Source organism: Cheilinus undulatus, linkage group 21 (assembly GCF_018320785.1).
Source record: "Cheilinus undulatus linkage group 21, ASM1832078v1, whole genome shotgun sequence".
Lineage (NCBI taxonomy): Eukaryota > Metazoa > Chordata > Actinopteri > Labriformes > Labridae > Cheilinus > Cheilinus undulatus.
The window spans coordinates 13,127,177-13,234,012 of record NC_054885.1 but is presented as its reverse complement, the minus strand read 5'-3'; the positions used below and the strand labels follow the sequence as shown (position 1 = coordinate 13,234,012).

The 106,836-nt window shown below is 40.2% G+C and overlaps 2 protein-coding genes across 5 annotated transcripts; one reads left to right on the top strand and one right to left on the bottom strand.

Annotated features, from left to right (window-relative positions):
* The first annotated feature begins 62,462 nt into the window (after window positions 1-62,462).
* On the top strand, window positions 62,463-68,315 carry b9d1 (B9 protein domain 1). Its single transcript, XM_041817042.1, has 7 exons — window positions 62,463-62,610; window positions 62,779-62,847; window positions 64,885-64,996; window positions 65,084-65,180; window positions 65,343-65,405; window positions 66,809-66,876; window positions 67,299-68,315. Exons 1-7 carry the CDS (start codon window positions 62,548-62,550, stop codon window positions 67,442-67,444), a joined length of 618 nt encoding a protein of 205 aa, XP_041672976.1. The 5' UTR covers window positions 62,463-62,547; the 3' UTR covers window positions 67,445-68,315.
* Window positions 68,316-73,431: 5,116 nt separating this feature from the next.
* Window positions 73,432-105,470, bottom strand: epn2 (epsin 2). 4 transcript variants are annotated; one of them, XM_041817039.1, is made up of 10 exons: window positions 105,291-105,470; window positions 91,884-92,632; window positions 89,600-89,754; window positions 83,495-83,607; window positions 83,130-83,234; window positions 82,587-82,707; window positions 81,400-81,552; window positions 78,966-79,058; window positions 75,071-75,304; window positions 73,432-73,860 (listed from the first exon to the last, which is right to left on the bottom strand). In XM_041817039.1, exons 2-10 carry the CDS (start codon window positions 92,309-92,311, stop codon window positions 73,514-73,516), a joined length of 1,749 nt encoding a protein of 582 aa, XP_041672973.1. In that variant the 5' UTR covers window positions 92,312-92,632; window positions 105,291-105,470; the 3' UTR covers window positions 73,432-73,513. The 4 variants fall into 4 exon arrangements, with proteins under 4 accessions (XP_041672973.1, XP_041672972.1, XP_041672974.1 ...); XM_041817038.1 differs by having other exon boundaries at window positions 73,432-73,863; window positions 105,291-105,469; XM_041817040.1 differs by having other exon boundaries at window positions 73,432-73,863; window positions 79,029-79,058; window positions 105,291-105,469.
* Window positions 105,471-106,836: the final 1,366 nt, after the last annotated feature.

The window sequence follows — 106,836 nt, the reverse complement described above, 5'->3', positions numbered from 1 at the left end:
GTTTCTCAAGCCTCGTTGCAATGTCCCACCCAGTGAGCACATAAACCAGTCTGTTACCTTTTTATTGGCGTAAGGGGTGATTGGGAGCGAATAGCCACATAAAGATGGATCTCCTGTGACACTTAAAACCATCTCACGGTGACTGCACATTTCATCCAGTAGGTGTGATCGTTATGCACCTTTAATACGTGCATAATAGGCTACCAGACTCACACATGAATCATAAATATGATCATTGCTCCTAAAGGCATATATTATATTTTGACTCATATTTTACATTCAAATGAGGAGAAATTAATTCACTGCTATGTTGCTTTTATGTTGCATCATTTTGTTTATTGCCCCCCTCTGTTTTGTTTTAGTGTTTTAAACAGCACAATAAAATCAAAATAGATTGGAGAAGCCTCAATGTATGTATTTAGAACTTTTCATTGCTTTTTTCTCTGTTGAAATGAAGTCTTAATTAAGAGTGACCCCAAAATTGAGGTAGGAATGGAACCATGAATTCTGTGTATCATTTCATCCCCATTTAGGCCTTATTTTCATTCAACAGTATGAGGTGCAAATTCATTAAGGGTATGTCAAACCTGCTTGTTCTGCAACACACCATCTGGGCTCTAAATAAAGTGAAAGCATTGTGATTTTCCCCAAGTTTCTCAGTCTAAGGCTTTGGGACTCTAGTGAATCACTTTGAGAGCCATTGTCCACAAATGGGGAAAACTTGAAAAAGCAGTGGACCTTCCCAGAATTGGCCAGCCTACCTAAATTACTCCAAGAGGGCACTGATGACTCATTCAGGAGGTCACAAAAGAACCCAGAGCAACATCTACAGTAAAGGCCTGCAGGTCTCACATTAGTCAGTTAAAGGGATATCTCAGGATTTTTGAAGTTGGGTCGTATGAGGTGCTTTGCTATGATAGTGGCATTAGCCTCCAGTGACTTCTGTGAAAATTGCTCCAGTGGTCATTACGAGCTCAGAGAGATCCGCGGCATAGTGGCTGTAGATGGAAACATTTTATCTGCCTAGTTTAACAGGTTCTATGTAAAAAATAGGTCAAGAAAATATGTTGGCTCGCCTGTACGCTGTGTCGAAAAAGTACAAAGTAATTAATTTCTCCCAAAAACCCTCTGTGTCAGGCACTAATTTACGATGCAGCTTTCGCCATTTTGTCTCCTTCTGCCGCCCACTGTTATCCTCTGATCAGCTGTGTGGGTCTGCAGGATCCACAGGGAAAATAACGCACCACACCAAGCTAAAACAAAGATGATATGAGCGATTCAACCCGAGTGATGATGAATTGCCATTTACTGTGGATGCGAGAGGATATTTGTATGAACCAGAGTACCCCAAAGAAAAAACTTACACAGATGGAGAGTCAGCGGGCTGAAAGAGAGAGCAAAAAAATTTCATCGGAAAGTTTTGACACAGCTGATCAGAGGATCAGTGCGCGATGGAAGGAGACAAAATGGCGAAAGCTGCATCGTAAATTAGTGCCTGACACAGAGCGTTCTCTGGGAGAAATGAATCGCTTTTCAAGTTTTCAACACAGTGTACAGGGGAGCCAACATATCTTCTTGACCTATTTCTACATAGAACTTGTAAAACTACGCAGATAAAACGTTCCCATCTACAGCCACCACGTGCCGGATCACTCTGAGCTCGTAATAACCACTGGAGCAACTTTCACGGAAATCACTGGAGGCTAATGCCACTGCTATAGCCATGTACCTCATACGACCCAACTTCAAAAATCCCGAAATATCCCTTTAAGGTCGGTATTTATGATTCATTAAGAAACAGACTGGAAAAATGGCATCTCTGGTAGAGTTCCACAGCCAAAACCACTGCTGACAAGAAAGATCACATAGGCTCATCTCACGTTTGCCAAAAACATCTTGATGACCACCAAGGCTTTAGGGAAAATATTCTTTGGATTGATGAGGCAAAAGTTGAACTTTTTGGAAGGTGGTTCCCTTTAGATCTGGTGTAAAACTAACAGCATTTAATAAAAAGAACATCATGCCAACAATCAATGGTGGTGGTAGAGTGATGGTCTGGAGCTACTTTGCTGCATAATTGCTGGAGCCATAAATTCTGCTCTCTGCCAGAAAATCCTGGAGGAGAATGTCCAGCCATCAGTTCATGACATCAAACCCCTTAGGTTATGCAGCAGGATAGCGAAAACCACCAGTAGTCTGCCTCTTAATGGCTTAATAAAACAATATTAAGGTTATGGAATGGGATTGATGTTCCACGGCCCTCCACTTTGAGGCTGAGTTTTTGCCCCTAATGCTTCTACTTTCTATTAATATCACTCACAGCTGACTATGGAACATCCAACAGGGCTGAAATTTCACATGCTGTCTTATTGCAAAGGCGGCATCCATCACAGTACTGAGCTTGACACTAAATTCAATAGTTAAAAATGTGGACATATACTTTTGTCCGTATAATGTATGGACATAAAAATTCTCACTTCTGCTTGCAGTTTACCCAAACTTTGGAAGTTTTTTGTTTTGTTTCTGCTGCTAATGAATTATATCTGTGATTAATATTTGTGTTAATTCCATTGCTGTATCTTTTTACTGTTTATTCTGTTGTTTTCAACAATCAGTTGTATTGTGTGCTGCAGCAGTCAGTTATTATCATGCAATCTAATCCACACAGTGATTCTGCTGCTGGTTATGTAGCCCTTGTAATCCAATTGTTGCGTCAGTTGCTAATTCGGTGAAACAGCAGACGTAAATCCAGATGGCTTTAAAAAATTACTCCAGAGAACCATCATTTCAGCCGAGTCATTTACATCAGTAGTAATGACTTTTCGGCAGATATTTCATTGATAAGGAGATTAAATAAACATTAAACCATCCCTGGTTATTCCAAGAATTATGGGACAACTGGCTAATAACCATATTCAAGTCATTTGTGCGACAGTTAAATAAGCTCTGGATTGCTTTTGATTCAATCAGATTAATAAATCTTTTCTGAGAACATCTTTGTTTCTGTAAATATATGTTACAGACAGTGGAATAGGACTAAGCATTTATTTGCATAAACAGTGCCATGAGTTCAGATCACCCTTGGAAGTAATGAAACTGACAAAAATTGATGCTGATGTCTCTTTATAACCTTCAGAAGAATTTGAGATCATTTGTGACAAGACTGATTATTCTGACAGAGTAATTTTAATGTTAGAAACCACTGCTGTGGGGTGGGTGGCAGACATTGTCATTAACACCATGCAGCCCAACAAGGCCTATTTATTCTAAGATTCTCCAAGAGTGAAACATCTAACTGAACGATTTTTTTTTTCAAAGAAATGTTTTGTCAGTTTAACTCCAACAGTGCACCACCTTCCAAAAAGTTCATATTTTGTCTCGTCAGTCCACAGAAAGTTTTCCAAAAGTCTTGGGTATCACCAAGATGATTTTTGCAAATGTGAGATGAGCCTTTGTGTTGTATTGGTCAGCATTTGTTTTGGCCTGGGCTGCACGGTGGTGCAGGGGTTAGCACTGCTGTCGCTGGTTCGCTTCCTGGTCAGGGTCTTTCTGCGGGAGTTTGCATGTTCTCCCTGTGCATGCATGGGTTCTCTCAGGGTTCTCCAGCGTCCTTCCACCACCACAAACATGCACGTTATGTTAATTGATCGCTCTAAAATTGGCGGTAGGTGGGAACATGAGCGTGCCTGGATGTCTGTCTCTATGTGTCAGCACTGTGGTTGACTGGCGACCAGTCCAGGGTGTACACCCCCTGTCGCCCAGTGACAGCTGGGATAGGCTCCGGTCCCCCCATGACCCCAATGGGATAAGCGGTATAGAAAATGGATGGATGGTGTTGGCCTTAGAACTCACCCATGGACACAATTTTTGCCTGTCTTTTTCTTTTTGTTGAATCATGAACACTGGCCTTAACTGATTCAAGTGAGGTCTTTAGATGTCGCTCTAGTTTCTTTTGTGATCTCCTGGATGGGTCGTCAGTGCACATTGGGAGTGATTTTTCTCAGCCAGCCACTCCTGGGAAGGTTCACTACTGTTCCAAGTTTTCTCCATTTGTGGATAATAGCTCTCACAGAGGTTAGTTAGAGTTCTAAAGCATTAGAAATGGGCTTTGTAGCCCTTTCCAGACTAAAAAATCTCAATGATTTTGTTTCATATCAGTTGAATTAGATAGATCATGGCATGATGTGTTGCTGTCTAAAATCTTGCCTTCTTCTCTTTGTCAGACAGGCTTCTATTTAGGGGGTTTCTTGATTCAACAAGTCCGGCCAGGTCAGCTAGGGTTGGATGTTTTTTTTTTCCCTTAATAAATGAAATTTTTATTTAGAAACAGCATTTAGTATTTACTTGGGTTATCAGTGGCTTATAATAAAAATTATTTTGATGATCTGAAACATTTGACAAATATGCAACAAAATGGCAGACACTACTGATAAAACTACCAAAGGTAAAACATTTTAGAGGAAGTGATCATGTAGGGAAATCAAAAAAAGATGGAAACAGCAAAGCTAAACACCTTTAAGCAGATAGAAATATTAAGTCTTAAAACTGATGATCCCGTAAGAGGCAGAGGAGGAGACCAAGCAGCGACAGGCAGGCGGCAAGTGTGAGGTAGACAGGCGAGACAGAAGCAGAACTGTGGGTTCACTCACGGTCAGCAGAAAGCAGATGAGTCAGAGGAGGAGGGAGTTAGGAGAAGAAGAGCTAGGTTAGGGAAGGGTTTATAGACAATCCTGTATGAGAAACTGAGACAAAATAGTCCCTGGCATTCATTTAAGTCAGGCGGGTTGGGCTCAAGATATCAGGTTTTATTTATGCATCACAGATTAACTATTCTTAAGATTCAATAGGGGGTTATGAGTGCTTAAAATGAGCTATAACTAGAACAACCACCTGGCTGCTAAAAGGCTCAAGTGAGGTCACTCTGACCTGGAAACATGCAACTTGGCAGTGATCTTTAGTCTCCAAAATCGAATTTATTTGCATGATAGTCCTTAGGTAGGTGCCAAATTTGACAAAAAAATCTTCAATACATTCTTGAAAAAATGTGCTCTAATTTAAAATCACATCAATCTTGACCTTGACCTCAAAATGCATTCAGCTAATTCTTGAGTCAGAGTGGACAGTTGTGTAAAGTATGAGAAGGATTCATCAATGCATTCTTGAAGTTTTGCGTACAACAGCGACACCATGAGGCAAAATGACCTTGACCTTTAGGCCCTGAAATCAAATCCGATCCTTTCTGGGTCAATATGGATGTTTGTGCAAAGAAGAGCATCCATTAATGTATTCCTGAGATATCAAGTTCACATGCAAGAGATCAACATGAGGGCCAGTGACCTGGACCTTGAGCTTTGAAATTCCATCAGTACATCCTTGAGTCAGGGTGGATATTTGGACAAAGTTTGAATAAAGTCCCTTAGAGCATTCTAGAGAAATGAACTTTTAATCAAGGGACAAGAGTACCTATGGCCTTTACATTTGACCACCAAGATGAAGCTGTAAATCCTTCTATCAGAGTCTTTGAATGCCTTCTGGACAACTGATGATTGGGTATTCAGATCATTCTCAAGTCAGAATGGACATTGGTGTAAAGTTAAAAGGAAAAATCCTCAAATCATTCTTGAGACAATGTGTTTGCAAGTCAGGGATGAGGCCCAATGACATTCAACTTCAACCTCCAAAACTGAACTCAGTCATACCTGAGTCAGAGTGGACTCAGAGTGGACATTTATGCAAAACTTGAAGACAATCCCTCAAAGTCTTCTTGAGATATTATGGCTACAAGCAAGGGATGAACATGAGGGATGATGACTTTAAGCTTTAGCCAATGACAAATCTAACCGATCCATCTGTGAGTCAGAGTGGACATTCCTTTTAAGTTAGAAGAAAATCCCTCTTAGAACTCTTGAGATATTGTGCCCGTAAGCAAGGGATAGACATGAGGCCCAGTGACTGTGATCTCTGACCTAATAATTGAACCAAATCATACAAGTAATGGGTGAGCATGAGGGGCACTGACCTTGACCTTTTGCCTATCAGGGCTTTTTTCATTTTGAGTTTTGGCAGCACCTATCCAACTGAAGCCATGCTGATTTACTTTCCTTTTCCATCACCAGTTTGGCCATACTGGGCTACGCCGAGCCAGAGCAGAGCCCAAGTACGCCTGCCCCGCCTCCAAGGGTGCAGCGGTAAAGTCACAGCTGTTCATCATCATTCTAGGGCGCCTCACAGATTTATCTAAGTAGCAACCACTGCACCAAACTTTGAAATATCTGCCAGATTACCAATAGAAGAAGAAGAAACTTTGAAAAAGAAACAATGGCCAACTCTTGATCAAGAAGCGCAGTGATTTAACTTCAATGACTCAAAACAAAGTGTCATCGGCTGTTGACATGCCCTCAAATGGGTTGCTCAGTTTTGTTTGAAACGAAAAATCCCCTGCAGTGATGGGCTGTCGTGCTGAGTCAAACCAAGGAGAGCCAAGCCATTCAATGTAATGGAAAAGCCCCACATGACCCCAAAGTCTAGTCAATCCATCCTTAACCTCCTGAAACCTGAGCTTTTGTTTTGAAAGCATTTTTAGTTTCTCCCACTTATTTGGGATCAGTAGGACCTGAACATATTTCTAAAGTATTCCATAAAAAGTACCTTAAAATGTCTTTGAAGTCCTCAAATGTTTCAGTATAACTTAATCATAAAGTCTAAACATCCCAGTAAAAAGTCCTCAGAAAAGCCATTCAAGTTCCTGAAAATTTACAAAATTTCATAGCAAATTCCCCTAAAATTTCATAGTAAATTCCCTAAAAAATATTTTCAAAAAATTATCCAAAATTTCATGAAAGATTCAAACTAATTCTTTTAAATTTTCAAGGAAATTTGTAAGCATTTTAAGGAAATATCCCCACCTCCAAATTTCCCAAAAAATGCAAATACATTTCCCAATGTCCATGACAAGGCTTGAAAATTTCCAAACAAATTTTCCCAAAAAAAACCAAAATCTGATCATATTCCCATGAAAATGCTAAAAGAAAAATCCGAAGCTAATTCCCCCAAAACTTCTAATCAGATTTTCCAAAATATAAAACATTTTCCCTAAATTTCCATGAAAATGCTTGAAAATTTCCAAGCAAATTCCCTGAAATATCCAAACAGCATATTCTCCCATTATATTCAGCAAATTACTTAAACTTTGATGGCAATCTGGACAAATATCTCCAAAATTCTAACAGCAGAAAGTATTGCTATGTTGTAGGAAAGACAAGATGTAATGTCCTCATATGTGCATGCAGGGTCTTAGGAGGATAAGTCAGAGTGGACATTTCTGCCAAGTTTGAAGAAGATACCTCTAAGGTTTTGAGATATTGTGTTAACTAAAGAGGATGTGAGGGATAGGTGAATAACCTGGAAATATAATGCCTCTGATTCTGGCTATCACCAAGAAGGAAACATAAAAACGCTGAATAGACACAGAGGGAACCAGACATTTATGCAAAATACTTGGCTAAATAAGACATTTACTCCTAACCAGTGCAACTTCAGAAGCTTAAGTCACATGACGTGTAAGAGAGCAACCATATGGGGGAACCCGAAACTGTCACTGGCAGCAACAGAGACGGAAGCAGCTAGAACTGTGGGACACTGATGGTCAGGTCCAATTACCAGGGAAAAATGCTCCTTCAGGCAGATGACGCTGTGGGTAAACAATGCTCTCTGACAGGTGTGTGTGTGTCACAGAGAGAGATAGTTAAAGAAGGGTATAGGTGGGTGGTGTCACCAGGAGAGCAGAGACTGGGCTTTTCTATACTGCCTGTGTCTTCACTTTATCGCTCGTGTTCCCTCGTCTTGCACCACAATTTCCTCTGACATTAAATAAAGTGATTGTTATTCAGAGCACATTGAGGAATTGTATTTCTCCAACAGAGAGAAGTCTAACAGCGCTTTAGACGCTCGCTTCATTTCGGTGTGTGGTGAGTCACAGCCGTTTGCTTTTGGACCAATCTGAATTCACATCTGGTTGCCTAGTGGTGCAAAAATGTTTAATATGAACATAATTTGCCTCATTGCTGCTTTTGTTTGGTTAATTACAAGCCTGGGGGGAGCATTTACTAAATGAGTAATTGTTCTATTACTGCATCTTGCAATTAGTACTCTACCATTACAGCTGCATAAAGATGCCGTATACTTACTCTACTCTGATTTTACCAATATTAAGCTCCTTAGTGGAGATATGAGGTACAAAAGCTGTTCACAACAATCAATTTTCTACTGATGCTTCAAAGAAAATTTCTAATGGTGGATCAGATGTTTGCAGACTGGTAGAGAAAATATTGGAGCAGTGAGCTGCTGACTTAAAGGGAAAGTCCTTTTAAAGTCGTTTAAAATTCGTTTAGCTCAGATCCTGCCCATTTCTCTTGATCATTACTGAGATGTTTCTACACCTTGACTGGAGTCCACCTGTGGTAAATTAAATAGATTGGCATGATTTGGAAGGTCACACACCTCCCCATAGAACGACTTACATCTAACAATGCATATCAGAGCAAAAACCAAGCCATTCCTGCAGAGTCAAGAGACAAGTTGTTGCAAGGCACAGATCCAGGGAAGGCTGCACCAGGCTGGACCAGGGCCTCAGACTGGTCTGAAGGTTAGGGTTAGGGAAAACTCTGTAATGTCCTAGAGTGGCCCAGGCAGAGCCCTGACTTAAACCCTACCAAACGTCTCTGGGGAGACTTGAAAACCGCTGTCAACCAACAGTCCCCATCCAACCTGACTGAGCTTGAGAGAATTTGCAAAGACAAATGGCAGAAAATCCCCCAATCCAGGTGTCCAAAGCTTGCTGCATCAATTTCAAAAATACACAAAAAATATTTCCAAAAAGTTTTTCCATCACTTCCTGGTCTAGGTTTTGTTTAGGCAGTGCCAAATAGGAGGCTCTTCGGCTCCAGACTGTGGCTTTCTTTTACATCCATTGGAAATTTTCTAGTGTGATTGGCAACTGAATTACCAGAATTAAGCTGGCGTTAAAGAATACCACTCTGGCCACATTGTTAGCTTCAATAATAAGCTGTTCATATAGATTAAAAAAGGCTAAATCCTCTTAAGAAGATGGCCAATGGGCTCCCTGGGATTGCAATTCAATTTCTAAGAGAACACTGTTGGATTACAAAAGAAATCCAATATAACATATGATCCTGAAAGTCTCCATACTGATTTGGACTTCATGTGAGGATTCTTTAGATTAACCAAAGAGTTGGTGGAGAAATCAATGAAATAAAATGTACATTTCTAATCATTTAATAACAAAAAAGCATGTTACCTCCTATAAGCACCCTGTGGGAAGCTGTTGGATTTTTCACCCTTTTTCACTATGGCCTTCAAAATCAAGTCAGTTCATCCTTAAGTCTGAGCGGACATTTCTGTCCAGTTTGAAGAAAATCCCCCAAAGCATGCTTGAGAAGTTGTATTTGGACGTTGCCTGGATGGACAGCCTTACTTTACAGGGAAATCCAAGTGCTAGGTAACAGCAGTGCTCACACACTGGGTGTGATTCCAGTGTGGAGCCAATTTAGTGAACCTGTGTCTTCTATGTGTCTTCTGCAAGAGCAATTTCCAAGACATTACAAGTACACTGATTCTCTAAACCCCAATACTGGACAGACATGCTGACCAACAGCAGAAATCACTGGTGCAGCAACAGGGGAATGGTCGCGTGCATGTCTTTGACCATACACCGCCTGCTGACATCAATGGAGCCTCCATCCAGGCCAAACAGGCCTGAGGCACCATGCAGAATCTCATCTCAAGCTTTGGTCCGAGAGCTTTAAATCGTCTTATTCAACCATAATACCCAATGACTGCGGAGAAGCCATAGAAATGAATACAAAGAAGAGTTTCATTCTCATCCTGCAAGGGTTTGTGTCCATTTTCTAGTGCCAGTATCAACTTGATATGAAACACCATTAGGCTTTTCAAACAGATTTATATTCTTGGCATTTCTCCCCCCATTATTTGAAAGATTTGCTGTATGGGTCAATCACTGACTGTGCATAAATATGAATGCTAGGGCTACACCTCTGCCCATTATAAAAAATAGAGACTGGATGCTGACAGATTGAACTAGTATTGTATTATGGTACCAAGATTTGTACAGGATATCAAGCCTGTAGATCCGGGGCACTGATGTCCTGATATTTCCATAAATCAAAACAAACACTGAACTTCACAATAAGCGGTAAAAATTCCTCAAGTTGGTCTGCAAAAGAGCAGATCCTTGAGTAAGTTCAAATTTGACATTCACTTTGAGGAAAACTTCGATGACTTGTGTTAGTGATTGCTCTGTTACATTACATTCTGTTTTGTTAAATTATGTTACTGTATGTATGTTACTTTAAGTTATGTCCTGTTGAATGTGTTACATAAATCATGTCATTTCATCCCATACAAAACTGTACTATAATACATTACATTAACAAACACTTCACCACACTACGTTACAGTATATCCCATTATGTTTCATTACGTAATGTTACGTAACATCACTCAACATCACATGCTAATGCAGACCCTTACAGACTATGGAGTTTTGTTGTTACATTACATTCTGTTGTGTTACATCATGTTGTTACACCACAATACATTAAAATACATCACATTCCATGATGTCACGTTACGTGGTGTGACATGATGAGGTGTTATGTTACACATGAGTACAGACCCTTACAGATTTGCTATGTTACGTTACATTACATCCTGTTGTGTGATATTACATTTCCACACTACATTTGGTTATGTTAGAAGTTTTACAATGTCACATTGCATAACATTCTGTTATAAGACACTGCATTGTTACACCAGTCTATGTTACGTTTCATTTAGTTATGTTACATTTCATACTTCTTACAGACTTATTACCTTTTTTGTTAAGTTACAGAACTTTGAATTATTTTGTTATGTTACATTGTGTTATGTTACAATAACACACTGCTCTATGTTACATTCCACTAAGCTGTGTTTTTTATGTTGTGTCACGTTAGGTTTGTTTCATTACATTTCTTTACCTCACACCACACCACATTATATCATGGTGCATTACGGTGCATAACATTACATTATAGAAATGCAGACTCTTACAAACTTAGATTTTGCATTGCATTACATTTTGTTATGTAACATATGTGGTTACACCACACTACGTTACATGATGTTACATAATATATAACATTTCACAAGTTACATCACATAACGTTGCAGACTTTTACCGACTCTTGCATACTTTACCAAAATAACTTTTATTGTAATGAAGCTTTACATAATTTCACGATGTTACATGATGTTGTTACACATAACTTACTACACTGCTATGTTACACTAAGCTGTGTTTTCTACATTATGTCACATTACATTACTTTACCTCACATAACACCACACTACTTTATGTCATGGTACCTTACAATGCACTATATTTCAGTCTTTTACATACTTTTAATTACTGTTACCTTATCTTACATACTAATGCAGACCCTTACAGACTCTTTCGTTTTCCTATTACATTACATCACATGCTGTTGTGTGACATTGCATTTTCACATTACACAGTGTTACATAACATTATGTTACATTATATACTAATGCAGACTCTTAAAAACGCTTACATTTTGCTATTACATTTTCTTACATTTTGTAATGTGACAGTTATTGTCACAAAACGCTATGTAACATTACATAATGTAACATTTTGTAACGCTACACTATGTAATGTTACATTGCATCATGTAACGTTACAGACTTTTACTGACTATTGCATTCTTTTACATAGTAATACCTTTTTTGTTAGGTTAAGGAACTTTATCTTGTGTAAAGTTACATGGTATTATGTCACAGCTGACAAACTACACTATGCTATATCATACTGAGCTGTGTCTACTGCATTATGGCACGTTAGGTTTGTTACGTTCATTACTTAATGTCACACCACACCACACTGTTGCGTCATTATGCAGTAAGGGTATGTTATACTGCATTATATTTCAGTCTTTTATACATTTTTACGTTATGTTCATGTGCTACAAGGAGCCACATTTCTTAGCCAAGCTGTCCATAATGTGTTCCCATCAATTTTTCCCATTTTTTTAAACAAATAACTTATTCAGCCTCAACTTCCCAAAGTAATCCCTAAAAGGGAAAAAAACTGAAAGGGCTGCTCTTTGGCTTCACTTCCAGACAGTGTTGTACTGTCCATCTTTCTTACAGTCCATAGAGTCTGTATGTTGAAAAGACCCTGCTCCCCCTTAATGATCATATTACTTGACACCTTAAAATTTTTAGGCAAGGCAGTTTTACCCGACTTGAATCGATATCATCCCATTGTTCAAATAAAGATAGCCAATATCAAACTCTGACAATGTAAGAAAGCAAAAGCAAGGGAAAACAGATTTTAGCCATCACTCAGCCCTGACCCAACCCTCCTTGAATGACAGGTGCATATTCCCAAGCAAAATTTCACACACTTAATCCATTCACACATAAAATACAGAACCTTTCTGAAAGCAACTCATGTCCACATAAATCCTCACAGGTAACCGCTACCCCGGAGTGTTTCCCCTTTCATTGACCGTGTGTTTATTGCATTTTCAAGATGCATTCGGTGGGTGTGTGTTGTCTGTCACAGTGGAGGAGAAAAGATTGGAGGCAACACATCGCTGCACGCGCACTGCACAGGGCCACAGTGGGAAACAAATCTCTGCCATTCAAAAGGCCCACTGCTGTGACACTGTGCTGCGATAAGGTCTGCTGAGCGGAATTCAGATAAGTGATGCGTGCTGACGGCTCGTCCCATCGCTGTCTCTACTGATGTGGAAAAAAATAATTGATCATCAGTGCTGATCTCGGGATGTTGGCAGCTTTGTATGAATAATTTGAGACAATGAAAGATACAATTTGTGATTCCATATTTGAAAACACAAGAAGTTTTCTTATGGGGCAATGAAGCAATCAGGTCAAATTGAGGTGAAATTTGAGTAGCTTGGTCTGGACGTATGAGGACATATGACAAAAGCACTTTTTAATTTTTTAAACAGGTCAGTTTTCACATGTCAACATGTCAAGTTTTGACAGCATAACAAGTAAGATGTTAAGATCTTAACAAATACAATTTTGACAGGGAAACACATCAGACATTGATGTTTAAACATACCAGTCTACAGGACTACACACAGGCCAGTTCAACACCCAGACTCTTTTACTGCAAAGCCATGCTGTTGTGATTGGTTTGGTATGTGATTTAGCGTTGTCTTGCTGAAATATACAAGGCCTTCCCTGCAAAAGACGTTGTCTGGATGGGAGCATATGTTGCTCTAAAATCTCTATATATTTTTCAGCATTGATAGTGTCTTTCTAGATCTGTAACCCTACACCATAGGCGCTGATGCAACCAGGCTCTTGAACTGTGCGTCTATAACAAGCTGGATAGCCCCTCTGCTCTTTGGTCTGCAGGATACGGTGTCGGTGGTTTTGAAAGAGAATTACAAATTTTGATTCATGTGACCACAGAACAGTTTTCCATTTTGCCTCAGCTTTGGCCCAGAGAATGTGGTGGCGTTTCTGGATTTTGTTCACATATGGCTTCTCCTTTGCATGATACAACTCTAACTTTCATTTGTGGAAGATGCGGCGAACTATGATGACAAACAATGTCTGTGGAAGGGATTCTGAGCCAATGCAATGATTTTCAGTGCACAATCATGCCTGTTTTTAATGCAGTGGCAGCTGAGGGCCCGAAGATCACCAGCATCCAATATTAACCCTTCAGCTTGACCCTTGCACATAGAGATTTCCCCAGGTTCTCTGAATCTTTTGATATAATGCACCGTAGATAGTGGGACATTTACTTCTTCACTAAGCCACCCCTTACACTCATCCTACCCCTCACATAGTTTGTCCATGTCTATGTGTTCCTGTAAAGCGTTCTTGGGTTTCTTGAAAGGCGCTATATAAATTCAAGATATTATTATTATTATTATTATTATTATTATTATTAATTAAAGTCTTCACAATTTTACGTTTTGGAACATTTTTGTTTTGTTATATGTTTAGACAGTCTTTTGGAAATTGTTTAACCTCTGCCCATCTTAACTTCTGAGCAACTCTGCCTCTCTAAGATGCTCCTTTTATACCCAGCCATGTTACTGACCTGTTGCCACATAACCTAATTCATTGCAAAAAGCTCCTCCAGCTGTTTTTCAATAGTACCATTTACTGTTGTGGCCTTTTGTTGCCCTGTCCCAACTTTTTTGAGAAATGTTGTTGCCATTTAACTCAGAATAAGCTAATATCTTTTTATGAAATGGAAAAATGTCTCTTTTTATGTTCTATTGTAAATAAAATATGGGTTGCACTCTGTTTTTATTCACATTTTACACAGCGCCCCAACTATTTTGAGATTGGGGTCAAATGTGAACAGTTAGGTTTATGATGCAGCCAGTTGTTTAGGCAAAGGCAAGATCAAAAAGCATGTCTCTGTCCTTATGATAAAAACTTCCATTCATGCTGACTCTCAAAGTTTGGATATCAAAAACAAGCCGTTACAGTTTGTAGCAGCCATCACATCCATCACTGACTTTTCATTGAATTAGCACCATGACGCACTGAGAGCCTCAGCAGTAAATCAAAGCTTAAAAGTTGTACATTGTGAGTCCAGATTTAAGGGATTTAAGGAGTGACGACAGACTTGCCAGCGCTTTGACAGCTATCCCTGCTCTCGCTGACAGGCCTCCTCGCCCGCGGTCTTTTTATTTATGTTTCTAACACTGCGTCAGATAAAATCAATCACTCGCTTATCGCCCGGTCCCCCTCCTCCTCCTCTCACACGTACACGAGAACACCTAAATTCATGAAAGTAATGCACTGACACTCTCACACCACACACGCATACAAGAGGCGGAGGTGTGTGATGTCATCATGGTTTCTAAGCGACCTGTCATTGAACCCTTGGGCCTCTGGTTACAGCAGAGCTGGAAAGATGTGGTCACTCAACTGTCAATAATAAATGAAGTGTAAGTAATGGTGTGTGTTGGTGTGTAAACATAAAGTTAAGTGCACAACAGGAAGGGGATTACACCATGTGAGCTGTGTGTGAGAGAGTGTGTGAGTTTTAAAGGGTAATTAAAGGGAGAGGTTTACAGTGTGTGTGTAAAACCCTCCTCAGCACAGCGGGGAAGTAAAACCAGTCAGACAATGTTTACCCTACACCGACACGTTGCTCCATACATCATTTACAACTTTTTAATGCAGGTGTGTTTCATAACACACTCAGAAAACTAAAGAAGCAGTCTGTAGAACTTTTTTAAATCAGATGAGAAAATGGGTCACAAAGCCATTTATAAGGCTTTGGAACTCTAGCCAACCACTATGAGAGCCATTGTCCACAAATGGAGAAAACTTGAAACAGTGATGAACCCTCCCAGGCCTGCCAAAATTACTCCAAGAGCACATCACACAATTGAGATGCTGTGGCTTGACCTCAAATGCTCAAAACCCCTTAAATGCACCTAAATTAAAACAATTATGCAAAGACAAATGGGCCAAAATTCATCCACAGCGATGTAAAAGACTCATCACCATTTATCACAAATTCTTGCTTGCAGTTGTTGCTCCCAAGGGTGGCACAGCTATTAGGTTTAGGGGGCTGTTACTTTTTCAGATCATGCAAGGTAGGTTTAGATTTTTTTTCCCCTTAATAAATGACATAATCATTTAGAAAATACATTTTGTATTTACTTAGGTTATTTTTGTCTAGTATTGAAATTTGTTTGATGATCTGAAACATCTGAGTGCAAGAAATAGGCACAAAAAAATCAGGGAGGACGCAAATATTTTCTCTTAGCACTCTTACTGTACTTTTAATCAATCCCCTTTGTTTGTTGATATATAAAAATGTATGGTAAAAGAAATTCAACGTTGAAAATCTTTTTCTTTGAAGCCACTGGAGCTGCAGGATCTCAGCTGTCTTTTATATCAGGTCCAGAAAAAAACTTCAAAAGAGTATGGCAATGTAGCTACATTAGCTTAGCTTTAGCAGTATGAGCCTTGGCAAACAAAGCAAACTCTAACAAAGCTAAATTAGTTACTTAGGTAATGTAGCTACAAAGTTAACATAACTAAGTTAGCTTTAGCAAACATAGCATAAGGAAACGTAGCTAATGTCACATTATTTGCTTTAGCTATGTAGCTATTTTACATGAATAAATTAAGATTTTAATAGATTTGAAAAACTGTAAAAGGGGTATAATCTTCAGCTACATTACCATTAGCTTATGTAGCAAAAGTAGCTTTTGCCTTAGCTACATTGAATATGTTAATGTTTTGTAGTTTGGTCTTGCAGGGCAAGTTTTCAAATTTAACGTCAGGTATTTTAACTCTTTCCGTAATCATTACCATAATGCTAACTGGAAATTTCATCCAGTTTTATTTTGAAAGTTCTAGCTCGTATTTCCATCCTTGCAGATTTGGCGTCCTCCATAGTGGTAGAAAGGGTGTCTGAGAGCTGCAGCCAGACTGTTTTTGCCCTCTGTGAGAAACTTGGGGAAGGTGTACAACCCTGACTAATGATAGTTTTAGCTATTTTTTAGTTTAACGCTGATGTTAACATGACGTAAAGCTACTTGAAAAACTTTTTATAAAATCTCAAATTTGACAGACTGTCTGATTCCCTCTTCTTTAAGTTTTGACAAGCCTGAGCACAATTTTTTCAACATTAAAACAACTCTTCAGTTTACTTTCATGACTGTGGCATGTTAGAGGGTATAGGACAGTAAATATGTGAGCTATACTTTTGAATCATATGACTTTTATTCAGATGAAGGTCAGGATTAGACTGATAAGCCTGTTATTGGAACGCCTTGGTTGATTCTGCACGATTTCTATATTTTTAATCCGAGCAGTTATGCATGCTTGCTGTTGATCTCTTATTGGTCCTATTCATAGCAGCATTATGACACCACTCCTCTATATTTAACTGTCAGAGGGCAGATTATGAGCAAACACAGGAGACCAGGAAATCTGTTCTTTGTTCTTCCTGCTGTCTGTGACAGTGCTTACATAAACCAGCCCCCTCCCTTACATAAGTGTCATTAGTCAGCGGTAAATTTCAAACTGTTAAAATGCTTTTGGAAAGCATTTAGTCTGCAGTGCTGGTGGCCTTGATTCATGGTTTAAACACAAATAGTTTTGTTTTACAGTGTCACACTGTTGCATTGTAATACTAGAGACAATATTTACACAGCAGGACAGCTCAGCTCACATTCAAAACAGCATTTGTTGTCTTATTTGTTGCCAGGATGTCCTTTATAATGTAAGATATTCTTCCACAGGTATTGCACAGTGCGAGGCTTGTGAAAGCACCATGTTTGTAGCTGTCCTCCCCCCTGATAGTGCACCTTATTTGCTACATCAGTTCTTTAAATAATATAGTGCAGACTGGATGTTGTGATCTCTTAATATATGCATCTCCAAATTCTTACCTCACGTTTAGTTTCCATTTCTACGTGTATGGAGGTAAGTCAACTGGAAGTCAACTCATCCTATAGGAATCTGTGATATGTGCAAAATGGCCTGCAAAACATAATATTTAAGAAATTGCCTCAAATGTGTCCAAAAATTGAATTTTTTAAGTGGATTTTGGAGAGACTGTCACGTGCTAGCTGAGCATTTTTGCCTTTCCTGCTGCAGTGGTCTGACCAGGGTCTAGGTGCACACAACAGACCTAAGAGGTTACCTCATTTGGCTCTACCACTATGGGGGACGCCAAATCTGCAAAGACAGAAATACAAACTAAAACTTTCAAAACAAAACGGAAGTATTACCAATCATATTACCAATCATACCAATCATTACCAATTAGCATTATGGTAATGATTATGGAAAGGGTTGTAACACCCAATGTTAAATTTGAAAACTTTACCTGCAAGACCAATCTACAAAATGTTAACATAGCTCTGCAGCCAAAGCAAAAGCTAACAAAGCTACTTTTGCTACATAAGCAATGTAGGTAATGTAGCTGAATACTGTGCATCTTTTACAGTTTGTCAAATCTCTTTAAACCATAATTCATTCACATAAAATAGCTACATAGCTAAAGTTAAATCAAATGATGCCATGATAGCTATGTACCTTATGCTATGTTTGCTAAGGCTAGCCTAGCTATGTTAGCTATGAAGCTATGTAACCTAACTAGCCATGTCCTCTTGCTTTCTGCTGAGGTAGTCAGCAGAAAGCAAGAGGACACAGCTGTGAAATAAGCCAATGAAATATTGACCAACTCAAAACAAATATGACTACTCACCCCACCTCTTTTTATGCAATTGTATGTATAACTCTAGGCCTTTATGTTATTAAAATTTAAAAAAATCCCCTACTGAATTGAGGACAGACATGAGCTATTGATGCCAAATTTGTTTTTGCATCAAGCTGTAATCCTGTTTATTTCTGCTGCAAAAAGTGGTCATTCTAATATTGTATCCAATGGGGATTCCTTGCTTTTAAGAGCCAGCCTCAAGTGGACACTTGAGGAACTGCAATAGTTTTTTAAAATTCTTTATTAGCTCCATTGTTCATTTGTACCACTATGAACAGGATTTAAGATAATACTCTGATTGTTATCTATCAATTTAACAGAAAGTAAAAGTTGAATTTACAACTAAGAAAAATGAAAGAATATACTTAATCTTAATCTACTTGATGTATGTATTGATTATGTAAACTGCTGCTCATAAATGACACCATCTCCCTCAGAAACATGGAGTTTCTGACGTAGCAGTAGCGTGTTCCAGTTCTCAGGGGTGAAAAAAGGCAGAAGCATCTGTCACTGTAGCCCCAATAATCTGCTTTCTGCTCTCATTTAGTTCAGGTTCGGGACTTCTTAGACTCAATTCTCTGGCAAAAATCCCCTCTGAGGGACTGTCGCAGTGGGGATTTGTGAATTTGTGGCTCTTTCTCATGCTGCCAATCTCTCTTATACATCTCAATGATTAAAAAAACACATTTTATTGATTATCTTTTAATTATAAAAAAGAAACAACTATGTCATCAGGCAATAGAGTCAATCTGGGTAATAAAGCACTGTGGGTAATCAAAACCAACAAGACAACAGAGGGTTTGTTTAATGTAAAATACACGTGTTTACTGGAGCATGAACGCCTCATGACATGAGACAAGGATTCAGCTGGGGATGTAGCCCTCACATGGTTGCTAACTCCAGAGGGAAAACAACAGGAAAAGAAGAGAGAAAATATCCATGCTTACCATTCTAGTGGCTTAAAACTCTCTTTCTTTATCCTTTAGTAGAGCTTTACAGGGAGTTCATGCATCAAGCAGAAAAAGAACATCTGTTTCTCCAATCCTCGGCTGAGTTTACGTCATTTTTCTTTGCTTCTTTCTCATCGATTTCTGCTGATCTTTTACTCTGCTTGGCTAAATTACCTGAAAAAAGTAAGTGAATCAAGTAAAAAAATTGTTTGGGTTTTGTTAAAAGAAAGATTTGGAGTCTTTACTTGGTTAAATGGTAACAATGTAAAAGATTAAAGACAAAGATCAGAGTAATTGTACAAGGAGAATTAAGAATGATGCTTGAAACGTAAGGCCAAACTATTATAAGGCAAATATACAAACCTGGTCTTCAAATATGTGTACTGAGCTCAGATTAAATAGATAATTACCTCCACCAAGGAGGTTATGTGATCGAGTAGGTTTGTTAGTTTGTTTGTTTGTTAGTTTGTTAGCAACATAACTCAAAAAGTTGTGGACAGATTTTGATGAAATTTTCAGGAAATGTCAGAAATGGCAGAAATGGCAAAAGGAAGAACTGATTAGATTTGGGGAGTAATCTGGATCACTGTCTGGATCCAGGAATTTCTTAAAGGATTCTTTACTTTTGGGAGATAGCGCTAACGGTGGAGGTCTGCACTGTTACCACTTTACACCAGGAGATGGCGAACATGAGGAACTTCAACCCCAGTAGCATTTTGGGTGTGTTGCTACTCAAAGTTTTGGAGTATATAGAGTTTGAAAGACGCACACCTGGTCGAGGAGACAAGTCAGAGCATAACATAGAGAAAGACAGCGAATTGTAGCTAGAATACTCACAATGCTGGGAGGAATAGAGGAATATTCACCCTCTGCCATGACTTCCAGTCGTCCAGTGAGACCATGGGTGAGACTGTTGGTGCATCTGTTGGCACCGGCAGGCAATGCTTTCACCATAACAGTCCACCCATAGCCAATGCTTTGCCTCACCATGTTTTTCACCCCACCAGGGAATAATCAGCTGCCATGGTGGGGGGCACATGGGGATGGATCCAGAAATTTTTTGAGGGATTCTTCATTATTGGGAGATAGGGCTAATGGCGGAGGTCTGTGCTCTCCGAGTGCTTTTCTAGTTACTATATGATATGAGATATGAGATGATACATGACCATATAATGGGATTTGTAACTACATAAAAAAGAGAAAAAATGTTACCAATACAAGAAAACAATGATACAACCGTGAAAAGACCCTGTGTGAAATTATATGTGCAAAACGATACCAGAGATAATACTATACAATATGTTCCAGTTACATATAAAATAAGATATGAAACAGTAAAATATGCTACTGCTTAATATGATGATACATGTGATGTGATATTTTAGGATATGAACAAACAGGATACACTTAAATGAAGAAAAGACAGATAAGAGAGGGTATAAAATGATACAGTATGATAAAATCATATTATATCATTATCTCATATTTTGTAATATAATACGATACCATACTATAGCATATGAGATCTGACAAGACACAAAATGACACAACATTATACCTTATAATAAGGTATGAGATACGATATGAAACAATACCAGTACAATGAGGTGTGTTGCAACAATACAAGATGCAATTCAATATGAGATACCGGATGATTTGATTTAACACAATTCTATATGATACCTGAAAATAAAGAGATGCAATGGGATATCAGATGTGAAATTTTCATGATCCATTCAATTAAAATTGCCCATAATATTGTATGATGAAATATAATAATTCAGAAGAATCAACATTTTTGGTCAAGTATGCTTACGCGACAAGAAATTTGACTCCGGGGAGCTTTGCTCTCAATGAACAGGAATTAAATATTAAATACACAAATAAACAAACGTACAAAAGTATCAGACTAAGATTTAGATATGTACACGCTTTGTTGGTATTATTTTTACTGCACGTCTGTGAGCATTGATAGGATGGTTGCAAGATGGGAGAAGGGTGCAAGAATGTTGACTAGACATGATCAGAGTATAAGAAAATGAAAGGATGTGGGCAGATATATGAGGAAGATAGGATCATTTAGGATAGTTCATTAGTGCAATAAGAGTGCACAAGAGGCGAGGCATTCTTACAGCATTTGAGTAAGATGAATATCTAATAATAATATGATACAAAACAATACCATATAAGGCACGATACGTAAGGATATGATAGGATAGTTATGATTTGTGACAAAACAAAATGGTGTTATATTATAAAATGTTAATAAGAAAATGAGACAAGATGAAATTGAATTGAAGAGGAAAGAGTCTGTATGACATGATATGATACAGTATAATAGTTTTGTAATCAAAATCTGAATCCTTTTTACAGTTCAAGGGGTAAAATGTGATACAGACAAAAATAAGTAACACACAGAGATCTGATGCAGAGTGGAGCTGTAGTCATGTGAATGAGAGAGGAAGTAGCATGTGAATATGACTTTTTATTTTAGTTTATCATCAATAAAGTCTGCAACATTCTGCATTGTTCATAGTACTAATACAGTAGTGAGAAAGGGGAGTGAGTCAGTTCAGGAGGGAAACTCAGGAATGACAAAGGGGTTCAGTGGGAGAGGTAATGATAGATAATACATTTGGATGGACACACTGAAGAAAAGTGTGATGACAACTGAAGGGGTAAAGATGGAGCGATGGAGGAAATGAATGCGAGGGAAGACAAAAAACATGGTGTAAAAGTGGAAGCAAAGAACAGAACGTTCTCTTTCAACTGAGATGACAGCGTTTACAGTGGAGTGAAAAACAACGAGTGCTTCTTTTTGCACGTGTTTGCATGCACCATTCCCTATGCAACAGGGGCCGGCACCTCCCCTCCATATGAACCCAGCAGCATGTGACGGCGTATTCAATTTCACGCTATTGTGTTTGGCTTTGGTAAAGAGTAATCCCATGATTGAAAGCCACTTTGTAGAAATGACCACAGTAGAAGTAAGCTTTGATCGTGACTTGTGTGCACACGTGACAGTGGACACCTGGATGATAATGTCATTTAAGTATGTCTGTTTAGTGTCACCCTCATGTCACCCTCTGTGTAAGTTACATTAAACATCACCTGCTGATGCAAGAAAAGAGGCGCTGCTTGTCTACAGGCAAGGTAAGGCTTGTGGCTCCAGGCCATCCAGGGCTGATGAAATTTAAATGAAGAAGTGTCTGAAAATGTGCAAAGTTTGCAATGACAGTAGGAAACCTCCCTAAGGGGGCCCCATCTGACAGCACTCACTCATTGAATAGAAAATACTGAATATTGCTAGTCAAGCCTTACTGTAACTAAAGGGCAGAGACACTTCTAGGGATGTCCCAGTCGGGTTTGTGCATCCAATCACTGGTTACTGATCATTATAGGTACATCAATCCCTAATACGGATGACAATTTGTGTTTTAATTAGGGCTGTCAAGATACATTGTATTAATCGTGATTAACTCCGGTCCACAATTAGTGTGCTATTATTTTTTTAATTGCAATGAATGATGATGTAAAATAAGTCTACCAGTGTTCCTAATGTCTTATTTCCCCCTAAAAACTCAGAGACAGCTAAGTGGACTGTCAAAGGTTACCTGAAACATGTCTTACCAGTGTTTATCTTTTTACTGTGTATTTTTTTTCCTTTTCAGAACATTACAAGTTCTTTTTTTTATTGGGGTTAAGTTCATGTAAGATTTTCAATCCACCAAAAAAAGCTGGTCTGCATTGAAACTGAAATTTACCCTTAGTTTAAGACAATGGAAAAATTCAAAATAGCACAAAAACAGATTTAAATGCAAAATAGTGGGTTTTTAGAATGCTATAAAGAGGGTTTGATTGATTGAGAGTACAGAAATCATGAGATTGATCGCAATTAAAAGTTTTATTCTCTTGACAGCCCCAGTTTAAATCGATCACCTGGTTTAGCAGCTCAGTATTTCTAGCTTTGTAGTGTATTGGAACCTCCTACAGGTGGCAGTGTAGACTGATAAAAGAAGCACAAAAGTCTTCCTTAGTCAACAACATGCTTTTACATACTTAACAGAGTAGTAAAAAATGGGAAGGAGTAATACAAGTATCCTAATGTAAAAACAGCTTGGAAAATCATATCTATAAATGCTTACGCTTAACAGTAAAAATAGTCTAATAAATACAGGCATTAGTGGGATTTTAACATTATTTATAACGCAATGATAATAATGGGGCAACTGTGGAGCAAGTCCTTGGGCAAGACACTTAACCCCCAATTTGCTCCCATAGCTTTGTTTGTGGCATGTTAATGCATATTAGCAATTGGATTAGCTAATACTGATGGCCAATTCTCCATTGCAACCACTGCCATCAGTGTATGAATGTGGAGTGAATGGTAGGTGGGACCTGCGGTGTAAAAGCCTTTTGAGTAGTCAGATGATTAGTAAAGGACCATACAAGCTCAAGTTAATTTACAGTTTACCATGAGGGTTGGAGGGGCCAGAAGTATGTGCACTCAGATATAAAAAATGAATATTCACCCTGTCTGATTTCACTTTAAATACACTATATTGCCAAAAGTATTCGGTCACCTGCCTTAACTTGTATATGAACTTAAATGACATCCCATTCTTAATCCATAAGGTTTAATATGACAGTCCACCCATTGCAGCTATAACAGCTTCAACTCTTCTGGAAAGGCTTTCCACAAGGTTTAGGAGTGTGTTTATGGGAATTTTTGACCATTCTTCCAGAAGCGCATTGATTAGGTCACACACTGATGTTGGATGAGAAGGCCTGGCTCTTAGTCTCAACTCTTATTGATCTCAAAGGTGTTCTATCGGGTTGAGGTCAGGACTCTATGCAGGCCACTCAAGTTCATCCATACCAAACTCTCTCATCCATGTCTTTATGGGTCTTGCTTTGTGCACTGGTGCACAGTCATGTTGGAACAGGAAGGGGCCATCCCCAAACTGGTCCCACAGAGTTGGGAGTATGGAATTGTCCAAAACCCTTTGGTATGCTGAAGCATTCAGAGCTCCTTTGACTGGAACTAAGGGGCCAAGCTCAGCTCCTGAAAAACAACCCCACACTATAATCCCCACTCCACCAAACTTTTCACTTGGCACAATGCAGTCAGACAAGTACCGTTCTCCTGGTAACCGCCAAACCCAGACTCATCCATTAGATTGCCAGATGGAGAAGCACGATTCATCACTCCAGAGAAAGCGTGTCCACTGCTCCAGAGTCCAGTGGCGGCTTGCTTTACGCCACTGCATCTGACGCTTTGGTGATGTATGGCTTGGATGCAGCTGCTTGGCCATGGAAACCTATTCCATGAAGCTCTCTATGCACTGTACTTGAGCTAATCTGAAGGCCACATGAAGTTTGGAGGTCTGAAGCAATTCACTCTGCAGAAAGTTGGCAACCTCTGCGCACTATGCGCCTCAGCAACTGATAAAAATTGTCTTGCATTTAACAAAGGACATAGTCAATCATAATTTAGAATTTTGAGGTGGCCAATCAGATATTTAAGGGGGCCATGGCCACCCCTGGCCACCCCCTGGAAACAGCCTTGAACAGAGTGTCCCAAGGGACTGTATCGTTGATATTAATGGCTTTTTAACAGCACATTTGCTCCATTAGCAGCACGTTTGCTCCATTTGTATGGCATTTCAAGTGTTGCATTTATTTTGGAGGTTCGTAATATGTTGCACATTTCTGTTAATTGCATTTTGGCCATTGCTGATGGTTTGACCTTTGTCAGCCACCATAGTAAATTACCAGGTGCTTTCTAACAATAGAACCACTGGGGTCTCGATATCTAAAACTGCTAGTTGGTAAAACTCACAGAATATTAGAGTGTATTGATTTTCATAGAGGGCACTGATCAGAAGAAATTACATTATCACAGACAATCAACAGCTTATTAACCACAGAAAGAAAATCAAATCACAAAACGATGATGATTCATCACATTTAAAATCCTCCCGTTCAGTCCTGGAACCTTCCACTACCAGATTCTTCCTCACTCGGTGCATGGAGCATATCAAGTGCCACTTAACAATCATGACTCTCTTTTAGCCTGTGGTTTCCACATTAAAGGTCAGTCTATGACTTCTGGTTCTGCAAAAGACAGAAAGCAAACAAAGTTACAGCCTCAGATAAATTTTACCTGATGGCAGTTCTAGTTTAAATTCATACAGCATGCAGTGATCGTTTTAAGGAGATATGAGAGAGGGGTGGAAAGAGAAAGGAAATTAAGACTCATGGTGTTGCTGCAGGAGCGTCACATGTAGCATCCATCTCTGCATGTCTTTATTCGCCAGTCTGACATCTAAAATTTACAACAGTTCCTTTCCCATGCTTGCACATGAAGTCTCATTCTACCCTCATGAGGGTTAATATTGTCATTTCTGCCAATTTCAGTGCAGGTTTACTCTTAATCTAAAAAACAGTTTCAGATCTTTTGAATGCTTATATTTCCTGAAAGGAATCGATTGCAGTAACTGCTAAATCAATAAAGAGTGAAACACAGTGGCCCCTCAAATCGGGCACTGAATAATTTTGGGACTTGTACATTCAAACACATTAGAGCGAGGCTGAATGATTGCAGGTGTCAACACCGACAAGTAGCTGCAGGGCAGCGAGGATCAATACAACAGGCCTGTTAATTCACCCTTTACCTGCTGAATGGCCGCTCCTCAGTCTCCCATAATGCTGTCATGCAACAAAGAAAATACAACTGTGTTCATTATTCATCTTATACTGGGCTTTACCATGCTGCTAAGGTTCATATCAAGCAGGATAGTCACCCCCTCCAGGTGTCTCCATCATTACCCACTCAGTAGAACAATAGAGTCCCAGGGTAAATCTTCCAGACTCCAAAAAGGCCATGTTTTCTGAACCAAAGAGTAAAGATCTGAACAGTCAGACCCTTCCTCTTTGTGACTTTAAGCTGCAAAAGGATGATTTTTGTTCCCAAGGAAAAATTACAACACTGTGATGCTCAGCTTCTGAGTATCCTCACATCTGCCTGGGGACTCTCATCCTGAGCAACTCCAGAACAGAAGAGAGTCTTGGTCCCTTAGGTGTCTGGCTCCAGAGCTAGAACAGAGTGTGAAGAACAGCCCAACTAAAACTCCACTTCCAAAAAAAGTTGAGGCACTGAAATGCAAATAAAAACAGAATGCAATGATTTGCAAATCTCCTAAACCCATTTTTTATACACAATAGAAAAAACAAATCAGATGTTGAAACGGAGAAATTTTTCCTTTTTTATGAAAAAAGTTTGATCATTTTGAATTTGATTGCGGCAGCACATCTAAAAATAGTAGGGACAGGGCAAACAGTCTATAAAAGTCTTTTAAGTGAGGAGGCTGGTTGCTGGTAACCTGAAACGCCAGATGGATTTGCTTCCCACATTCATCTGGAAAACCTTCAATACTAAGCTTTTGGGAAAGGGCAGAGGCTTCGAAAAAACTTGGAGTGTGACTGGACGAACATTCTGTCTGTCACATCTTTACAGCCAATTACAGCAACAAAACCCGTGATGTAGCTGAGGTGCATGTGTGCAGCTACAGAGGAATAACGCGAAACATGTCAACAATAGACATGTCAGTATATGACTTTTGTCGTTTTTCAAAAGAGAACAACTCACTGCTGTTCTTTGTTCTTCTTTTAACAAAGAAATGTCGTCAAGATCTGATAAAACTGGCGCTTTAGCAGCATCCATGCCAAGCTCTTTCACCATAATTGCACCAGCCTCTTGTTGCTGCTTGCTGACGGCATGACTCTGCCACGCCTGAAAGTACTGCCCCTCATCGCTGATTGGTCCTGTGACTTTCTAACTGGGCCTAAACGGTTCAGACGGAAGCTTTTCAAGATGGATTCGCCAGTAAAAAATAATGAAACGGGTGTATCCATCTGCTTTGCAAGGCTAGGTTGCTGGGGTTTTGGAACAGGAATGTTGTCCCGTTCTTGCAACCCATACCATCAGATATTTTTGCTCTGATAACAAGCTGGGCGGTCCCTTTCCTCTTTAGTCCACTGGGCATGATGTCTGTGGTTTCCGGAACAAATTTCAAATTTTCATCAGACCGCAGAACAGTTTTCCATTTCTGTAACAGTCCATTTTCATTGAGTTTTGACTCAGAGGAGATGGCTGCATTTCTGCACTGTGCTCACTTATGGCTCCCTCTTTGCAAGTATTGACAGACAACGAATTCTGGAAGTGTTCCTGAGCCCATGCAATGATTTCCAGTGCACAGCCAGGCCTGTTTGTAATGGTGTGCTGCCTCAGGGGCCGAAGGTCACGAGCATTTATTATGGACACTCAGCCTTGTCCCTTGTGCACAGATTTCTCCAGATTATCTGATTTTTTAAAATGATATTATGTGCTCTAAATGATGTGATATTCAAAGTCTGCTTCTCTAAATTCTCCTTTTATCCCTTTAGTCATTTTACTGACCTGTTGCCAGTTAACCTAATAAATAACAAAATGCTCCTCCAGCTGTTTTTTGGAACCACAGCCTTTTGTTGTTCTGTCCCAACTTTTCTGAAATGTTCTAAAATGTGAGCTAATACTTTTCAATACTTTTCAAATGTCTCAGTATTAACATCTGGTATGATGTTTTGTGTCCTGTTGTGAATAAAATATGGGTCTATGAAATTTGGAGATGATTGCATTTAGATTTTACACAGCGCCCCAACATTTTTGGAATTGGGATTGCAAATCTATCTGATTTTGCTCTAACCTTTGCACAAACTCCATCTCCTTTTTTTCTGCCAGAGAGGTGACATTCCACATCCCAAAACCATCCTGTGCTGTAGGGGGTTCCACCTTCCCCCTGCTGCCCATCTTGCTATGCATCTTATCAGCATGGCAGTCCCTGCAGTGGGAGGGGGCCCACAAGTCAGCGGCTCTGTGTTATTTATCAGGTTAAGCCCAGCCAGAGGGAGGCCTGGCCGGACACTGGCTTTTGATCTGCAGATAAGTGTCCCACTCCCAGGGGAGATATCTGGAGTCCCTTCTAGCCACTTCCTGGGAGTTTGTTGAATCGCTCCACGTCTAGCCCTTTCAGAGGACCAATTTGCCTTGAGAGGCCCTATCAGAGGCTAGGGCCCCAAACAACACAGTGAGACCCATCCATTCTACGTCCAGGTCCTGCTCACCCTCACGGGTTTCCATTCTGCCATAACAACCTTCTGTCTGGATTTTATAATGACTATAAAATCAGGATCACAGACAGCACTGAAAGCAGGCACTACTCACTCACTACAATGTTTCTTTAAGGTTTATAAGGCATCTCAACATTTCCAGAAACTATCTGCCCCACTGACAGACTTTTCTAGACAGCAGCTCCTTCTCTATCTGGGGAGAGTGTGAGTCTTTGACAGGCTGTTATCAAGGGTAATGGGACTGTCTGCATTTAAGGAAGCACCAACAGCCAGGGCAGTGTCAGACTTTCTTCATACCGGAGTCAAGACAGTCAGTAGACCTATTACATGCCATCAGAACCTGTAATCAACATCAACCCTTCTTCTCCTTTGTCTATCTCCACATTACCTACTCATTTACTTTCTTCTTGGACCCAAACATGCATTATTTCTTATTTTTCTCAGTTGTCTTGTTTTTGTCTTCTCCAGTTTTCTGTTATTTCCTTTTATTCTGCTCTGATTACAAAAATCTACGTGGACTCTTTGGGGGAAAAATTAGATTATTTTCTGCTTGGTTTAAAAATCATACATCAAAACTTGCTATTATTTTCTTTTATCCCTCATTTTTGGTCTTCTCTCTATTTTCTGATTTCTACTTTGATTACATTTACATGAATCTGATTCTTTTCTTCTTACTTTTTCTCTCCTTGTTTATTTTTTGTTTTTCTTGTGCTCCTTTTCATTATAGAACTATGCAAGTAAATTTGCCATTTTCTTCTTTTATTGTCCCTGAAAAATCTAATTTCTCCCCTTTTTTGTAGTTAAAATTTTTAAAATATTTTCTTCAAAAAGCAACCTGAAAATCTGCTATCTTTTTACACCAGTTTGACAGCAGGAGTTGAGGCTGGAGTCATTATGGTTTGGGATGTCTATCCCTTTGTTCATTCAACTGTCCTTCACAGATGCAATATCTAAAGAACGCTCTAAAGGGATTTATTCAAACCTCGCACAAATGTCCACTCTGACTCAAGAATGAACTGGCTTGATTTTGAAGATTATATGTCATAGGTGAAGGTCGATGGGCGTAGAACGGGATCATATTTTTTTCTTATTAACTAGTGTCATTATTGAATCAAAATTGACTAAATGAATCAGTCATCAGACTGAAATTTGCATCAAATAGAGTGAAATAAAAAACTGGGGGTCCCCTGCTCCTCCCTTTAAAAATGTCCAAATGGTGTAGTCCAGCGCTGCAAAATAGTAAAGACAAATTTAATTTAGCCATAGTAAAAATATTACTCATAATTGTGGCTCAAAAATATGTTAAAAATGATCAAGCATTTGTAAAAATGATGCAACATTTGCTGCTTGGCTAGCCGGTTAAGGGGGGCCCTGTGTAATAATCTTTCGCCCCTGGTCATTAGGCCTCATGTTCATCCATTGATTATGAATGCAATATCTCAAAAACAGGTAAAAGGAGTGTCGTCAAACCTTTCACAGATGTCCACTCTGATGAAAGGGCGAAATGGTTTTGATTTTAAAGGTCATGGGTCAAAGTTCAAGGTTAATTAGATGCCATGTTCATCCTTTTTTTCTCAAATGCAATACTTTAAAAACAAACAGGAGGGTTGTCTTCAAACTTTGCACTGATGTCCGCTCAAGATTGAACTGATTTGATTTGGAAGGTCAAATGTCAAAGGTGAAGGCCATTAATCCTCATGGCATCCACTGATTTTGAATGCAATATCTCAGAACAAAAAAAGTTTTTCTTTTCACTTTGCAAAAATGTTCACCGTGAATCAATGATGGCCTGACTAGATTTTGGTGATCAAGGTTACGTTCATCCCTTGTCTTCACAATCTTACTACAATAATTGGCAGCAAGTCTGTCTGTCTCAGTTTGCACTCCACAGCATTGCGCCAAATATTCTCAGGTTAGTGTAATGAAAAAATGTAAGAAGGCCTCATGTTCATGCTTATGGGTAGAAAATCTCAAAAACAATAGAAAGAGATTTCATTCAAACTCTGCACAACTGGTCTACTTGGATAAAAGGATGAAATGAATTGAGTTTGAAGGTCATTTGACAAAGGTCAAGGTTCATTAGATGCCAAGTTCATACCTTTTTTAAATGCAACTTTTTTATCAGGTTAGATGATTGTCTTTAAACTTTGCAAAAATGTTCACTCTGACTACGTTTAAGAGTTCAAATGTCAAGAGCATTCAGCCGCATATTCATCCACTGATTTTGAAAGCATTATCTCAAAAACAAACAAAAAAAAATGATTGTCCTCAAACTTTGCACAAACGTCCACTCTGATGAAAGGATGGACTGATTTGATTTAGAATGTCAATGTGAAAGGTCATTAGGCTTCATGTTCATCCATTGATTCTGAATGCAAAATCTCAAAGATTCTTTGCACACAAGTCCCCTCTAACTCAAGGAGTCTTTGGAATTTGGACATTATACAGTTTACCATAGGTCAAGTAGGTCAAGGTCATTAGACTTCATGTTCATCTCTTCTTTTAGAATATAATATCTTAAGAAAGCTTTAAGGGATTTCTTAACACTGTACAAATGTCCACTCTGACTCATGGAGGAACTTATGAGCAAAGATTCATCCTTTGCTTGTGAACACAACCTCTCAAGAACACTTTAAGGTTTTCTTTTTAAACTTTGCACAAATATGCCCTCTGAATCAAGGATGACCTGACTAAATTTCGGTGATCATGGTCACTGGGCCTCACATTCATCCCTTGCCAATACAATCTTTCTACTATAATTGGTGGTATGTCTGTCTGTGGCATGTCAGCCCTTTGTCTTCACCCACAGCTGTACTCTCACTGGTTGTACACTTTTGCCTTCTTACTTTTTTGTTCTTGTCTGAATGGTTTAGCGTTGACCACATCAGATTATGTTAGCACATGTAATATCATCATCATTGTAATGCAGTGTTAAGACTTATCTTCCAAAGCTTCTGTTATCAGTGTTTGTCAGTTCAAAGTGTTAGCTAAACAACTCACTTCAAAAACAGGGTTGGCTAAAGTGCTGGTAAAACCAGGACATAAAGTGGGAGGCCGGTATTAGGAGCCATGAGCTGAGATACTGGAGAGGTAAAGAAAAGATTTCTGCCTTAAGGGATTCTCATCACAATTCTGAGCATTGTTTGACAAATGATCTCTGCAAAGTGTGGCCCAACAGGAAAAAAAAAAAAACTCTATCCCTGAAACTGTTTTGTACTTCAGTGCAGGTCGCTTGTGAAGCAGCCCCTTGTGACAGCTCAGCAGCCGTGGACAAAGAGAGGACACAGAGAGACCGCCTCCCCTGTCAGACCGTCCAGAATCGTTTAAGAGACGCTGGAGTGACCCTTCCTTCCCTTCTTGTTGCATCATCCCTGCATCCTTTTCTGTTTTTACTTCTGTCCCTGTTTTTGAAGTCTCTTTTACCGTGAAGGGGATAAAAGTCTGATGTATAACATAATTCCTTAACCCAGCACAGATTTACAGCTATGAAAAACATGAAGTGACTGAGGTCAAATGATGCGTTTTGGTGCTAATGGTGGTTATCTCCTGGCTGTATAAGCAATAAAACATCGGATTTACTGTGAAAAGCACCATTAACCTGGCTTTATGATACCTGCCTACCTTTCCCCTCTAATCAAAGCTTGATGCTGCAGTGGATTTGATATCTGATCCACCCTCAGCAAACAGCATCTTCAAACATGGCCTGGCCAAACAAAGCACCATGTTAACCTCTGCTAGCAGTTAATAATGCTTAAAAAGCCTGGCGTAACAAGCTTGTTTGGTTAAAATGCCTCCTGCATCAGCTCTAATTTCCTCTTCTGGAATAAGAGGCAGGAGATGTCATGCTCTTGTTAACAGTGGTGTTGCAAAAAGTGCAGTAGGTGTACATTAGGTTTAAAAATATATACTTTAGGCCTCATTCACCTGACAAATCTAGACAAACATCTCATTTTTAGATATTTAAAATAATTCCAGACTGGTCAGTGGCTTTTAAATACATACAAGGATTTATTTTTTACAAGAAGTTAGTTGAACAAATTTGTTAAGATTTGAGATTTTAGCATTTTGTGCTTTGAAAGAGCTGCAGACACCTTGTTTTTATCTTTCAAATTTATTAAAAAGAAAACTAAAATTAAAGAGACAATGCTCTTTAACTTTTCAACCTAGTCATGGTTATTAAAAATTGATTTTTATGGTCTTGGTCTTGTCTCGATCTCTGCTTGTCTCGGTCTCGACCCATAAAAGTCTTGGTCTTGTCTTAGACTCGACCTTGACTCGGCCTCTACCCCTAAAAGTCTTGGTCTTGACTCAGACTTGACCTTGACTCGGCCTCGACCCCTAAAAGTCTTTGTCTTGTCTCAGTCTCGATCTTGACTCAGTCTTGACCCCTAAAAGTCTTGGTCTTGTCTCAGTTTCGGCCTTGACTCAGCCTCGACCCCTAAAAGTCTTGGTCTTGTCTCGGTCTCAGTCTTGTGCAAGTCTTGGTTTCAGATAGTGTGGTCTTCAGCACAACACCAACTGGAGCCGCAGTCTCAAAATCCTTGTCACTTGTTTCTCCCTCGCTACTCCATGCATCTGCCATTTTCGCAGTGTAGAATCAAGCAAGTGAGTGGAGCACAAAGCATGGTGGGTATGCAAGGGCTGATGGGAATTTTAGTTCCCATGTCCATTAGCTCTGCTCCTCTAAAAAAACTACACATTCTGCCCTGAAGAAATACCATTTGAAACTGTCACATGGTATCATTAATACCGCAGTACTGCGGTATTCACTATACCATGTGAAGGTTTAAACATTTAAACATTTTGCCATTATTTCCAGATGTTATAATGGCTATAGATAAAACAATCTGCTTAACTATGCTAAAATGTCCTTCAGGACTGCGTGAAACAAGGAAATTAGAATAGCTTGTAAAATAAGTGACTGCATAAATACTAGTCAGTAGTAGAGCCACCTTTGGCTACAATCACAGCGCTGAGTCTGTGTGGGTAAGTCTAAACCAGGCTTGCACATTTGGACAATGCAATTTTTCTCCATTCTTCTTTGCAAAACTGCTCAAGCTCTGTCAGGTTGCATAGGGATCAGGCATGAACTGCCCTTTTCCAGTTTGGATTGGATTGAGGACTGGATTTTGACTCGGCCACTCCAGAACATTCACCTTCCTGTCTATAAACCATTTACGTGTAGCTTTCACTGTATGCTTTGGATCATTGTCTTGCTGGAAAATAAATCCTCCAAGTTGTAGTTCTCTTGTGGACTGAATTAGATTGTTCTCCAGGATCTTCCTGTATTTTGCTGCATTCATTTTATCCTCTACCTTTAGAAGCCTTCAAGGGCCGTCTGCTGAGAAGCATCCCCACATTATGATGCTGCTACACTGTGCTTTACAGTGGGGTCAGTGGTGATGAACAGCGTGGTATCCACCAATCATTAATGTCTTATCTGATGGCCAAAAGCACCATTTTCTGCCACTTGGCCATGGAGTCTCCCACATGCATTTGGCAAACTTGTTGAGATTGAATGAGTTTTCATCAACAGTGGCTTTCTCTTTGCCACTCTCTCATAAAGCTTGGTATGCACTGTGCAATTTTGGGCTGTCCTAGACAAAATATGACCAACTGTGGTGGTATCTTAGGTTGTGGCTCTAAAACGGTGGTCTTACATTGCACTATGAGACAGGTTAACAGGTGGCCGTTGTCATGGTCTTGCGACCAAAGATAGCCTTTGATAAAATTCTGACAGTGTCAGAAATTTATGATTATTTCACAATGATACTGCTGCTACCACCTATGTCGACTAGCCAAAAAATAGGAATGCAGCAAAAAAAAGCAACCAATATACACAACACTAACACTACCAAACACACAAGTTCGCATAACAATGGAGACAACGCCAAAAAAGAAGGAAAAGAAGATGTTGTGGTTTTAAGATTATCTTTTGGCTTTAAATGTCTGCAGCTGTTAAATCCATCCCACAAACAACTAACATTGAAAAAGTTTAAGAATGACTTAACATTTGATCTGTTTTTACTGAAATGTACTGTCATGATTAGTAGATATTTATAAAAGGGTTGGCACAAGTGCTGCAAAAATAACCAGATAAAGTGGAGTAAAGTGGTTAAAGAGTAGAAAAATGGGTGATAAGTGTCAATTTGGGTTGTGGAGTGGCACAAAGGGACAGAAATTGGCAGAAAAACTTGTGAAAAGAGGATAAAATGTGGCAAAAAATGGTTAAAGAGGGAAAAAGGGGCAGAGGGTATTAAAAATTGGTTACAAATGACAAAAAAGTGCAAAAATATGTCATGGAAAGGGGTTAAAAGTGGCAAAAATTGAAGAGAAGTGTCAAAAAATGAATAAGAGTGGCACAAGGTGGATAAAAATGCAGGAAAAGTGGTTTAAGAGGGGTTAAAATCTTGCAAAAATCAGGCCTGTCTCCCTGTGGCCTGCGGCATTATAGATAATAGGGATAGATCTCACTGGTAGAGCCTAAAAATGTCCAGCGTTTTGACAGAAAATACAAATACTTCTACAATGATATTTCAATCAGACCAAAATATTTATTTAATTTTTGTTTAAGTGAAAGTCCGGCCCCCAGAGTTTCTGTCGAGGCTAAATCTGACCCTTGTGCAAATGTACTTGAAGACCCCTGTTGTACAGCCTGAACACATCAAACTTGGTGTTGTGAGATTCATGTCTCACCGTGCATGCTAGCAACTTAAAAGATTGCAACAAAAAAAAGCACAGTATTGAAGGCTTATAGCTTTGACTGGTGAAGAACCAGACAACTGGTGTTGTATGCAGAGTCTCTCCGATCACAGCTGCTGAAGATCGTAACTCCGTCAGAGTGGTCAAAGGTGTCTTGGTGGCCTCTCACGCTAGTCTCCTTCTTGCACAGTCACTCAGCTTGTGAGGACCTTGGGATTTTTTTTTTTTTCCATCCTCTCACTTTCCCTTTCAATAACATTTTCTCTGGGTTGTTTGGAGTGTTCTTTAGACTTTATGGTATAATGGTAGCCAGGAATTCTAATTAAAAAGATGGATGTATGCATGGTTGGATCATCAAAGTATCTTTTCAAACACATGGTTTTAAAAACACTGGATTATTGTGCAACTTTGACAACCCTGCCGAACACATAATCAAATAGAACCAAACCTCTGTGAACAACAGGCAGTATGGTGAGTCATTAAAATAACATTCATTTTATTATGGATGTTATGAAGTGCCTTTTATCTGTCAGCATTAGCATTTCATCAGCCCTTTTTTGTTTTCCTTTCCTCTGGCGGGGTTTAACTTCTTTTATTAATGTTTGAATTACTGGGTCACAACAAGCTGCACTCTGAGATACCACATCACAATATCCAAATCAAATCTGTATGCTGCAGCCAACGCTTGGCATTCCCTCACCAAGCTGGAGCGTTCATTATCACATCTTTAAATGCACAATTACATTACAGATGAGCCTAAACTGGATAGAGCTGCAGTGGGTTTTTTTGGGTGCGTGACTATATCCAGTGTCATGATTACTGTTCAATATGGAGATGATGCCTCGAGGCTACACGCGTCAATACATCAGAGTTGCATCTTATCCGGGGACAGCGGTAATAGCGCAACATAAGGAGGGTGTTACAGCAACCCTGAGTGGATGGTAAAAACTCATTCCAGCTGCTTGTGTTGGCACTGTGAGTTATCTAGTGTACTACTTTAGCTACAGGGGTAAATGAAGGAGTTTTGCATATTTTTCTATCTAGGCCACAGGGAAAGTGGAGGAGGGGGTAATGTGATTGTCAAAAAGGGCAGAATCCGACTTTGTTGTGGCTGTAAGAGGGAGAGAAGGGGCAGAAAAGATGGAAAGAAAAGGATAGAGGAAGAGAAGGAGAGCAAGAGATAAGAGACAAAGTATGCTACTGTATAAAAAGAGGGCAGACTTAAAAGCGCTCGCTGGTATTCTGAATAAAAACATCAATATTCAACTAGAGTATAAAGCCGATCTGCAGGCCTGATTTGAGTTCCCGCTCTCTCTCTTTCTCTCTGTCGGTGATACTGCAGAGCTGGGAGGAGGACTTCTTCCTCTCTCTTCCTCTTTCATGTCTTCAGCTCAGTGGAATCCACAGATAACAGGCGTACACACAACACACAGATATGCACACATGCACGTGCTGAATCGTCACTGCGGCACATTCGGAGGTGAGCGTGTGCCGCCGTTAAGTATATTTTCAGGTTAAGTTCAAATGCTCGCACAGAGGAAGAGAAAGAAAAAGAAAAGGGGGATGGAGGGGGGGAGTTTGTTGCTATGCAACCAGACTGGTGTGCTGTTTTTGAGTGCATAACCATCCACTCTGCATTGAGTTAATGCATGCCTGCACACACACCGATACACACATGCAAGCACCCACGCACATGCAGAAACTGTGGGAATCTGCAGAGACAGACACAAACGCGGCTGCGGCCAGTTCCTACCCAGTGTCACACATACTCAAGCAGGAATTTATTTTATCTTGCATCAATGACGGGTTTAGTGATTGGTTAGTCTTTAGTGTGCCCTCAAAGGAATAAAAGTGATTAAAAAATGACCTAAAGCGCTGACAAAAGCGTCATTCCCCTCTCATGTGACCAACCAGGACAAATCATTCAAATGTATGAACAGTGCTCATTATTCATTTCTATATTAAACCCCACGGTGTGATCTTAAAGGAATAGCAATACCTCACATTTGCATGTTTAAAGCGTCTCATTGTTGGTGGGATCATTACACATCCACAAGGACCCCTGGGTGCTGTTCTCAGCATAGCTAATTGCTGTCATTGCTGCTAGCCACAGTTTAAGGCTTGTTTTGCCATCAAGTTATTCACTTATAGGCTGTTACGAAATGTGTTATTAGAGAGCACTTAATATGGAACAGTGTTACACAAAGTTAATGCCAAAAGGAATAAAAGGTCATCTCATGAGCACGAGTATGACAGCTGAACTATGGCCCTGTTTACGCCAAGTGTTAACATGCATCCAGATCAATCTGATCAAAGTTGGTCAAAATATTCAGTATTTTTGACTTGACATCGAGCAGGGGAAGCAAAACACGTGAACACAACCATGCTCAAGTATGGGGTACTTTTAAATAATCCAGCTGAGAGGGAAATGAATGGTGAGAAATTCTTCATCATTAGAGCATTATGTAACAGAGCATGTTATGTAGTTCGAGACTGTCATACTTTAATCAAGTTAACACCATACTTTATAACAGCCCCAATTCCAAAAAAGTTGGGGCGCTGTGTTAAATGTAAATAAAACAGATTGCAATGATTAGCAAAGTATTGACATAAACAACTTATCTGGTGTTGAAACTGAGATGCTTTACCATTCAAAGAACAATATTAGCTCATTATGAATTTGATGGCAGCAACACATCTCAAAAAGTAGGAACGGGGCAACAAAAGGCCAGAAAAGTAAGAGGTGGTACTGAAAAACAGTTTGAGGAGTATTTTGCAACTAACTAGCATGATTGCAATGCAACAATGTCATTCAGCTGACACTTTTATCCAAAGCAACTTACATCTGACAGGTAGACAGACTTTCAGCGGTTAAGGACCTCGCCCAAGGGACCAAACTGGACATGCACTGACTGGGATCCAAACAATTCTATTCGAGAGTCAGCAATATAACCCACTCAGCTATCCAGCATTGGTAACAGGTCAGCAACATCAAAAAGGAGCATTTTGCTGAGGCAGAGTGTATCAGAATCAAAAATGGCCAGCAGTTCACCAATCTGTGACACCGCATCTAAAAATTGTTGAACAATTTCACAAAATGAGCCTCAACAGAAACTTGGGAAGTCCTTGAATATCCCACCGTCTACAGTACATAATATCATCAAAAGATTCAGAGAATCTGGAGGAATCTATGTGCACAAGGGACAAGGTAATAAGTCACTATTAGATGTTCCTGCTCTCCAGACCCTCAGGCAGCACTGCATTAAAACATGCAGAATTCTGTACTGGAAATCACTGCATGAGTTCAGGATTACTTCCAAAAATCAACGTCTGCCAACATAGTTTGTCATCAACAAATGCAAGTTAAAGTGGTATCATGCAAAGAGGAAGCTATGTGCCAATAGCCAAAGCTCATTTAAAAAGGACTGAGGCAAAATGGAAAACTGTTCTGTGGTCACATTAATCAAAATTTGAAATTCTTTTTGGAAACCACAGGGTTACAAGTGGCAAAAAAGGGCCAGAAATGGGCAAAAAGTGGCGAAAAAAGGAGGAAAAAGTGACATAAAAGTGGCAAAAATGGGGTATATCAACTGGGGGGAAAAGTGGCAAAAAACAAAATTGGAAAAAAATGGTGAAAAGTGCCAAAATGGGTTCAAAGTTGGCAAAAACTTAGGCAAAAAAGGCATAAATGGTCAAAAAGGGGCATAAAGTGGCAAAAAAAATGGTTTAACAGTGGCAAAAATAGGTTAAAATAGTTCAAAAATTGCACAAATTAGGTAAAGAGTTGCAAAAAACTCTTGGCCCAGCCAATCCTGTGGGCGGACGTGGACGCGCCTTCCTGACAACCTATGAACTTGTACACAGTCCCCAACACAGTCATGGCAACAGCATGGGATCAAGTGTTTTCTCCTCATTGGTATCCAGCTAAAGAACAAGTTTCTTTCCTTGATATAAAATAAATAAATTGAGTAAATCTGTGTTTAACACAGAGGTGTTGACTATGACCATCTTTTCTCCGTGGTGTAAAGAAGCAGGAAGCCTTTTTGACCACCAGGGGGTGATTTTGTGAATGTTTGAGGTCATGTGCAAGCTATGAATACAGTAAATTACAGGAGTATTGTAGGATTATAAATGCGCAAACTCTACCTGCTTGAAAAACACTGAGAAACTGAGGAAAACAATCACACAAACCATGTTAAAAGACAAACATTTAATACGACCTCAGTTGTTTCAGAGGGGCTTTAAATCTTTGTGTTAAAATAAAAGATGCTTTGATAGTAAATGACTGATGCTAGAACTTTATCATTGGTGCTCAGGTTCTCAAATGGCTATGTCAACATCTGATTGTGTCAGAGAAGACAAATTGCATACCATTTCCATTTTCAGAGATGTTTTAAACTCCCTGCAGTGGATACTCTGTGGTTTGGGGAGAATATTTAATGACTAAGGCAGAAGGCATTAGGCGAGCCATAAAAAGGAATGAATTAGCTGTCACAACACCACATCAAAGCACATTAGCAGGATATTTAGTGGATTCTCATGACCCAGTCAGCTCCCATTTGATTATTTGTGCGGTTTGGAATGAGTCACATGGTAAATACATACATCTGAAAAGTATTCTGGAAGTTTCGTAACACTTAATTAAACAGATTGAGAAGAAAGTGCCGTGGATGGACAGAATTAGGGAAGTAGTCTTGTGTAAACACTGTCACTAATGCTAAAAGTGGGACAAAAGGCTGTCTGCGGCTAGTGGCAATGAAGGGAAAGACAAAAAAAACGAGGTGTCATCTTCACCCTTCTCGTCACTCCTTGGCCTCTACATCCAACATCCAACCCTCCTCCCCTTCGTCCACCAGCATCCTCCACCCCCTCCCCTCAAGCATGGGTCTTCAAAGCAGCAGGCAGAAGTCTCCAGCAGCTCTGCAGCTCTTGAAATATAGATTTTATTGCCTGTGGGACCCTGCCTGCTGCTCTGTACATTTCTAACACACTCGCATAGATACAGCTGTATGTGCTGCACTACACATGGTAACACACACACAGTTTCTCACGATGCTACATTCACGCAGACATAACATCTTTCATCCCGCCGTACGCCTTTTTGTAATAAAGTTTGAACTCTTGCTGTGGTTCGATGTTATGAGACCATCAGTGAGGAATGAACTTCAGCCAGTGTTAATATCTTTCACACCACCTCCACGCTGCTCTACACGGTCTCTTTCAGCACCGCTACTGTAGATAACTAACTCTTTGCTCTTGGTTAACAGTTAGTGGCCACAGTGGCAGCTTTGTGAGCAGACTTTGGCAAGAGCTAAAACCTGACTGTTATTTGGGGCACCAAATCTAAGCTCAACCCTACATAGGGTAAAAAAAATCACACTGCTTAGGAGCATTTCCACAGAGTGTTTGCAGAGTGATGATACAAAATGGTTTAAAGGTTTGCTTCGTCACTTAGGAACAGTCGAAGATGAAGACAGAAAACAAAGCACGGGTGCTTCATTCTTTTACACAAAAGAAAAAGAGAATGGGGTTTGCCAAGATTTTTAATTCTTGAAGAATTGTTTTCAGCAGAGATGACTGTGGTGTAATCTGCAGCGAATATTACGCCTAGGGTGCCCAAATAAGCAGGGGCACTTTATGGCTCCCTCTTCTGTATTTCTGCATCCCCCTCTCCTCTCTTTCTGCATCTCCCTCCAGCTTTCTCCTGTATCATCCTCTTCTCTCTTTTCTGCATATATTCGCTGTCAATCTCCTCTCTCGCTCTCTTTTTGCATCTCCCTCTTCTCGTTGCATCTCATTCTTCTCTCACTTTCTGCACCACCATCTTCTATTACCTTCTGCCTGCATCTCCCTTCTTCCCTCTGTATCCCCCTCTTCTCTCACTTAATGCAGCACTCTTTATACTCTTTCTACATCTCTCTTTTGTCAGTGCTTTTCTTTCCTCCTTTTTCTAAAATCTTCCTATTTTCTTACTTTCTGCATCTCCCTCTTCTCTCTTTCTGTATCACTCTTTTCTTTTTATTATGGCATCTTCCTCTTCTATTACCCCTCCCTCTTTTCTGCACTGTCCTGTTTTCTTTCTGCATCTCCCTCTTCTCTCCCTACATAGCAGTCTATTCTACCTGCTTCTCCCTCTTCACTTTCTGCATCTCCCTACTCTTTCTTTCTTTCTGCATCTCCCTCTTCTCTCCATGCATCTGTCTTCTGTTTTCCGAATCTTCCTCGTCTCTTACTTTCTGCATCTTCATCTTCTATTTCTGCATCTGCCTGTTCTCTCTTTCTGCATCTCCCTCTTTTTCTTTTGTATCACTGTCTTTCCTTTTTATGGTACCTTTCGCTTCTATCTCTCTTCCCTCTTCTCTGCACTGCCGTGTTTTCTGTCTGCATCTCCCTCTCCTCTCTCTTCAAAGCCCTTTTCTCCATCTGCTTCTCCCTCTTTACTCTTCACTTTCTGCATATTCCTCTTCTCACTTTCTGCATTACCTTTCTTCATTCAGTCTGCATCTCCCTCTTTTCTTTCTGTATCTCTTGCTTCTTTTTCCTCTTAATGTTCCTCTTCTTGTACTTTCTGCATCTTCATTTTGGCCCTCTTCTATTTCTGCACCTGCCTCTTCTGTCTTTGTGCATCACCCTATTCCTTTTTTGGCATCTCCCTCTTCTGTCTTTCTGTATCACTACCTTTCCTTCTTATGGCATTTTCCTCTACCATCCTTCTTCCCTCTTCTCTATACCATGCTGTTTTCTTTCTGCTTCTCCCTCTTAACTTTCTGCATCTTCCTCTTCTCTCCCTTTCAGGATCACCCTTCAACTCTCGGCCTGCATCTCTCTTTTTTCTGCATCTCCCTCTTCTCTCACTTTCTGCATCCCTTTCTTCATTCTTTCTGCATCTCTGTCTTCTCTCTGCATAGCCCATTTATCCATCTGCTTCCCTTTCTTCACTCTTCACTTTCTGCATCGCCCTCTTCCCCTACTCTCTGCATCCCTTTCTTCATTATGTCTGCACCTCCCTCTTTCTTCCTGCATCTCTATCTTCCTTTTTCTCTACATCTTCCTCTCCTCTTGGTCTGCACCTCCCTCTTTCTTCCTGCATCTCTATCTTCCTTTTCCTCTACATCTTCCTCTTCTCTTGGTCTGCACCTCCCTTTTTTCTTCCTGCCTCTCTCACTTCTCTCAATTTCTGCACCAGGCACTTCTTGTGACCCTGCCACATCTCAAATGAGTCTGACACCTCTGTATTACATCAAGACCTAGTTTTTGTTTTCACAGTGAGGAGAATGTGATTTTTTGTCTAACAACGTGTTTTTCCATCTGGAAAATCCTCATACAACACATTTATTCTTCTCTTCAATTACTTTACTTTTCTCTCCTGCAACATCCCTTTTCCCCACCCTCTTTGTGTTACTTTGGAACCCATTTGACCCGAGTTACAGTAAAGATAAGCTGGATTACACAAATGTCTTAAAGAACTTCTCAGTCCACTGGTTCATAATGGAACAGAAAATCCAACCACTGAGCAGCGCCTCGGTGAAATGGGCCCATATAACTCCATTGTATGTGGACTCAAATCTCAGGGGACGCCTCTCCATCTCTCTCATTTTCAGCTACTCACCCTTTTCCCTACAATCTTGCTCATACGCTCACTCATTCCAGCTCTTTCTCTCATTTCCCATCATCCCATCTTTCATTATTGATTAGTTCAAAAAACCTCTCAAATCCAGAAGAGTTGCCCTGCCCAGGATAAGTGTATAAGTGTGCTCCAGCCATGTGGGACTTTGGGACCCACTTTACTACATTGACATCAGCAGTCGCCGGTTGTGTTCATAACTACAGTGACCCTGTTGTCTGGGCGATGGCCATTATGTTGTCAAGGAAGCACTCAGGCTAATGGAGGAGCCATATAAATGATGATGCTCCATCCCTCCGCCCTTCTCTTCCTCCCTCTCTCTTCCTCAACATGCGTACAGATATGCACACATCACTAATGGGCCTCCATAATAAATGCAATCCCCCGTTTTCAGACGCCAGCCATAAATCGATGACACTTTTACCTGACCTCCTTTTCGTTTACTCGTTTGCTGACGCGTACTTCGACACAATCGCACAGACAGACACGCAGCACTTCTCTTTACCTGAGTCATTTCTTCCTTTGATTAAATTTTTTCGTCTGAGCCATTTATTCACTGTGAGCAAAAAGATGCAGGCGTTTTATTAGACATTATCCGTGACACACACAGACGAGCACTCAGCCGGCAAAAATATACTGCACACAGAGCAAATCATTATCAGTCGTATCATGATTTTCACTCTGTCAGGCAAATGCTACCAGGGATGCATGCTGAAAAGCTTACACCTGACAATAAAGAGAGCAACTGTGTTAGCCTATCTAAGGTCAGACTGCAACTCATGGAGAGCACTGACAGGTCAGAAGAAGGACATGTGAGTTAAAAGAACCATTAGAGTTTGACAGATATATATTTAATGCATTATGGATTAAGGTAGTACACATTCAAGAGGGTCTAAAATGACCCAAAGACTCTAACCTGCCTTTATCTGCAAATGTTAGAACATTTAAAGTGGTAGTTGACTGATTATCAGGATTGAGTTTTGGCATTTTGTTGATAATGTCTATTCTACAAGCTTGTCTCCATTTCCTTTTTCTGTTCTATGATGACGAAGGAACTATTATGCACTCTGATCCTTGTTTAAATTCTTGGTGTCATGTAAACACAGGCATAACTCAAAAACGGTACTGATTACCCAGGCCCACAGTAGGGAGGGGCCCTTGAGAAGCCTGCAATGAAAAGTCCATCCATCCATCCATTTTCTATACCGCTTATTCCATTCCGGGTCACAGGGGGCTGGAGCCTATCCCAGCTGTCATCGGGCGAGAGGTGGGGCACACCCTGGACTAGTCGCCAGTCAATCGCAGGGCTGACATATAGAGACAGACAACCAGGCACACTCACATTCACACCTATGGGCAATTTAGAGTCACCAATTAACCATGTTTTTGGTGGTGGGAGGAAGCCGGAGTACCTGGAGAGAACCCAAGCGTGCACGGGGAGAATATGCAAACTCCGCACAGAAAGGCCCTGGCCCTAACCGGGAAGCGAACCAGCGATCATGCTGTGAGGCAACAGCGCTAACCCCTGCGCTGCCATGCCGCCTGCAGAAAAGTGTGTTTTTTATTTATTTTTTCAGAGTAATTAGTGTCATTATTGAATCAAAAGCAACTGAATGAATCGGTCAACAGACTGAAATTTGTATCAAATAGAGTAAAATAAAATATGGGGGGGCCACATGTTTTTGACACTTCTAGACCAATTCTTGCAACTCTCCTTCCATTGTTTCCTCTGCTTACTCAATATTGCCCCTATCAACCCCTTTCCACCACTTTGTATGCCCATTTTTGAAAAATTTATCAACATTTCACTACCATGCCCATTTTGACACTTAAACCAATTTCAGCCACTGTAATCCCACCTTATCCAGCCATCTCTGGCCCTTTTAAGCCAACATTGTCACTGTAAACCCCATCTATGATGTTTTATACCCATTTTTGCCACTTTAACCCAATTTCTGCCCCTTTAATCGAATTTTTTACCACTTTTACCCAATTTCTACTATTTTACAATCTAGTTTTACCAACATTTTCCACCAATTCCTGCCATTCTAAACAATTTTTAGCCATATTAACCCATTTTAATTCTGTTCCTAAGAAAAGGGATTTACATTTTAAGACCGCCATATACTAAGCGTAAATGACTAAAATAAGATATTTGTGTCTTTGATAAGAGTGGTTATTATTCAGGTAAAATAAAATATGGTTATCTCAGCTTAACTTTACAATGGACCATGATTTTACTGACTCCATGGGCCCTCAAACAGCTGTCCACTTTATCCCCCTTATGGACGGCCTTGACTGCACATTACTTAATTAAATGTGCATGGCTGTGTTCAACCACCCTCAGGAACAGTGGGGGTCCCCAGTCTGTGGCACCCTTTTTTGGGGTGGGTCCCAGGCTTAAAAGTTTGAGAACCCCTGGTCTAGACATCACACGAGAAGTCTTAGCGCCATGGGCACAGAGATCGATCATTTCCTGTTTTCAGAATCGGAATTGGATTTTATTGCCAAAAAATATTTAGTAGCAAAATAAAAATATAAACTACAACAAAAATCACAGAAATAAGTACAAAGGTACAAAAGGAGAAATTGTGCAGATGTGCAGGTTTTCCTGTGATTAGGTAATAGTGCATTTTTTCTGTGCAGTTATAAACAGGAGAGATAAAGTCCAGTAAGTGTTAATGCAGCACATTAAGTCTGTATCACTCAATGAGAGTATGTGAGGGGAGGGCCAGAGTACTGCTAATAATGCTAACACCAGAGGAGAAGAAACTGTTTGGTCCATCAGGAGGGAGGCGTCCTGATAAGATGCCCAAACTACCTCAGCTGACTCCTTTTGATGTGAGGGGCAGATGCTCTACTTTTAGTTCCCTCTGGATGTCAGAACTCCTCACCCTATCTCTAAGACTGAGCCCAGACACCCTCCAGAGAAACTAGTTTTGTCCGCTTGCATCCGCAGTCTCATTCTTTTGGTCATGACTTAAGAGCACATGACCATAGGTGAGGGTTGGGAGGTGGACCGACTGGTAAATCCTTTGTCACCATAATGGACTGGCATAACGCCCAAAGTCCTGCTGATGCTGCCCCAATCTGCCTGTCAATCTCATGCTCCCTTTTACCCTCACTCCTGAACAAAACCCTGAGACACCTGAACTCCTTCACTTGAGGCAGAGACTCACTCCCCACCCAGAGGGAGCAATCATCCATTTTCTGAGAGAGCCATGGCATTGGACCTGGAGGAGCTGACCCTCAAATTCAAATAATCCCAAATCATTTCGCACTTAATTTAAGTAATGACAGTTAACCCCCCTTTTTTTCTTCCTCTACTTCCTTTTTTTTTTCCAACAACGATTCCAACCTTGCAGAGCCGATGGATTAGCCAGATTCCATGTCTGTCTTGAGGCAGATCCATTTTGCAAAGCTTCAATCTGAAATGATTGTACCAGGTCTGAGAACAGACCAGACCAATCGGCGTCATTTGAGGAGAATGAGGCGGTAGCTACAGGCGGGGTAGTTGTCCCTGTTGAAAGGATAAGCGCCATTGAACCTGACAGTATTCCCCTCCTATTGTTGAAACATAGTGTGATAATCCTCTTTTAAAGCACTATATCATTTAATTCATCCCTCTGATAGCTGTTTTTTCAGCTTCCTTGTGTCTCGAAGTACTCTGAACAGACATGGCTTTTTTGAACCATATCATTTCTAAAATCAAGTATTCAAGTCAGACCGAAGCCATCCGGCAAATTCAAATTATCAAACAAGCTTTTCTCACGACCCCCACTGTGTCAGAGAAATCTTGCTGAACCCCTAACTGTGAAATTGTTGTAGCACTTAACTGCTCGCTGATGAGTGTTTGAATCTGAGTAACCCGCCCTCCCTGGAAAACTACTTCCCCCCAGGCTGTTACTGTAAATAAGAATGGCTCTTTAAAGAGCTTGTCTGGTTAAATGAAGGTTACAAGTCCCTCATCGGCTTCTGAGCACACGAGCAGAGTGGCGATACACGGGAATTGAGGAGTTGTACAGCGAAAGCACTCTGGGCTCAATCATTTTCCAATAAATCTCAATGATGTTTAGATCAGGCGAGTGGGGAAATGCGAGGTTATTTGTCAGCACTCTTGCATTTGTTTGACAGTCCATTTCAAGGAATTATTGTCTCTGAATATGGGACTATCATGAGATAGTCTGAATTTACACTGCACATCAGCTTTTTCAGGACTATCCTGAGCAATAATTTGATCTAATGATTTCCCCAGAATGACACCGAAGCCACTACAAGCAGCTGGTAACACTCGCTTTAGGCGTTTTTTTGTCTTTCTCCATCTACTGTGAGAAAAGAAAAGGTGAGGGATAATGACTCAGACCATTAATCCCACCATCCATCTTCTTGATGTTTGTGAACAGGGTCAGAGGGGGCAAACACGGTGCTATAATGTGTTTTTTCTTTCTTGTTTAGGTGTACAGGTTTGCTATTCCTAAACATGTTAACTGTATTTAATTTCCAACAGATACAACATAAGAGAGCCATGATAAATAAAGCTGTAGCGAAGTAACATTATTCCAAATGTATTGAAAATTCATGTTGTTTTCACAGAGACACAAACCCTGTACACATTTTCAGGTTGAGCTGTATGTGTGAACGCAAAGAGCTGAGTTTTTACCGAATTTACCAGGAATTTTCCAATCAACCCCACAGTAAAAATGTCCATGTGATGGCAGGGTATGCAGATGTTGAATGTAGAGGAAAGTATTCATGAAAATGTACTGCAAATGAGCACAAAGGGATGTTAATATCACATGACCAGATAGAGACTAGTTAAACTGTCAAGCAAAACCTGAAGGCCTTTGCGCACAGAGTCCATTTTTTATGTCCAAGATCCAGCTCAGGTCAGGTGTGGGAGCATATGGCGTTTCGGCACTTTGCTGGGTCAACCTTGGTCCTGTACTGCTCAGGCCTCCTGATGGCCATCGTCCTGGCCTGTGTCAGGCCCATGCCCCATCTCTCTAGGTATGTTCTCAGCCAACCCTTCATGAGCCAGCCCACCAGGTCCTGGGCACCCAGTATGCAGTGAACTGGATCAGGTCCAGGAAAGTGTGCCTGTAAGTGCAGCTGCCATTTCCAAATCAAGCAACTGCCCCTTCCCATTCCCGCTCTCCTGAGCACGTCAGTATTAGACATACAGTCTAGCCAACAATACCTAAAAATGCTCCAAAGAGAAGTTGTCACTAAGGAGTCCAGGTAGAATGAGGATAAGAAGGGTCAGCTGTTAGACGATGGCCATCAGGAAGCCAGAGCATTTATAGGGCCAAGATTGACTCGTCAAAGTGCCAAACCAGCATATGTTCCCATATCTGACCTGACCTGAGTGAACCCAGTTTGACACTTTGCCGAGTCAAACTTGGTCCTGTAAATGCCGAACCGGCATATGCCCCTTTACCTGACCTGACCTAAGTGAAGCCAACGCCTCTGGCCATCAGTCCAAATCCAAGGCCTCCCAAGAGTATAGAAAGGCCGGTGGGATACCAGTATCAGAAATACGTCTGATACTGCCAAAAAGTGGGTACTGGTATTGCTGTGCACATATATTTATGCACCAATTTTGCTTCATTTAGCCATGCTGCATGTCAGCATTATAAATCTGAAATCAATTCTTCTTCACTGCTCAAAAAACACTGCATGCATGGGCTACAATTTTTAGAGCAGTGAAGAAGAGCTAAACAAATGGCCCGCTGCCATGGCATTCTTTGTTCTCTGTACGTGTTTGTCAAAAAACCTTCAAGACCGGAATCATCTCATATGACCAGAAGCAACGCAGGTTATTAAAAGGTACATTACATTTGAGCCATAAATCGTAGTCTCTTACTTTTTTTCCCTGTTAAAGCTAGCTATTGTGACGTTCCAATGATGCTATCCATGCCTTCGTAGGCCTAACAGAGGCAAGCATGGGACTCATGTTACTTTTGCGTAATTTAAAGATTAAATCCACACCAGTACATCCAATATTGAATGCCTTTATATCATTTTTCGACCCATTTTCATTCAGTTATAGCTGCTAGCTTGAATGCTAATTGACATATTGTTGCTTTTTAGGAGCTGTCAACCAGTGGCAGGCTGTTCCATCATCACATCATGCTTTGAGTAGGCTTAAATCAGATCATCACAGATCATTATGGAGACTGAGTTGTTTTTCAGACTGTTGGTCCATTAAGTTTACACTGTTATCAGATCAGTGCTCGGTATCGGAATTGCTATCGGACAGAAAAAAAAAAGGTACTGAAACATTACTACTTATGTACAAAAACTTTATATTCAACAGCAAAACCCATAAACACATACAGTCATGCACAATTTGTTTTTTGGTTGTTTTTTTTGCTTTCCCTCTCACAAGTGACCATTAAATAAACTGAATAAAGTCCTCCAAGGTGTCCATTATCTGTATTTTATGGACTGGGTGTTGGCAGGTTATAGTCTTCGTGTTGTCTATTAATTCTTGATAATGGACACCTTGTTGGCATTTTCCTCTCCTCGAACCAGAGCCAACAGTGCACAGGAGACCGCTTTCACATCACCATTGGAGACAAGATGCTGTGTTAAATCGGTCATAAATTACCTCCAGGTTAATGTTTTCCCTCTTGTGTATTCTTCATTTTGACCATTCTACCAGATGCAGCAATGTTCAATCAGCAATTCAGATGTGCTCCAGAAATGCCAGGTGTTGGAGCAGATGTTGAGAGATTAGCAGGTGGAAATGTACAAGCAGATCACAGCACCCCTTTGGCCTCCTGCCCTCTCTCCAATCGCAAATAATCAACTGGAATCAATGGAGCAAAGCTGATTGATGAGAAGTGTGAGATTCTGTTCTGTTTGGGAGACATCAAATATGACAAAAAGGATTTTAAATACATGAAATTATGTCAAAGTGCGGCTTTATTGATATGACAACAGAGGCTTGAAAACACTCAGCTGAAGCTGAACCATAGCCAAAGCATCCTGACTTATTGCTCCATGAATGAGGAGCTTGGTAGACTGGGCTGACCCAAAGATTCTCTCCAATGATGAATACATCTAAACAGCCCTCCTTCTGAGCTCTGAATACCTAACTTTTATGTTTTCAGCTCATCCTTCCCTGCTCACCTAACTTACCCTCTTTACAGCAGCTGCTTTCTGAACCCTTCCTCAGTTTTTGCCCTCCAACTTTCCCTCTCCACAACCTCCCCCTCCCCTTGCTCTCTTCATCTCCTCCCCAGTGAAGGACAGTGGAGGTTACACAGCGATGTGGTTGCCTGCGGGCAGAACAGGAACTCAGAGATGGAGACATGAGGTTGAAGCTGCCTGGAAATTCAGGTGCCTCTTTCACCAGCAGTGGAGCAATGGCTCCCTTGATAGCTGATTTTACTCTTACATAAATGCATATTGAGTTTTTGTGGCAAATCTGGGAAAAGTAGGGTAGTAAATTCAGAGCTCTTGTCCAACCACAAAGCCATGATAAGAGTAGATGGGTTTCCTGTTTACAAATAAAGCAGGATGTCTCCTATCAGAAGCGTATTGAACTGTTTTAGCCACAGTGTCTTGATAGCTTATAAATGGACTTTTAAAAACTCATTAAGACATTTATCAAGTTACTTTAAAGTTTAACATGTGTCTGACACTGCGCACCAATCTATATCTTCTGATGTAAGACAGCTAGCTGACCTAGCTAGAAGTAGGCTATATGAAATTAGATAAAGTGCAAAATAACTGCTTTCTCTATTCAGTTTTAGAATGTATTAAAAATATATATAAATTATTTTACTTAGTGGGATTTGAAATGTCAATGTCAATGAATGCCATAGTCTATCTAGCTGTTTGTAGTCTGTACTCCAAGATAAAACAGATTTGTTAATGCCCTATCTACTAAGAAAACCAAGAGGGTCTGGCTGCAGCCCTCGAGCAAACCTCTACGCTGGGGGATTTCAGCTGGAAACCTCTACAGTGGGGTGAAACCTCTTCGCTGGGGCGTGACGTCATTGCCCAAGCCTACGCTTGCGCGTGCAGCGTGTTAGCTGTTGTTAGCATGACGTAGCTGTTGTTAGCATGACTACAACGCTGTGCTTATGACACATTAGCATAGCCCCGTACGCTGGGGCATACGTACAGTCGGATTTTAATGCCTAAACCTAACCAGTCAGATTTAAACGCCTAAACCGAACCAGTCGGGGTTTAATAGCTTAGACCCATACGCTGGGGCTTGGCCATACGCTGGGGCAAAGCCATGCCCCAGCGTAGGGGGTCGGGCTGTGTTTCTGCATGCCCAAACATAGCCCCGTACGCTGGGGCAAAGCAGAAGTTTGTTGTCTGACCCTCTTGGGCGAAGCCCCAGCATATGGGTCTAAGCTATTAAACCCCGACTGGTTTGGTTTAGGCATTTAAATCCGACTGGTTAGGTTTAGCCATTAAAATCCGACGGGTTTGGTTTAGGCATTAAAACCCAACTGGTTAGATTTAGGGTCAGGGGTTAGGGTTAGTGGTTGAGTGGTTGAGTATTATTTATTGTCTACTTTATAGCTAATGAGTTAGCCTACTCTTCTGCTACTTTGAGACAACAGCTAATGCTTGCATAAAGTGGGCTTCTCACTTAAGTAACAGATCACTATGGAGCTGAATGCTAACAGAGCCACATGGCAGCATAAACATACAAAGAAACAAAAGGTGTTAAATATTTGCAGAAACTTTTGCTGAAATAGAAGTGTTTGAGAATTATTTACTTGATAGCTGATGAGCTAGTTGACTTACTGCTGCTACCATTGGATAACAGCTAGCATATACTGGACTTCTAATTTTAACAACTGTTCACTGTGGAGCTGAATGCCATTAGTACCATTTGTTACCATGATATGATACGATATAAAAGGTGTAAGATACTCGCAAACATTTTGCTAGCTTAAAAGTGGTAAAGAATTATCTGTTGTCTAAAAACCAGCAAATGAGTTAGATGACTTACTGTTGCTACCATGAGAAAACAACTAATGCTAGCATGACTTAGGTTTCTAGCTTGAATAACTCTTCACTGAATAACTCTTCACTCAATGCTAAAAGTACCATATGCTAGCACAACACTATAAAGAAAGATGTCTATGTTAGCTTGTAATTGGTTAAATGCCTAAATCTGCTACCGTCTAATGTGCAGCTAATAAGTTATCTGACTTGTCTGCTGTCACTGTTGTACAAGAGCTAATGTTATGTAGCTTAAATAAACATTCCCGAGCAGTGCCAACAATACTAGTGATGTTCCCAGGTGGCTATTTCCCTTATGTGGCTAAAAAAAGAGAAAAAAATTAAACTGTGTTTGACCAACTAGTCTAAAGAAGAGAAAATGCTTAGAAATGTGGGTCCAGATGTGAGCCTGGTGTGCTGAGTAGAGTGTGGCTAAAGTTAGCAGCTAGCTCCACCAGCCTTCATTCCTGTTTGCAGATTAATATTGCGCTTAATGGGGTTACTCATCACTTCTGTTCAGTAGTTACACATGAGTATAACCCTCAACAGCCTGAATCCAATTTTATTTCCATTTTCTAATTCAAATACTAACATACCAAGCTGTTCCTATGACATACTAACCACTAACTTCTCATGTCCTTCATCTGGGAACCTGCAGCCAGGGAAAAGCTCTGACAGGAAGGCAGTAGACCATTAACCTAAGGTACAGTGGCTACTAGTGGCGAAAGGGTCTATTACAATTTTATAAGAGCATTTGATCAGAATTTTCAGCCTGTATTTATGAAAAACAATAGATAATTTAACTGACTTGTTAATCTTGCATCAGCTAATTTGAAATCCAAATTTAACCATTCAAGTGACTAGCCAGGCACATTATTGATTTGTCAGTGACACTATGTACTTTAGGATAGGAGGGAATTCCTAGCAAAAAAGCCTTAGCTCAGAACTGGTTGAAAAATAGCTATTGACACATTTATAGCCAAAGAACAAGTAGCCTTTTCTGCTGCTTATCAATTAGGAAACAAGAAAATAAAAACTGTACAATTATCTGCTTTTATACACTTAAAAACTGGAATCTAGCGGACAAACTATACGATATACTTACCTGCTTTTTGAATTCATCAGAAAAAAATGTCCATCATGTGGCTGCAAATAGGGCCCATCTTTGGTTCACTGCATGGTTGATGTCTTTGTTGGTTTGCAGCTATATGTACAGTAAAAATAAAAAAAAAGATGGTGTGCAGATGTCCATATGGTACCCACCTCTTCACTCTCTGGTGGCATAGTTTAAGTGAAAAAATCGGATGCACTTGCTGACACGGATGTATAAATTGGCCTTTGCATGACTCAGACAACAAACTTCTGCAGACAGATTGAGGGATAGGAGGAGACGCAGAGGCTGGACTGAGATAGATTCAGCCAGAGAAACAGCTCATTAGACTGAAAGAGAAGGGCTGCAACAGTCAGTTTGGGGATTTTTTTTGTAAGACAGGCTGAATGTATCGACTGTCAGAGGTATCATTACACAGGTAGTTTGCTTCATAGAGCCAGCGACTACAGCTGCTGTCGAATTAATGGACAGCATTACCAAAAAGAAAGTGCAATCTGCTTTTTCAGCTTTAGGTAGGGAGATATCAAGGAACAAATATGAACATAGCTAGGTTGTGATTGGGATGCATTTCTCATATCAAAATGAAATAAAACATAGTTGTGTTTTTGTGGAGGCTTCACACCATACTAGTTTAGCATGCGTGGTGAAATGCTCTGGAAGCCACTGTGACACAGTTTTTATGTTCACGTTAATGCCAGTGGAAGTTCAGCACAATCAGCAAACCACTGGTGACTTTTACAGACCATCAGACTATCAGTCGTTGACCCCCACTCTGTGATTGTATGTGGTCTTCCACTTTGTGGCTGAGTTGCTATTGTTACTATACACTTCCACTTTCTCATAGCATCACTTACATAATATGAGATTTCACAAACTGTCTTACTGCAAAGGTGGAATCCATCACAGTGCTACGCTTGAAGTCTCTGAGCTCTTCAGAACGACCCGTTTTGTATCAACAATGTTAGAAAATGGAGATTGAATGGCTAGGTGTTTGATTTCATACACCTGTGTGAATTCAATAATCAACAGGTGGGGCCAAAAACTATTGTCCATATGCCATATGGTGTTTGTTTCTGTTAAATAAGAGATTGTGCAACCCTTTTTGGTATTCAAAAACATGAAACTACCCACTATTTACTAGATTTTCTGGTGAGAAGGTGAATGTTCCAGTTGTTTTCTTAATATCTAATTACCTCTGTCACTTTGTGATCTCAGAATAGCAATGCTAAACAAGATCATTCATCTTCTTGAGAAAATGACTGAAAAATGAGTTTGTTATCATGGGAAAACCAGAGTTGCCATCCTAAGATAACCAGTTGAACGTTGAGAAAACAACCTATAGGTGATTTTGCCAATTTATGATATGCCAATATTTACAAACAGGCCAAGATTTACAGCCGACATACTGGTTGTAAATATCGGCAGCTATGTTCATATCTGCCGATATGGATATCACACCAATATCATATTGTGTATTCCTAACATAATTCAACCAATATCACAGGAAAAATGGAGCAATATAAAAGTACAGATGCTTTTCCTAAAAGGTTGTAAAAATGTGAAACCTTCGAATACTTTTTCAATACCATTGGTTTAAAAATTATACAATCTGGTTTTTTGTTTTTAGCTCATTTTAAGTTTCAAAAATTACCAAAATCTGTTAAAGACTACATCTTCTTCATAAATAATTATAATGGAGGGAATTAATCAATCAAAAAACAATTCTCAACATGCTTTTGTACAAGTTAGAAAGTTTGCCGGTGTCTGCACGCATTTTTTTTGTAATGAAAACCAGAAACTAACCAAAATGGGTGCCTTAGACTTGATGACCCATGATATTGGGGCAACCTTAATGTTGTCTTAGGGCCTCCATACAATACCTCTCCTTACTCTCCCTCAATTGTTGTAGATGCTTCCAAGAGGAGCTCTAACTGTCTTCATAAGAGAAAACACCTGTGTGGGTGCTCAGTGGGTGTTCATGGTCAGTATTAATAATTTAAATATTAATCAGTTTCTGTCTGTTTACTGGCTAATTTATAGCATCACTCTCCCTGTCCTTCATTCATTCCTCTCACACTTCTTCCCATCCTTAATGTCATTTTTTGGACATTTGGCACGCTTTATTACCTCTGCCTCTCAGCTACCTCACACACATTCATATTCTCTACATCAGTGTAGCGTTCGGACGGCAGGTTAAGTGTCGGGGCTTCCTCTTAGGAGCAAAATCTATGAACCGGTGGTCACGGACCATTACTCACACACAGTTTGAAACATTAACCTCCATCAGGGTGTTTCTTCTCAGAGACTCTTCTGTGTGTGCCGCCAGTTGAAAATGAGATATACATGACTCACTGAATTACACTTGTCATACATAATATTCTGTGACAGTTTGTTAGTAAGCCAAGCCTGTATGGTGAGTGGATGTGTGTTTAGCCAAAACAGGAAAGTAATCTCTCAGAGTACTCCTCCCTCTCTACTTTTCACCCCTGCTTGGAATGAATCACACTTACCTGGAGGAGACTTATGGAGGGCACTTCAGAGGAAATCTTCTCCCAAGATGACGCTGCAGCTTCCAGACATGAGGGCATGATGTTCTCTATAACAAGAACAAAAATGGATAGGCATCCATATTAGGAACACACAGCCTTATTTTAATCCTCATAGCTGCATTACTGACTCATCTATAAACTCCAGCTACAGAAAACTTGTTTCATTATGTAAAATGTGAATAAAAACAGAAAAAGGTGATTTGCAACTCTTTTTTCAACATCCATTCGATTGAATACAGCACTGAGGCAATGTTTTTAATGTTCATACTGATCAGCTTCACTTTTTTGGGAAATAAACAGACATTCTGAATTTGATGCCTGAAACATGCTGCACAAAAGTCGGGACAGGGGCATGTTTACCATTGTGTTGCATCATGTTTTCTTCTTAGATCACTCTGAGACTGAGGAAACTATTGTTTAAGTATTGAAGTGTAATTCTTTCCCATTCTTGCTTAAGTTGCTCAACTGTGTGGGCTTTCTATTGTCCTATTTTGCACCTCATAATGCACCATACATTTTAAATAAGAAACAGGTTGGGACTGCATGCAGCTCAGTCTAGAGCCCAGACTCTTCTACTGCAAAGCTAAGCTGTTATAACTGTTCTAGTGTGGCTTAGCATTGACTTATTGAAATAAGCAGGGATGTCCTAAAAGACCCTGTCTTGATGGAGGCATATGTTGCTCCAAAACCTATATGTCTCTCTTAGTATTGATGGTGCATTTACAGGTGTGGAAGTTACCCATGCTATGGGAACTAATACACCCCCACACTATGACAGATGCTGGCTTTTTAGACTTGGGGTTGACAACAGTCTGAATGGCCATTTTCCTCTTAAGTCTGGAGTTCTCAACTACCATTAGCTCCAAAAACAACTTGAAATGTGGACTTATGAGACCACAGCCCACGTTTCTTTTTAGATTAGGTCAGCCCATACCAAAAGAGCTCAGGCCCAGAGAAGTTGGCTGTGCTTCTGGATGTTGTTGATAAATGGTTGTTACTTAGCATGGTAGAGTCTTTACTTACATATGTAGATGCAGGGGCATACTGTGTAAACTGACAATGGTTTTCTGAATTGTTCCCAAGCCCACAAGGCATCAAAGGTCACAGGCCTTCATTGCTGATTTCTTCAGATCTGTATCTTTCAATGATATTATGAACTGTAGATGGTAAAACCTCTATATTTCTTGCGATTGAATGCTGTTCGTAAACTTTTGGACAATTTCTACCTTTCACAAAGAGGGGAGCCTTGCTGTGAATGACTGAGCCTTTCAGGCCAATCATGGTTCAATCACCTGTTTCCTATCACCTACTTACCTGTGTATTGTCCATTATTTGTGAGCATTCCACAACTTTCCCAGTCTTTTGTTGCTTCTGTCCAAACTTTTTTGGAACACGCTGCAGGCCTCAAATTCAGAATGTGTGTGCATTTCCCCAAAAAACAATCAAGTTTATCATTCTGAACTAGAATTGGCAATGCCCATTTTTAATACTGTCAAGCTTTCCCTAAACGTTATCACCAGGTATTTAACAGACACATCATACAATCAATTGCTGCTGTGCATGAGCAAGCACAGCGAAGAACAGGTGCCTCCAGAGGCATTTTCTTCAATCCTTTAACAAAATGCTCTGAGTGTAGGACTTTGATTACAGGGGTGCCTGAGTTCCATCTCTGCTTTTTGCAGATGATGTGGTTCTGTTTGTTACCTCTGCTGGGGACTTTCAGCGGGCACTCGGACAGTTTGTGGCTGAGTGTGAAGCAGTCAGGATGAGGGTCAGCACCTCCAAATCTGAGGCTGTTGTTCTCTGCCGGAAAACGGTGGATTGCTCCCTCCAAGTGGCCCAAGTGAAGGAGTTCAAGTATCTCGGGGTCTTCATAAGTGAGGGTAGAATGGACTGGGAAATCGACTAGCGGATTGGTTCAGAATCAGCAGTGCTGCAGACGTACTGTACAGCTGAATCAGAAGGCAAAACTCAATTCACCCACTGCTCTTCGTCAATCCTCACCTATGATCATGAACTCTGGGTAATGACCAAAAGAATAAGATCACGGGTTCAAACGGTCGAAATGAGATTCCTCAGGAGGGTGGCCGGGCTCAGCCTTAGAGAAAGGGGGAGGAGCTTGGACATCTGGAGGGATCTCGAAGTAGAGCCACGGCTCCTTTGCTTTGAAAGAAGCCAGTTGAGGTGGTTCGGATGTCTGATCAGGATGCCTCCTGGTTGCCTTCCTGTGGAGGTCTTCTGGGTGCGTCCAACCGGATGGAGACCCTAGTGTAGACCCAGGACTTGCTGGAACGATTACATATTTAATCTCATCTCGGAACACCTCAGAATCCCCACGGAAGAGCTGGAAAATGTTGCTGGGGCGAGAGGCATCAGGGTGGACTTGCTTAGCCTGCTGCCACCGTGATCCTGGATAAGCAGAAGAAAATGGATGGATGGAAGAAAGTGATTTATAGTCAAAGCACTGTTTCACACTTCACAGGCGAACTAATCTACATCAGTACAGAGGATCAAAGGGCATTCGTTATAAATATGCAGTCATTACACAGCACGGTATTATTACTGTGTTACCACTCTTTCCTATTCTGAACATTTAATATTTTGTCTTTGTGCTGGATTACATTAAGATTAGGTTGAAAAGGCTTTTCAAAACACTGCATTCTGTTTTTAATTAACATTTTTCACAACGTCTGAACTTTTTTGGAATAGGGGTTTGAAAGATTTGTTGATTTTTTGTGAAAAAGGTCCAGACACGACTGAGATCGCATAATGCCAGTGGGTTAATGTATGGCAGCTTTTAAGGCGGAGCCAGTGGTGAGGCTGTCAGATCGTAAATCAGGATTCAGTAGGAAGATGGATGCTAAAGAGACTAAGAATACACAAAGGGTGGTACAAACATAAGAAATTGAGAGGTGGGCAAGGGGAGGACGAGATAGATAAACTGGGAGAAGAAAGGTGATTTAAGACACCGGCTTAAAGAAGACTACAGGAGGAATATGGAGGAGTCAGGTGGGGAAGACGAAGAAAGATAGGCAGGATTTTGGCGATAGAAGCTGGCAAGAGGAGGAGGAGGAGGAGTATGGAGATGATTGAAGATGAAATCAGGACAGAGGGATTGCAGGAGGTGGAGAAACAAACAAAGACAAATACATTGGCAGGAGGGGGAAGAAGGAGAGCCAATAAAGTGGTGAGATGAAGATAGGGAGGATAGGGAGAGGCTAGAAGTGGCAGATTTAGTTGGGGGCTGAGGGGAAGGAGAAAATAAGCTGACAGAATAAGGAAAGTGAGGTATAAACAGACAGAAAGAAAAGAGTTGTGGTTAGTTGGTGGAGAAAGCGGGAAATTATCAGTGTGTGTTGCAGACCAATAGAAACTGTAGATTTTCCATGCTACAGCTGCAGTGTAGCTAATTATCTGAACAAAGGCAGCAAATGGAGATTTGCCCTGGTAATGGTCCTAAGAAAAAAACTATCTGGGACCTAAAGTCCTTCATAATGAGCCACTGAGGTTACAGAGGTATCTGTAGATGTATCCAATGCCTGTTATACCATAGCTTGGAAATTGCTCACAAACAAATAGCATCTTTTCTGACAAACACTAAAGTCCCTGTAAAGTTGAATCCAGACTTTGTGTAGACATGTTTGAATAAGGTTGCTGTAAACGTGAAAACACTGAGGGCTTCAAGTGACTGAATTTTTTATTTAGGCCTTTAGAACGTTTTTCAACTCTTTCCTGGTTTGGTTTAATGAGGGCGGAGCAAATATATGAGACCATGACATCACCAGTCATGATGGGTAATTACCCCGCCCCCCTAATGCTACAATGATGTAAAATCACTGAGCAGTTTATCTCATTATAGTCTCAATTTCCCAAATCTATCAGCCCTAGTGGCTGACAACTGGTCATTAAAAGTGAAAACAGAGAGATCTGTGCCAGAAAACAGTAAATCTAATCCCCAACATGTCTCTCTGCTCTGGCACAGAGTCAGGCAGCTGTGCTTTGATCAGAAGCATTTTTGAAATTTTAGAGGATCATATTTCTTGTGAGTGGGCGTGGCTTCTGCTTATTCAACCGACAGACATCCACAACATCCTCAAGCAGATTTTACTGCCTCATTTTAATGATTTTGAAGCTTAACTTTATAAACTTAGAGATGTTTTTCATGACTGAATTTTGGCCTGGTGGTTCGTAACATAGTGGCCAATCATACAAAAAACCTAAAATACAGATTTTTTTTCATCACTTTACAGGGACTTTAATACTTCAATAATAAGGTCTACTGTGAGGTTTTGATGTCAATCCAATCTGTTTCATTTGCCAGAGTTATATAAGAACCACATCTTGCAGCCTTCATCAGCCAGTGTTGTAAAGCAGTTGATGTGTGGATAACCTCTGAGATGGCTTTAAATGCCAGCTCCTTTAAGTTACCAACTAAAAGCTACATCCCATCATAGAGGATTTTCTTCCTTTTTCTCAGGGCAAAGGTCATACAATAGACCATATTTGTGTTTGTACACAGTGGTAATGCTTTTTGTGAGTGGAGCCCAACTGGTGACAGAAATTTTGCCAGCAGTGGCTTGTGGTCAGTTCACATCAGAAAACAACAGACCATGTGGATGCCTTCTCCAATTATTATCATTGTTTGGCAGCACATGGCAGGTTTTCCTACAGTGACAAGCAGACCCCTATTAATGGGTAAGACCTTCTGTTCTCACTTTTTCGACTATGGTATTATAGAAATAGAGATCATGTTTTACACATTCCTATTATGACATCTGATAACAAGCATTTTTTTTACCTGATATCAGGGATCTGGCCTGCTCCTCCGTCTGTCTCTCTACTTGCTTCCACTTTTTATCAGCCACCATGATGCTTGTGCATCTGCTGTGATGTGATCAGGATTTTTATGCAAAACTGGTCTATAAAGGAAAGGAAATCAGTGGATTATCAATGAAAAAACAAAAGGACTATCATCCAGGAAATGAATTGCAGATACAACCCCATTTCCAAAAAAGTTGGGACACTGTGTAAAAACAGATTGCAATAATTTGCAAATCTCATAAACCCATATTTTATTCACAATACAACATAAAAACAACCTATCAGATGTTGAAACTGACACATTTTACCATTTCATGAAAATTAAAAGCTAATCTTGATGGCAGCAACACATCTCAAAAAATTAGGGAAGGGGCAAGGCTTGAAAAGTAAGTGGTACTAATAAAAAACAACTGGTGGAGCATTTTATAACTAAGTAGGTTAGGTGGCAACAGTTCAGCAGTATGGCTGGGAATAAGAGGAGCATTTTACTAAGGCAGAGTTTAACTGAAGTAAAGATGGGCGGAGGTTTACACGAAAATGTATAAAAAAATTGGTTTGAATATCCCACCATCTACAACACATAATATCATCAAAAGATTCAGAGAATCTGGAGAAATCTCTCTGCACAAGGAACAAGGCCAAAGGTCAATTTTGGGTGCTTGTGATCTTCGGGCCCTCAGGGGGCACTGCATTAAAAACAGGCGGTATTATTCTTTACTGGAAATCACTGCATGGGCTCAAGAACACTTCCAGAAATCCTTGTCTGTCCAAACAGTTCGCTGAGCCATCCACAAATGCAAATTAAAGTTGTATCATGCAAAGAAGAAGTCATATGTGAACGCAATCTAGAAACACAGAAGTCTTCTCTGGGCCTAAGCTTATTTAAAATGCACTGAGGCAGTATGGAAAACTGTTCTGTGGTCATATGAATCAAAATCTGGAATCCAGCAGTTTGAGGATCTTTTGTAGTTTGTTCCAGCCAATGGACAGTTCTGACACTTGGGAGAGACGGGAAGAAAAGATCCTGAGAACAAGGATGAGAGGTTCCAGAGCTCCTCTGACTGATGTAGGTCAGAAGATTTGAAAGAAGGCCGAGAATAGCCTTGTAGATAAGAACACGCCAGTGTTTTAATCTACGTGAAGAAAAAGAGGACCATCTAGCAGGTTTATATAACAAACAGTGATAGGTGAGGGACTTAAAGTTAGGGATGAACCTCAAAGCCTGTAAGCTCTGAGATGAGGTGTGCATGTATGAAACATCACCACAGTCAAGCACTGACATAAAAGTTGCAGCAACCAGCCTCTTTTTGGACTCAAACGAGAGGCAGGATTTAATCCTGAAATAGAAACCCAGTTTCAGTTTTAGCCTCTAAACCAGCTGCTGAATGTGAGGTGTAAAAGACAGATATTCATCAGTCAGAATACCAAGATATCTGTAGCTTGAAACAGTCTCAATCTGTCAACCCTGAGAAGTGAAAATGGATGGCAGAGTCTGCACGCAGCTTAGCCTTGTGGTTTGAAAACAAATTTGCTTTTGTTTTGTCTTTTGAAATCATAAAAAGTTAAAAGCAAGCTGTAAGCTGGCATAAATATGAAATATTGCATTAGAATCAGTTTAATCAATGCGGTTTGTACAAATAATAAAAAGGGGAGGCCCATGACTGACCCCCTAAAGAGCTCCTTTTGTTACTTTAAGAGAGACAGAAGTGTACCCTTCTTCCTGCACACACTGTTCTGTCTGGAAGGTAGTTGTCAATCCAGGAAACAAGTGACAACAGACCTGCTCTAATCTAATCTAATCTAATCTAGTTTTGCCAAAAATATAATGTGGATGGACTCAAATGTTGAATTTCAAGGCCCTATTATTTTTTTAAAAATCGTGATCATCAAAAGTAGAAAATTTCTGTGATCTTTGCATTATTAGACTGTGAATGACGACACTGGTATCAAAATTCACATGCGAGGAAAAGCCAAATATGTCTAAAAGAGTGTAAAACCTCCCGTATCTCAACACCTAAGTGTTGGCAGATATGTGCAAAATACAGACCGTGGATGTAGTCTTACCTCAGTTTCTCTTGGACTTTCTCAAAATTAATCTGTGCACTGCCGCCATCATGTGGACCTTCTTTCCACTCATTGGCGCTCCCGTTTAGTGTGGACCTTGTCGATTGCCGTAAGGAGGAGCAAACGTTGCCTTAGCAACGGGGAGAGTCGCTAGCAGCAGAGCTCAAAGCTGGGTTTGTTTTTATCTTAAAGATAAGTGATAATAAATTTTAAGTTTTCCTATCGTGGCCGGTATGGCTGCAAGCAACGCGACGGTGTTTCTCCTCACGGTGAACGGACAAATTGAAGGAGCGAACGTAAGTAATGCTTCAGAGGTTTAGCCTCACGTTAGCATAGCAGCTAACTCCAGGCAGCATTAGCGACACTCAAAGACAACAGTTTCACTGTGGCTTTATCTGCGTCAGTGCCGAGAGAGTTTACTACGACTTCAGTGTATAACGATGTGTTTTTTTCTTGTATTGCAGTTTCCAGAGTACGACAACTTGTACTGTAAATACTGCTTTGTCTACGGTCATGACTGGGCTCCAACCTCGGTGAGCAGGCTACCATAATCAGATAGCGGGCTTCCTCTCCTCTCCTAATGCTGCATTTACCTGATGCTCGGACCTCTGAGGTGTTCATGAGCTCTCTGGAAATAACTCGGACATCACAAAACTAAATGTTAAGAGGAGAAACTAAATGTTAACGTTTGAGACAAGTATAGCCTAAATAATAATAATACATCACAAGTGAAAACGCAGACCGTGAAGAGACTTTTGACCACTAAGCTAACTTCTACGTTAAACTTAAGTGTCTCCATGCAATCCTTCGTCATAACCGTGAAGCTAGTTTACGTCTGTCCCAGAACTTAAGACTTGGGCTTCGTTCACACTGCACTTTAAAGTGAACTGAATCTGATTTTTTGCTCACGTGACTCATGTCTGATTTTTGTCTGACAGTGTGAACAGCGCAGGTCAAAGTGAATCAGACCTGTTGGAGTCAGATTCAGACCACTTTCATGTGTGGTTCTAAATCAGATGCGTATCTGATCTTCTGGAAGTCGGCTGCAGTGTGAACAGCCAAACAAAACAAATTAGTGATGAGAAAAGATCCGAATCCTGCATTAAGGCCTGCAGTGTGAAAGTAGCCTTGGAGACTACAGGCAAGGCTGCCCATTGACAGGGGGTGCTTTCTAAGGCCCAGCAGGAGACCAGGAGATCATGGGGGTTCACAAAGACATGAACATCCTTAATTTAAGCAAAGATAAAGTTTTATTTTAGACTTAAGTACATAGCAAAGCAACAAAAATTGCGTTTTCATAATGTAAACCCCCTCCTAATGTGGTTTGTTTTTAGTAATTTCATCACTGTTAGCAAGCAGAAACATTTAACTTTTGAATAGCCGTGCATAGAGCTGCATCAAACCTTTTCCAGTCAGCTCAAAAGCTGATCAGAGCCTGGCTCAGGTGGCAAATGCCAGCCAGGTGACTGTATGTATGTGACATTATCGGGTGGTCCCATATGGTCTTTCAGGGGCCTGGCCATTTCAGCGGCATCCCTGACTAAGTCCTTCCTCTATTTAATGCTTTTTTAAAAATGATTCTAGCTAAACTTGAATGCAGGAGAATTTATACAAATGCCTTCATTATTCTTGTCTTATGATTATGTAGTAATTCATCTAGTTGATCATGTTTAGGAAAATTGTTTTCAACTGTTGTGCTGTAAAAATGTGATGGTGCTGTACCATTCAGTGGTAATTTTGGCAGCGGTTTTCAATTTAGTCAAAATACCTTTTAATTTTAGTCACATTTTAGTTTTTTCAGTCTTGAAAGTTTTACTTAAGTTTTAGTTTGGAAAACCTCAAACACATTCTAGTTCAGTTTGAGTCAATATAAAGTCTTAACATTTTAGTCTTTATTTTTAGTTCTTTAAACTAATTTAATCAGCCAAATTGTAAAATTAATACATCTGTAAAACACTCATATTAATGCACAATCAACATAAAAAAAAAGCTAGATATAGTCTCTTCTTGATCATGGAAAAAAGGTTACTGACTAACATTTTTAGTCGACAAAATTAACACTGGTGCCATCCTTTTTTTAATGCACAATGTGACAACACAAACTAACATGGCAAACACAAACATCACCATTACAGTTCACTCATGTATGTACACTTATATACAACACATATGATATATAACATGGGGAATCAGAATTTTAAACAAAAGGAAAAAAGTTTTTCAAATGTCCAGTGTTTTCTTTGCTTTTTTTGTTTTTCAGTCGATATAATGGGCAGATGTAATACTTGGTTTGCATTTTAGATTGTTGTATTTTTAAAATCTATTTACCTTTATGGATGATTCCCATACAAAATAAATATATTTTCTGAGAGTTTACTTTTTCATTGTCATAGAAAAATATAATATCCATTTCCTTTAACTCAACTTAAGCTGTGCCATCTTTTTGCTTGATTTATTCCAAACAAATATCAAAAGTCACAGTTTTCATGATGCCCACAACTAAAAGGGCAAACCTGTAAAATAAGTTTAACATTATTGTGAAGTATTGACCATTGTTTTTTTCCCTCAAGGGTTTGGAGGAAGGAATCACTCAAATTACCTGTAAAGGTGTTCAGTCTTCACACAGGCTAATCTGGAACTTTCCTCTAGAGGCAACATTTAAGAGCACAAGCCCATTTGGATGTGAGTATACGCACAAAAACCTGCTCCAAAACAATTTTTTGTAGGATGTCACTGTTTTATATTTAATGCTCCATTTTCATTCCCCAGGGCCTCAGCTTGTGGTGAGTGTTTACGGTCCTGATGTGTTTGGCAATGATGTGGTCCGAGGTTATGGAGCTACACATATTCCTTTCACACCTGGACAGTCAGTATCACCTACATGTACTTCCTAGTCTTACTTAGAGATACACCTAATAATAAGTGTTTGAATTATAATATATGGTTTTGCTTAGCTGTCCACCAGTAATAATGATAGATTTATTCTATACCATTCTTTTTGTCTCTTCTGTTTGCTTTTATTCCTCAGTCACACCAGAACCATCCCCATGTTTGTTCCTGAACCCACGTGGCGGCTCCAGAAATTCATGAGGTGTGATGTGTGATCAGACAAGTGTATGTGTGTGTTTAGTTTTCCGCCTTAGCAGCTGTAGAGCTGCAGATGATGAGTTTTGCCTGCTGTGGGAAGCAGACAATCTTGGAGTATTATCAAATATTTACTGCTCTGCTGCATGTGTATTTGAGAGTTCTACTGAGGACTTTAAGAGTCTTAGGCATCTGAAATGAGAATTCACATCATTATGCACTGCTTGACTGCCACTGTTATCAGCGAAATGCAAAAACATGATTACATTCAAGTGAAAACAGCTCTCAGTAGTTTATCAAAGATATGAAAGTGAGCTTTTTAGTATGCATGGGAAACAGCAAGATTGGTGGTCTCTCGTCTTCTACTTGACAGGTCAGTGTTAAAAGTTGATGTAGGTCAGTGGTTCCCAAATTTTTTCTTACGGTCCCCTCTTGGCCAGTGAAAATATTTTCAGGCCCCACTTACTCCTCGCCTTACATATCATCATGTGAAAACATGAAAATGTATGACAAACACACTGTCAATCACAATTTTTGCTTACAAATTCCTTTTTAAAAAAAAATTACTCCAATGTAAAACCTAAAAAATGAGTTTTAACAATGTGGCTCTATGAAGATGAACAGCTTCCCGAAAATGAGAACTTATTAAAAATCTGAATAAGATTTTTACACCTAGTCCTGTAATAATTTAAGTGGCCATTGTGGGCTTATTTGGTGCTACAGATCTTCTTGAGTCCTGAACACAGTTGTGAGGCTGCCACTCTCAGTTCATTTTCATTGTCCAGTTTTGATTTGTTTTTTTGTCTTAATTGAGGCAACAGCAGAAAAAAGAATAATCTCAAGGCTCTCATGCCTAGCAGTAGGTACTCCTTTTCCACTCCACTCCAAAGTACTGACAACCTCTTGGATTAGAACTGCAATAACACTGTTGAATCTGAGGAGACGTTAATGAACTACTCGCCTGCTATAGTGCTGAAGGGATCAACTGGTGTTGCTTTGCCTTACCTTGCCACGCCCCCCTGGGGGTGGCCACGGCCCACTTTGGGAACCACTGATGTAGGTGATGCTCTCCTGCTTATGTAGAAAATGAAGGTGTGCTGACATGGATTGTAAATACCAGAAAGCTTTTTCAGTGATGTGATTTTGTTTTGAGTAGTATTTAACAGATGGCTGAACCAGTATTCAGTGTCAGATTTAAATGTGGTTTCATCTCTTTGCAAAAGAATGTAAGCAAAGTGACTTTAAAATGGATTGTTTCAGAAAAAATAGTGATTTTTAAACAAATTTTCCCAGTTACAGTTAATTCTGAAAGTACTTGAACAGCAGCACATTTCAGAAAAATATTTACCATTTATTTACCACCATAGGGGATTTGAAATCATTGAAAATTTCTTTCCTTGTCTTGGTTAGCTGGCTGTTAGGACGGCGGCCGGAGTACACGGACCCCAAAGTGGTGGCCCAGGGTGAAGGCCGAGAAGGTTTGTATCACATTCTTTCCTTTGTCTTTGTAGTATTTGTTTCACAGTGGTTCTCTTCTAGCCTATACAGAGACTGTTTACAGTTTAGCCATCTTTCTGAAACAGACGTTTAAAGATGAGTCACTCTTAAGGAGGTGGGCCATTTTGAAATATTTCCAGTAGATTTGAACAGGTCTTTTTTCAGTACTGTTTACTGTTAAAGTCCTTAAACTATACTTTATAAATTTGAATGGGTGTAAATACATGTGCTGATAATGTAATTTACAATTATCACATTTGAATCAGCAGACTATTACTTATAATCCATGATCTTTTTTAAGGAATGAAACTTAGTTGTAGTCACAGTTTATTATTGCATCATTTGTCTTCTCTATGCTTTGCAATAGAAGAATTATCACATTCCGTTGGATTGTGTTTTGCAGTGACTCGTGTTCGTTCCCAAGGCTTTGTCACCGTCTCCTTTCACATCATGACTAAAGATATGAAAAAAATGGGCTACGACACTGGACCTTCAAATCCTGGAATCACACAATCCTCCACATCAGGCTGGTCGACCTCGGATCAATAATAGAAACTCTGACAACACAAGACTGTATAAGAGGAAAACTTACAGACCTCTACACGTTTATTTTTTCTACTGAGGACGTATGGATTTTCACCTAACAAGAGAACACCACTTGTTTTATTTTTTGTACTGTTCAACCTGTGTCCATGTTGAAATGGAAGAAACAACAGTACAGGGCGTGGTTGGCAACTGATCAGTCAGAACACACTCAAACATGAATGATTTTTAAGCAAGTGTGGACATTAAAGCTCCTGTGTGTGGGCTTTTAGTAGCCATGAAGCATGCTAAAATTAGTACTGATGCCCCTTTACAAGCTTAAAAGAAAAAGAACAAAAGCATAGCTATTATTATAGTAATATCCTTAAAATGGTTTAAATTTAAAATAAGCTGTAGCTCTTGAGTGAGATTTGTGCTTAGATGTATGTAATTTACTCCCTAAAATATACATTGTGCATGATCCTTCGTGCATCATTGTGCGCCTTAACCACTTCCAGGGATGGTGGGGGGTCTTCAGTCACTGGCGTTATCTTGGGGGTCATGGTCTGAAAAGTTTGGGGACCCCTGCCCAAGGCTGTTCTTATTTACCACATCCAGCCCCTTCTTCACCCTTAAGGTGTTGGCTTTTTTTTTCCAATAGCTTATTTTCCCCAAACCCCTGGTAAAATGCAAGGACATCCAGAGCACCACCAGGGTTGTGTTAATCCTCCTTCCCATCCGACGGTGCCCTCAGGCAGCCTACTCACCACATCTACACCTTTTTTTGGCCCAAACATGACTAAAAGTTCTGCACAGAACTGTATTTAAAGAGTCTGTGACTGTGATTATAGAGTCTTGAACTTGCTGCATGCTGTCATTTTGTACTTTTTTTTAAATAAACGGGGATTTTCTTTTGTTTGTTCATAGTTCTAAGTTAAAAAATACAACAAAAACACAGACAGTGGAGTTACAGAGCTGAAGTGATACACATTTTATTTTGAACCGATGCAGCTACAGTCATCCTCATCCATCAGGGTGTGGCCCGCTGCTTTCGTTTGTTTAGATGCCGTTAAAATACCACGGTGACTTTTCCTACAAAAACCCATTACACAGAATAATAAGGTATACAGAGGAACAGTATGTTACAATAGTACAAATGATAAATTATATTATACAGTTATAATGCCAACAGGTTGAGCACGTATCCAATAAAAAAAAGCAGCCTGCTCCCAGTACTATGAGAAGGGTAAATAGACAGACATGGAAAAGATTAAAGGAGGCTGTAAATGCATATAAAGACATACAGACAGACAGTCCATAAGGTCAGTTAGTCCTCTTGATAAAAGCATAGTGAATACATAGAAACACGCAGAGGAGCTCGCTACACACAGGCCACGTTTTCACTGCAACCATAGCAAGGACTGTGAAAAAAACTGCAGTGTCGTCTGACTGCTTAGGAGTGCTGGATTTATTCAAGACAGGTCGGCTTTTTTCAAATGCATTGTTTACTTTTTCCACAATCGCTGGAGTGAAATTAAAGGCCAGTGAGAGAGTGACGTGTCTCAGCTAGAATATCATAGTAGCATTTCAATAAACACGACTTTTATTAGCAAATCTAACTTTGCAAGAACACATCAAGCATCAAGTCATCTTCTTTTCCAATTTTTGCATATATTTAGTTGAGATAAAAATGTATGCTGGTCTGCAAGTCAGTGTCACGTCCATTCATTCATACCCCCCACCCCCCCAAAAAGCATAAAAATCCTCGTCTTCATCATCAGCATCATCAAAATCATACACACAGTTGGAGCTGCCCCTCCTTTTGCCTGAGAGAAATGAAGGTCTGCGCTTAGTGGAAACATCAACGGGGGACCTGCCATGTAGCTACCATACCACAGTAGACCAGGAGAGGGCGCCAGCTCACACCAAAAGAAGAAACCCTCCACAGTTAGAACATTGGCAGTGATAAACAGCTAAAGCGAGGATTACAGTGACCTACAGAGAGGAAGGGGCTACAAAAACCCATTTTCAACCAATAGAAGCAGCTTGTTGCCGGTAAATGTGCTGATATTCAGCCAAAAGTAACACTTTCCTCCACAAACATCCGCACAAAGGGCTCTGTATTATAAAAAAAAAAAACCTCAACAATGGGAGCGATGAATATCCAAAAAAAAAGTGTGCATACTACACCGAAATACGACGTCCTCAGAAATCACAGTCGCTATGACTTTGGTAACAGTTGTGCTTCTACGAGAAGAGAATAAAAGCCTACCAAGGGTGAAAAAAATGACATAAAAGTAACATAAAAATAGAGATTGAAGATGGCTTAGCTAGTACACAGCCCCAAAACTCTAAGAAACTTGGATTTACATCTAAATAACAACAAAAAAATAACACAAAATAAACAACTGCTTGTTAACATGACATGTTTAGCTGTTGTCTGCTGCAGGCGTCCCCGTGCTATCAATAGACCCATCCTGGAACAACCCGGTGTGAGTGTCAACGTGTGTGTCAAGGTTTGTGACAGTGTGTGTGTCTGCCAGGTAATGTTCTTGTCGGTAGATTAGCCCCGTAAATCCACTCAGAGGTAAACTCTTCATGGTGCCCAGTGGCTAACATGCTCTTTAAACTGAGAGCTTTCTTTGCAATCCCTGTCGCCATAGTAACACTCAGAGATACACAGTCGCACACACAATCACACACGCACAGTTAAGGCTGCGGATGTCTACATTACACCTCAGGAACTAAATTAAAGAGGAACTAAACCCCAGAGTTTCAGATGAGGGGATCTACCCTGGAACTAAAAAACGCCTAGAAGGGGCAGGGAGTGAGGGGGGGATAAGACAAGACCACTCCCTCCTTTCTGCTGTCCCTGATCAGCCACAACACTCCTTCCATGCTGCTCTTTAGATTTGATTATGTCACAACCATTCAAGGTGGAGCTACGCAAGTGGAAAACGATGATATATGCTCAAATGGAAGACACAGTTTTTACATAATCAACCTTTGTTTTAAGAAAAACATGGTTTATCTGCAATTTTGGCCAACAGTATGACATGACCCACAACCCTCTAGTGCCACAGTGACATCCCTGATTGGCTGAACCCGCCTTGGGCTGCAAAACACCTGTGTTCAATCCAGTATTGCCGCGGTTGTTTTCCAACCAAAGATGGTTTAAATGGGGTTAGGATTGGAGGGTAATGAAGATAAATGACCATGTAGTACAGTGGTTCTCAACTGGTGTGTTGGGACCCCAAAGTGGGCTGCGGAGCTCTTTCCAGTGGGTCATGAATGTGTATGTAAGTTGACATACCATAAAGTAAAAATTCTTACGTGTATGTTTTAAGTTTTCCAATGATGAAGAAGTTTTAATTTAATTGAAATTTTAGTTTTTGTCTCAAGATTTTTACTTATTTATCTCCTTTTCTTTGGGTATTAAAGCTGAATTCCCCAAAATAACAAGGAAATTCCCACAAAATTTACCAAATTTTCATGCTGTCTCATTAAAATGGAGTGAAATAAGATTCCCCTCTGTAATGATGGGTTCTTCTTAACATGTTTGCTCTTACACGTTTAGGTAATGCTGGCATCAGGCCAAGAATTCTACCTCAATTTCTCAAGATTTGAGTGCTATTGGTCACCTTTAACATACATGAGTTGGTTTTAAAAAAATTTAAACCAGCAGAAAGTGTAAAAAAGATGCCAATTATGACCATTCAGTGTTAAATAAGTTCAAAAGCTGTTTTTTTTTTCTTTCATTCCCTAAAAGTGGTGATCTTTGAAAAAGGAGGTTTTGGCCTGACACTAGGGATAAGTATATTATCCACTTTTTTTAAGGATAAACATGGTCAACAGCACTACCCACAATCCTAATGCGCCACAGTAATGTCTCTGATTAGCTGATCTCGCCTTTGCGAGTTTAGTCAGCTGCTGCTAGAGGCACATTTAAAAGCTGTTTATAGACAATAGACAGACGTGCATGACCATATATCTTAATTTCCACATTAAAACTATTATGCACCTTCCTTTAAAAAAGACAGTTTACTTTTTTATCTTAGGTAACGGCACAACATTATCCACAATCCTCTAGTTGTTGCAACGTCTCTGATTGGTGGAGTGCAAATTTCGGCTGTCAGGGACTAAAGTGGGCGGTCATTGTTGAATGCTGTGGTGATGACAGATGGGACCACATACAATTAATCAGCCAGTGGGAATTTTTCAAAAGAATTCAGTCATTTTAGACATTTTCAACCTGTGAAGGGTGGTTGCTATGCACATTATTCACAAAATGTAAATTAAAATTAGGGTTGTTAAAAGACTTACATTTGAAACTGTAATTAATCCTAGAAATTCTGAAGTTAATCCCCATTAATCAAATCTTTTTTATCCCACAATTTAAAATTCTATTATTTTGCAGCTGTTTTTGTTTCATTTTGGATGTTTCTACTAAATAACTAAAGGTCATTGATTTCCTGTTTGGATACAGATCTGCTTTTATAGGTAGATCAAACATTAAAAAATAAATTAACCAAGGAAAAAGGAACTTATAATGGACAGTAAAAGCGGTAAGGAACAGAAACAAGGCAAATGTTTCATAACGGAAGGTGCAACTGACCTTTGGCTTGTCCACTGAGCTGTCTGTGAGTTCTTTATAGTGAAATGAGACTTTAAGGAGCAGCTTATTTTACATCACTGACGTGACTTAACCAAAGGCTGCTAAAAGGGACAATAATTCATATGATTAGCTGAGATTTTAAAAATTAGAGCACTTACTGGTGGGCCTGAATTAATCACAATTAATCTTGACACCCCTTATTTCACTACTTGGTGCTAAACTGTCAAGATCTGGACCCTACTTGATCCCCATGTACATGGGGTTTCATCTGAAGTAAGCTGTCTGAGGGTTTAGTTACACTTTAAATCTATCTCCTTTACTGAAACACTTTTAATTAAAGTACACTTGGAAGCTATCTCTCAAACACTGACACACTCACACAACCCACCCTCTTTCCCTTTGAACCTAGAAACAAACTAAAAAAACTGTCCCATGATGCCTCTCTGCATCCTTATGTTCAGCTGGCAAAAATACTGATGCCATCACAGTCTTTTTTTCTCTAAACACATTTGGGGGGGGAGACTCGCTGACAAATACAACATGTGGCTGTTAGTATCTGAGCAATAATCGTACATCTGTGCAGATGCACACAGAAATCGCCTCCTCTGACGAATGTTCATAGTCTATCCCGCCACCTCTGCTTGGTTCAAGTTCCTGTGAAGGGATGGGAGGGGAAAGAAAGGTCCAAGTTGACGGGAACCGACCAGACGAGTTGTGACTGAGTGGTACCGAGAGTCGAGGCGGCGTGTGTCGTCCTCCTCCCTTAGCTAAGGTGTAACGGTGAGCCCAACAGTCGCAGAAGGAAAGAACAAAACAAAGGAGAAACAAATTGTGCAAAATCCCTGCTTAGTAACGCACGCATTCACACAAATGTCGAGAGTACAAACACATCTGTCCGTCTCATTCTTACTCCAGTGTGTGTGAGTGAAACCCACTGGAATATACACAGTGTAAAAGTACTGAGATGTGCACTCGTTCGCTCACTCACACCAGCTGACAGGGCTTATAAAAGATTAGCTCTAGTGAAGAGATAAAGATCCTGGCGTTAGTCGAGTCAAAATCTCCTGTCCCTCCACCGCAGGAGAAAAAAAAAGGAGTGATCCTAAAAAGGAGAAGAAAGGGATAGGAGGGGGAGTGAATGAGCGCAGGGCAGGGAGGAGAAACTGTGCCCTTTCTTGCCTCTGTGAGGGAAAATCTGTAAACACCACGGTGTCTCTGTAAGTCTGTGGACAGATGCAAACTGTTTGTGGTCATCATGGTCAGTATGGAACACACAGGACTAGGCAGCTTGTAGCATTAAGGGAAGGAGAGAGAGGAGGGGGGAGGAAAGGAGCGTGTTAAGGTAGAAGGAGGCCGGGCTGGGACTGGTGAAGAGTTGGTTATAAAGGGAGAAACGGCATAAGACATCTCCTTGTTTATTCTGAAGCTTCTTGAGGAAAGAAAAAGGGAGGGAAAAAAAGAGAGGGGGCTGAAACTCCCCCTCACAAAAGGAAGGGGTTGGTGGTTCCGGTCGGCTGCGTCCCAGCCTGGGGCGGCATACTCATCAGTGGCTGGGGCATGGACATGGAGGCCGGAATTCCAGCGCTCATCCCGGCATTCGCTCCAGCTGCGCCGACGCCCATCCCGGGCATCACGCGGCCCATAGGGGCCATTCCTGCCAGGGGGACCATGGTGATGGGCTGAGCAGGCACGGAGGAGAGGGACATGGGCTCGGCCAAGGTGCCGAAGCCGGCGGGCATGGGGCTGACCCGCATCTGGTTGAGGGTGGGGGGTGCTGGCTGGCTCACTTGGAATGGGTTGGCGTGGGCTGCTGGAGGTGGAGCAGAGCCTGCTGGGTAAAAAGACAAGCAAACAAAGAGGGTTAGTTTATGTCTAACTGGGTATGTTGACCTGAATGTTTATGCATCAATTCTGAGGTCTGAACCTTCTTCCTTTATCATCAGCTCAATTGTAGCGATATGTCTACAAGCCCCGACACTAGAATTCTTCCTCGTGACTGATTTCTCTGTACCATGTAGCCTTATCAATGTAATGAAATAACGGCTCTATTTAAATGTGGCCTGTGAGTGCTTCACCTTGCAGTGTGCATTACTCTGTGGATAAAAATGTGAGCGTCAGGGCAGTAGAGCGAGAAGAGAAGGCCCAATAATCTAAGCCATAGCTTCGGTCAGTGCTTCGCCAATGCTCAACAGCTTAGACACATCAATTAACTAGCACTGGCTAACTAGAATACATACTTAGTTTAACTGAAAAGCAAATTGTAGCAGTTGTATAGACAACTAACCATGCACTCTGAAGCCACACACAATGGAAGATGACAATGCTGAAGAGCATTGGGCCCTGGTTGGCCCTGGCTACCATTGGAACCACCCCTGGTCAGAGAGAGGGGAACCTAATGGCTCATCTTCACATTCAGACACAAAACAAGAACAAACTACAGAAAGCTGCCATGTTTTGTACTGGTGTCAGCTTGAAGATGATCAATATGATATGGTTTGTAAAATGGACCTCTCACCTAGTAACCATTCTATCTTTCCATCAAACAACTTGCTCAGCGTACATTATCCCCTTAAACTTAAAATAAATGTATTATTTTATTAACTTGAAAATGCAGGTAAAAATGAAAGTCTGCAGAGTATAAGAGGCAATGAAACACACCACTATGATTTTGGGTGATGTGTAATTCTATTATTATTCGGTTCAATTTCATTGGCATTACATTTGCAATCCATTGTATTGTTTAGTTATGACTCAGTTCTGTCCTCAGCCACTGCAGCCTAAGCTAAGGAAGTGATTCAGCATTGTAGTGCGCCGATGGGTGAGCCTGCATGTCAGTGTCCATGTCTCTGCTAAATGACTATTCATGCTGGCTCCTCCTTTAGAGACTCAAACATATCTCTGTTAACCAGCGTTTGTGTATTTCTTCTGCTATAACAAAAAAAAAAAAAAAAACGTTCTATGTATTAACTTTAATTTAAGAATATATATAGTCTGTAAAATTGCTGGTAACTTTTCAACTTTGATATCACATTTCTCACCTGTGGAAGCCAAGAATGGATTGACGGCGGGCGCCGGCTGGGCGGGTTTGGTCACCAGAGAGTCAAGATTGACTAGGGCAGCATTGGGACCCAGGAAGGACTCTGGAGTCTTTCTGGTTGGGTTTGTGATGGTGGTGGTAGAAATGGAAGTGGGCATGGGGTCGAAGAGGTCCAGGCTGCCGCTGCTGGCCAGACAGGCTTGGGAGGGGAGTGAGGACGCTACAGCCCCATCACCTATGGAAAAGAGAGTCGCTGTGTTTACAGATGTAACAGAAAGATCTCTTCTAGGGGACAGAATCAGCACTAAAATATGAGAATAGAAGCACAGCTGAATCAAAATTATGCTAATTTTCTTATTATGCTCTCGCTCGTCACTAATGCCTCAGTGCACCCCAACAAGTAGATGAGCACCCACACTTAACAGGAAATTAAATTCCAATGATGCAATAAAATGATCAGAGGATGCTTTTACAAGAGCACAGCAGAGGCAGACAGTCTGGCTGTTTTATCGGAGCAGCAATTAGATGGCAGTGGAGACATTCATTAATGCGCTCGCACAGGGACACTCACAAACCGGGCATGCTCGCTGCCACACACAGACACAGGGAACTGTCCTCTGAAAACTAAAACTGAGATTTAGCAGAGCCCAAAAAAAGGGTTCATGGTAGGATCAGACAGGTCTAGTGGGGGGTTTAACGCCCCAACAAATCCTGCTTATTTGAGCCAGAACTGATTCTAAAAATGACAATTATACAACCCTTTCCTAAAAAGTTGCGATGCTGCGTGAAATGTAAATAAAAACAGCTGGTAAGTAGAACTGTCAGTTTAAAACCAGCAACCGTAATGATAAAGGGGCGGCTCTGTGCACATGGCACGGGTAATTGCACATCTGTGTAGGCATCATTAATACTGAGAGGAACATACAGGTTTTAGAGTAGCATTTTCATCCAAGTAGACAACGTCTCTGGAGCTGCTTAGTCAACCAAGACAAGACGAATTATGTTTTGCATATTTTAACAGCAAGGCCTCGTTGTAAAAGAGTCTGGGTGCTAAACTGGCCCACAAGGAGTCCTGACTTATCATCTATTGATAATTCTAATGCCCAAGCACTAACACAGTGGAAAAGGCAAGGTGATTCCACAGTGTAAAACAGTTCTATCCCAACTTTTTTAACCATGACCTGTTGAGGCATCAAATGTAATGGACATAATGCGTAAAATCTTGTATTTGTGCTATATTCAGCTAAATAATATCATAATTAAAACATTTTGAAAATAATTACCCCCTTTTTATATATTTTGCACTGTCCCAACTTTTTAGGAAATGGGGTTGTCTTGAGAATATGCTGACATAAATTCTTCCGGTCCAATTTCCCTTACAGCTTCAGAAGGTAAACAAAAAAATGCTCCCAAACCACTCCACCATATGAGATACTATTTGCTCACTGGGCTTGTTGATGTCTGGGTAGTAGAGTATCATTGCAGAACTACAGTTCTGGTTAATGGGGGATGCCTGAAATACAGCTTTGACTCAACTTTTACAGTGCATTCAGAAAGTATTCAGAGCCCTTCACTTCTTTGAATGTTCTTATGCTACAGCTTGATGCTACAACTACAATACAGCTACCTTATCCAATAACAAACCCATAAAACCCATAATGACAAAATGAAAACAGATTTTTAGAAAGTTTTGCACATTTTTAAAAAATAAAAAAAGGAAATATAACACTGACAAAAGTATTCAGACCCATTGTAACCACACTTGAAATTTAGCTCAAGTTCTCTTGATTGGTGCTGAGAGTTGATCTGCCATAAAGCCCAGATCAGTGAAGAGCTGCAGTGACGGTTGTCCTGGAACTTTGTCCCCCAGGTTCTTGGTCACCTCTCTTGTTAAGGTCCTTCTCCCCAATTGCTCACTTTGGTCAGGGGACCAACTCTTGGAAGAGTCCTGGTTGTGCAAAACTTCTACCATCTGAGAATTTTTGAGTCCACTGTGCTCTTGGGAACCTTCAGAGCAACAGAAATTTTTATGTAGCCTTCTTGAGATCCATGCCTTGCAACAATCCCGTCTCTGAGCTCTGCAGGCAGTTCCTTTGACCTCATGGCTTGGTTTTTGCTCTGATATACATTGTCAGCCTTCTATAGAGAGGTGTGTGCCTTTCCAAATCATGTCTAATACATTTCATTTATCATAGGTGGACTTCAATCAAGGTGAAGAAACATGTCAGCAAAGATCAAGAGAAATGGGAGGAACCTTAGCTAAATTTCGAATGTTGCAAACGGTCTGAATACTGATATTTCAGCTTTTTATTTTTAATGACATTGTAAAAATGTCTAAAATTCTGTTCTCACTTTGTAATGATGGGGTACTAGCCAAGGTTATAATAGTTTTCGATTTCATTAGTTTTATTTTCATTTCATTTTTACCTTTTGTTTTAAATTTCAGTTTAGTTTTTATTAGTTTTACTGCTGCTTTGTTAGTTCGTCTAGTTTTTATTTTGCAAAAATGCTTAATTTTAGTTCAGTTTTTATTAGTTTTAGTGTCAGTTTTAGCAGCAATATGGCGAGACTCAAAAGGGCTCTTCACTTTTCTCTTTAATCAATTTTCATATTTGTATACAACTCAAGACCCCAAATTGCCATTGTATAAAGTATTTCCAAACAAAATCAGGGGATTTTATACTTTACAGACATGGGCATCAATGTCAGTCAGTCTGCTACTGTTAAAGACTAAATCTAAGGAGTGTTTTTGTCGAGCTTAGTTTTTATTTAGTTTCAGTTAGTTAGTTTAGGTAACTACAATAACCTTGGTACTAGGTGTAGATTAATGAGAGTATAAGTATTTTTTAGGTGTAGTATCAGGCTGCAACATAAGAAAATTGAAAAAGTGAAGGGGGTCTGAATACTTTCTAAATGCAAAAAACTTTCACCAATTACCAGGGGTAAAATGTAACAACTTACATTTACTCTTATTACATTATTGTATATTTTTAGTAGTTTTTAAAATCAGTAATTGTACAGTATTTTTAGGAGGGAATAAACATTAAATGTCAAAGGGAGGCGGTCCAACCTTTCGTCAAGGACATGAAACTGGACAGTAGTTTGGCTTTGATTACACAAAAGTCAGTGGCACACAACAAGAGTAATTCTGTATTAGATTGAAAAAAAATGTTTACGTATTTACATAAACAACCTGGTTGGACACTCATATTCTCTTGTTGTTATTCCACATTAAGACAGGATCATACTTCACTGTCAGGGTCAATCATCAATTATTTCTATACAGTTTCAGTCAATTCTTATACTCTCAACTCTACAGCTTCAAGTGCTACTTCCTTCACATCCTCTAAAATCACGTGGCTATCCTGAGTTTCAAGAGACTTTATGGGAAAGTAACTTCATAGACTTTTGTTTGTGTCCTGTATAACCTTGTCCTTGGATGTATCATATACGTTTGGGCAGACACCAGTGTACCACTCCCACAACAAGAAACAACCAACCCTCATGAAAAAATCACACTTAGACCTGTGCCAAACATTTCACTGGAACCCTCTCACAGCTATATGCATTTATCTTTAAGTGGGTTTAAATAAAAAATATCACATCAGATGGAAAGGGTTCATTAAACTGGATGGCACAGGTCTATTATTGTATGAAAGCACAGAAGCAGCGTCAGATAACACCACACTGATATGAGACCTGACTAGAGCAAACAGCGATGGTTCAATGTGATTACAGCAGCCTGTGACTGCATCAGCATGACTCCAGTTATTCAAACACTGTCTTTGCTCAGGTCTGGTGGCATCTACATAAAAAGACAAGACTTGAGTGTAAAATAAAACACATAAACACAGACTCCATGTCATTATTAGAGAGACGAAGACAAGGGTGAGTACCAGTGGGGACAGAGGAGGAGGAGCGCAGGCTGTCAAACTCAGAGAAGTCCTCTTTAGACGTACCGTTGGATGCATTGAACAGGTCAAAGCTACCTGAAAGGGGACAACGCATACACAGACAAAAAAATAAATCAAATAGACACTTAGACGGATGGAAACACACAAGTGTGAATGAGCATGGATACTTTTTGTAAACTAAAGAAGAAAATGAGAACAATAAGCACATAAAAGCAAGCAGACAGAACATTTCAAAACCAAAGTTTAAGATTCTGTGTCCCAATTCAGAGGCTGCATACTTTGACGGGAGAGTTTGATCACTGATTACATCACATAACATCAAAGGCCCATTTTGTCAGCTTCTTCAAAATGTGCCCTAATTAACTGGGCCAAAGGATGGATCTGGTGCATCCTTTGGCCCAGCACAGCCTTAGACTGATTACAGAGGTTCTAACAAAATAGCAGACTTTTAAGAGGCTTCTACACGTTGCATGTCCTACAAAAACCAATGTATAACACACTTCAATACCGGTGTTTCCATCCAATAAGTTAGCAGTGCTCTTTGTACCAGTGTGGCCAATTTATCAGTACAAAAGGCAGCTTCATGGTTTTAAAATATGGCAACAATACAAGCTGGCAGAGCTACTTTTTAACAGCTTTTCCTCAAAAATTCATAACCCCACTTTCAAATAAAATGATGGTACAGGTTGTTTGCAATCATGTGATCCCAAATATCCATTGGGGGTCAGGCAGTGGTGGTTATTATCAGAAAAATTTCAACATGCATTGGATACAATCCCTACACTTTACATATATGTTTTTTTCCCACAGTTTAGCCAATTTTCCTGGCGTGTAGATGATCAATATCACAAATTACTCAGTCCTGCAGCCCTCCTAGCTTCATCCAGTCAGATGAGATAAGTCTTGAGGACTCTTGTACAAGCTTAAGAGGCTAGCTGAGCCTCTGACAGAAAAAAAAAATCCTCACTGTGTCACAAACACCCTTTAAGTTGAAACAGTGATGTGTTTTCAACTGAATACACTTTCTGGGGTAAGAGACCAAGTAAAGGTGTGCTGTTCACGAATGAGCCTACGCTACGAAATGGCTCTTTAATGTGAGCCACAGAAAAATAGGTCCTGTTCGAGTGCCAGCTTCCTTTCCTCCATCTTTTCATTATTTAAATAACATTTAACAATGCCAAAGTGTTACCAAATTAAGAGCCTTTTGGGAGCCAGACATCCAGCTCCACTTTGTTGAGCCAAATGATCTGGATCTTTTAAAAGAGGTAGCTTTCCTGTCAATGTGCAAAGCTGGAGGTTAGTGAGATGGACATCAGCTGAGGATGGACAGGGCTGAGATCAGAGTTTAATACACTAAACAGTGGCAAAACTGTACTGAGCCAAACCAGAGAGCTTTGTGGAAATGGGCAATACACAAGCGTAGTGTGTCGCCACTCATTCAGGCTTTAGTCAGAGGCTTCTTTAATTCCTCCATTGCCATCTCTCCATGACTTTTTGAACTTTTTGTTGCCTAAATATTTCATTTCTTTTGGGACACAAAGTAGCTTAGAAATTAAGTTTTGCACTTTAAATGCTTGGCATAGTTATTAACATCTCAAAACATGGACTTTTTGGTAACATTTCTCCACACAGAAATCACTACTTGCTCCCAAGGAGGGTTCTCTGCTGCTGTGTGATGTCAAAGAACACATACTATTAAATAAATAATCTAGATAAATATATAATAAATAAATAAATAATTAGTTTGAATGAAAATATTCCTCATTTGCAGACAACTTGTGACCAGCTGAAGTTGGCAGCACAACTCAAGGGCTAGTGGTCTGTACTTTCGGGCTATCACTGCTGGCTGAGGGCTCAACTACCATACAGATCAGGAAGCTAGCAGGAGCCAAAACTCCACAAGGTGAAATCAGAAGGTACCAAAAGAGCTACACAGCTACACAAAAGCTGTATATTTTGGACTTTGCTGAGTGCAATAATAAAACATCATAAAGAAGGGCAGTTTAAACTTTTTAACATTTGGAGGACCCCTAAAACAGGACTGCATCTTTTATAAAAGTGTGACTGATAATCCAACTTTTACAGTAAGTATAAAGTATGTTACAATACTTTACAGTACAATTAAAATCAAAACAAAACCTTGAATTTGAATCGATTTGATCAAAGTACATATTGCAATATCCCTTTTTACCAGTAGAGGGTGCTATCTGCTAGTTACAACAAAATATCAAATAAGAAAATAATCGTAAAATTTGTGAATCAGAATTTGCAAAACCCTGAATTGGGACACAGCTCCTTTTTCATCATTCTCAGACAGACATGGACCGTAATTCTGGAGGTACAGCTGTGTTTCTGAATTCTGTAAAAGCCCTGACAACTGAAACAAACAGAGAAAAAGCGTCTCTCTGATGGTCACCTGCATTGGAAGTCTTAGGGCGGGCTGCAGCAGAGCTCCAGGGGTCAGAAGCGGGAGCGGAGTTTGATGCCCAGGGATCATTGCTCTTCATGGGTGGGACAGAAGGAGGAGCACCCCATGGGTCCACAGGGGCAGCTGGCTTAGGGGCAGACCCTGGGGGGAGCAGGGAGAGGTTCAGTGTTGAGGAAGGTGATTGGTTTGGACGAAGCGTGCGAGAAAGGAGGAGGAGGAGGAGGTCAGGTGAAATAGCAAGCATGCATTTAATGGGACCCATCCTGGAAATTCCCTTTGATTTCCTCTTAAAAGTTGACAAAATTAACTCCCACAGCTTCTTTCTTTCTTTTCTTCCTCTAAACACTCGTTTTCTTCACGGTATCTCCCTTTAACATCCTCCCTCACCCCTCCTCTCCTCTCTGTGCAGTAATGCTGCCGGGCGAGCGGAGCAGCATTCCTATTTAACAAAGAGTCACAGTCCTAGGAGCTGCAGGTGGAAGCCTGAGACAACACGCACGCACATGCACACAGAAAAACTGACACTTTACACTGATACTTCACAACAAGGGCAGCCAGTGTGTGCAGACTGGGAATGACTGAGACTAGAAGTCTAAACTTGTATACAATACTATTTGAAAATGTCAAGCAAAAGAACATATTCAGAAGGGTTGGGGGCTTCTAAAAAGGATACTAAAGCAGACGACTTCAGTGCTTTTATCAGTCTGATATGTTTGATGATGATCTGTTTGACATTATATTTGTGCTTTTTTTTTGCTTTTACTGAAAAGAGCTAAGGAGACAGGAAATGTACTGAGAGAGAGTGGAAGAAGACTTGCAGCAAACGTGCCAGGATCAGGATTCAATTCCACAACCCGTGCGTTGAGGACTGAAACCTTAGAATATGGGCACCTGATCTACCGACCTGAGCTAAACTGGTGCCTGATGATCATATATTTTATGCCAATCTCTCACTTTTCTTCACTTCTTTAAGCTCACAGCCCTCTGTGATCAAGAGATCTCAGTGGTTAGTAGATAGAGAATCATAAAGGTGATCCCAAACATGACCTGCTCACATGACCAGCAAGATACTATGACAATGACACCTGGTAATATTTTGAAAACCCATTTGAAAATATTCTCAGATGGGACCACTTACAATAAGGGCATACATATAGTTCTGTGAGTTTGTTTACCATAAGGCTGCCAGGGGTCCTCGGATGCAGCAGCTGCAGCAGCCCCAGCACCAGCACTCCAAGGATCAGCACTGGCCCCAGGCTCTGGGACATCCATTAGATCCATCAAAGATGACTGAGGCTAGAAGACAGAGAGTGGATTGATCATTATAAGGGGGTAAATTGAAGAAAGACAAAAAGAGGACAAAAAAAGAGGAGCAGAAGGACAATCTGCAGCTGGGCCATTATTCTCCATAGCAAAACAATGGTCCAGACATCCTGACAGCTGTCATGTTATTATTAAGATAAACATGAGCCGTAGTCATGCAGCTGTAACTCTAAATCACTTTAGCTCCGCGTGCCCTCAGACTGCAGTCAGCCCGTTATTCAGGCAGAATAATGATGAGCAAACTCGGCAGCCTGCTGCCAGAGAGCGGTCTTATTTCTGCTCCTGGAGCAGCAGACAGATGAGGACGGGAAGACATGGGACTATTTCAGGAGCATCGTCATAACAGAGGAATAACTGAGTCATTCCAGCCGTTTTGTCTGTGTTTTTTTCTTTACCTCTTTCTTCTTCTTGGGTAGCTTTGCAGAGTCTGAGCCTCCTTTCTTACTCTCCTCCAAGGCCATCTGTAGTCTCAGGTCGTCCCCTCTGCGGATGCGCTCCTCCTAAAAAGCACACACCCAGATCACCATTAGGTGCCATCAATTACAGATGCTTCTTGAATCTATTTTGTATATATATATATTCCAAACTAAGTCTATTTTTAAGAGTTGCAGGATAATTTGTTAAAAAAAATCTCTTTTATAGGAGCAGAATCTGATGTACACTTGTACATCACTTTTGTATTTCTACAATAATATTTTTTGATAATATCACACTTCAGTTCACACAGGTGTAATGTGTGTTTTCAGTCTTATGTGAGTACCTGCTCTGCAGCCTCTCTGCTCATGGCCAGAGCCAGTTGCAGCTGCAGCTCTTCCTCTCCGCTGGTCTGAGGTCTGGCCTGCTCCAGTTCTGAACCCGTGTTGGGAGATGTGGCTGAGGGATGGATTCAGAACATGTGTTAACATCATTGCCAAACAGGACACCAACACATACTGTGTAAGCACTGTTACAATGTCAAATTTTCCTTTTGAAACCACTTAAATTAACACCATGTCCTTACTGCACACAAGCATAAGACATTGTGTAGCATCACACCTTCGCTGTTCACACTGCATCTGTTAGATATGTAATTCTGTACCCTTTAAATTTCAGATTTTCCACGTAAATTGTATAGCATCTGGCCCATTTATTCTGTATACAGTTAAACAGAAGCATGGTGCTTCGTACTGTTGAGCCTTTAAACAGCTAGATTTGCCTCCATCTTGACAAGTAGGACAGTGTTTCCATCACAGATATATGGATGCACAACTGTCCCCACATTCTAAAGCAAGCTAACAGGCTCTATTGAGTGAGAAAACAGAAGAACATAATTGAAATCTTCCAGTCAGATTCTCCTAATGCCTTGACTTCTACATCTTTCCTTGTACCTTGCATCTGAACAGGAGCGACGCAGCAGAAAATAGGAACAAGGTGACGGGGGAACTGTATGGTGCTGCTTTGTGCTGCGTTGCTTGCATGCTGTGCAACAGGAATGTAATGTAATCAAGCTTGATTTGTTGCTGATGCTCGCTCATGTTAGGATTGCATTGTGGCGGTCCGCCACAAATAAATGAATGTATGGGAAACACTGCTATGGATTAAGAATGGGATATCATTTAAGTTCATATGCGAGTCAATGCAGGTGAGCAAATACTTTTGGCAATATAGTATATATGATGTCATTTCATCTGCATCATCATTTCTCAGTGATCCAGCTCAGAGTAGTTTTGTGCATGTGAACACAAAAATGTTTGTATGCTTAACCTTTGCTTCTCTATTTATAGATTTTACAGCAGTAAATACAAAGTCTTTCAACAGAATAACACTGTGAATGCTGATTAAATTCTGAATTTTTGTCTAAATTTTAACAACTCCAATTCCTGTAGGGTTATTGTGTCTTAAGTATTAATTTCATTCTTTCCGTCCAAACAACAAAGACGAGTCATAACATGCTCTGCTGCTGATGTGGACACTCCCAAACTCACACTCACGCCATGCTCATCACACAATGTTCACTTTGTTTAAAACATTACATCAGTGTACTTAATCTGAATGCTAATTAGTCAAGAAAAAAATATTTAAAGATCCTTGTGTGGAAATAAAACAACCAAACTAACACACCTAGGAAATCAGAGAAAATACTGGTGGCTTGTTGCACTGCAAGACTTTGACTTCACCTTCCTGCCAACTAGCCATGGGCACAGACGGCATGTCAGTAAGATAAGAATAAACCTGACAGAGTAAATTTGCAATTCAGACTGCCATGATGGTACAAATTACATTTCAGGATAACTTTTACCCTTTTAGCTCTTTAATAGCATGGTTGAAGAAAGCTTTTTCCCACTGGCTGAATATGTCATATGTCTACAGAAAGCCCTCGTTTTCTAGCCTAAACTTGCTCTGTCTCAAGCCCATGTTTTGCTTAATCCATCCCTGCGGAGAGTGACCAGAAAAACCCAGGGTAAAGGTGAGTTTAGTCAGCTTGTGGGACAATAGCCATAGGCTCAACATCAAGAAGACATGTGCTTTAGTAGACACTGAGGACAAAGAAAGTCACCCTGCAAATATCTGATGGTATAAACCATTTTATGTGAAATTCTCCAAATCCCAGAGGAAAAGTGACTAAAATATGTCGGAGGCTTTGAGCAGGAAAAGGGATTTTTTTTCTCATAGACGATGCAAAACATGCACATGGTGATGTCACCCATCTGCTTCTGTGGAGGCATTATGAAGCTGGGTATGAAGTCCATTGATGATGAAATATTATCTAAAAGCAAAATGTTGGAGCTTAGGCCGGACTTCAGCCATCCTGGTAAAAAGCTACTCAATCCCCATTTGTCAGCCTCCTGCATTCCTAAATATACAACTTTCTGTACAACATTTATTCTTGCTGTACAAATGAGCATTTTAATGACACCTCATTGTGATTCATAAGCCTCAGGTGGACACTAAAGGAACTGCAGTTTTTGCACTTCTACACTCATTTTATTTTCCATTACTCAAAGTTGCTGTCTGACATTTTTCTTTAATAGTGACATTATCTTCCATTAACAAACCTAATAGTCTTTCCCTTTTTCTTTTACAAGACGTATTCTTGGCATGTGTTTATTTCTGTTCAAAAAGTTTTAAACCACAAAGTCTCAAGAGAGACTAAACTGGCAACTCAATGACCCACACAGTACAAAATGTGAAAGTAGGGAGTCAGAAGGACAAATAAACAAACTCAAAGCCAACTTCAACACACTACTTTCTTGCTTTGCCACCGTGGGAATGTACCATATATGGATAATCAAAATTCATTGGCAATCTTCACAGACAGATCTGTCAGCAAGCGGAGAAAATGCTTTTAAAATGCGTCATATTCGGGGTCATTCTTTGGACTTTTCGCCACTCTCATTTGTAACTGTTTTGAAGTTGTCATTTTAACTTCATGGGGTGATATTTATTCAAATATAGTTAAATGGAACAAACTTCAGCTGACAAAACATCTTTGCTTCATTTGTTTAATAATAATACTTGAACTCCAACTGATCTTTAAAAGAAGTGAACTTTTACCCTGAGCTAAAAAGACATCACTAAGACTAGAACAAGTACAATTGGCTGGGAGACCTTAGGGGAACTACAGCAGAGGAAATCATTCTCACTTCGCCCACAGACAAAGATTAAAAACACATATAGAAGCGCAGGTGTGTGTGAAGTAAAACCAAGTTCCATACAGCTGTGGATGGGAAGGGTAGCCAGATTAAAGATAGTAAAAGGGGTGTTAAATAGTGCTCTCACACATACAGAAAGTTCTTGAAAATGTCTGAATTTCTCTGAATAATCTGCATGTATGAATACAAACAATAAAATTTTTCACACAGACTTTCTTCCTGCCACCCCTCACTCACCTGAAAGGAAAACTTCATTTGCGCAACTCAGGAAATATTCAGGGCTAAAGCTCCTGGATTTTTATAGACATTTTCTGAAGTGCTTGTGTGAAAGCATCAAGAATCTCTGTTTAGAAATGTATACTTACCTTAAACTTATAATTACAATTTAGTCAGTCAAATGAAAATAGTATGATAAAAGTGACACTTTCAGAGCAGAACAAAAAGCACTTTTTTTTTAACACAAAAGATAACTTTTGATGGTCAGTCATACACACCCACACAGGATAGAATCCCAAAAATCCTGCCAGACGACACCCACAGTAACATTACAGACTTGCTCCTATAGGCCAGCTCCTTATGTTTTTAGCAACTGATGACTCAGCAGCAGGAGTTTCCTCCTCTTTTCTTTATATTCAAGCAAGAATTTGAGGTCGCTAGTTCAAAGATGAAGCCATGTATCATATACTAAAGATATCAGTGCAGGGGGAAACTACATGAACATGAAAGTGCACACTCAAATAGCCACCCTGTGGTGTACAAAAGGACTAGGGATCAGGGGATGTAAGGGAAAGGAGGCCAGGGTTCATTCTTTTATTCTACTTCTTCATTCCTCCCGCTCATCTCTCTGTTACCAGATTTCCTGCCCGGGATTCCCGTTCCTCTTAATTCTCCACCCATCCGACCACTCATCAAACACAACCGCAAAAATGACTTATTACTAGATACAGAGGATACAAAAGCTTTAGCTGATGTTGGTCTGTTGGTCCTGCCTAAAACTGCACATACTTACTGGTAAATAAGGTTGATATTCAACCTAATAAAGACTGATAATTAGGGCTAATATAGACTGATTTTCACAGCCTATAAAGACCGCTATTTACTGCTAATATAGCCTGATATTTACAGCTGATATAGCTGTCAGTTTAAAGCTAATAGACCGGTGTTGACAGATAATATAGACAGAGTTAATACAGATGGATATTTTCAGATAATCTAGACCAGGATTACGATAATATATACCATTATTTTCAGCCAATATTGCCTGATATTTCCAGCTAATATACACCATTATTTCCAGCTAGTTTAGGCTGATATTTACATCTAATATAGAATAATATATATAGCTAATATAGACCAATATCTAGTTTATATATAGACCAGTATGTACTGTTTATACATACCAATATCATTAGCTTATATTGACTGATATTTACACCTACTATATACTGATACATACAGCAAATAAAAACAGATATTTACAGACTATATAGACAGATATTTACAGCTAATAAAGACCAGCATTCACAGCTAATATCGCTGTCAATTTACAGCTAATAGACCGATGTTATAGACTGAAAATCAGAGCTAATACAGACAGATATTTTCTGATAATCTAGACCAGAGTTACCAAGTAATATAGACCTGTATAAACAGATATTATATGCCATTATTTTCTGCTAATATAGGCTGATATTTACAGCTAATATAGACCAATATCTACCGTTATTATACTGTAGATCAGTATATACTGTTCGTACAGACCGATATTTCCAGTTAGTATAAACCACTAATTTCACTTAAAATATACCATTATTTACAGCTCATATGGCCTGATATTTTAATAGCTAATACAGACCGATATCAACGGTTAAAATAGACCAGTATATCATGTCCATATGGACCGATATTATTATCTAATATAGACTGATATTTTGACCTACAATATACTGATATGTACAGCTAATATATTTCTGTATAAAGACTGGTATTTACAGTCAATGCATCAGTTGTAAACAGCAGAAATACTCACATTTGCCTATACCACCAAATAACTTTTTAAGCTTATATCTGCCAAAACAGATATCATACCGATAATTTTATGCCTTCCTAACTAAAAGCAGTATACTCTTGAACAGTTAATATGCTTTTTAATGCCAAATAATTATTTACAGCCCCTTTGTACACAACAGGCTGTAGCAGGTTCAGAAATACGCCCCTCCAGAATGTGTTGAATTGGGAATCAGTTTGAACTGAAAATCGATTCTGAATTGAATCATGGCCCCAGCATCCAATTTGGAATCAGACTTGAATCATGGAATACATAAAGATTCACGGCCCTACTCAAGATCCAGCATCAAATAACATCAAGACAAAAGAAATTGAGGGCAAAGCAACAGAGTCTGATGCAGGCCTTGCATTTGTCTATCAATGCACTGGAGGAGCATTATTTTCACTGCATCACCCAAAGATGGAGAATTGGAGACCATTATAAAGCAGTTTGATGACTTTGAATGCTTTTGTAATTTCCTGAATATTTTCTGCTGCTTTCGGCTGATGTAGACTTCATGAGAAGGTTTTACTAGGGGTCTAAGTCCTGATGAAGTTCAGGTAAAAAAAAATCAACCGTCTGCATTTAAACATGCAGTTTACCTAGCAAATTTGGAGCAAATTGGTGTGGATTTACAGAAAATCAACCTTACAAGTATCACTTTATGCTTTCTTTTCAAACGCAACATACTGTGATCATACTTCTTTACAACAAAAGATATTTCTTCTTTAGATCTTTATTTAATCAAAGGTTATCAGTGTCTGATTTCTATTCACTCTTTTCTTTTTCCATCATGTGTCACGCTATCATGGTCTGTCTGTATCTGTCTTGTCACTCTGTCACTGTGTGCTTCTGCGAGTCTCCCCTGCCATCTCTCTGGAGGAGTGAGTGTATCGGTGCAAAGAGAAGCAGATTCCTCTGTCATGTGGATGATAGAGGCTCAGGGGGGGTGAACTCTGCTTCCTCTTCTCTGTGTGTGTTAGCGTGTGTGTGCGCTGAGGAATGCAGCCCTACTGCGGGACTGCGAGCCAGAGACAGAACAGAAGAGGGGGGAGGGGTGGGTTTCAGGATATAGGCCAAAGTTACACCAACTGGGACAAAATGTGGTTGATAAGAATATTCTGTACTCCATGTGGAGTTTAAACATGCAGGATGAGGCGTGGAGTTGTAATCAGGATATACTCACAGCCGTGGTAGGAGGCAGGTGAGCCCTCCGACCTGCCATACTCTTCGCTGTATGAAGTGGAGAGGTTGGGCTGGGATGAGCCTCGGCCAAAACCCATCTGACTGCTCCCTGTGGACACCTGGGCCATGCGCTCTTTGGTCTTCAGAGCCTGAGACCTAACGGTAATAAAAACAAGCAGACAGAGCCCCATTATGACCTTGGCTTGAGTCAAGATGCTTGTGTTGTGGCATCAGAAAGGACAGAATAAGCAGCAAGTACAAATGCTGATTTGGAGATCTAGAAAAGAAAAGAGCTATATTCACAGAACCCTTGAACATTGCCAACTTGTCTCATTTCTTAACTTTAACTGCAAATAATAAGATTCCCACATGCACCCAGACAAAGGAGGAAGCATGTTGTATAGTACAAGAAACAACAAACTGCCCTGTTTTGTCAACTTATACTAAATGCTGAGAGGAGAAAAATTGGTGTAAATGACGAAATGATACAAGGCTGAAGTAGGCTAGCATGCAGTTGTTATCTTGATCTCATTACAAGGAAATCAGCTAATCAAAGATATCTTCAAACAGCCTCACTGAAACACTGATGCAACAACTCAAACTGAAAGAACTGCTAGGAAACCGATCAGCTTTACAGCTGTCTTTCAGGTGCAGGTGCGTCTTACCAGTGGCAGAAATCCACTGAAAGAGACAAATTAAAAGGACTTTGTGTAGAAAAGTCTGTTTTGAGAAAAGAGGTGAAACAGTCCTGAAGTACCTCTTAATCCACCTAGAAAATGCAAGTACTACACAAAATACTCAGTACATTAACATGCAGTTGGACGAAGTGGAATTACAGTTTCAGTTAGATTAAGACTACACTTTTAAAATGTGTGTAAACGTGTCAGTCCGACTGAAATTGTGACAAATTAATGCGGCTGGAGATCACTAGTATGTATACACCTAAACCAGGCCCATACTGGACTTGGCATTGTGTTTTTGCTCCAGTTTTTTCTTTAAACTCTGACCTAGAGGTTAATGATCATAAATGCGTACCACAGTGAAAGCCCTGTCACCTGCCTTTGGATATTACAATAAGCCAGAAGAACAGTGGTATAACTATATGTTATTTTACAATAACTATACATCAACTAAAGATACTCCACGTGTTAAAGAAGCTATTTTTCACGGATATGAATACAGTGTTCCTTTAGATTTTGGCTTGATCTTAGGTGAGCCTTAGGCAAAAAAAAAAAAAGTAAAAACTACTAAGGTAGAGGGATAGTGTGCATTGCATTTGTGTCACAAGCAAAGTTTAGTTTACAGTTTGTTAACTTGTTAGCAAGGGCAGCAAGAAGTTACCATAGCTGGGACAAACATGCTCCTGTCAAGAAATTAATTTGCTTCTATAATTCATTTCTATGCGTGTAGAATGGGATAAGGGCCATAAAGATACACTATAAAAATCAGGGCCAATGTTGATACCTTTGTTTAAAATTTCAGTTTAACTGATGCTGATGTTTTTTTTTTACTTCTTCCACACTGCCATAATGGTCCCTCATCATTGACCACGAAAACACACCAGCGTTTGTGCAACAGGCTGCATCTTCTTTCCAATTTTACATCTCTTCTCTGAATCAGCATTTAGATGTACTAAATTTCAGCATTAACTTGATCAGACAACAAATAAACACTGGCAACTGATACTTCTTTATACCACATTATTTGCTGATGGCTAATGTCTGTCAAAAGGGCCGATATTGGCCAATACTGATGTCAAAACGATACATCTTTGCATCCCTAGTCCCCTAGGTTAGTTAAATATCCTAATCCAGCTTTAACCATGGCTCGACTTTACTCTGCATGTAAACGTACTGACAGAACAACCCACTGTCGAACTGTTACAGCTGAGTTCTAGTTTTGAGTTCATTGTTTGTTGGCAGCCTAAAACTAGGCCTAAATACTATTATTTGAAATTATGCAAAAACCTATCCAATTGCAATAAAATCACTCGTAGAAAATTAAAGCTGGTTTTAAACAAGTGATCTGATTGGACCAGAGGCTTTCCATAAATGTTGATATACAACACAACAGCATTGTGACTTTTCAATTATCTGCATCATTCACTGCTACTCTTAACAGTGGTTTCCAACCTTTTTTCCTTAGAAATGAAGCAGGATGACATAAATATGACACACTGAGCACAATAGTCATTGTTTAATAGAGGAGATGGTTACTATTTCAGGGACTGCTAAGGTTAAGAATCTGTTCCACATCTGTTCAAATTTTAACTTTAGGACTCTTACCTCTCTCCTTTAAGGCGGTCCTCATCTTTGAGTAGGACCACTAGCTGCTTGCTCTTCTCCCTGACGTTGATGCCCTGGTCTTTGCCGTCTCTGTCGATGTACTGGAAGTCCTTCAGAGTCTGAATGGCAAAGATGTTCTCCTTGCACTGCAGCGCCACCCGCTCCGAGCCTGTCTTGATCAGGTAGTCCAGCAGAGTGAGCGCCTTGTAGACGTGGCGCCAGTTCTTACCGTGGTCATTGAGCCGTTTCCAGATCATACTCATGATCTCACTGAAGGCTACCACGTTGTAGGTAAGGTCCGCGATCTCTGACATGAGCGAGGACGACGGGCCCCACGGGTCGTTGGAGGTGGCCTCTCTGACTTTCTTCTCTGCGTCAGAGTAGTTGTTCACCATGTTCTTCATCTGCCGTCTGATGCCACTCGGCATGGTGGCGGTGGAGATGGGACAGACGGGGTTAAAAAAAAAACACCAAAAATAAAGAAACAAAGTAGACCTCACACAGGAGGCAGGTGATGTGTGTCTGTGTGCTTCAGCTGAAGCTTGTGTTGTGTGTCTATGCGCCTGTGTCCTTTCTCAAGGCACGGCAGTGTTGTGTGTTTGTGTGTGACTGTTGGTCTGTACAGGTGTGTGTGTTTATTTATGAGGCTTCTCCAGGACAGTGCAGTGTTCCTGAGTCCTCCAACACAGCGTCTGTTAAAACCATCTCCAACCACACAGCCCCAGCTGCACACATGACCATGCCATCACCTAGGACAGACACACAAATAACACGTTAGTAGAAAGAAGAGATTTTAGGAAAGGTAAAGAACTAAAAATGGAAAAAAAAAACCTGTTGCATCAATTAAACTCAAGGAGCAAACAGACCAAATCTTGAAAGTCACTTTTAAACCCAAGCATCCTGTTTAAATATTACGTATAAAACTAGAAAAGTCACACTGTCGAACACCTCAACTACCCTGCTGTGAAGATCTTGTTGTTCAAGTGTTGGTGATGAAAACTTGTATTTATAATAGCAGCTGTACTGCCTTCCTCTGTGAAACTAGACAAACAATGTGTTTCATACTTTCACACTTAGATAAGCAATTTCCATGCAGAGAGCCTGCCTCCTTCATTTTACACAAAACCAGGTTGCTGTGGCCATGAATCTTGTTTCCACTGTTCTTGTCTTTGACGGTAATCTGACTCAATACTAGATTATATGGCAGGGTGCTGAAATAATTTGAGGTCATAAAGTTAGGGCTGTGAGGTGATGTCACTTCTTGGGTGGGCTCAAAGGACAAAAAGAGTGCAGGAAAGAGCAAACACAACATTTGAAAGTAAATACAAGACTTAAGGGAAGAAATAAAAGAGCAATACGATAATAAAACCATAACACTGAAAAAAAATCAGAACCTAATCTGAGCCTTGGTTTAAGTAGTTTTACCAAATAAACATTTATTTTTGAATTCACTTGCTGCAAGAGCATTTTGATTAATCCTTTTTAATCCTAATCCTAAAATTCCAAATTGTTGTAAATCCTTAAGTAAAGACCTATAGTCCAACTGTGCTGGAGATCTGTATTCACAAACAAATAAGACATGGTAGGCCTGGACCATATGGCCAGAATACCATATCATGGGTTTTTTGCCTTTTGCAATAATGGTATTATATCAGGGTATTATACATCAAAAAAGATTATGCTTTTAAATTCATATTTGGGGGTTACAACCCCTTTCTCCCCCTTAAACAAACCTGTGACTGCATACTAAAGTAAAGTCTGAGCATAAGATCACAGAAACATGTTTTTATAAGTCTCTTTGTGTTCACAAGCTCCAGAAAACACCATATTCCTAATGTGGCTGTTCACATTAAAAACAGTCATGGAAAATAACAACTACAGACTTGCATTATGAAGGATTTCTAAGCGGTACCATGTTTGTCATTGATTTCGCTTAGCTTAGCCTAGCAGTGCTAACACAGGTGGTACTCATAGACTGTAAAAAAAAAACTGGACAAAGCCTATGTGACATCAACTGTTTGATTGCAATAGGCAGACTTAAACTGCTTTTGAAGCCAGCCTCCATTTTGAAATCGCTGTCTCAACCAAACTTTGGACCAACCTAACAGCAGAGAAGAGCCCGCCCACTGAGTTCGACTTTCAGTACGTCTTATATGCTTCATCAATAAAGGCCCCAGTCTTTATTTGAGGATCTACAGTACTCATAGACATGTGCATCATATGCAGATTGCTCTAAAAATTACACACTGAGTAAAAAAAGTGTAAAAAAAAACAGAAAAAAAAAGGAAAGGGACCTAAAGGCTATTAATCAAAAAGGCAAATCCTTATTAGCAAACGTTTATTTAAGAAGCACTAGAACTAAAGTTCAGTTGATTAAATTTCAGATCAGTTTAAGTAAATGAACACCTTAATCAGCAATAATCTCTGCTTTACTCTTATCACTACAGTATCCACATACAGTTTATTTCTTTGAGTGATGAGTGAGTAACAATGTGTTTCCAGTCCTGGGTGGGTGGCAGGGGAGAGAAACCATTTCCAGTCTGACGATGACAGACTGATGACTCCTCTGTCCTGTTTCGAACAGATCAGCAGACCAGCTTCTAATCACTTCCGCACTGACACACACACATATGGAAAGTGTGTGTATGGAGACTCACAGCTGTGTGACCTACACTCTACTGCTCTGTTAAAAATGAAGTCACTTTCACAAGCAGTCTGAAGTCATGCAGCAGACGATAACGGTCTGGCTTCTTCTGACTACCTTAAGGAGCGTGTTTATATCAGAATAGATTTTTAAAAAAGCAAAAATGTGTTCTAATACAAATACTTTGCCGCCCTCCCAGATAAAACTTCAATACACACAATTTGAAAAATACTGTGAGTAAAACATTAATTGATGACATTTTGCCAGCTTTAACTAAAACATGCAGCACACTAAAATACTTTTTAAATGTTAGGAGATACTGAAAATTTAACAAAATCGTTTCTGTTCTGTCCAAGAAAATGATATTGCCAAATCTGCACAACACATTCTAACAGATTTCATTCACAAACAACCTCAGTTCTGACTCTTTGAACAGAAATCTTACAGAATCCCTGACTGCCAGACACAACTACAGAATAAAGCTGGCTACACACTTCAGAACTTATCACAAAACTTATTTTTAAAACATGGAAGACCCCGGACATCGGGACAGTGTGTATAAGACCACACACCTGTAATCTGTAGTAATGATCTCTATTCCAAACACACAAAATCGTTACTACAGATTACTCAAGGGAACAAGCATGAAGGACAATTCAAATCCTGACCCCATGTGTGTTAAAGGTGCAGTGAAAATCAAAAAACAAGAAAAACAATATATGTGAATCCTGGCTGAGATGAAGTTATGGTTGTGTTAAAGCTCAGTTATGCTTTCCACACGTGGATGGCCACACTGGCACAAACTCAAGCTGAATCTTGATGCCAAAACGTCTGGTGTGTTTGTACCTGGCGTCGGCTTCCTCCTCACCACAAACCTATATTCTTCAAAAAGCCAGGGAGCAGTGTCTTAAAAATCATGTATGTAGCATGTTTTGACAACCGGCACTTCTGTGTCGGTAAAAAATTTCACAGATGTGTGCAGCCAAGCAAAAATTCTACAAGCAGGACCTCCAAGGAGGGGCGTGTCTGGAGATTTGATACCATGTTTGATGTGTGGACATTTGTGACTCCCTGGATGCGGTGTTTATGAACTGTCAGAATTCGCTACCCAGTCTCCTAGCTCTCATTGGTTGTCGTAGATATACTAGAAGCTTAAATATCAAAGATGTTAGAAGTTTACGATTGAAGGTAAGGAAGGCTCCACTGTGAAAGGAAGAAGCAAGACACTCATATTAATACTTCATACCTGAGCTCATTTGGACAAAAAATAATTTGGTAGCATTAGGAAGCAGGTAAATGTGGCCTACAAACAGGCTTTAAGTCGTCTAGTGTGTGGCAAGCAGAAACAAACATGGCAGACAGAGGCAGGAAGAATCAAGGTCCATCATTTTTGGACTATGTTTACTCAGTTATAAAGGTAAGAAAAAATCTACAAACAAGGTTGTGGAAAATGGATGCGATGCAGTTGTTGCGCTTACATCCTCAGTTCACTCGCTTTGAAATTTGCCAAAATTACTAGAGGTGTTATATCAGTATGTGAAATATTGCATAAAATGTGTGTATTAGTAGTGGCGAGTACACGTGTTCATGCACAAATTAGATACCATTTTGTTTAACTTTACATTTTGCTTAATTTACCCATGCTATGTGCTAGCATTATAACAGGAAATCAATTCTTCTTTGCTGCTCGAAAAACACTGCATGCATGAGCTACAGTAAATAACAGCATTGAAAAAGAACAAAATAAAGGAGAAAAAAGAATCCACCGTGGCAACAAATTCTGGAGACAGCATGACATTCATTATTCTCTGTTCTAAAACCCTTGATGTCCTAAGTATCAAAGAGGGGGCTGTACATTATGTGCAAGTTTTCCACAGCACAGATGGTCCAGTTTACACCGGTATCAGATCAGTACTTAGTATCAGCTGATACCCAACGCTCTGGTATCAGAATCAGGACCAGAAAGGAAAAAATGGTATTGGAACATCTCTAATTATTATCTTCAACATGACAATCAAGAGTGTATAGTCTAGAGCCTGACCAATATGGAATTTTTGGGGCCGATGCCAATTTGGGAGCTAAAAAAAGATGATATCCGATATATCGGTTGATATCCGATATATTGGTCGATAACTGATATATCGGCCGATACATGAAATAAGAACATTGATCTACACAGGATTTTTACTATACATGAACACAAATGTGGACATGTGAATTAACAGTTGCATTTATCTTCGTTTATTTCACAAAGATGCAACTTAGATGACATTAAAATGCTGTATAATACTCTTATACTGTGGCTGTGGACCATATTAGGCAAGAAAATGATTAATATAGAGCCATATTTACATTAATGTGGCAAATATGCACATAGAATATGTTTACAATGTGTTTTTTATGATAAACCTGAGGAAAGCCACAAGCTTAAATGCGGCTGTTTTATAAAGTTGTTCTCTAAAGATCTACTGTTAGTGAAACTTTTTGTCTCCACACTGGTAGAATATGTTACAGGAAAGATAAACACCATATGAATGCTTTTCTGGTTGTGCTTTTCAAAGTGAAAGCCCAGTTTAGTATTTCTATAGAGAAACTTGTGCAGAATGCTTTTATTTTGATTAGTTCCTGACAAACTTCCACTGCACACTGAATCAAGTCGCTTTTAAGGGGGTTTATTGAGGTAAAGCATATGAAGAAGGAGAGGGCTTTGAGAGCAGGGAGATGCAGCTGACACGCACCCTGTGTGAAAGCCGCACCAGCAGGAACTGGGGCTGACACGACGGCACACAAAAGCAGCAAAACACGTTCCCAGTCTGAAACAGGTGTTAGTCCTCTTCTCTGCTGCAGCCGGGTGAGTCCGACTGCAGCAGGGACTGCTGCACGAGGACTGAGCTGCCTGTGAGTGCTTAGGGGCGGGGAGGGGCCCACGGCAGCACCCACTGCTCACTGAGAAGAGCAACAACGACACGTGCTTTCATGTCAGAGTCTCCAAAACTCTCCAGTAACACCAGAAAAAGTCGCTAGATTTGCTTTTTCGAAAAAGAGTCACTAGAGAGGTCTGAAAACTCGCTAAATACAGCGATGAAGTTGCTAAGTTGGCAACACTGAGTGGGGAGAGCTGCTGCTGCCCTCGCTTGTGTCTGAGGGGGAGGGGCCAGGCACTCAGGCTGAGTTCAGCAGGGACACAGACAGAATCCCTGTGCAGCAAAAAAGTTAATATATTGGCTACATATTGGACGATGCTGATTAATCTGTGATACGCTATAATCGGCCCGCCGATCAGTCGGTCTGGCTCTAGTATAGTCATCTCTTTTTGGGATTTCTTAGACATAGCAGGATACTGGATCATAATTATTTAACATGTCTATTATTTATGACTTCAAATCGATGTGGCCATATTTTTTCCCAAAAGATGAGATCACCCTTAACACATCTGACACTACAGGAAATTCTGGCATGATAAGCCTGTGAGTCAAGAAAATCAGAGACTTTGCTTACTTTTGTCAGAAGGAGAAATCAGGGCCATATCATCTTCCAGTGTGCACCCCACTTCACATTTCATTCCCTGCTAGCACCCCAGTGTTATTCTTTGTTAAAGATCATTTACCTGAAACCATCTGACTCTCTTGGCTTATTGAATATGGCATTAGATTGGTGCATTGGCGTGCTTACTTGTCCATATGGTTTTAGCTGGTATTGGTTACCAATGTAGCGCTCCTCTTGCTTAGTCATTCAGACACACTGGCACAGCTGCATACAAATGCATCAAAAAATCTCAAAGTTTTTAATCGATAATACACAGCTGTTAAGGTTTACTAGCATCTTTCTGTGTCCTGAACTCATCTGACAGCAATCCACAATAAATCATCCTGTTGAGTGATCTGATCTCTTTGCCATGCATGCACTGACATGCCCCACAACCGAGTGCTTTCATGAACAGGAAGAGCGTTAAATGTGTCAAATGTGTTAAATGCTCATGTATGTGTTTGTTCCTGGGAACTTACTGCCTGGCACAGGCCCGTAAAAGCAGCTCTGGGGGACGACAAGAGTGAGGAACCATGGAGTGTAAGGGTATGTGCTTCAGGGTTAAGAAAACAAGTTGGCACATCCCTTAAATTCACTAGTGTAATGTGATTCCTGTGGAGCGTGCCCTCCCGTCTTAAAGCTCCTCTGCCACCCTCCTCCTCCTCCTCCTCGGCCTGCATCCGCATGAATACGACTCAGAACTAATGACACATCTGCTCCCATAATCAACTATTCACCCATGGCAGACAGGAGGAAGAGAGAAGAGTCTGTCTCGTCCATCCCATCCCCTCCACACCTCCTTAACACCCCGGAAGCAACCCCCACCATGAGACGCTGTCGGCATGCCTTCCCTTCAGCGCCTCTGTGCTTAGATCACTCAGGCCCAAAGACCCAGAGGAGAGAAATGCAGGTTCATTATGTGTGAATGACTGAGCCTGTCGTTCTTGTCAAACTGCCACTATGCTGGGTTGTAACCAAAAAGAGTTCAGGGGCTACTTTCTGCTGCTTTAATGGAAACCAAACATCCATCATCTGATCCCTGCCTGTCTGTCTTGCAGCCACACAAGGAAGTTGAGAAAATTTAAGAACAAATGAGCAAATGGAATCACCACAAATCTCAAGCACCCCATGGCACCTGTTGTCCTTGTACGTCACGCCAATGTTTGTCCAATAGACGACCTCTTGAGCCAAAAACAAACCTTTGTTTCCTTTTTAGCCACTGGGCACAGCATTGAACAGATTCTGAACAACAGATAACCATCGGCTACTGACACAGGTGCCTGGTAAATTATTTACAGATAAGCTGATGTCTGTCAACAAGGCAAGTATCAGCTGATACAGATGTCCAACTGATACGTTGATGCATTCTTTGAATAGGGATGCACCGATCTGATCCAAGTATGAAACATCGATCTGATCCTGACACAAAAAGCTGACAGGCTAACTGTAAAATACGCTGAGAAAACTTGGAACAGTGGTGAACCTCACCAGTTCCCTTGACTCAGTTAGGTCAGTGTTCATGACTCAACCGTAAGAAAGACACTGGGCTAAAATGGCATCCATGGTAGAGTTCAGAGGCCAAAAGAACATCATACTAACAACATGGTGGTGGTAGTGTGATGGTCTGGGGCTGTTTTGCTGCTTCAGGACCTGAACAACTTCCTGTAATTGATGAAACCATAAATTCTGCCCTCTACAAGAAAATCCTGCAGGAGAATGCCCAGCCATCAGTTCATGACCTCAGGCTTAAGAGTGTTTGGGTTATGCTGCAGGACCGAAACACACCAGCAAGTTCTCCGCTGAATGGCTTAAAAAAAACAAAAAAAACAGAAACATTAGGGTTTTGAGATGCTGTAGCTTGACCATAAGGTCATTCATGCTTAAAAACCCAATGGGTCTGAATTAAAACAATTCTGAAAAGAGAGGTTACTACTATTATGCTATGATGTCATTTCGCAGAGGCTTTAATCGAAAGTGACTTACACCTGGGACAGGTGTCCCTGGTGTTAAGGGCATTTCCCAAGGGCCCACAATGGACACTCATTGTGCTCTGATGGGATTTAACCCCCCAATCTCCCATAACATCAGCAATGTAAATCACTGAGCCCTCCAGCCACATAGGGCTGGATAGCTCAAGGTCAAAATTTCTCAACCGGTACAACAAGATCATGGAGCAAGCACACCCAAAACTTTCTCGTTTCTCGTTGCATTCCACAATGAATCTAAGAACACGGCGTATGCTGTTCTCCATGACCATCTGTTGTTCATGGAGGTAGTAGAGGAGCGGAAGACACAAACACAATCATGTAATCAGCTGTCATTAATGTTGATAGCTGGGCTGCTCATGCAGGTTAAGTGGGGTGGCATAATTGTCTCAGGAAAGATGCACTAGGTTGTAGGGTTTTTCGGGCTCCTAAAACATCAGTTTCGTGTGGATGAAACGCTGATACAATAGAATACTTTTGCTGATACTCCTAAACTTGTCTTTGTGTGGACAGCCCCTTAATCCAGAGTAAACCGGCATGTAAAAAGAGATACCTACATGCACTTTCCACATTTAAAGTCAGAAAATTCAAACTAAGCCCCTTTATGGGATCCCATTTTACCCAAATAGGATAGTAGCAAACTCACGGACGTTATCATCTTTTTGTCTTTTTTAAATGGCTACACATAAATATAGTTCAGTTCTGTGTTTTTTTAAAAATTGAAAGTGAATTAAAGAAGTATTGCTAACATAAACATGAGAGCTATCAGTGCATGAAAAAACAAAACTGATCTTGTTTGCCACTTTTAGTGAAAAACTTCTAAAAGAGGTGGCCAAAACACACAATTATTTCAGGAATGTAAATGCACCTAAAGTTGATGTGGTGATTGAAATTCCCTTGCTAAACTGTGAATAGGAGCCTTTAGAGACACATCTAGAAATAGGAAGAAAAAGGCCAGAAATTAGGACTCTTAAGCGCTGATAGCGGCATTTGTGAAGACTCAGATTAGTTTCATACATAAGCGTTTTCTACCAGTAGACATGGAACAATGATAAGACTTCAAATCATGATTGTTGTGAACTAAAATACCATAGTAATCAGTATTATCACTAGGGGTGTAACAGTACGGAAACATTTCGGTTCAGTACGAACCTCGGTTTGAAGTCAAGCTTTGGTACGTTTTCGGTATGGTAATTAGAGCGAATAAATAACGGATTTTTTAAAGTGTATTAAATTGTGTAAAAATAAATAGGCTGAATAAATTACATTTAAATTATGAATAATGCTGCAACCTCCTTCAAACGTCTTCAATTAATAAAAATATGAATAAACACATCTTTGAATTACTAGGTTGTTTTCATTGATATATTGACATATTTATACCCATTCTTTAAACACTAAAAATTCCCAGCTAACTTGAACGTATCATCACACAACCGTAAATTACCTTGTTAAGTATGCTAATTAGTGTCTAGCCTGCCAATTTCAACACAGACTTCAGCACTGGATTACTTTGTTAACCACTGGGACCTACTACAAAGTTTGGGAGAACTTTTTCCCAGCCCATCTTGGCGGATAAAGAGGTTAGAGCTGTGTGAAATCTGAAGATAACTTTACCTATGACGCAGCTGCAGACATGATGGAGTCCCCTCTCCCCCTCCTCCGAGGTTGACAGTTGAAGGTACGCATTTTGAATTAATTTGATTCACAAAACCAGAGCATGATTGTTATTGTTGTTATATTAAAAAGATCTCAAATTACGGGAAATTCATAACATGCTCGTGAGACTTTTTATTGTTCCTCCTTGTTACAGTGGCGTTCTTGTTTGAGTGGAGCCTTTTCAAATGCTTTGATTGATCCGCTGGACGACGTGCTGTCAGTGACACAGCTGCTGAATAATGTCAGCGCTACTTTTGTTGTCTTTGTCCACTGTTGTAATTTACTGGGAAACAAAGTGTTCCTAAACAGGACACTTTTATCTGAAAACATTCACGCTGCTGCTGGTGTTTGCTGTGGTTGTGTGGTTGCCAGGATAGTGTGACAATGAGTTGTTCTCTGGTTTTCCATCTGTGTATGAGCTTCGTTCCACATGTATCCGTTTGGTACACGTCTGTACAAAATCGGTACGGTACGAATACATGTACCTTTACACCCCTAACTATCATGGCATTATAATTTGCTGAAAATGTTCAAAACCTCCACCTGCTGTCCTGAACACATCATAATATAACCATCTTTCAGCTGGTTAAGTAAGCTAATTAATATCCTTTCTGACAATTTTTCACAAGGATTTTAACACTGGATAAATATTATTAACTAACAGGACTCACTAAAAAGTTTGGGAGAACTTTCATGGGTGATCTGAGCAGAGGAAGCACAGCTAAAGCCAGTGAGTTCATGCTGCTCCAACAGTTTTCCCCCCCAAGCCAAAGGCAGGCTACATGTTAAAGAGGAAAGAGACAGCCATGTCTTGTGTCCCTGAATGTTACTAGCCCTCCCCCCACTCATCTCTTAAACTATCCCTTATAGCATGCAGTCTAAACATTATTTACCATGACATTAAAGCGCAGTTATTGATAATGGTTTTAATGATGATTAAAATTTGAAAGGTATGATAACCATGATTATCATTAACACTTGTAACCGTTTCATCCTAAACTAACAGTAGAGCAGATATGTGTGAAATTGTCAGAGATAAAAGCTGAATGAATGATCCAGGTTAAAAATAATAGTACGATCATTTATGGCTTGGCAATATTAACACAAAAGAAATAATCAGTGAGACAAATTTGGCTTGAATAATCAGATCAGTCTATTTTAATCAGAACTGGCTAAGAACTCACAAGTGTCCAACAGTCCAATATTATGTCAAATCCACTCAGAAAGAAGTAAAAGGTGCACACACAGGTGATCTGTCAGATGCTAGAAAGAAAACAGCAAGACATACCTAGCCTGTGTGTGTGCTCCTGTGTCTGGGTGTGTCTTGGCAGAGCCTCAGTAAACTGTGATTAGCTTAAGGCTTGAGAGGCAGTACACTGAGAACAGGTCTACCTTGCCAGACCTACACAGAGGGAGTAAAGCTGATCTGGAGATAGACTGCTTGCACAAGCAGATGCTTGTGTGTGACAGTGAGTGTGTGTGTGACAGTTTCATGGTACGAGTTAGAAAGAGAGGGATAGAAAACGGCGTGGCATCAAGTTATCCAGCTGGTTCCTTTACTACTGCCGTACTTCTTTTCGGCTACATTTTTATAACAAAAACAGAATTTTTCAATAGCTAATACTTAACCACAGGATTATCACTTCTTTCTTTTGTCTGATGTTGTGTACTGCCATTCTTAACAAGACTTACTGAAGGAACAACCACTAACGTGTCTTCTCAAAGCCTAAAATGGGCTGTCAAGAGATAAGGCATGCATCAAGGCTAATGCAGTGAGGACAACAAGAAAAAACACCCTATTGGTGGCACATCACCCCACTCTTTTGTTTCCCTTGCCGGTCAAAAAACCAAGTCATGGAAGGGAGGAGGACAGTGATGAGGCACCTGTCACTCAAAGTGACAGACTGATTATTGATGTCTTCCTCACTAAAGAGAAGACTACAAGAGCCAGGTCCTTAAAGTCAATAAAGCAGGCTACTCCTGAGTGTTTTTCAAACAACATGTTGGGAAAATCTCAGCATGAATGTTAAAACATTTTCAAAACTTCTACAGAGCTGAGGTCCCCAAACATGTCCAAAAAGGGGATTTAAATAGTTAAACAAAAGTTTAAAGTGCCTTTATTTAGACTTGGGTCCCTTTAGTGGATACAGCTGATAACTTCAAGCCCCTTATCCTTCTAGAATAAAGCTTATGTCTGCTTAAATTATAAACACAGTAAAATTTCAGTTTATTCTAACCTGAATTTAATGTGAATGTTTAGTTTCCTGGTGATAATAAAGCTGAGTATAATCATATCAAAGCCAGGGATAAATCATAGGTGAAAACACTGCAAGATCTGACCTGATCATAGCATGCAGAGGTAGTCTTCAATGAAAAAAGTCTAAAAAATTACCCTTGATTAATAAAACCAAACGATCTGGTTCATGCCATCACTTTGATTGATCATCCTGACAATAGCCAAAGCCCTGCCCTTATCTCTGGCCACGTTTAGATGGGCACCGAGTGTCCTTGAATAAGAAGCTCACTTTATAATACGTATATTCTCACGCTAAAAAATTAATAACACTTTAACTATTTAATATATTTGATATTTAATATTGTTAGTGGTGTCAGACGACGCGTCCACTGTGAAGAATTCCCTAAAAAATAGACCTGTACACAAACACAAAGACTTGCTGTAGCGGCCCAATATAGTACCGTTTGGCTTATTTCCACCCCTACACTGAAATACCAAACATCATATTATGAAATACAGAAAATACCCTCTTACGAAATACCAGAAAAAATCACAGCGTTTCCTCTAACTGATGTGATAGCATGGAAGCTAACGTAGCGTTGGCTAACGTTAGTTTCTGTGCTATGCAAACCGGCAATATCATATTTTCAAACTACTTATTTGGCACTTGAAATTGTGCTGGGTTTAACGTTAGCAAAGGTTTAAGTCTGTGGCAGCGATAACGAGAACAACAAAGTACTTGTTTGCAACTGTCGTTGGCAAGTGTAGCGCAAACTTGCGACAAGTAGTTACCCGGCTAGCATAATAAGCTAGCTAAAACGTTAACTTGAATACGTTAAATCGGTTCGTGGACTCGAGTGCTTGGAAAAAGTGTATAACCAAACAGGACTTAGCGCTATCATATTTTGTACTGCACACTTTTGTTAAGACTGGGAAATTAGAGCCCAGTGGCCATACCACAACTTGCGTTTATTATTTTGTATCAGCGAACAAAACTTAGCGTTGAAAAAGTTGGTTCCAAGCTAGCATTGCCCCTGTAACGTTCGCTCTCACCTCACTCAGTCTGACTAAAAATTCAACTGTTGATCCCTTGGCGTTTAAAACTTTCACAAAGCTTTAAAACACTTGAATCCACTGTGAAGCATGTATATGACGTTTGGCTACAGAACCATTCCGGTGAGCTCACACTTGTATTTTTGTGCTAAAACAACCAACTAGCACGCTATGCTAGTTAGCATTCCTTCAAGCTAGCAGTCAAGACGGGTGCTCGGTGGAGACATCACCAGAGTAAACTGGATTACAGGACACCCTGGAAAAACAAAACAACCAGACTGTCTTGAAAGCTGACATTCACTTACCATATCTGTAGGGATCAGCCGAGCTCTCCTGTTATTCCACGGACATAAACCATAAACAATTTCGCCAAATCCAAAGAAGAGTCAATAAAGAGCACTTATTTCGGCGTTCTGAGTGCTTGTTGCGCCTCCGTCTAGCTATGTGTTGCTAATGCTAATCCAGCTAAAGCCAAGCTACACGTATCTCCTCCTCCAGAACATGGCGGGCAGAGCGGGAGGGTGGAAAGCGATAAGGGTGTGACCAAGGCGGCTTGGCTTGCCAGGGGCACAGAGAGCTCCTTCAGTTCACTTCTGTGTTGAAACTGAACTCATGTCACAGAGCTAATCAGTAAGGTAACGTTAAAGCAACAAGGCAGGCCTGTTTCAGATTGCCCTATATATTTCTACTGTTTTCAGAGAAATGGCATGCAACAGGGTGGGCCTTTACAAAATATCAAAATGATGGATGTCTGTAACATTATTTCTACGAGCAGAGCCACTAGCTTCGCCCCCCTGAGCTATTTTTTAAGCCTGATGTCTGTTTCCTGTGTGAAGGTGTGAAGGTTACACCCAATTCAGAATTTAGACCTTCTGTAATTCAAACCATTCACTGTCTCTTATTTAAGATTTTGGATTTATTAGTATAACTGCAAACTTGATAGCAACTTCTTCATTGCAAACAGGGGTTGATTCTTGCCAGAACTGGTTAGTATGACAGGCTGCATTCACACTGGAAGTTGCTTAATTCTTATATTTAGCTCTGGCTCTCCACATTGCTTTTTTTGAAACTGGCCCACACCAGCCTCCACCATTTAGCTACTTCAATAAACTTGCATACAAACGGGGATACAACTGATTAGAAAAGATCAGATTTCAATGTGGTAAACTGACATAAAAAAAAAAAAAAATCAGATCCAGGTTAAAAAAACAAATCAGATGGAGGTCACTTTGGCAGCAATGAATGCAGCAAAAATGGTGCATGCTATTTAATGCCAAAACTCAGAAAATTCTGAGTTGACATAATCAAAAATGCACCCTTAACTCTTAATTCTGGGTCAGAAAGTCAGAGCAGCCCCAGTAACCGCAGTTATCACGCCAAAGCAAATGGGTCAAATTTGGGTCTAAATATGTAAATAAAGATTAAATTTGTCTTTACTTGAACAGTAGTTCCTGTTGTGGAAACACTAAATACCTTAAAATCCCTTGTCCACTGGGAAATTTAGCTTTAAATTGAGTATAATCCCTCCATGAAATAGTTGTACTCTATCTAGTAATCCATATTTGATTCCTGGCTGACTTACCTGAGCCTGAAGGTACAGTTAATGAGACATATTTGCTTGAATGATGAAGTACTCGCAAAAAGACTAAGCCCTGGACCTGGAACTTCCAGGTTAAAGATCCCCCAAAACAGGCCTCAGTGTCAATAAATAGGGCCTGAATGCACAAATGAAGGTTAAAGCTCCTGTGAAGAGTTTTTAACTGGTTATGAAACTGACTGAGATGAATGCTGATGTCTTTTCATGACCTAAAAAACACAAAAGAAACCAGAAGAACAAAGACTGACTACTTT

Bases quoted from the DNA above. Each gene is read 5' to 3' on its own strand.
- b9d1 (XM_041817042.1), top strand. From the start codon at position 62,548: ATGGCTGCAAGCAACGCGACGGTGTTTCTCCTCACGGTGAACGGACAA. The intron at 62,848-64,884 runs GTGAGCAGGCTA...TTTTCCCTCAAG, and splicing joins ATGACTGGGCTCCAACCTCG to GGTTTGGAGGAAGGAATCAC. The intron at 64,997-65,083 runs GTGAGTATACGC...TTCATTCCCCAG, and splicing joins GAGCACAAGCCCATTTGGAT to GGCCTCAGCTTGTGGTGAGT.
- epn2 (XM_041817038.1), bottom strand. From the start codon at position 92,311: ATGCCGAGTGGCATCAGACGGCAGATGAAGAACATGGTGAACAACTAC. The intron at 89,755-91,883 runs GTAAGAGTCCTA...TATTACCGTTAG, and splicing joins GACCGCCTTAAAGGAGAGAG to GTCTCAGGCTCTGAAGACCA. The intron at 83,235-83,494 runs GTACTCACATAA...TGTGCTTTTTAG, and splicing joins GCAGAGAGGCTGCAGAGCAG to GAGGAGCGCATCCGCAGAGG.